This window comes from Moschus berezovskii, chromosome 7 (assembly GCF_049115385.1).
Source record: "Moschus berezovskii isolate FMDL1 chromosome 7, NW_MosBer_1.0, whole genome shotgun sequence".
NCBI lineage: Eukaryota > Metazoa > Chordata > Mammalia > Artiodactyla > Moschidae > Moschus > Moschus berezovskii.
Genome location: NC_142466.1, coordinates 36,068,570 through 36,212,748, shown reverse-complemented (window position 1 = coordinate 36,212,748; position 144,179 = coordinate 36,068,570). Strand labels below are relative to the sequence as shown.

General features: G+C 38.0%; 1 protein-coding gene and 1 pseudogene across 3 annotated transcripts; one reads left to right on the top strand and one right to left on the bottom strand.

Moving 5' to 3' along the window:
• Nucleotides 1-58,144: 58,144 nt before the first annotated feature.
• On the top strand, nt 58,145-58,763 carry LOC129557292 (large ribosomal subunit protein uL24-like; annotated as a pseudogene). The gene is made up of 2 exons (XR_016037762.1): nt 58,145-58,537; nt 58,635-58,763. The product of XR_016037762.1 is annotated as a large ribosomal subunit protein uL24-like (transcript).
• Nucleotides 58,764-66,661: 7,898 nt separating this feature from the next.
• Nucleotides 66,662-143,872, bottom strand: ZDHHC21 (zDHHC palmitoyltransferase 21). Of its 2 annotated transcripts, XM_055428209.2 has the most exons (9): nt 143,627-143,871; nt 131,773-131,906; nt 124,972-125,169; nt 124,034-124,132; nt 117,541-117,652; nt 114,369-114,507; nt 90,012-90,128; nt 75,747-75,790; nt 66,662-75,201 (listed from the first exon to the last, which is right to left on the bottom strand). In XM_055428209.2, exons 3-9 carry the CDS (start codon nt 125,123-125,125, stop codon nt 75,069-75,071), a joined length of 798 nt encoding a protein of 265 aa, XP_055284184.1. In that variant the 5' UTR covers nt 125,126-125,169; nt 131,773-131,906; nt 143,627-143,871; the 3' UTR covers nt 66,662-75,068. The 2 variants fall into 2 exon arrangements, with proteins under 2 accessions (XP_055284184.1, XP_055284185.1); XM_055428210.2 differs by lacking the exon at nt 131,773-131,906 and having other exon boundaries at nt 143,627-143,872.
• Nucleotides 143,873-144,179: the final 307 nt, after the last annotated feature.

The following is a 144,179-nucleotide window of genomic DNA, read 5'->3' as shown; positions in this document are numbered from 1 at the left end:
CCTCCATCTGACCACTGGGGCTGGGCTGGCCATACCCCTCCCCATCTAGAATAAAGTGCCCATTGTCTCACACTGTACTAATTGAGGGAAAACAGCCCTTGCAGTAAGCATAATAATTATCAAAGCCAGCAAGCAACAGCAGTCAAGATGTAAATGAAAGGGGCAGAAGGAGAGGAGAGGAAGAAAGGAAGGAAAGGAAGAAAAGAAAAAAAGAAAGACAATAGTGCTAAGATGAATCAACCCAAGGATGAATTTAATATTCATACTGGAATGCTTTCCTGAAGAACGTTTGCCCATTCATGTCACGACTATTGCATACAAGAACCATTGTCCACACAACAGATATCAGTAGATTGAAGTTTTTCATGTAGCAATTTTTTGATCTGAAAAGTTTCCTTTCCCAAAGCCATAGCCTTGAATCCCAGCATCCTGATTAAAGACCATTACAACTTCTCTCCTCTCAGTATTATTTTTAAAGTTCAATCACCGGATTCTTCAGTGCCCTGAATTTTTATGTTGTTTTTCCTCTTCCCCAAATTTGCAGCTGGACAAATATGGAGATAAAAAAAACCCAGCAACAACAAACCCACACACATTTGCCCGAGTAAAGAAAAATAATGAACTGAATATGCATATCCTCATTAACTAAATTTAATTACACTGAGTGGCATAGTAATCAGTGGTTGCTCCAGTTACAGTATTCACTGAAAGGGAGGTGGATTCCAAATTAAGGCGAAGCATGGGGGACAGTCGCATACTGATGAGGGAACCGCACACAACATGATACAATACGCTATCTAAATCATTATTCACAGACGCTGCAGAAAGAAGTACATTACCCTGTTCTAAGACTAATGCAAGAACAATTAGCCAAGAAGGCTCCAGTCCCCCACTGACTGTCCCACCTCCATACATTTCACACCAGAGAGCCTGGGGCCGACTGTACCATTTGCATTTTTTTTTCAAAAAGTGAACAAAAACTCACACTCTTTTTTTTTTTTTTAAGCAGGCCTATGTCCCTGGCCACAATAGCAGGGAAATCCTATCTTACACAGTGGTGTGCGGAGCCACGCCAGGCTCCCACAACTTCAGCCTGAACTTTCCGCAGGCAAGGGAAGTTTATAACACGTGCATGGAACAACAAAACAGGGAGGCGGAAAGTTTGGTGGGGGAGGGGGGTGAAAAATAATGGGATCACATCAAACTTACCATCCACCAGGTCCTGGCTGACATGTCATAACATAGCTGCCATTTTATGGAGCTGTCCGACGTTTTCCCAGCCATTATGCTGTCAGCGGTCTTCATCAGATGCAGCTCATTGGAAGATAAGACACCTAATCAAGGAAACATCGGCGGTGGCTTTCTGAACTACATGTAGGCCAATCCTTATCACACTGCATCATGGGAAAAGCTCCTTTATTAGCAGGAGAAACTACTGCAGCCTCACAGATAGAAAGACAAGGATCAGTTCTTTCCTTTTTTTTTTTTTTTTGGTCTAAAGGGATTGGTGAAAGTAGCTAGCGTTCTTTGTGTATCATGTGTACAAGAGTTAAGTATCTTGCAAGTGGGCGGCTAACTGCTTTGCTGGGCTATGCAGACTAAAGTTTATTTGCATTCTTCTCTGTTGTATATTGTTTGACATGGTCCATGGTCCTTGCTGAGCAGATGAAGGGAGGGGAAGGGGGTGGGAGGGAGGGGAAGGGGGTGGGAGGGAGGGGAGAGGGAGCCGTAATTGCTCAGAATTAATATCTCCCCCAACAAAGACATAACAGTTTCATTGACACAGTCGGAACATGGTTCAGATGTCAGTGCGCACACGGGCGTGCGGGTGTGTGTGCACAAACACACACACACACACACACAGTGGAACACACAGGTAGCAGCTGCAGCTGGATTCAGCCGAGGTTGCCAAAGGCTACAAACTCCACTCTCATGCTGGACATATGGAAGCAGTTTAACTCTTTGAAATCTCTGTTCAAGAAGAGCCCTGCCGTCTGCAGAGAGAAATCAGCCTTGAGAACAGTTTCTCAATCAAGGGGCATCGGGCCCAGGGCTCTGTCCCATGTGAGAATAGTCTGGAAACATTATTTCCTTCATCTAGGAAAAGCTGATAAAAAAAGAGAGGAGAAGGGCAGGTTTGCCTGTAATCTCAGCTCTGGACTTAATTCCTCACGCACTCGCTCTCTGTCCTTACAGAAAGGGATTCCTTTATTTTCTCAACTGATCATTTTTCCTTCATCCTGGACTTAGAATGAATTCTTCCAATCAGCATGCACAGAAAACAGGAACCAACATTTACTCAGAAAACTACTTGCCCTGAATGGCTTTTCTTCCTTTCTAAAGAGTAAAAAGAAAATCTGAATATTTCGGGGAGAAGGAGTCACACAATTAGAAATCCAGGCCAAGCAAACACACTCCTGCTCTTCCTTTTAAAATACAAAAAGGCAAAGATACCTCTGTGATTGGTGGTACTGATTTTCTGGGCCTCTACAGTGCATGCACCCCCAAAACCAAGTCACCCTTTTGAAGGCATTCCGTTCTTTTTTTCCCTTCAGTGTGCACTAAGATTCTCCAAATGACTTTTAGGCTTAGAATTTACATTTGCTGCAGACAATTTAAAAGGACAAATTCTTACTTGATTCAGATAGAGTGAAGGGGGCACACACACAAAAAAATTGCTGTATTACCGGCGTTTTCTTTTCTCTGCATGCTGTGTGTGAGGCTGCAAAGGCAACTTGTTTCGGCCTGGGAACTTCAAAGAGGAAAAGTGACTGCTGTGAGGAGCCCATTTTTATATTCACTGGGGAGGCCTGTCAGCCACGGTCTCAGGCGGGACAGGAGCTTACAGAGGCCTGCCTCTGGGCTGGCAGCAAAATAATCTGCCCTCCACAGCCCTGGTGGATCCTCTCCCGGCCCCAGACTCTGGCTTCTCCCTCCTCACGTCGTTGGTTGTATTTATTCTCAGACGAGTGGGTGGGGGCAGGGGACAGGAATGCCCACCCAGGCCTCTGTCTTTGAAGCATCCCAGGACCCCAAAGCCTCCCTTTTTCTTCTTTCTCTTTCTCCACCTGCTTCTTCACGTCTTATTATTATTTTTAAATTTCTGAGCAATGATTGTATAATAAGTCCAGAAATGGAAATCATGCTTTTCTAATTTTCTCAGTTAACAGCATCTCTGCCAAACGCCTCCTGCATGTCAGGCAGCCCACAATGGACACTGGGGCTGCAGAGGTTTATGAGATACAGTCCATGTCCCATTCTTCTCACAGCCGTCTTTACCCAAAGTCGCGACAGGCAGGCTGAGGGGAAGGGGATGGGCCCAGCAAGGTATTTCATCCGGCTGCTCAGGGCCAGCATCTCCCTGTACCCAAGACCTTGCTTTACATGCATTTCCAGGACCTTCTTGGGGGCCAGCTTGTGGGGCTGGATATGAGGCTGGTGTGGCTTGCACACTTCCTCCTTCTCCCATGCAATCAGACCCTGCCACGGCCCTGTCACCCCTCTCAGCTGCCCTGAATGGATGGAGGACCCGCATCCTCCTTTTTCTGCTGCGCTGCCTTAGAGGGACTCTGTAGGGGCCGAGCCCGATGGTGGGGCGCTGGTTTGAGAACACTCCTCAGCCACCAGCCCTTTGCTGCCTGCCTCAGAATCCTTGAGGAGTCCTGGGCTGGCTAATGCTCAGGTCTGTCTGCTGAGAGTGTCCGCTGTCACTGTCACTGTGGGGACACCTCTGTCAATAAGTTAACAACTGCACGTGGGAAATAATGTGGTGACGGGGTAGCAGAAGCCAGTGGGGCAGAGGCTGCGGCGCTTCTCTACAAACGTGTGAACCTCGGGGAACACAGCCATGGGGGCGGAAATAACAAAACTGTGTGCCTCACTTGCTCGGCTGGAAAACGCCAGGGAACAGGAGACTGATTGGGCAGGGGGGGTGTCCCTGGCAGAGCTAGAAAGGGGGTAAACTCAGAATGGGGTCATAGTCAGAAGATGCACACCTCGGGGCTGATCACTCACCATTTGCACTCCTGGAGGATGTCTTTCACCAACCGGGAAACTGCCAAGCATGCCCATGTAGTCCCCACACAGAGACCAGCCCAACAGGCTCATGGGTGGAAGCCAGTGTGACTGGATTCATTAGCTGAACTAAGCTCACCTGACTTAGCTCACAGTTTACCTCCATGTTACAAAATAATGAGTTACGCTCCCAAAGCCCTAATGACCAACGAGGAAGGCTTATGGGGAGGTGAGTGTTCTATCCCACCTGGTTTAAATCCCTAACATTCCTCGAATCTTGGGCTGCTGCTGCTGCTAAGTCGCTTCAGTTGTGTCCGACTCTGTGAGACGCCATAGACGGGAGCCAAACAGGCTCTGCCGTCCCTGGGATTCTCCAGGCAAGAACACTAGAGTGGGTTGCCATTGCCTTCTCCCGAATCTTGGGCTATTCCCCCTTAAATTCTTCTTTCCAAAGCCTTAATCCCTACCCAGTTCTCTCCCCAACCCCTAGTCTCCCATCCTCTGTTTCTGGCCATGCTACCTGTAGCCACCTCCCCCAGTTTCTTCACCTCACTCAGTAAAACAAAAGCTCTGAAAAAGCCAGATCTCTAGCCCTAAGTAATGACCAATTATGTCCTGGGGGCTGGGGTGGGGGAGCGGGGTTGGATTCTTTCTCACAGATAAATAACCTAGAGATCAGCCCAGAGCTGAGGTGGAGGACCCTAACATTTGCAGACAGGTTACTATGCCCAGCAGGGCTTCCCTGGTAGCTCAACAGTAAAGAATCTGCCTGCAAATGCAGGAGATGCGGGTTTGATCCCTGGGTCTGGAAGATCCCCTGGAGAAGGAAATGGCAACCCACTCCAGTATTCTTGTCTGGGAAATCCCACAGACTCTTAGAGGAGCCTGGCGGGCTACAGTCTAGTTAATGTTAGTATCAGTAGCTCAGTAAAGTCTGACTTTTTGCGACCCCATGGACTGTAGCCCACCAGGCTCCTCTGTCCATGGGATTTCCCAGACAAGAATACTGGAGTGGGGTGCCATTTCCTTCTCCAGGGGATCTTCCAGACCCAGGGATCAAAGCTGAGTCTCCCACATTGCAGGCAGTCTGCGGGGTCATGAAATGAGTTGGACAGGACCCTTGTAGTGACCAAACCACAACAACTATGCTCAGCACTGCTTTAGGATATTCAGCATCTCCTCTTTGAGAAGCAGTCTGGGGTGAAGCCACGAGGCTGGGATTCAAACCACAGTTACCTGCTAGCTGTGTAACCTGAGGCAAGTCAGTCAAACCTCTTTGCCTCAGTGTTCTCATCTGGAGAATGGAGTTTTTAATAAGAAAGACCTTATAATTGACATGAAAATTTCCATCAATTAGTGTAAGTACAGGGCTCAACCTCGTGCCTAGTGGACCAGACCTGTGTGTGTGGTGGTTGCCATTAGACTTCATTTACAGATAAAGAAACAGAGGCCCATAATTTGACCAAAAGCATAGAGATAAAAATTAAGGGGAAATGAGAAAGTAAGAAACAATACCTCCCTCCCTAAAAAAGAGAGATGTTTTTAAAACAACATATAAAAAAAGGGGAGGTATAAAGATAATCGAAAAAAAAGAGAGAAATAAAGGGATGCAGAGTTAAAAAGACAGAAGGACAGCCAGAGAATGAGAAGCAAAACTGAAGCCCTTCTGGTGTCCCCATAGCCCCCAGTAGGGCCTCCGAAGTCCACTCTGCTCGCACAGACCCTCCCCAGGGTCCCTGCTAGCTAGTGGTCCAGACACTGCCCAGCCCTCAGGCTCCTAACTCCCATGGGACCCATGGATGGGCGGTGTTACTACTGAGGGCTCTTGACCCATGAAGGCTACAAGTTTAGATGCTGTGTGAAGACTCATTTCCTTAAACTCTTGTGACTTATTTTATTTTTAGGTTTCTGGCCCTGATGTTCAATTCTAATCTAAAGCTGAGTATGTTAGCCCTGTGCTCAGTAAATAGTATCAGTATCCTTTCTAGGGTCATTATGAGGATTGAATAAGACCGTGTAAAGCTCCATCACAATCCGGAGTTATTTTTAAAATCAGGACAAATTACAGTGTTGTGTTATCTGCTTCAGCACCATTCTCAAGGTTAGGAAACTGACACTTCCCAGAAGGCACACCGAAAGGGAGGAGCTAAAATTCAATCTTTGCTTTCTGACTCCTTTATCTAGTGCCTCTTCCCTGTCCTAACACCAAGAAGAGAGACAGGATGAAGATGTAGTTTGGAGAGTTTATTTTTTACTTTGCTGGTTATTTTGTTTTGCTTTTAATGTGCTGGACACTATACTGGAGAATGAACTGGTCAGCAAAGGTGAGAATAAACAGAGAAGCCCAGTGAGAAGGTCTGGGTAAGACCGATGAAGACTTGAATTTCCTAAACTATCTGCTTGAGGAGGGCAGGGAGGGTGATGACTGAGTCTGCACATCATCCATGCCCAGAGGCTGGCACACAAACACTCAAATACTTGTCAAATGAATGACTGAGTTCAGACAGGGGTGATGCCTGTGGAGAGTTATTACAGAGAAGAGAAAAGCAGGTCTTCTGTGTGTGGGCTGAGGGAGAGAGGAGGCCTGCAATGCCTCCTGTAGTCCAGGCTTGGGGTCTGCTGCTAAGTCACTTCAGTAGCGTCCGACTCTGTGTGACCCCATAGACGGAAGCCCACCAGGCTGCCCCGTCCCTGGGATTCTCCAGGGAAGAACACTGGAGTGGGCTGCCATTTTCTTCTCCAGTGCATGAAAGTGAAAAGTGAACGTGAAGGCGCTTAGTCGTGTCTGACTCTTCGCGACCCCATGGACTGCAGCCTACCAGGCTCCTCCGTCCATGGGATTTTCCAGGCAAGAGTACTGGAGTGGGGTGCCATTGCCTTCCCCGGGGAGCATGGCAAGTCCTGCTAATAACAGGAAGTGATGATTTTCCATGAAGAACCTGTTTGGAAGAGTCAGACACATTCTCCGATCATTTACCTAGACCTGGCAGAAGAAGCCAGGCTGGGGTCAGGAGCGTTCGGTGAGCCTCCCACTGGGACCAGGTCAGGTGAGGGTAGCAGAGAAGGGAATGGGAGGCATGGGACAGGGAATGAGGCCAAGGGATCTACATCATTACGATTCTCCTCCGAGGGAAGCAGTCCCAATTTCCAGCCTCTGTGAGGATTCTGGGAGAGAGTGGTCTTTTCCTACTTCCCTTCATCCTTGGGTGCTGTCATCATACACTGCAGTCCCCTCAAGTCAGAGCCCTCCCGATCTGAGCTCAGGAAAGAAGGGAATACTCCAAAGGGTGAACCGAGAAGGCTTTCTGCCCCAGAGGCTGCCTCTTCAGTCCAGAGCCCATCAAAACAGTCAGTTGTCATCCACAATGCTGCACGTTGCCGACCCTCCTGGTGAGGGTGTCAGAAGGGGGTCACGGCCCCTGGGCATCTCCTTTCACAGGAAGCCCAGACTGAGCCAATCCCATGCCCACCCACTGGAGAGGGCCCCACTCTCCACCACCTGCTGCCGTGGCTTCCAGCAGCCTTCCCACTGTGTCATCCTGATTAGCTTAACTGGTCTCACCCCTCCCTAATGAGTCCCAAAGGAATACCCTGAGCCCTGTCCAGCAAGCCGGACAAAAGGCCGTTTTTGAAGTGAGTAGCAGACTTCTTACCTGTCCAAACAAGGAGAGGGAGGCTTGAACGGAAACAGCCGGTTCTTGAAGTTAGAGCCATCGCAGTAATGACCCACCTGCAGCTTCTCCTACAGACAAGTGTTAGTTTCCAGAGGATGATTTGACTGAAATCACGAACAGTCTTAGCTTCCCTTAGAACATTCCTTTTTAAAAATAAGTGACTCTGGAATTGAAGTGTGCTCATTCTTACTAGCCTTTCTCAAGTAAGTTTCCCCCCAAATGACACTTTTTCTGAACATAACTGTTCGAAATATTTTGTTTTACATACCCATGTTCGAGAATATGCAGCACCTCTGGCTGCTAACCCAGGAAGACTTTTGAATTAGATTCTGGTAAAGAAAAGAAGGTTTGCTGGATAGCATGATTCCATTTTTGATACACAGTTCCAATTGTATTAGCTTATTCATTTATGCATATAAAATGCTAGATATTGACACAATAATTAACGGGAGGAACTTGCACTATATATACTTTTGTACTCTGAAATTTGTAATGCTTATACATTACATTTATAAATAAAAATAAAAAGTAAGGTGAAAAGTGCATGGGACCTTTCTGTACTTTTTTTTTTGCAACTTATTGGGAATGTACAATTATTTCAAAAGAAAATTTTGAGAAAAGAAAATAAGTAAATACACTTCCAACTAAATATTTAAACTTGTGAACCCTAAGCCAGGGATGGATACCCTACAGAGAACTGTCTGTTGCTATAAGCATCACCAGTCCATGGTATGGTACTTTGATTTTGTGCTTTGGAAGGCAAAGAATAAGATAAAGAGGCAGTGAAGGCAGAGTAACAATATATTGCCATGTTGCCCCTTTTGAACAAGGCAAACCTTGCCAAAAAGTAGGAGAGTTTCACAGCTAAGATTCCTGAGACCACTCAGGCAGGCTGTGCAAGTTCAACGTATGAATAACACAGGTAAACATGAAACCCCCAAGTCCTGATGGAGAGCGGCGATAGGCGGCCTAGAGTGCCCTCCAGTGAAAAAGTTCTTAGGAGGGAATAAAGGTGACCGCTGATTTCTTAATCACTGTGTCAAAGCCTCCCACTGCAGAGATCCTCAAGGGCAGGGTTCTGGCTCCCAGGCTGCCATTAAGACAAATCTCCCGACTGCCCCAACATCCATCCCTCCACTCTACATGCTATAGACAAGTAAAGGCTGGTACTAACCAACTTAGGGAAAGGGCCAAGGGGAAAAGAAAGCCCCCCAGGGCAGTCTGGGGAGCCTATGTGTATTTGGAATCTCAGATGGGAGGGATGGGTGGATGGCAGAGTTTCACTGTTTGCCCTCCTTTTCCCAGACACAATTTATCCAGCAAATATTTATTGTGTCAGGCACTGTGCCATGTGTTAGTGAGCAAAACTACTACATGCTGCTCTCCCTGGAGCTGTTTATAATCTAGGGCTGGGGTCAAGGGGGACTGTTAAATACAAGTAAATACAAAATGACATTTATGATATGGGTGCTTTGCCAGAGAAGTACCATGAACACTTGTAAATGGGAAGGCGATGGGTTTGCAAGAATCAGGGAAATATGGAAAATCTTCCCAGAAGTGACCGAAGGAGAGAGCTGAACACTATTCCTCACAATCACATTCAAGGCAAGGATAATTCTCTTCACTGTACAGAACTGGAGGCTTAGGAAAAATTAAGTCATTTGTCCCAGAGTAAATATTAGAATTTGGAATGCAAACTGGGTCTGTCACGCTCTAAAACTAATCATTGTTCCTGAAGTTCACAGGGCTTTTATCTCAGAAGCTGATACTATGTTTCAGGTTCTGGTCTTCCTTAAAACAAGCTGACAGGGTGATCACCTCCTGGGACTAGAAGCTGTGATGAAAGCGTCTTTGTTCAAGGGGCAGTTCTGTCTTGAGAAAATGAAGATTGGAACTGAAAGTTCTCCTGAGGGTCCTCCCAAGCTCCTCCTTTTACAATGCACCCAGGAGGACTGCAAGTCATAAAGACAGGATTCCTGCTGCCATTTATCATCTCAATAAATGGCAACCCACTCCAGTACTCTTGCCTGGAAAATCCCATGGGCAGAGGAGCCTGGTGGGCTACACCCCATGGGGTCACATAGAGTCGGACAGGACTAAGCGACTAACACACACACACACACAAAGTTCCTCTGAGGTACCATTTACATACAATGTTCTGTACAAATCTTAAGTGATGAGTTTTTGCAAACATATTCACCTGGATAATCCACATTCCTGTTAAGATACAGAAGATTTCCAATGCCCTGAAAAACTCCACATTGCCCTCTCCAAGGTATACCCACTTCCCCCAAGCCGTACATGGCTACTGTTCAGATTTCTGTCACCATTTATGCATACCTTTTCTGGACATCTGTATACATGGAGTGATGCAGTGTCGATTCTTCTGAGTCTGGCTTCTTCCCCTCAACATAATGTTTCTGAGATTTTTCTGCATTATTGTACACCACTGGTTTGTTACTTTTTACTGCTGAATCTTACTCTATTGTATGATTTTACCACAATTTGCTCATCCAGTCTCCTGTTGATGAACATTTGGGTTGCTTCCAGATTTTGACTATTATGAGAAACGTTATGAACATTCATGGACAAATCTTTTTCTGGGCATGTTTTTACTTTTCTTGAGTAAATAAGCAATGACAGTTTGGGGCATGAGATAAATGGATACTTAATATTAAACTGCCATACAGCTTTCAAGAAGAGTTGTACCATTTTACACAACTTTGGTTGATCTACAAAAGTTCCTATCATTCCAAATCCTTGTCAGCTCCTTGTGTTGTTGGTGAGTGTGTGAAGGCATCTCATTGTGGTTCAACAAGCATTTACCTGATGGCTAATAGTTTTGAGAACTTTTTCACCCAGCCATTTGTATTTCATCATCTGTGAAGGGTCTACTAAAATCTAACGTCAATCTTCAACTTTTTATTACTGAGCTGTGGAAGTCCTTTGTAAATTCTGGATACAAGTCCTTTGTTAAATATTTGTATTATGAATATTTCTCACAGTCCAGAGCTTCTTTATTTTCATGTTTTTCATTTTGATGAAGTACAATTTATCTTTTTTTTTTTTGCATTTTATGACTAGTGCTTTCTATTTCCTATTGAAGAAATTTTTACTTACCAAAGGTGATGAAGATGTTTGTCTTCTGTCATCTAGAAGCATTATAATATTAGTTTTTATATTTAAGTTTATGATCCATCTAAGGTTAACTTTTCTGTTTGGGGTAAGGTAGAGATATAAATACGTCTTCATATATAGAGGTGTTTTTGTTTTCATATGAATACCCTATTATTCCAGAATAATTTGTTGAAAATAGTTACATTGCTTTTGTACTTTTGACAAAAAGCATTTGTTCTTATACATGTGGATCAATGGCTGGACTTTATTTGTTCCATTGCTAGATTTGTCTATCCTCTAACAAAAGACACACATTGTCTTGATTATGGTCACTTTTGAAAAGTGTAAGCCTATTGACTTTGTTTTCCTTTTTCAAAAATATCTTGGCAATTGTAGGTCCATTGCATTTCCATATGAACTTTATAATTGGCCTGTCAATATCTGCTTAGATTTTTTTTTACTGGGATTACACTGACTATTCAGATCATTTCAGGGAAAACTGACACCTTAACAATTTTGAGTCTTCCTATCTATGAATATGTAATACATTTCCCGTTATTTAGATTTTATTTTCTTTTTCTCAGCAATATTTCATAGTTTTCTCTGTAGAGAAAACTTTAAATTTATCTCACGTCTTTCTTTAAATTTATCTCAAATTTGGGTATGCCATTGTCAATGGAATTTTATATTTTCCTTTCTAACTGTTCATTGCTAGACTGTAAAAATACAATTGATTTTTATATATTGACTTCCAATTTTCAGAAACCTTGCTAAATTTGCTCATAAATTCTTGGTGGTGGTGGTGTTGGTATGTGTGTATGTTTTGGAACATTTCTTAGAATTTTCTTTATATGCAATCATGTTATCTGTGAAGAGAGTTGCACTTTCTTCTTTTCAAACTACATGTTTTTTACTTCTTTTTCTTCCATTATTTCAATGACCATAGCCTCCATGTACAATGTTGAATAATAGTGGTGAGAAAATACCTTCTTGTTCCCATCCTTGAAAGGAAAGGCTTCAATATTTCATCATTAATATGATGGAAACTATAATTTTTCCAAAGTGACCCAGATTGAGGAAATTCCTTTCTATTCCTAGCTGGATAAGAGCGTACTTTTTTAAAAAATCATGAATGTGAGTTGAATTTTTTCAAATGCTTTTTTGCATCTATTGAGACAATCATAAAATTCTTCTCCTTTAATCTCATAATATTGTGGACTAATAATTAATTTTGGAATGTTAAGCCAATCTTGCATTCTTATAATAAATCCCATTTGGTGAAATATTATTCTTTTAATACATTGCCAAATTTGACTTGCTAATATTTTAATATTTTGTATCTGTAGTCATAAGGGGCATTTTCTGTAATTTTCTTGTAAGTTCTTTGTCTGTTTTTGATATCATTGCAACCAAGCCTCATTAAATGAATTGGGAACTGTTCTGTTCCTCTATTTTCTGAAAGAGAGTGGTGTTATTTCTTCATTAAATATTTGGTAGAATTCACCAGTGAGGCCATCTGAGCCTGGAGTTTTCCGGAAAAGTTTTAAACTAAATTTAATGTTTTTAACAGCCACAGGCTATTCAGACTTCATATTTATTATTGTGTCAATTGTGACACATCATGGTCTAAAGAAATACACTCATTTTATCAATGTTTCCAAATTAATTGGTAGAAAATTATTTATAATATTCTCTTATTATTGTTTTCATGTCTGTGGAAAATATCATGGTATAGTCCATTCATGAAATTGGTAATTCTTTAAATTATTTACAGTGTTCTCTTATTATTGTCTTCACATCTGCGGAGTATGTCACAATAACTCTTCTTCCATTCTCAGAATGGGTCATGCTTTTTCTCTTCCTTCGCTCAGCCTGTGTGTGTTCAGTCACTCGGTTGCGTCCGACCCTTTGTAGCCCCATAATAAGCCTAGCTAAGGTTTAATTAATTTTACTCATCTTCTCAAAGAACTAGCTTTGAATTTGTTTCCTCTATTGCTCATGTTTTCTGTTTCATTTATTTCCACTCTTAGTTTTATAATTTCCTTTTTTAAAAATTGCCTTTGGGTTTAATTTTCTCTTTTCCTATTTACTTAAGATTGACCATAGATCGCTGATTTTATACATTTTTTTTCTCTTGTTATATAGTCACTGAAACCTACAAATTTCCCTCTAACCACTGCTTTAGCTGCATCCAACAGACTTTAATATATTATCATTTATTTCAAAATATTTTCTAATGTCTTTTTTTTTGGTTCATAGATTATATTCCAGTGTATTTTTAACTTTGCAAATATTTGGATATTTTACAGAAAGTTTACTTATATTGAGTCTTAACTTCATACTGGGTGGCCAGAGAACATCTGCTATATAATTTCTTTCCTTTAAATTTATTGAGATTTGTTTTATGGCCTAGACTAGGATACTATTATTCCTTAATTTTAGACGCTTAAAAAGTGGTCCTCTGAATCTCTTGCTCATGTTCCCACCCTTTTCCACACTCTGATCTTTAAGCTTCTCATTTTGCTGAAACACCTGTCAAGGGCCTTATCTTCCTTACAAGCGTCTCTTCTTTTTATGTAAACTAGACTTTAGATTTTTTTCAAAGAATTGCAATCAGACTGTTTCTTTGAAAGATAGCTTTTAGGAATATATTCCAAACCTCTAAGAAAATGGAAATCTGGGAGTTGTTTATGTTTTTAAATATCATAGAGAAATACATGGACTGAGAATAACAACAATAATAAAATAATAATAATGAACTCTTAAACATTTCCTCCAGTGATTTACATCTTAAATGTTATCTGAAACGAGATCTTCACAAGGGAAAGATAGCCTAATATTAGTATCTTAAAGGTGTGGGTTGTATTCACCACCCCAAACATCTGTTTAGTCACATTTAGTGAGTTGTAAGAAGACACTGCCATTATTTCTCAAATGGAAACTCAAGTATGTTCCTGTAGCCACTTAGCACTATTGTTGGGTAGCAGTAAAATGTGTGAAAGGGTAAAATCAGAATGGAAGTAGAGTGGAAATTACTAGAGCTGTGCAATTACTCTCACTGGTATCTCACTTCTGGGCCCAAGGAAGACTAGACTTCCCAGACTTCCCACATCTAAACAAGATCACATGACTAGTTTTGGCCAATGGGATATAAACAGAAATTATGTGAATCACTTCATGTTATGGTTGGAGAAGGAAATGGCAATCCATTCCAGTATTCCTGCCTGGAGAATTCCATGGACAGAGGAACGTGGTAGGCTACAGTCCACGGGGCCACACAGAGTCGGACACGACTGAGCAACTCACTCATCACTCAGGTCAAGGTAATATATATCACACAGGCATCCTTTCAACATCTTATTTTCCTGACTTGGCAACAAATGATATTCCATGTATGAAAGTCATTGTCAGTTTAAGTTCCTGAATGGCTATGTGGATGGCATCACCAACCTGACTCACTTTAGATATACAGCAAGAAATAAAACCTTATTTTGTTAAGCCATTGTGGTTTTAGGATAAAATTGTTGCTGCAACCTAACCTAGCTGCTTCTGACTCAAAGCATCATCCCTGGACCAACATCAGCATCACTTGGAGACCAGGGTAAGCTCAGTCTCTACACTGGACCTCTTAAATCAGAATGTGCCTTTTAAGAAGATCTCTGGACAATTTATAGATTAATTTTCTGGGACTGCCATTAAAAAAAAAAAACACAGAAAAGGTGGCTGAAACCACAGAAAATTATTTCTCACAGTTCTGGAGTCCCAAGATCAAGATATCAGAATGACTGATTTCCCTTGAGGCTTCTCTTCCTGGCTTTCATGGCTGGCAGCCCTCTCGTGTCCTCACGTGGCCTTTTCTCTGTGGGCATGCATTCATGGTGTTATCCTAATCTCCCCTTCTTATAAGGCCACTAGCCAGATTGGATTAGGGCCCTCCCTGGTGGCCTCATTTTAACTTAATTACCTCTTTAAATACAGTTACATTCTGAGGTATTTGGGTGTTTAGAGTATCAACATATGAATTTTTGGGGAACACAAATTTTCCCTAACAATTTATATATATTAGGAACACTGACCTAATCTAGTAAAATGAATAGCAAAATGTCATCCTGAGACTATACAATGACTACTGTGGTCTGATTTGTGCTTAATTTAACGTAACTACAAGATTCCTTCCTGACTTTGGGAGTTTTATCATCATTTAGACTGACCTTCCCATCAGTTTTTGAAAGGAGTAATCCTCAGATTGCCCCCATATTCTGCTTCCAAGGGTTGATAAGAAACTAATGACACAGCTCTGAAATGCAGATTTTGTTTTGGTAGTATGGTCTTGACATCCCAACATCAATTTAAAGGCCAAAGGATCCTTACTGGATGCTTCCAAAATAAAATAAGAGCATATGTTATTTTCTTTTGCAGAGATCCAAGCTCTACCTACTGCTAGGCATCACACAAGGGAGTTTATCTGTTGAATGCTGGACATTTAGACTAGACAGACATCTTCACAATGGTGCCAAAATCCATATACTGAGGTCTAAATTTAGATTTAGAAGGGAGTCATGCAAAGTTAATGCTCAAACTACCACACAATTGCACTCATCTCACACACTAGTAAAGTCATGCTCAAAATTCTCCAAGCCAGGCTTCAGCAATATGTGAACCATGAACTTCCAGATGTTCAAGCAGGTTTTAGAAAAGGCAGAGGAACCAGAGATCAAATTGCCAACATCCGCTGGATCATGGAGAAAGCAAGAGAGTTCTAGAAAAACATCTATTTCTGCTTCATTGACTATGCCAAAGCTTTTGACTGTGTGGATCACAATAAACTGTGGAACATTCTGAAAGAGATGGGAATCCCAGACCACCTGACCTGCCTCTTGAGAAACCTGTATGCAGGTCAGGAAGCAACCGTTAGAACTGGACATGGAACAACAGACTGGTTCCAAATAGGAAAAGGAGTGCGTCAGGGTTGTATATTGTCACCTTGCTTATTTAACTTATATGCAGAGTACCTCATGAGGAATGCTGGGCTGGAAGAAGCACAAGCTGGAATCAAGATTGCTGGGAGAAATATCAATAACCTCAGATATGCAGATGACACCACCCTTATGGCAGAAAGTGAAGAGGAACTCAAAGGCTTCATGATGAAAGTGAAAGAGGAGAGTGAAAAGGTTGGCTTGAAGCTCAACATTCAGAAAACGAAGATCTGGCCCCATCACTTCATGGGAAATACATGGAAAAACAGTGGAAACAGTGTCAGACTTTATTTTTTTTGGGCTCCAAAATCACTGCAGATGCTGATTGCAGCCATGAGATTAAAAGACGCTTACTCCTTGGAAGGAAAGTTATGACCAAACTAGACAGCATATTAAAAAGCAGAGACATTACTTTGCCAACCAAGGTCCGTCTAGTCAAGACTATGGTTTTTCCCGTGGTCATGTATGGATGTGAGAGTTGGACTGTGAAGAAAGCTGATCGCTGAAGAATCGATGCTTTTGAACTGTGGTGCTGGAGAAGACTCTTGAGAGTCCCTTGGAGTGCAAGGAGATCCAACCAGTCCATTCTAAAGGAGATCAATTCTGGGTGTTCATTGCAGGGACTGATGCTAAAGCTGAAGCTCCAATACTTTGGCCACCTCATGCGACGAGTTGACTCACTGGAAAAGACTCTGATGCTGGGAGCGATTGGGGGTGGGAGGAGATGGGGACGACAGAGAATGAGATGGCTGGACGGCATCACCAGCTCGATGGACACGAGTTTGAGTGAACTCTCGGAGTTGGTGATGGACAGGGAGGCCTGGCATGCTGTGATTCGTGGGGTCACAGAGAGTTGGACACAGCTGAGCGACTGAACTGAACTGAATCAAATACTCTTTTCAATCCTAATACCATACTTCTTAATAATGTGAACAAAACAAAGCGTCCCTTATAAAACTCCTGTTCTGTGACTCTGAGCATTGATCCTGCATCTCTGACTGGCAGGTCATTTGGCATTATTTTAAAATTCCATAAGTTGCAAGTTCAGAATAGCATTCAATCCAGAGAACTGGCATAGGGAGCACAGCACAGAAGTCAAGAGCTACGCGACCCAACATGGCAGCCACAGGGCAGCTCTTGGCTTTAACTCCCACTCTGCCACTTGGAAATGCTACTTAACCACTCAGAGTCTTCATTTTTCCCTCTGTAAAGTGGGAGGAATAATAGAACTCAAAAACAGATCTCACTTTCCATTACCGGCTCTTGTTATGACTTCGTGTGATAACGTGAATAAAGTGTTTAATACAATAAATGCACATTCCCTCAGACGCTGAGAGGTTAAGTAACAGGACTAATGGGAAACATCAAGTCGGGGACAGTCCATTCAAACTCTGTCAATTTTATAACCAGAGTACCAACAAACCTGATGATCAGCGGGAGCTGGGCGAGACATTGGACGGCGCAGTGGCCAGGTTACTATGGCTGGAGGCTGTCATCTTAGATATTTTAAAAAAATGTACAAAAATAATAGAGTGAAAATGCTGGAAGTTAGCGCAAGGCTAACAGGAGATGTAACAGTGCAGTCAGAAGTGGAGGGGATAGCCATGGAACGGGCTGTGAGGGTGGGCATGGGAGGAGTACCACCTGGCGGCCTTGCAAGCCTGGGGTTGGAGCCCCAGGGTCAGTGTCTATCTTGAATATTTAAAACTACAACCAACAGAGGCTCCTCCTGCCATTACAACAATAAGCTAAGGCTTCTTCCCCTCTCCCACTTAAAGATTAAAATTCTATTCTCACTATTCCAGGTTCCTTTGCTAAGGATAAACTGTATGTATATGAACCAGCATAATTTCCTCATTAAACCAACATCATTTCTCTTTGACCAACTGCACATGAGCTAATCCACATTTACAGAAACACAAATGATTGTAGAGCAGACCACAGTGGGGAAAGGAACTGAGCATAGAAGTGGAAAAAATTAAGGTCAAGTCCTGGCTCACCCGTAAAAGCTTTATCAACTGCATGTATCATTCAGCTTCTCTGAACTGCCAGGTCCTCTCGCTTGTAGGATAGTGTTCCCTGCCGGATAGTTGCATGGATTCTTTGGAGGTTCAGATAAGAAACTGCGGAGCGCAGCACCAATATAAATTTCCCGGGAGGATGGAATTTGAATGAGGTCAGTTTGGCTTGACTGTGACAGAGAGACATGGGCGTTGCCAGCTGCAGTTCAGCTCTCGGAGTTCCTAGATGATTTAGGAGGTACAGGGTCTTTCTTTGCTTCCTTCTCCTTACGTCACCAAGAAACTGAACCCCAATCACCCCCTCATTCCTGCTGCCTCACAGGGGACTCAGGAACCTTGGACAGGTGCAAGGATCTCTGATCAAAGAAGCCCACCGATTTTGGGGCCAACAGAAACCCATTTTGCTTTTGATTTATGCATTTTCCCATACTTTCTGCAAATGAAGCAACACTTGGGAAAAAATCCTCTTCCCTCCCTCTCTCTGCAATTCCCCCAAGGCCAAATCCACTCATAAATCCTATCTGGGCACCATCCACCCCCATTAACCGTTAAGGTCAGTATTTCAGAAGGGACCCATTTTCTCTGCCTGTTCTCCCCTAAATGCAAAGACATGATGGAGAAGAAAGATGACTCGATACTGCTTTAAGCGCTTTGGAGACAACAGATCAGTTTTGCACTGGGTTTTCTAACATCTGTCACTTGAGATAGAGAGCCTTTTCTCTGGTGCTTCTGTCCTTATGCAGTCCATCCTTCTCTCTCCTCTAATTTTCTCATTGGACTTATGTCAGATCACAGTCACAGAGAAAGAATAGCAGCTTTCTGCCCTCCCAGGGGAATGTCACTTCCACAACTACAAAGGGAACGTGGTCACTACTTTTTGTTGTTACGCAATGGGGCAGAGCCTGGATCAAGTCTGGAAGATGCCAGAAGGCTGGCTTCTCAGTGGTCTTATCTTCAAAGATGTCACTGTATAATGGAAGAAACATGAACGGAGAGTCTGCAGTTCCTTCTGCTCCTGGAATTTCTACAATATGAACTGTATGAAAAAGTGTGAACTCAATATGAACTGTATGAAAAAGTGTGAACTCAATATGAACTGTATGAAAAAGTGTGAACCTGGTTAACACACTTCTCTATAGGCCTTCACCCAGTCTCCTTATCTATAAAGTAAGAATGGTGAGTAATGATGATGATGATGTTAACTATCATCTGATGAGAATCTACTATGAACCAGGGATGTGCTACGCTTTTTACATGAATTTCCTCAGTAGTATTATTTATCACATTTTCACTGATAAGGAAACCTGCCCAAGGTCCTGGAGTTATTTTCTCTGTAGAAGTGTGATTTTCATCCAGGCTATTCCACTGCCCGTCTTGGGGACAGGCATTACTTCTTCTCTGAAGACTTCTTTGTTGACCAAATAATTCTAATGCATACTTTACTATCATTTTCACTTATCACACTACAACGCAGAGAAGTTTGAGGGCCTGTATCTCCCATTAGACTTCAATCATGTCTTCCTAAGATTCTGTCCAGAGGAACTAAAAAGCCTCTTGATGAAAGTGAAAGAGGAGAGTGAAAAGGTTGACTTGAAGCTCGACATTCAGAAAATGAAGATCATGGCATCTCGTCCCATCACTTCATGGGAAATAGATGGGGAAACAGTGAGAACAGTGTCAGACTTTATTTTTTTGGGATCCAAAATCACTGCGGATGCTGATTGCAGCCATGAAATTAAAAGACGCTTACTCTGGAAGGAAAGTTATGACCAACCTTGATAGTATATTAAAGAGCAGAGACATTACTTTGCCAACCAAGGTCCATTATGGTTTTTCCAGTGGTCATGTATGGATGTGAGAGTTGGACTGTGAAGAAAGCTGAGCGCCGAAGAATGGATGCTTTTGAACTGTGGTGCTGGAGAAGACTCTTGAGAGTCCCTTGGACTGCAAGGAGATCCAACCAGTCCATTCTAAAGGAGATCCTGGGTGTTAATTGGAAGGACTGATGCTAAAGCTGAAACTCCAATACTTTGGCCACCTCATGCGATGAGTTGACTCACTGGAAAAGACTCTGATGCTGGGAGGGCATCACCGACTCGATGGACATGAGTTTGAGTGAACTCCAGGAGTTGGTGATGGACAGGGAGGCCTGGCATGCTGTGATTCATGGGGTCGCAAAGAGTCAGACATGACTGAGTGACTGAACTGAACTGAACTGAAGATTCTGTCCTAGCACAATTCTTGGTACATATAGCTAGTGAGGACGTCATGAATCAGCAAACAGCTTCTGAACATCATATCTGAAAGCACTAATTTGACTTAGTAACTAACAGAGCACCATTCTCCCTTTGAATTTAAGCACGCCCACCCACCATTCTTCCAGAGTAGTGCTTTAGTCTCCAACCTTCACTAATGGGGAAGGGCAGGGAGCAATATATGGAGTTCACCAGAGGTATGAGACAATTTCCATGTGATGAAAAATAAAATGTTTAGTTTAACCAACATTATTTTAGTATCATTGCTATCTGCTCCTTCAATATATTTAGACTTAAAGGTAATAAGTTATAAGGAAACACAGCCAGAAAAATGCATAACTCAATGAGATGTGGTTTCCAATAAAAGATAAAAACTTAGGCACAGATTTTAGCACATTTAAGGGAGATATGCTTTAGTCTGATTTTATATAGCTTGAGGAATTTATTTCCATACTTATCACATGGTACTAAAGGACCCAAAATAGATAAATCTTTGGTTATACCAGGAAAGCAGTTCATCTGTGATTATGGAGAAATACACATTTAATAGTTGTTACAATTTAGCATCAGCACAGCCATTTACACTGATAATGTATGAAACCCTCCTTTTTCCTCTCCTCAGGCACAGTGAATGACTCCCTGTGAAGGATTACCTTCCACTAAGCAGATTTTATAGCTCCAAGCCTCAGTAGGGAAAACGTGAGGCTGAACCAATTTAAAAAATAAAAACCATCCTGAAGCTCACAAAACCACATAATTAAACTGCATCACTTAGCATTTTGATTGAATGTTTGAAAAAACCTGATACAAAGACTCAAAAGCTGCCCCCAAATGCATCACAAACATGGTGCTTTTACTTATGTAAACTCTAGGCAAAGATGAATGCAGAGAGAGGAAGGCAAGTAGAAATGTAGGGACAAATACTATTGCTAATTTCCCAACCTAAGTCCATTAACTATCATTTTGGTGTTTAATCATTTTCATTGCTGTTTTACATTTTAAATCGCAAATTGTCATTTTGCTTGTAGAAATACCCAGCAGTGTAACCACACTATTTCTTTCAGAGTATCTATTTGTATGAAACTACACAGACCACTGGTGGTGGTCAGACGATGGAGTTTGTCACTACATTTTCCTTTACCCTGCTGTTGCTGCTACTGCTGCTGCTGCTGCTGTTGCTGAGTTGCTTCAGTCGTGTCCGACTCTGTGAAACCCCATAGATGGCAGCCCACCAGGCTCCGCCATCCCTGGGATTCTCCAGGCAAGAACACTAGAGTGGGTTGCCATTTCCTTCTCCAATGCATGAAAGTGAAAAGTGAAAGTGAAGTTGCTCAGTCATGTCTGACTCTTCGCGACCCCATGGACTGCAGCCCACCAGGCCCCTCCGTCCATGGGATTTTCCAGGCAAGAGTAGTGGAGTGGGTTGCATTTTCTTCTCCATCCTTTACCCTAAGATATGTCATTTAGTCATTTTTGGTACTCTGTTTCCATCAGTAAAAAAGGGACTCTCTTCCTGCCTCAAGACTAGAACTTAAAAAAAGAAATTCAGCTCATTAGTCAAAGCCACAGTAGAAATACTAAACAGGTATTGGGGACAGCATGTATTGCAGTGTGTGGAGAAGGAAACGGTAACCCACTCCAGTATTCTTGCCTGGAGAATCCTGTGGACAGAGAAGCCTTGTAGGCTACAGTCCACGGGGTCGCAAAGAGTCGGACACGACTGAGCGACTGAACCGAACCGAAACCGAACCGATCATCGCACTTATTTTTTGACACTGAACTTGAATGCACTAACTCTGCCAGCTCCTGCCTCCCCATCAGTGCCATCCCCATGCACTTGGTAGTATTAGTCTTGTCCTCAGTCTTCTCATGTTACTTTGCTTTCAGACAAAAGTCTGCCTGTAGCCAAGTGTGGTTAGGTTTCATCCACAAACAGAGATCTGGCACAGGAACCCAAGATAGAAAGGTGCTTGATGGAAACAAAGAATAAAATTAAAATGAATGCCTTCATGGAGGCCAACAACCTCAGGGAGGAAACCGGAAAAGCAGAGAAACACAAAAGGGAGCCTGAGAGCAGGGATGCAAAACACACAAAGCAGAGGAGAGAGAAGGAAGGAGCATGGTTCTGGGGGCCAGGGTGTAGATATAGACAATGGCTTTTTTTCAAAGTTAGTTAATTAAAATATTAACTATGGAAATCAAATTGCCCTCACTCTCTCTTCTACATAAAACCCTCATTATTTCTTTTCCTTCAAGTAGATAAACAAGATAAAAGAGATACCCAAAGAATTAATATTAAAACCTTTTCAAAATGATCAGAAAAAAACATTAGAAATAATCCAATGTTCACATTAGAGTATAACCTGCCAGACATATTCATAGCTTGTTTATTTAGGTTTTGACTTTTTATGCAAAAGAAATATTTTATATAATGTCTTATAATTTTCTTTTTTGACTTAACAGCACATCAAAAATAGCTTCCCATGTCAGTAAACATATATCAATGTCATTATTCTTGATGGTTATCTCAGTTTTCAATGCATGAATGAATGAAGTTTCATTTAACCAGTCTCCTGTTGGACATGCAAGTGGACTGGTTTTTGGCAGTTACAAATAGTACCTTATCAATTAGCTTTCACTGGATAACAAAACCACCCCAAAACTTCACAGCTTAAAATAACAACCATTTTTGGGGACCTAAGTAAACTCAAAAGCTTTTGCACAGCAAAGGAAACCACAGATAAAACAAAAAGACAACCCATAGAGTTGGAGAAAATATTTGAAAACGATGTAACCAACACAGGATTAGTAGTAGTAGTGGTAGTGAAGTCGCTCAGTCGTGTCCGACTCTTTGTGACCCCATGGACTGTAGCCTACCAGGCTTCTCCGTCCATGGGATTCTCCTGGTGAGAATACTGGAGTGGGTTACCATTTCCTTCTCCAGGGGATCTTCCCGCCTCCAAAATTTAAAAATAGTTCATGTGGCTCAACAGAAAAAGCAAACAATCCAATAAAAAAAAAAAGGGCAGAAGACTTAAATACGTATTTCTCCAAACAAGACATACAGATGGCCAAGAGGCACATGGAAAGATGCTCAACATTGATAATTATTACAGAAATACAAACAAAACTACTGTATCACCTTTTATCAGTCAGAATGGCCAGCACCAAAAAGTCTACAAACAATAAATGCTGGAGAGGGTGTGGAGAAAAGGAAACCCTCCTACACTGTTTTTGGGAATATAAATTGGTATAGCACTTAAAGCAGTATGGAGGTTCCTTAAAACACTAAAAATAGAGTTACTGTTATGATCCAACAATCCCACTTCTGGGTACATGTTCAGAGAAAAACAAGGTCAAAAAGATACCTGCACCCCAGTGTTCACTGCTGCACTGTTTACAATAGCCAAGACATGGAAGCAACCTAGATGTCCTCTGACAGATAACGGATAAAGAAGATGTGGTGCATACATACAGTGGAATGTCAGTCGTTGAAAAGAATGAAATAACGCCATTTGCAGCAGCACGGACGGACCTGGAGATCATCATACGAAGTGAAGTAAGTCAGACTGAGAAAGACAAGTATCATATATCGCTTATATGTGGAATCTTAAATGATACAAATGAACTTATTTACAAAACAGAAACAGACTCATTGACTTAAAGAATGAATTTATGATTACTAGAGGAAAGGGATAGATTGGGGAGTTGAGATGGACATGTATATGCTGTTATATTAAAAATAGATAACCAAGGACCTACTGTATAGCATAGGCGATTCTGCTCAATATTATGTAATAATATAAATAAGAAAAGAATTTGAAAAAGAATAGATACATGTATAACTGAATCACTTTGCTGTACACCTGAAACTAACACATTATTAAGCAACTATGCTCCAACATAAAATAAAAATTAAAACGAACCCTTTTCAGGCTAACAGTCTTTGAGGAAACCACAGGAACTGTCACAGGTGACACAGCTGGGGCCTCTCTCCACACGGCTTCTCATCCTCCAGGGGGCTGTCCTGGACTCCTTCACATGGCTGTTCAGGCAAAATCACACAGGTGTCCTGCACCCAGCAGAGAAAGCAGCTGAGCAGCAAGAGAAAGCCCAGCAAAGTGGGCAGTGCCTCACCTCAGGTGTGAAGCCAGAAGGACACAATGGGAGCATAACTGAAAGGAGTTCAAGTCTCGGGGAAGGTGGAAACTGCCTATATCCCATTTCCAGTTGCCTGTGTATCACTATATTTAACATATAATATTGATATATATATATACATATATCACTGTATTTAACATATGCAGTTGAGTAAGTGGTGTACATGATAGGGTCTTACTGGGTGGAAGTCTAAGGAAGAGTCTGGAAGGGTTGTGCTAACGGTCCCAGCAGTTGGGATTCCAAGGCTACAGAGTAGGGTCTGGTACCCAGTGAGCCCTCAGTAAATATGTCACGTGAACATCTAGTAGGGTTATTAAACAGGTGAGGAGACTGCTCTGGACACTGTGTGTCCTGATTTTCACAAACAGCAGATGAAAGTCTCTGAGTATACCCTGTGATAAGGGCAATATGTGGGGTTGGTAAGAGTTCTATTTTGTGTATGTTTACCTGATGGACCAAAGACAGCCATGTTCTGTTCTGTTCAGTCGCTCAGTCGTGTCCGACTCTTTGCGACCCCGTGGACTGTAGCCTACCAGGCTTCTCCATCCATGGGATTCTCCAGGCAATAATACTGGAGTGGGTTACCATTTCCTTCTCCAGGAAAGACAGCCATACTATGGGTTAATAGTTCAGGGTATATGTCAAAGGACTCTGTCTTTGTTTTTTTTCTGGTTTAATACATTCACAAACTATTTGAAATTTTATTTCTCCAAAGTGATTTTTGAAAAAAAATTTTGACAGACCTTCATGGTGCTAGTGGTAAAGAAACTGCCTGCCAAGGCAGGAGATGTTAGAGGCACAGATTCAATCCCTGGGTTCGGAAGATCCCCTGGAGAAGGGCACAGCAACCCACTGTAGTATTCTTTCCTGGAGAATTCCATGGCCAGAGGAGCCTGATGGGCTACAGTCCATCGGGTCACAAAGAGTTGGACACAACTGAAGCAACTTAGCACACACACTCATGCAGTGTTTGATTTAAATCATTTTAATATTACTGAAATATAGACACAAATCAGATTCAACGTTGCTGACAGCTTTTATATAACTCCAAAGCTAAAAGTTTAAAATGCAAACCCCATGAAAGTCAAGTGAATAGCATTAACATGACAGGTGATATTCTCTGGCTGACATGAAATCACTGGTTTAGGTCACATGGTCTTTTCAGTGACAATGGGTGCTTTCGAGCTCTGCAAGGTAATCCTAGAAGGGCTTGGGGATGTCCATGAGTCATCCTTCCACACAGCCTGGTGCAGTGTCGTCAGCCTCAGTTCAGCTTGGCACACACACCCCCAGTTGCCTAATTTTCTTTTCTCATCAGCCTGGACCACTTGTGACAAGGGCAGTCTTAAACACAAATGGAAACTCGTGCACCAAATACCACATTGGTCTCAAGACAACTAGAGCTTTCATTTTTCATACGTTCATTGAAAGGAAAGCAGAAAGTTTCAGATTCCTATAGAGAACTCATTCAAACAAGAACAGCTGAGCACCAACAAGGTGCTGGGCAGCTGCGAGATGCTGTAGGTACACTGACGAACTACACTGAGCATGCTCCCACCTGCAGGATGAACTGAACTGGGGATGCTGGGATTTGCAGCTGACACAGCGCTGGGACAGGGAAGCAACACATGAAAACAGGACCTGGATTATAAAGAATCCTTACATTTTTTTCTCATTGTAATATTTTAAAATTCCTAAATCAACTACATTTAAGGTTTAGAACTTGCAAATGATATGAAGTCTGTAAAGCAATAACTGTAAGCTAGCACCCTCTAATCCAACTCCTCAAGAGCCACAACTGTGCTAACTTGAACCTTCCAGACTTTTCCATGAGATCAGAAAGCACTGAACAAATTGATTAGTCTCGTGCCTTCTCTCCCCTCAGTGACATTTTCTGAAAGGATTCCTTCTTCTGTGAGAGAATCTTCCTGGACTAAAGCTACAAGGAATCATAGAGTCTGGCCGGAACTCTTCAGTTTTGTAGAATCGTTACCTTGTTCTAAGATTCGTGAAAAGGATAAAAGATACTGTATACAAAACACCTGGCATACAGTAGACACTTAATAAATGTTGACTGCCATTATTATACTTTAAAATATTGGTTGTTCTTAAAATGCACTGGCTCTTCCAAGTACAGTGTTCTATGTCTTGATTATGGAGTGATGGCAGTTCTTTTTCCAACAATCCTGGAAAAAAATTGTCTTTTCATGTGGCTGCCCACTGGGGATTACAGCTTTCCATAATCTTTGGAACACCACTTCGCGGTTGCCCTTGCATTTAATATAATATCCCCTTGTCCCCACAGAGGAGATGGTGGAGGAAGGTGGAGGGTTTGGTCATTTGAATTGAGACAGAGTGTAAGTGTCAGGACCATATTTCTTTTCCAACTCTAAAATCTAATTTCCTCAGAACTGTGTTTAACAGTTCAACATTTACAGCTCCAGTTCCTGGCGTCCCATCCGCTCACATTCACCACATCACTTAGGTAATGCTTGGAAAGTACTTTGGAGGAAATGGGCCCAGAAGTGCTAAGTAGAATTACACGATACGAGTCGACAGTGGGGAGCCACAGTGAATAGATAAAATCTCCTGTCTGCACTACATTTCATTTTCTCCAGTAGATTTTATGGAACCCTCATGTGTTACACTGGAAATAAAGCAGGAAGTCACATTTTTATGAGTAATATGTGTGTTGAATATTGAAAAAAAAGTAACAAAGTAGTGAAAGGGATTATTTGCACTCAGTTGGGCATAATAAAAACAGTCGGAAATTAAGGGTCAGTCACTTTCCATTAAGTAATATTTTTAATAAATAAAAATAAAGATAGGAGGAGGTAAATCGCAAAGGGGAAACAGTTTGGGAAATTTTTCTTATTCAGGGAAGGTGGTTCTGGAGAATTTAAAAGGTTCTTTGTGCATGAAGAACTTCTTAGGAACATTCACCCATCCATTCATTTGCTCATTAAGTCAGCTTTTACTACATTCCTTCGGAGAACCAAGTGCTGGGCTAGATACTGATGTAGAAGGTGTGCTCTCCTGGAGGCAAGGTAGAGTGTGTCCCTGCAGGACACAGAGAAGGAAATCCTCCGAGAGGTTCATAGAGAATGCCGCTGGAAGAGGTGACATCCAAACTGTCACAAGGATGAGTGTTTTCTAGGTGGAGACAAACAGGAAGGGATTCATGGTGGTGGAACAGCAATAGGAGAAGCACAGAGGTGAGAAAGGCAAGGACAGGTGAGGAGATAACAAGGGTTAATGACCTGGAACCATCACGTTTTGTCTAGAGGTGAGACCAGAACAAGACGCTAGCTCTCATCTCGTAGCACCTTGTTCAGTTCAGTTCAGTTCAGTTCAGTCGCTCAGTCGTGTCCGACTCTCCGCAACCCCATGAATCAAAGCACGTCAGGCCTCCCTGTCCATCACCAACTCCCAGAGTTCACTCAAACTCATGTCCACAGAGTCGGTGATGCCATCCAGCCATCTCATTCTCTGTCATTCCCTTCTCCTCCCGCCCCCAATCCCTCCCAGCATCAGAGTCTTTTCCAGTGAGTCAACTCGTCGCATGAGGTGGCCAAAGTATTGCAGTTTCAGCTTTAGCATCAGTCCTTCCAATGAACACCCAGGATCAATCTCCTTTAGCACCTTGTGCTGCTACTGCTGCTAAGTCACTTCAGTCGTGTCTGACTCTGTGTGACCCCACAGACGGAAGCCCACCAGGCTCCCCTGTCCTTGGGATTCTCCAGGCAAGAACACTGGAGTGGGTTGCTATTTCCTTCTCCAATGTGTGAAAGTGAAAGTGAGGTCACTCAGTCGTGTCCGACCCTTAGTGACCCCACAGACTGCAGCCTATCAGGCTCCTCCATCCATGGGATTTTCTAGGCAAGAGTACTGGAGTGGCTTGCAATTGCCTTCTCCGTTAGCACCTTGTAGGATTGCTAAATGTGAGCGTCCTTTCTCCCTTCTTCAGAGAGGCCTGTGCAGACATATCTGTGGAAATGGTGTGTTCCACTCAATTAAATTCAGCAAATATGCCCAGGGCTATCCTGAGGACAGGGAGATGAACATAAAAAGATTCCCATGGTCCAATGTTTGCAACGCAGTAGCACAGTGTTCTTCCACACACTTTCAGTATTCACTTCAATCATTCGTTGTTCTATCAGTGGGTCCCACATGCTGTGCATCACTTCTAAGATCAAGAGCTGGATAGCACCTTGGGAGGTGTATAGGAGGTGTGGGGCTCTAGCGCTGGACTTCCTAAGCTCAACTCTCAAGTCCCACAAATACTAGTCTAGTGGTGTGACTTCAGGCAAGCGACCGGGTTTCCTCCTCTGCAAAATTGGAACCCTCATGGTTCAGACTCACAGGGCTGTTGTGTAGATGAAGTGTGAGGAGGCAAGCACACCACTCAGTTGGCACCTGGCAAGTTATAAGCAGTGGAGAAATGGGTGCCACTGTTATAGGCACATCAAATCTGTGCTCCACGGAAGACCCGTGCTGCTCCTCAGGGAAGAAACCACTACCACCCACTGCTCCTGTTCTGGGGCTGTGCTCTGTACACTCAGAAATAGGTAAGATGGTAGACTATATGTTACAAATATTTTGCCACAATTAAAAAAAATTTTTTTTAAAGCAAGCAAACAGGTCAATGGCCAAATTTATGCCTTGGGCCATAGTTTGCCAACCCCTGCTCTGAGGTTGGGGGTGATGATAATCAAAGAATAGAAAGAAAACTTTTGCATTAAGAGTTGGTGAGCGCTGTGGAGGCAGGGCATTTTGGAGGCCTCTCTGAATCTCTGAGACCTGGCTGTGTGGGTGGTCAATCACAGACGCTCAGCACACATCCAATGAATGAACTGTAGTTCCTGAACAGCAAACTCCTGGAGAGGGTTGAGTCTGGAGTGAATCAAACAGGGAGGGAAAGAAGGGAAGGAGTAACAAACATCATTTCCATTGGAGGAAAAGTGGCTTCAGTAACACCGAGGCTCTCCCCCAAAAGTAAAAGTTCCAATCACCCACATTAAAAGTATCCTATGTCCAGGGACCCTGTAATAAGCCTCTGAAAAGCTACCAAGTCTGTCTCCTCTACAGAGCTGCTTTCTTTTCAGTGTTTGTTGTTTTTAAGGTGTCCCTCTTGCCTGGAGAATCCCAGGGACGGGGGAGCCTGGTGGGCTTCCGTCTATGGGGTCACACAGAGTCGGACATGACTGAAGTGACTTAGCAGCAGCAGCAGCAAGGCCATGTCAGAAAATCTTTTGGGAGGATTTCCAACTCTCCTGCTGTACTGCAAATGCAAAGTATCTAGGTTTAAAATAAGAGAACAAACTCATCACCAGTGGCCTGAAGACCCACATCACAGGCATTCTCTTGGCGCCATGTTACCTGAGGGGGGAATGGGTGACGAGGGTGTGGCTTGGTTTCCTCACACGTAAACCCTGGAAGCTGTCACCCTCAGGGACAGCATTCATGTCCTCCACTTATGCTCACGCTTCCCCATTCTCTCTGAACTACCTATGGGCACAGTTGTTCTACCAGACCCATTTCTTTAAAGGACACCTCCCCTCAAGTTTGGAAAAGATTTTACTGAGAAATGGAGATGACACAGAATCACATTATCAAGGGGCATCATAAAGGATTTCTGGAGCCTTCAGAACTAATGCCCAGTTCTTAGCCTTCCTCTCAGAAAGTCAGACCTGGGTTGGGTGCAGGGAACTCTAAAATCCATTTCCAAAGCCAAGACCTGCCCCCTTTTTATAAGGTTAAATGTTGAAAGTGGATTTGATCGCTGGCTCCGCAAAAATGGAAAAGGAAGAAAAGGGACCAAAATGTGGCTTTTCGGGGTAAGACTTTTATCAAAAGCAGGTACACTGTTCAACCCAAGCTGAGAGACAAAGGGCGCCTTGTGTAGCTCCCTCCACAGGTGGTTCTCAAGCTGCAAGGGGAGGAAAGGAGTCAGGGAATGTTTTTTGTGTGCCCTGGAAAAGAAAGAGCGATTCACAAGAGCCGCACACAGGACCTGGCTCTGAGGTGTGCCTGCAGGCCCAGCTGGGCCAGCGGTTGTATTTCATCGTAAGGAGAGGAGGCCTGCAAGGAGCCAGGCCTGAGGGAGGCAAAGGTTTCCCCATGGCCCAAGGGTGACACAGCCTCTCCTGAAAACATAATCGGAGCAGGCAGGAGTTCAGCAGGTCCCTGTGCAGGCCTCCTCAGGTCTGGGTGCCCAGCAGGGAGGTGCAGGTGATGAGAGACAAGCCCTTCTGCTTGGCAGTCTATCCTCTGAGGCACTTCCGAGCGCAGTGGACCGCGCTGTCCACCATGCAGCCACTGGCCAATGGCCCCTACTGAGGACCAAAAAAGTGGCTGCTCTGAAATGAGGTGTGCTGAAAATTTAAAGGCAATTCCAAGAAAAGTAAGCTCAAAATAAGGAGCTGTGAAATGTCTCAATAATTTTATAATTGGTCTTGAGCTTTTGAATTGTTACGACAGGATATACGAGTTAAATAAAACATGATTGATTTTACCTACATCTTTCTACTTTTTTTAATATTGTGACTGCTAGAACATTTTAAATGGTATATATGGCTCATATTATATTTCCTTTGGGCTGTGCTACCTTGGAGAATGCTCAGCCAGAATGGCTCTGATGTTCTGAAGTAATTTTCTTTGGGGTATTGGATAAAGGAGAGATTAAGACGCAGGGACACATGGAGTGAAGAATGTGCTTGTGGTCCCAAGTCCTGAAGCTCCTGATTTGACGCAGCTCGTTCCTAGAGCACTGAAGCAGCCTGTCTCCCTCTTTGTGGTTGAGTCCCTCATGTCTGATTCACACTGTGGTCCCAGCTCCCAGCCTGGCTGGAGAGGCCCCTGGGTTTATCCGAGTAAGGGGTGTTTTGTCTGGTTTCTATTAAGCTCCCTGTGTGTGTGGCCATCTGTCAGTCACCCCAGTGGCTGCTTCTGGGGACTGACAGGCTATCAGCGAGAGGGACAAAGAAGACTGCGTTGCGTATCTCTCCTTCCCCAGCAGCATACGTGAGCTCGTGGCACGTGGACAGGTTCCAAAATGGCGAGGAGAAGGTGCAAGGCCCCTTGTGGCCTAGTCAGAGCCATACACTGTCCCTTCTGCCACCTTCTGTCGACCAGAGCCATCACCAGGCCAGGCCAGATTCCAGGGGCTGAGGAACAGACTCTCCCTCCTGATGGAGGAAGCTTCAGAGTCATATGGTAAGAACTATGCCTCAAGGGTCCATACAATTTCTGTCCTTTATCGAGCTCATCTTTGCATGAAATGTTCCTTTGATATCTCTAATTTTCTTGAAAAGATCTCTTCTTTTTCTATTCTGTTGTTTTCCTCTATTTCTTTGCATTGATCGCTGAGGAAGGCTTTCTTACCTCTCCTTGCTATTCTTTGGAACTCTACATTCAGATGCTTATATCTTTCCTTTTCTCCTTTGCTTTTCGCTTCTCTTCTTTTCAGAGCTATTTGTAAGGCCTGTCAGACAGCCATTTTGGTTTTTTGTATTTCTTTTCCATGGGGATGGTCTTGGTCCCTGTCTCCTGTACAATGTCACGAACCTCCATCCAGAGTTCATCAGGCACTCTATATATCAGATCTAGTCCCTTAAATCTATTTCTCACTTCCACTTTATAATCATGAGGGATTTGATTTAGGTCATATCTAAATGGTCTAGTGGTTTTCCCTACTTTCTTCAATTTCAGTCTGAATTTGGCAATAAGGAGTTCATGATCTGAGCCACAGTCGGCTCCTGGTCTTGTTTTTGCTAACTGTATACAGCTTCTCCATCTTTGGCTGCAAAGAATATAATCAATCTGATTTCAGTGTTGACCATCTGGTGATGTCCATGCGTAGAGTCTTCTCTTGTGTTGTTGGAAAAGGGTGTTTGCTATGACCAGTGCCTTCTCTTGGCAAAACTCTATTAGCCTTTGCCCTGCTTCATTTCATGCTCCAAGGCCAAATTTGCCTGGTACTCCAGGTGTTTCTTGACTTCCTACCTTTGCATTCCAGTCCCCTATAATGAAAAGGACATCTTTTGGGGGTGTTAGTTCTAAAAGGTCTTGTAGGTATTCATAGAACCGTTCAACTTCGGCTTCTTCAGCATTACTGGTTGGGGCATAGACTTGGATTACTGTAATATTGAATGGTTTGCCTTGGAAACGAACAGAAATCATTCTGATGAAGGACAGAAATGGTATTGACCTAACAGAAGCAGAAGATATTAAGAAGAGGTGGCAAGAATACACAGAAGAACTGTACAAAAAAGATCTTCACGATGAAGATAATCACGATGGCGTGATCACTCACCGGGAACCAGACATCTTGGAATGTGAAGTCAAGTGGGCCTTACAGAGCATCACTACGAACAAAGCTAGTGGAGGTGATGGAATTCCAATTGAGCTATTTCAAATCTTGAAAGATAATGCTGTGAAAGTGCTGCACTCAATATGCCAGCAAATTTGGAAAACTCAGCAGTGGCCACAGGACTGGAAAAGGTCAGTCTTCATTCCAATCCCAAAGAAAGGGAATGCCAAAGAATGCTCAAACTACTGCACAATTGCACTCATCTCACACGCTAGTAAAGTCATGCTCAAAATTCTCCAAGCCAGGCTTCAGCAATACATGAACCATGAACTTTCAGATGTTCAAGCAGGTTTTAGAAAAGGCAGAGGAACCAGAGATCAAATTGCCAACATCCGCTGGATCATGGAGAAAGCAAGAGAGTTCCAGAAAAACATCTATTTCTGCTTCATTGACTATGCCAAAGCCTTTGACTGTGTGGATCACAAGAAACTGTGGAACATTCTGAAAGAGATGGGAATCCCAGACCACCTGACCTTCCTCTTGAGAAACCTGTATGCAGGTCAGGAAGCAACCGTTAGAACTGGACACGGAACAACAGACTGGTTCCAAATAGGAAAAGGAGTACCTCAAGGTTGTATATTGTCACCCTGTTTATTTAACTTATATGCAGAGTACATCATGAGGAACGCTGGGCTGGAAGAAGCACAAGCTGTAATCAAGATTGCTGGGAGAAATATCAATAACCTCAGATATGCAGATGACACTACCCTTATGGCAGAAAGTGAAGAGGAACTCAAAAGCCTCTTGATGAAAGTGAAAACGGAGAGTGAAAAGTTTGGTTTGAAGCTCAACATTCAGAAAACTAAGATCATGGCATCTGGTCCCATCATTTCATGGGAAATAGATGGGGGAATAGTGGAAACAGTGTCAGACTTTATTTTGGGGGGCTCCAAAATCACTGCAGATGCTGACTGCAGCCAGGAAATTAAAAGACGCTTACTCCTTGGAAGGAAAGTTATGACCAACCTAGATAGCATATTAAAGAGCAGAGACATTACTTTGCCAACCAAGGTCCATCTAGTCAAGGCTATGGTTTTTCCCGTGGTCAGGTATGGATGTGAGAGTTGGACTGTGAAGAAAGCTGAGCGCCGAAGAATGGATGCTTTTGAACTGTGGTGCTGGAGAAGACTCTTGAGAGTCCCTTGGACTGCAAGCAGATCCAACCAGTCCATTCCAAAGGAGATCAATCCTGAGTGTTCATTGGAAGGACTGATGCTAAAGCTGAAACTCCAGTACTTTGGCCATCTCATGCGAAGAGTTGACTCACTGGAAAAGACTCTGATGCTAGCAGGGATTGGGGGCGGGAGGAGACGGGGACGACAGAGAATGAGATGGCTGGATGCATCACCGACTCGATGGATATGAGTTTGAGTGAACTCTGGGAGTTGGTGATGGACAGGGAGGCCTGGCGTGCTGTGATTCATGGGGTCACAAATAGTCGGACACGACTTGAGCGACTGAACTGAACTGAACTGATGCCTCAAGGGAGGGAAACAATTCGGTCCATTTTTAAAAACCAATCTATCACAGGGGCTGTTTACTTCCCTTACTTATCCCTTGTCCATTATAGCCTAGACTCCAGCCAAACTGTAATCCTCACTTCCCAAAAATGATGCCAAACACTTTCAGACATCTCTGTTCTTGCTTGGACTTGTTGTTTCTTTGACCTAAAATGCCTTTTTCATTCCCTCATGCCTTCACCCTTACTTAAACTGTCTTTGAAAGGGTAACTTACGACTCTAGGTTTAAACAGCTGATTGAAGATGTATTCTCCTCTGCTCCCTCTTCAAAACCTAGGAAAAGGATATAAAGGGGACTTTTTATAAAGATGCATAAACACACAAAGGCAAAGAGAAGAGAAACTGACAGCTGGTAAAGTATTTCAACAAAATGCAGGGATGTGGAAATTAGATGCATGGTGCCTAACTGAGCAGACCAGAAAGGGATGTGTACCCAAAGGAATGGCAGTCAAGCGGTCAATCTCCTGCAGAACCCGAGCATCCAGGAACCAGGGGCTGGGTGCCCAGCAAGGCGGGGTAGGAGGCACTGAACTGTGCATTTGTTGAACGTACAGGAAGCCACTGATCCCTGGATCTTCCCATCCTCTCCACACAGGCAGGTGAATAGCCTTCTTCAGCCAGAGACTCATAGGTTTCATCCTGAAGAGGCTTAGCCTGAGGAACTCTGGAGTTGGGAAGAGCAGGCATAGCTCATGGCACCATTCTGAAAAGAGAGATTAAGGGGATGTCTATGCACAAGAGGGTGAAACTTTTAGCTGCATCCCCAGCCTGGCTCTGAAAAAGTTGGCAACCAGCTTTATATATCCTGAGCGAGAGCCCAAAAGATTCCTCTTTAGGGAAACGAACCAACTCAAAAAGAAGATGTAAAAATACTGACATCTGTGAGCTGCTCAGTAAAATATCAAGATAGCTGCCTGATTCCCCCATAGGGAAGCCTCCAGGCACAGGCCTAGCTACCTTTTCCATACAGGTTGCTCCAGACAGCTTGAAACAGGAACTATTTGCCAAGGTCAAGAGACACTCGAACAAAGCCTCTACTATGACAGACAGCAATAAACCCAACAACAACCAAAGAGGTGGGGAGCTGGGTGGCGGAAGTCGGGAAATAAGAAAGGCAAGTCTAAGTTTGTATAAACAAAAGTCAATAGACACTACTTACCTCTGAAAATATCAAGCAGTAGCATCATAGGCATATTAGCTAGAAATATATTGGGAGCAGAATTAAAACTGGAAAGCGCTGGAAATCATTGTTTCTAAGGAGGAAAAAGAAGGCTTGGCTGATTTCATGAAAAGTCTTATAAAACTATTAGATGGACTCAACTCTGTACATCCATTACTTTGTCAGGAGAAAAAATTATTGTTTTTTTAAATAAACAACACCTACTTAAACATCCTTTATTCTGAAAAGACTTCTCAGTCTCCCAAGCAAGTCCATGGCTATACTTTATGTGTTTTCCTGTGACTACATTCAAAGGACTATGTTCATACTTTATTGAAAGTCATAAATGAATACATTGAGGAAAACTCAGTCATGCATTTAACCATGCTTTATCTGTAATGTATCTGTTTGACTGCCTACCTTTTTACTAGGCTTTATGCTTTTTGAAGTCAGAGCTAAGCCTTAATTTAGCATTGGGCATTCAGAAGATGTTCCCTACATATGAGGGGTAGGGAATGGAGAATAAATTACAGCCACTTCATAAGGCAAAATTTTCTCCCTTTAATTCATTTTCTATTTTATTTTTAATTTATCAATTTGTAATTAGTCTTGTTCCTAAAAGGAATCTACGCTGACATATCCAGGTACATAAAAAGTGAAGAAATCAGGGCACATGGGAAGCCTGTCTTTAAAAAGTCACACCAACATACTACTTAAAACAAGAAGGAAGGAAGAACTGGGGAGGGAAGGATGAGAAACACAAGCAGGATAGCAGGAAGGAAGGACATTTAAGTCACTCAAATTGCCAAAAGAGTTTGTCCAGTGCTTGCACTTCACATCCACCCCACCATCCACTCTGGAAATCTCACAGCCGGCTCTTTGCTCAGGCTGTCTATCCTTTGCACCAACCAGTCCTTTCCACTGGCCAACGGCTGGTACCGACTCATCCTGTAAGACCAGGCCAGTCAAGGTGCAGTCTGTAGATGGTACCTGTCTGTTTTCTGCTTTTTTTCTTACTTGGGGTATAATTGCTTTACAATGTTGTGCTAGTTTCTTCTGTACAATGAAGTCAATCAGCTGTATACACACGGATATTCCCTCACTCTTGTACCTCCCTTCAACCCCCCATTCCAACCATCTGTTATCACAGAGCACCAAGCTGAACTTCTGTGCTATATACAGCAGCTTCCCATTAGCTATTTTAAACCAGTTAATTGAGGTAAGTCTGCAAGTTGAAAGAGAGCATTTAGATATGTTATAATATGTTAGAGTAATTTCGTATCTTTGTACTCTAATAACAAAGTTGGGCTTGATTTTTTTTAAATTTTATTTCCTAGTCAATCATTTTCTTGTATCTACAAGGTAGATTGAAAATTAAAAAGAGAAAAGCATTAGCCTTTTAGTTTAGTTTGAAAAGCTACTTTAAGACTCCTTTCTGATATCACCTCCTCCAGGAAGCCTTACTCTTTTCTCTCAGGTTCGGGGAGGGTGCTTCTCCTCGGCTATACTTCCACAAAGCCAAGCCAGTTTCTGACCTTGTGCAGTTCAAGTATCTGTTTCTGTTTCCTCCAACAACTGTGAGCTTCTCGAGGGCAAGCACTGTATCACTGTATCTTAGTTATCTCTGCACCAAGGACAAAGCCCACATCAGATGTTTAACAAATGTTTGCTGAATATAAGAAACTGAACAGTCTTGCTTGGGTATGCACAGCCAATATGGGATTCAGTAGTACCTGCTTATCTAAGTTTCCATTATTAATCAAGCCATCTTCTGATTGACAATCTTTCTTTAAAATACATCTAATTATTAGACACAGCTATTAGATTAGATCTGATAGGCAAACTGCCTGAAGAACTATGGATCAAGATTAATAACACTGTGACCAAAACCATCCAAAAGAAAAAAAATGCAAGAAGGCTAAACTGTTGTGTGAGAAGGCCTTACAAATAGCTGAGAAAAGGAGAGAAGTGAAAAGGAAAGGAGAAAGACATATCACACTGAATGCAAAGCTCCAAAAACAGAAGAAAAAGATAAGAAAGGCTTCACAAGTGAACAGTGTGAAGAAATAGAGGAAAACAATACAATGGGAAAGACTAGAGATCTCTTCAAGAAAACTGGAGATACCAAGGTAACATTTCATGCAAAGATGAGCACAGCAAAGGACAGAAACAGTAAGGACCTAACAGAAGCAGAAGAGTTTAAGAAGATGGTGCAAGAGAATATGGAAGAACTGTACAAAAAAAAGGTCTTAATGACCTGGATAACCAACATGGTATGGTTACTCACCTAGAACCAGACACCCTGGTGTGTGAAGTCAAGTGGCCCTTAGGAAGCATCACTATAAATAAAGCTAGTGGAGGTGATGGAATTCCAGCTGAGCTATTTCAAATCCTAAAAGATGATACTATTAAAGTGCTGCACTCAATATGCCAGCACACTGGAAAACTCAGCAGTGGCCATAGGACTGGAAAAGGTGTTTTCATTTCAATCCCAAAGAAGGGCAATACCAAAGAATGTTCAAACTTTCGAACAATGGCACTCATTTCACATGCTAGCAAGATAGAACTCAAAATCCTTCAAGCAAGTCTCCATCAGTATGTGAACCAAGAACTTCCAGATGTACAAGCTGGATTTAGAAAAGGCAGAAGAACCACAGATCAAATTCCCAACATCTGTTGAATCATAGAAAAAGAAAGAGAATTCCAAAAACATCTACTTCTGCTTCATTGACTATGCTAAAGCCTTTGACTCTGTGAATTACAATAAACTGTGGAAAATTCTTAAAGAGATGGGAATACCAGACCACCTTACCTGCCTCCTGCAAAAGCTGTATGCTGGTCAAGCAACAGTTAGAACTGGACATGGAACAACGGACTGGTTCCAAATGGGGAAAGAAGTATGCCAAGGGTGTATATTATCACCCAACTTTTTCAATTTATATGTAGAATACATCGTGTGAAATACTGAGCTGGATGATTCATTAGCTGGAAGCAAGATTGTGGGGAGAAATACCAACAATGCAGATGACACCACCCTAATGGCAGAAAGGGAAGAGGAGTAAAAGAGCCCCTTGATGAAGGTGAAAGAGGAGAGTGAAAAAGTTGGCTTAAAACTCAACTTTCAGAAAACAAAAATCATGGCATCTGGCCCCATTACTTCATGGCAAATACATAGGGAAACAATGGAAACAGTGACAGACTTCCAAAATCACTGTGGATGGTGTCTGCAGCCATGAAATTAAAAGATGCTTGTTGCTTGGAAGAAAAGCAATGACAAATCTAGACAGTGTATTAAAATGCAGAGACATCGCTTTGCCAACAAAAGTCTGTATAGTCAAAGCTATGGTTTTTCCAGTAGTCATGTATGGATGTGAGAGTTGTACCATAAAGAAGGCTGATTGCCAAAGAATTGATGCTTTCAAATTGTGCTGTTGGAAAAGATTCTTGAGAGTCCTTTGGATGTCAAGGAGATCAAACCATTCAATCCTAAATGAAATCAACCCTGAATATTCATTGGATTGTCCAATATTCATTGGACAAATGCTGATGCTCCAATACTTCGGCCACCTAATGTGAGGAGTGACTCACTGGAAAAGACCCTCATGCTGGGAAAGATTGAGGGCAGGAGGAGAAAAGGACAACAGAGGATGAGATGGCTGGATGGCATCACCGACTTAACTGACATGAGTTTAAGCAGACTCTGGGAGATGGTGAAGGACAGGGAAGGCTGGCATGCTGCAGTTCATGGGGTTGCAAAGAGTTGGACACAACTTAGGAACTGAATATTTCTATCCTGGGAGCTATTCTGACAAGGTTGTTCATAAAGCTGTAAATCCTTTCTCTGTATTTCATTTTGTGTTGATTTCATAGATTAACTCTGAGTAATTTTTCTAATTTTTGAGTTCAAATGAAATTTTTGCTCTTCTGCACTGCTCATATGGGAAAATGAAACCATTTCCTTGTATCGCTATGAGGAAAACAGCATATAGTATATTCATATAACAGTACTATCCATAGCACGTATTAGACTTACAGTAACTATTTCTCTCAGGGTATAGCAAACTTTAGGCATGTAACTTCTTCCCCTTGTATCTGAGGCAAACATTGCTAAACAATCATACTCTACTATATTGACCTAAACCACCCCGTTTCCCTGGTGGCTCAGTGGTAAAGAATACGCCTGCAATGCAAGAGATGCAGCAGGAGATATGGGTTAGATCCCTGGGTCAGGAAGATCCCCTGGTTGAGGGCATGGCTACTCCAGTCTTCTTACCTAGAAAATCCCATGGACCTGGCGGGCTGCAGTTCATAGGGTCACAAAGAGCCAGACACAACTGAAGAGACTTAGCGTGCATGCTGCATGCACCCACTGACATAAAACAGACCCGAGGCGGCTATTCAGCCACCATCAACTGAGGAGAAATGGAAATACACACCTTATTTGTTACCCTCAGTACATATCATGCAACTCAGGATGTGAGTGTAGGCTAAGGCTGAAGCAAGTGATGATCCCAATTCCAAACTAATTTTTAACAAGTGTAGAATAGCAAGTCTAGTCAGCTTGCATTAGATGGTATAGAAAATGAGAACATACTCCTCTTCAGATTCCCTGAAGATGCAAGAACTATCACACTACGGAAGGAGAGCCAAGAAGTCCTTCTAGAGGGTAATGCAGTCTCTGATTCTAAGAAACCAGAAGAAATATAAATGGGTTACAGCTGGATTACACCATTACAAATGGTGGTCCAGTGGTTGGTAGTCTCCGTGCCAATGCAGGGGACACGGGTTCAATCTCTGCTCCAGGGAGATTCCACGTGCCATGGGGCAAGTAAACCAATGAGCTACAACTACTGAACCCACATGCCACAACTACTGAAGCTCGAATGCCCTAGAGCCCATGCTCTACAACAAGAGTTGTTGTTGTTCAGTTACTCAGTCATGTCTGACTCTTTGCAACCCCATGGACTGCAGGACACCAGGCTTCCCTGTCCCTCACCATGTCCCAGAGTTTGCTTAAACTCAGATCCATTGAGTCAGTGATGCCATCCAACTACCTCATCCTCTGTTGTGCCCTTCTCCTCCTGCCTTCAATCCTTCCCAGCACCAGGGTCTTCTCCAATGAGTCAGCTCTCCGCATCAGGTGGCCAAAGTATTGGAGCTTCGGCTTCAGCATCTGTCCTTCCAATGAATATTCAGGGTTGATTTCATTTAGGATTGACTGGTTTGGTCTCCTTGCTGTCCAAGGGACGCTCAAAAGTCTCCTCTAGCACCGCAGTTCAAAGGCATCAATTCTTCAGTGCTCAGCCTTTTTTACTGTCTGGCTCTCACATCCATACATGACTACTGGAAAAACCATAGCTTTGACTATACAGACCTTTGTAGGCAAAGTAATGTTTCTGCTTTTTAATACACTGTCTATGTTTGTCTTTGCTTTTCTTCCACGGAGCAAGTGTCTTTTAATTTCATGGCTGCAGTCACCATCAACAGTGATTTTGGAGCCCAAGAAAATAAACTCTGTCACAGTTTCCATTGTTTCCCCATCTATATGCCATGAAGTGATGGGACCAAATGCCATGATCTTTGTTTTTTGAATGTTGAGTTTTAAGCCAGCTTTTTCTCTCTCTTCTTTCACCTTCATCAAGAGGCTCTTTAATTTCTCTTTGGTTTCTGCCATAAGGGTGGTGTCATCTGCATATCTGAGATTATTGATATTTCTCCTGACAATCTTGATTCCAGCTTGTGCTTCATCCAGCCTGGTATTTCGCATGATGTACTCTGCATATAAGTTAAATAAGCAGGGTGTTCAATATACAGCTTTGACGTAGTCCTTTTCCAGTTTGGAACCAGTCCATTGTTCCATGCCCAGTTCTAACTGTTGCTTCTTGACCTGCATACAGGTTTTTCAGGAGGCAGGTAAGGTGGTCTGGTGTTCCCATCTCTTTAAGAATTTTCCACAGTTTGTTGTGATCTACACAGTGAAAGGCTTTAGTGTAGTCAAAGAAGCAGAAGTAGATGATTTTCTGAAATTCTCTTTTTCTACGATCCAATGGAGGTTGGCAATTTGACAATAAGGAGTCACTGCAATAAGAAGCCCAAGCACCTCCACTAGAGAGTAGCCCCCACTCGCTACAACTAGAGAAAGCCCTCACACAGTAATGAAGATCCAGTATAGCCCAAATAAAGAAATAAAGAAGACCTAACCAACCAATGCATTTCCCTCAAGACAGAAGAGTTTGTAAATACCCGACTCCCAATAACTTTACGTGACAATGTATGAAACCTTTGTGTCACTCCTTAGGATGAGGCATGGAGAGTGAATGGGTGCTTCAGACATAAAACTAAAATGAAAAACAATATAAAACTGCATTAGACAGCGAGTACAACTATGTAATAAATATGCATAGCATAAAAAGCCTGGATCGGAATACATCAAAATAAAGGCTTCAGTCTCTCCTAGAATGTAGTGATAGATATTTTTTTCCTGTTTTTGGATTTTCTATAAGCAGTTTTATTAAAAATGGGGAGGGAGGTTCAAGAGGAGGGGCCATGTGTATACCTATGGCTGGTTCATGTTCACGCATGGCAGAAACCAATAAACATTATAAAGCAATTATCCTTCAATTAAAAATAAATAATTTTTAAAAATAACATTAAAAATGAATTAACTCTCACATCCTACAATAGTCTAAATAAAAGAACACTTAAGAATAGGGCAAACAGGGGTCTCTTTAGCTGTAGGGGCCTGAAGCAGGGAGGTTGAATAGGTAAGCAATAAGCATTTTGTTGGTTTCCTGATTCTTTCCTGGCTAAGTACAGGAAGAGAGAAGACAAACCCATCTAAAGGAAGCCATATGCCAAAAGCATAAAACACTGAGATTCCCATATCCCCCAAGAAGGAGAGATCTTGATATCTCAATGAGAAGTAAGGATTGATTCGCTAACTGTGCTATTTTAATGTGTGTGTGTGTCTATCAAGGTCAGAGGTAAGTCTGGACCATCTGGGATGAGTCTCTTCTTTGCATAACCTGGTTTGATTCCAGAGCACACAATAATATTACCACATCCACACAGCTTATGAACTGGGAGTTTGCGAATCCTCTTCAAATATGCCAGTGTCAACTGGGGGTTTCTGAAAGGGCCCATTTAAACCTGACCATCACTATAATGCGTTACTGAGACAGCAGCGTGCAAAAAATGGTATCAAAGGAAAACAAAAGAATGTTGTCCTTTTATTGTAATCCGTTGGAAGAGAGGTGACGAATGCTTTGAAACGAAGCATTTAACAGGAGAACACTGAACACTGTGTCACTAGGAGGAAGCAGCCTTGTTTATCTACAAGATAAGGGCCATGTGTTGCCAGGTGCATTGCTAACTCTTTCCAGAAACTTTGTGTCTGGGTTGGAAATGACCTGAGTATCTCTTCCCCCAGAGGCTCTGGTTTTCTAATTACTAGTGGAATGTGGTATAAAGGCCAAAGTTGTGATCTTTTATTAGGTTACAAGTTCACTGTCAGCCTGAGGTATTATATTTTTTATCCATTTTCTTTAGAATAACTGCCTTAGAGGTCTCCTTCATGTTGAGTCCTAATGCTTTTTTTTCCAAATCTCCTGAAACCTAGATAAACTCAACACATACCCACCTCGTCTAAGTTACAACGGTCAGGGGCTCTTTTGCATGCTTAAGAGACTGAAGTGACGGCCTTTAGATTGACAGGGCAGGCTGGGCACTCACTGAGCCCACGAGAACCTCTCATTAGCACACACACACCAGCCACGAAGCAGGGCCAGATCCCCGTGAAGTTGCCAGAACTCAGACACTAACTATAGACGCTGTCAGATGGGCTGCCTGGAAGGGCTACTGCCATGTGAACCTCCTTCTCCTTGAATATCTTTTCACCCTTTCAGTTTGATAGTCAGGAGTTCTTTTCTGTTGGTTGGTTTTGTATGTTTTAGGGGATGGGGAGTATGATGGGAAAAGGTACTCATTTCTATACTGTTGCGGCTACTAAAAGGCAAAGTTGAGGGTAACTGCCAACGGCTACTCCTTTCTCTTCTTTTTGTTCACTTGATCTGTTTGGATAAATGCACAAGGGAAAAAGGCAGACAGAATGGCTCTGAAAAGTTGCACTCTGTTTCAAAGCTGATAAAACAATGTGTTTCAGCTTAGGAGAAAAATATATTATAAAGTGTCTGAGCAATTAAACCAATGGTACTTGCAAACATCTGCCGTCCAGTACTGTTGCCTGTGTTCAAACAAAGCCTCCCAGTGTCTTTGGCAAACCAGGGTGAGATAAGCTGGGTGCCATTTGCTAAATGAACTCTTCCAGATTACAGTTCTATGGCCTGAGGGAATTCATTCAAACCCACATGGGAAAATTAATTGCCAAAGTGGTAGTTATTCCCTAAAAAAAAAAAAAACAACCCTAAAAACAAACAACAAAACTGGAACCTGGAGTGAAGTTGGCAGTAAGTCAATGAGTATTTTATTAACCTTTGCCAAACCATGTTTACTATTTACGTCTGAATCACAGAATCCTAAAGTTATAAAAGGGAAAAATGAGACTTCTGGTTGAGAATGGCTTCTAACAGGACTGCTGCTTCCCTTACAATTTCTCCAGTCCATACCTATAAAGATAAATCCAAAGATAGAAACTTTCAATACTATTAAAGATGACCAGTCCAATGCACAATATGGGGAAAATGGCTAACAATGCAGACGCATTCTGAACTTTGGCTCTCTTATTTAATAGTTGAGTAACTTTCTCACCTGCAGAGTAGCAATGATGGGGACATTTTCACAGGCTGGTTATGAGGACTGGAGAAGACATGCCTGTAAAGCCTTCACCCCTATGCATGACACCAAGTAAATACTTAGTAAATGTTAGCATGAGTAGCATAACTTCATGGTTATTAATATTGTCATTATAAAACAGGATTTCCTCTGTCGTCCTGAAATTGTAGCAAATGGAGAAAGTAATGGCAAAGCATGTTCTAGATTTACTGAGAGGTGCTCATTTTAGTGTATCTCCTATTCCTAGTCCCAGTCCTATCTGCAACTAATATAAAGGAGAAACTGGCAGAGAAGTGTGTCCTCTGGGTGAATATTTGGAAAAAGAGACTATAATAACCTCCCCTTCCCCATGGGGGAAGACACCTGGTGTTTCTTCTCTAAGAGGTTAAGGGAGGGACATCCTAAGAAAAATTCTAAGTTTTAGGGTTTCAAACACCCCCATTTTTCATTAACTAAAAGACTTAATGTCTATCCTTCCCCTGAAGGTTGGTGAGGCAACAGGTCTGGTGAGTATCCCATGTGTTCCTTGGTCTTGGAGAAAAGACAGGAAAGAGACGGTAGAGTTGAGGGAAGAAGTGACTGAGAGGCTGCTTAGGTTTCCACTGCATTCACGGCAAGGTTAAAAGAATGCTGCATGGTTGGGCAGACACCACCTTGAGATGCTGGCCTTTTTCCATTTCACCTACGTCTCAACAAGGAGCCCCATCTGCCATGTAAAAGCAAGTCAATCACAGAGGCTGCTGGAATCAAAAGCAGGGAGAGAAACCCGATCCCTCAAAGCAAGGGTTCTACAGAGTTCAGGATCCTTTGTCTCCCAGCTCCTCCAAGGAGACCATCAGAGAGCCAGAGCCAGCAAGGGGAAACTGGCCACACAGAAGTGTCAATGACCCACTAGGTACAGGCAGAGAAGCGGAGACAACGAACAGTGAAAGGAACTGCCTCTTGTCCTCTGTCCTGTCCTTCTTTCCCACTTAAATCCCTTGAGAGGAGACAGCTCTGAAGTGCCATCTTTAGCCTGATTTGCAGTAGGAATGTGGATAGAGTTTTGAATTGCATGTACAACTGACACTTAAAACTCATTATGAGTGAGGCTTATTAATCTGTTCTAATAATCAAAAGTGACTGAAAACACTGCAGAATCTGAGCAAAATGCCAACCAGGGAACCATCACCCAGGGGTGGAAATGGCAGCTAACAGAGCATATTTAGAAAAAATTTCATATTTTTGATTCATTGTGTGAGATTTCTCAATAAAGTATATGTTATTATTATTACTAGTGATAAGGCTGATGGGGCCAGATTTAAAAGAGAACCGTATGAAGAGGCTTCAATTCACAACCAACGCTGGCTTTAAATCATGAAACAGAAATTGTCTGAGAAAAGGCATAAAAGATGCCAATCATTCTACCATGAGCCCACTGACCCAGATGATCAAGCCGACACAAACCAGAAAACGGGGCTACTAACCCTCTCTATTCACTAGGAATGCTCTGTGAAAACATTTTTTCATGCAGTAGTCCTCATCAGCATCTTCCTGTAACCAAACAAGTAACACACACACACACAAAAGACTTTGCCCAGAAATTTAAGGACAAACCATGGTGCTATCTGAAATCTAGAGCCCGCATCACAAAGCACTGGTACATGGAGAGAGCCTCGACAGTGTACCCTGACCACTATACTTCTCCATTCCTTTTCTTGGCTCAGAATACCAGAGAATCACACAGGAAAAGAGGAAGCATCTGTTGAGAGCAGAGGTTCACTAGGTCAAAGTTTCCCGGGAACAAAGAATTGGAAGGGAAACAATATACACTAACTTGTCTTTTAGCTGAAGAGGGATCAACTCAGTGAAGCCTGTGACCAGTTGAAACAGAGATATACCTTGGGAATGCATTCAAGAGTCCAAAGCATTCCTAAAATGGAAGATTTCTAATGTTTTTTAAAACCACTTTATTATATAACTACATGTGTAAAATAAACAGCGAGTAGGAAGCTGCCGTGTAGCCCAGGGAGCTCAGCTTGGTGCTCTGTGATGATCTAGAAAGTTAGGATGGGGTGGGGGTGGGAGGAAGGCTCAAGAGGGAGGGGATGGATGTGTACACATAGCTGATTCATGCTGCTGTACAGAAGAAACAAACACAATATTGTAAAGCAACTTTACTTCAATTAAAAGAAAATAAAATCCCCACTTTATAGAGGTATGATTCACAAGTTAAAAAGTAGTACCTATTTAATGTCTATAACTCAATGAGTTTGATGATAAGTATACACCTCTGAAACCATCACCACCATTAAGGCCATAAACAAGAAAGAAATCTTAGTAACAATACAGATGGACCTGGAGAGTATTCAGTTCAGTTCAGTTCAGTCACTCAGTCATGTCCGACTCTCCGCGACCCCATGAATCACAGCACGCCAGGCCTCCCTGTCCATCACCAACTCCCGGAGTTCACTCAAACTCATGTCCACAGAGTCGGTGATGCCATCCAGCCATCTCATTCTCGGTCGTCCCCTTCTCCTCCCGCCCCCAACCTTTCCTAGCATCAGAGTCTTTTCCAGTGAGTCAACTCTTCGCATGATGTGGCCAAAGTACTGCAGTTTCAGCTTTAGCGTCAGTCCTTCCAATGAACACCCAGGACTGATCTCCTTTAGAATGGACTGGTTGGATCTCCTTGCAGTCCAAGGGACTCTCAAGAGTCTTCTCCAACACCACAGTTCAAAAGCATCAATTCTTCAGCGATCAGCTTTCTTCACAGTCCAACTCTCACATCCATACATGACCACGGGAAAAACCATAGCCTTGACTGGTTCCAAATAGGAAAAGGAGTACGTCAAGGCTGTATATTGTCGCCTTGCTTATTTAACTTATATGCAGAGTACATCATGAGGAACGCTGGGCTGGAAGAAGCACAAGCTGGAATCAAGATTGCTGGGAGAAATATCAATAACCTCAGATATGCAGATGACACTACCATTATGGCAGAAAGTGAAGAGGAACACAAAGGCCTCTTGATGAAAGTGAAAGAGGAGAGTGAAAAGGTTGGCTTGAAGCTCAACATTCAGAAAACAAAGATCATGGCATCTGGTCCCATCACTTCATGGGAAATAGATGGAAAAACAGTGGAAACAGTGTCAGACTTTATTTTTTGGGGCTCCAAAATCACTGCAGATGCTGATTGCAGCCATGAAATTAAAAGATGCTTACTCCTTGGAAGGAAAGTTATGACCAACCTTGATAGTATATTAAAAAGCAGAGACATTACTTTGCCAACAAAGGTCCGTCTAGTCAAGGAGAGTATTAAGCTAGGTGAAATAAGCCAGGTACAGAAAGACAACAATTATATGTTCTGTCTTACATGTGGAATCCAAGATAGTCAAATTCACAAAAGCGTAGTAGAATAGTGGTTGTCAGGAATGGTGGGGATGAGAAAATGGAGAGGTGATATCCAAATAGTACACAGGTTTAGACATGCAACTAAATATATTCTGGAGATGAACTATACAGCTTAGTGTCTATAACTAATAACACTGCATTGTATACTTAACGTTTGCTAAGAGGATAGATCTTATGTTAACTGCTTGTGCCACACACATGCAAAATAACAAAGCAAGTGGGGGGAAGCTCTGGGAACTGAGGGGTATGATGTCTTGATGTTTAAGATTTTAAATGTTTCTGAAACTCCAGTACTTTGGCCACCTCATGCGACGAGTTGACTCACTGGAAAAGACTCTGATGCTGGGAAGGATTGGGGGCGGGAGGAGAAGGGGACAACAGAGAATGAGATGGCTGGATGGCATCACCAACTCGATGGACATGAGTTTGAGTGAACTCCAGGAGTGGTGATGGACAGGGAGGCCTGGCGTGCTGTGACTCATGGGGTCGCAAAGAGTCGGACACGACTGAGTGACTGAACTGAACATTAAAAAAGTAATGTAACCTCCCACAACAATGAAAAAAGTAAACAAAAATGTGTGAATCAACCATTCTGAGACTGGTTGACAGGCAATACCATTAATAGAAGGGGACCCTTAAAGAAGGGGAAACAAATGAGGTAAATCCTGAAATCCCTTGGATTTCTGTTTACAGACACTCTGTAGGTTGCTAGATAAGGAAGGGAATCCTACACAGAGCATGGTACTCTCACTGAAGTCAGGGAGGCAGAGGAGGCTGGAATTTGCAGAGCAGAGTACCATAAGGAAATGTACCATACAGAACAAGAATGCCAGAAGTTTTTCATGAGGATGTCTGAGACTCCTGCTGGAGTCTATGATGGTGGTACTATGTCACCTTTGTATAGGATGAGACTCCACAGGTTGAGCAAAAAATGCTGGGGAAACTATAAGCTGAACCACTTTCAGAGCTCACAGAGGATTGGAGATGTTCACGCTTAACACACGTGCCTTAGTACTAGGATCAGTCTAGCCTTCTTTAAACAAAATTTTCAAAGGATCAAGTTGATCAGCAAATAATTGCTTGTCATATCAAGCAATTATTGTCTTTCTCTTAAAGAAAGACAGTAATATCCAGTGCTCAAAAATATAAAAAAGTCCAGCATCCAACCAAGAATCACTAGACACAGAAAGAAGTTAGGACATATAAGTCATAATGAGAAGAAAGGTCAGTCAGTCAAAACAGATGCAAAATGACAGAAATGGTGGAATTAACTGACAATGGGCCTAAAACATGATCGTAACAGTTGTGTTTAAGTATTTAAAGGACAATATGTACCTAATAAAAAGGGAAATGTATGACACAAATAACTAAATATAACTTCTATAAATGAACAACATAATATCTAAAATGAAAAATTCACTGTATGGGATTAGTAGTAGATTAGACACTGCAGAAGAAAAGGTGCTGAACTTGAAACATTGAAAAAGAAATTATTCAAACAGAAGGACAGACAGAGGAAGATTGGAAAAAGTCTTAGTAACCTATGAAACAACACGAAGTGTTACAGTGTATGTTTAAAAGTGATGGGGCAGACAAAATCTTTGAAGATATAATGGCCAAAATTTCCAAATTTGATAAAAATAATAAACCCATAGATTTAGGGTATTTAATAAACTTAAGCAGCATAAACACAAAGAAAACCACACCAAGACACACTGTAATTAAACTGCTGCAAACTACAGATAAACGGGTAAAAAAATTATAACACAATTCTCACCAGAAAATAGGCATGTCAGAAAACAATGGAATAGAAGGGGCTGAATGTGTGTCTTGTGGGGTGAAGTGGGGGGCATAGAAACCCTACACTTAGAATTCTATATTCAACAAAAACATCCTTCAAAAATTAAAGTGAAATAAAACTTAACCAGATAAACAAAAGTTCAGTAAATTCATTACCAGTAGGCCTGAATCAGAATAAATATGAAAAGAAATTCTCAAGTAGAAGGAAAAAGATTTACTTACACTAAGATCTATAAATGAAAAAAAGAAAAGCACCAGAAATGGTAAAGAGATGGGCAAATCTTTAAAATATTTTTCCTACTTTAAAATTTTTTAAAAGACTATCAACTAGTAAAAGAAAGGTAGTAACAACATAGTGAGGTTTATAACACACGTATCAGTAAAATATATGCCAATGAGATCCAAAAGGGGAAAGAAGGGAAATGGAAGCAAAACAATATATGATTTTTATATTATACATGAAATAGAATAATATTTAAAAGTAGACTAATAAATTAAAAAGGCATATTATAATTTTGAGAGAAACCATTAAAATTAAAAGAGGGACAGTTAGTAAACCAATAGTGGGGATAAAATGAAATATTAAGAAAACACTAAATCCAAAAAGGTAAGAAAACAGAACAAAGGATAGGACAAACAGTAAATAAATAGCAAGATAACAGATTTAAACACAACTATAAAAGTATAAAAGGGCTTCCAGGGTAGCTCAAATGGTAAAGAATCTGCCGGCAATGTGGGAGGCCTGGGTTTGACCCCAAGGTTGGGAAGATCCCCTGGAAAAGGGCATGGTAACCAACTCCAGTATTCTTGCCTGGAGAATTCCATGGACAGAACAGCCTGGTGGGCTACAGTCCATGGGGTCTCAAAGAGGTGGACACGACTGCGTGATTCACTCACTTTCACTCACAAAAGTAATTACATTAAGTGTAAATGACCCAAATGAGTAGCTCTAAAACTATGGTCGACTGGTCCCTTAACAGAAATCAACATAGAACATCAAACTGTACTGGCAATCACTGTACTGTTCATTATCATTAAATGCACAGAGAAAAGAATCAGTTTCACTTAAGAAAATGCTTCATGTAGCAGTACAAATTATTGACATTATTAAATCATGACCATTAAGTACCTCTTTTATAAACTACTCCCTCCTCTTTATCTTTTGTAATATTTCACGGCATAACATCTATTTTGTCTGATATCATTAATAGCTCTTTTATCTTTCTTATGATTACTGCCTGCATGGTATATCTTAAGTAATCCTTTTATTTTTAATCTATTTATATCTTTGGACATAAATTTTGTCTCTTGTGGACAGCAAATAGTTGGATCTTCCTTTCTTTATCCAGTCTGATCATCTGTGCCTTTTGATGGTTGTTATTCAATTTCTAATAAAATAGTAATTGATATGGTTATATTTACAGTTAGGAAGACATAGCAATTACAAGTCCATTCTCATCTAACAACAAAACCTAAAAATAAAATGATGCAAAAACTAAAAGAATTGAAAGGAGAACACACAGTTCAATAATATATTTGATCATTTCAATAGTCTACTCTCAATGACTGGCAAAATAATTAAACAAAAAGTCATCAGGGATAGAGACTTGAACAAACATATTAATCAACATTCCATAACTGACACTTGTAGACCACGGCATCCAAAACCAGCAGAATATACATGCTTTTCAAACATACTTGGAACATTCTTCAAGAGGTATGATATGCTAGGCCATAAAATAAATCTCAAAAAATTTGTAAAACTTGAAAAAAGTGTACTTTTCAACCATAATGAAATTAAATTAGAAATCAATAGTTGAAATAAACTTGAGAAATTTCTAAATTCTTCAAATTAAACAACACACTTCTAAATAATCTTTGGTCAAAAAATATGTCATGAGGGAAATTATTTAAAATTGAATTAAAAACTACAGCATATCAAAATTATGGGATATAGCTAAACAATACTAAGATGGCAATTCATAGCTTTGAAAAATCTATGTTAAAAAAGAATAATGGTTTCAAATCAGCAATTTAAGCTTTCACCTTAAGAAACTAGAAAAAGAAAAGCCAACTAAACTCAAGGTAAGCAGAAGAAAAGAAATAGAGTGGAAATAAGAAATTATAGTACAAATCAATGAAATAGAAAAAAGAGAAAATTACTGAAAAAATATGTCTTTTACAAAAAAATCACAAGATTGACAAAAAAGAAAAATAGGTTTTCAAACTTAAGAATAAAAGAGGGGACACTGCTACTTAAACTACTGAAATGAAAAGACATCTAAGGGAATACTATGAACAACTTTGTGTCAACAAATTAGACAAGTTGGATGAAAAGGATAAATTTCTAGAAAGATAGAAATTCCCAAAACAGACATAAGAAGAAACAGATTCAATTTGTGTTTTTTTGTTTTGTTTTGTTTTCATTACTCTAGGAGATTTGAAAAAAAAAATACTGCTGCAATTCATGACTATAGTGTTCTGCCTATGTTTCCCTTCAGGAGTTTTACAGTATTGGGTATTACGTTTAGGTCTTTAATCCATTTTGAGTTTATTTTTACATGTGGTATTAGAGAATGTTCTAATTTGATTCCTTTACACACATCTGTCCAGTTTTCCCAGTACCACTAATTCAAGAAAGAGACTTATCTTTTCTCCATTATATATTCTTGCCTTCTTTGCTGCAGACTGATTGACCATAATTGTGTGGGTTTATTTCTGGGCTTTCTATTCTGTTCCATTGATCTAAAAGTCTGCATTTTGTTTGTTTGTTGTTTTAACTTTTAATTTTATATTTGAGTATGCTTGTTGACAATGTGTTAGCTTTGGATGGACAGCAAAAGGATTCAATTATATATATAATGGATCTATTCTTGTTCAAATTCTTTTCCCATTTACATTATTACATAATAATGAGCAGACTTGCTTGTACTATACACTAAACACGTTTTTTGCCAATTCCACACTATTTTGACTACTGTAGCTTTGTTGTATAGTTAGAAGTCAGGAAGTGTGATTCCTCTGGCTCGTTCTTCTTTCTCAAGATTGTTTTGGCTATTTGGGGTCTTTTGTGTTTCCATATAAATTAAAATTTTTTTGTCTTAGTTCATGAAAAATGCCATTGCTAATTTGATAGGAATTGCATTGAATCTGTATATTGCCTTGAGTAGTATAGTCATTTTAACAATATTGATTCTTCCAATCCAAGAACACATATATATTTCCATCTGTTTGTGTCACCTTCAATTTCGTTTTTCAGTGTCTTATAGTTTTTTGAGTACAGCTCTTTTGCCCCTTAGGTAGATTTATTCCTAGATATTTTATTCTTTTTGATGCAATGGTATATGAAATTGTTTCCTTAATTTCTCTTTAAGATAGTTCATTATTAGTATATAGAAATACAAAAGATTTCTGTATATTAATTCCAGAAATCTTATGAAATTCACTGGTGGACTCTAATTTGGAAGCATATTTAAGATTTTCTATGAATATTATCCCCTGGAGAAGGAAACAGCAACCCACACCAGTATTCTTGCCTGGAGAATTCCATGGACAGAGGAATCTGATGGGCTACAGTCCAGAGTCGCAAAAAGTCGGACACGACTAAATGACTAACACACACACACATATAATATGATCTAATATGTGAACAGTGACAATTTTACCTCTTCTTCTCCAATTTAGATTCCCTTTCTTTTTCTTCTCTAATTGCTGGGGTTAGGACTTCCAAAACTATGTTGAATAAAAGTAGTAAGAGTGAGCATCCTTGTCTTATTCCTGACCTTAGAGGAAATGCTTTCAGCTTTTCACCATTGAGTATGATGTTAGCTGTGGGTTTGTCATATATGGCCATTATTATGTTGAGGTATTTTCCCTCTATGCGCACTTTCTTAAGAATTTTTTATCATAAATGGATATTGAATTTTATCAATAGCTTTGTCTGCATCTTTTGAGATGATCATATGATTTCTATTCTTCAGTTATTTAATGTGGTGTATCACACTCATTTGCAAAATTTTGAAAATTCCCTGCTTCACAGAAATAAATCTCATACTACTCAAGGCAATCTACAGATTCAATGCAATCCCTGTCAAATTACCAATGGCATTTTTCACGAACTAAGACAAAAAGATTTTAAATTTATACGGAAACACAAAAGACCCCAAATAGGCAAAACAAATGTATTGCTGAAGTTGGTTTGCTAGTAACTTGAGGACTTTTGCATCTATGTTCATCAGTGATATTGTCCTTATAATTTTCCTTTTTTGTGATATCTTTGATTTTGGTATCAGAGTGATGCTGGCCTCATAGAATAAGTTCAGAAATGTTTCTTCCTCTGCAGATTTTTTGGAATAGTTTCAGAAGGACAGGTTGTTTGGCAGAATTCACCTGTGAAGCTATGTGGTCTTGGGCTTTTGTTTGTTGGCAGTTTTTAAATTAATGATTTCATTTTAGTACTGGTAGCTGGTCTGTTCGGAGAAGGCAATGGCACCCAACTCCAGTACTCTTGCCTGGAAAATCCCATGGATGGAGGAGCCTGAAAGGCTGCAGTCCAAGGGGTCGCTGAGGGTCGGACATGACTGAGCGACTTCACTTTCACTTTTCACTTTCATGCATTGGAGAAGGAAATGGCAACCCACTGCAGTGTTCTTGCCTGGAGAATCCCAGGGACGGGGGAGCCTGGTGGGCTGCCGTCTATGGGGTCGCACAGAGTTGGACACGACTGAAGTGACTTAGCAGCAGCAGCAAATGATCTGTTTATATTTTCTACTTGCTCATGCTTTTGCACAGCAAAAGAAGCCATAAACAAATTGAAAAGACAACCTATGGACTGGGAAAACATATTTGTAAATGATGCTATTGACAAGGGATTTATTTTCAAAATATATAAACACTTCATATAGTTTAATATAAAAAACACAAACAACCCAATCAAAAATGAGCAGAAGACTTAACCAGACATCTCTCCAAAGAAGACAAATAGATGGCCAACAGTCACATGAAAAGATGCCTAATATTATTAATTATTGTTGTTTAGTCACTAAGCTGTGTCCAAGTCTTTTGCAACCCCATGGACTGTAGCCTGCCAGGCTCCTCCACCCATGGGATTTCCCAGACAAGATTACTGGAGTGGGTTGCCATTTCCTTCTCCAGGGGATCTTCCCAACCCAGGGATTGAACCAACATCTCCTGCATTGCAGGTGGATTCTTTACCACTGAGCCATGAAGGAAGCCCTATCACTAATTATTAGAGAAAGGCAAATCAAAACTACAATGAGGTGTCACCTCACACCAGTCAGAATAGCCATCATTAAAATGTCTCCAAATAATAAATGCTGGAGAGAGTGTGGAGAAAAAGGAACCCTCCCATGCTGTTGGTGGCAATCTGAATTGGCATAGCCACTATGCAGAACAGTACGGAGGTTCCTTAAAAATCTAAAAACATTTCTCCAAAGAAGACATAAAGATGGCTAACAAACACATGAAAAGATGCTCAACATCCCTCATAATCAGAGAAATGCAAATCAAAACCACAATGAGATACCATTTCACACCAATCAGAATGGCTGCTATCCAAAAGTCTACATGCAATAAATGCTGAAGAGGGTGTGGAGAGAAGGGAACCCTCTTACACTGTTGGTGGGAATGCAAACTAGTACAGCCACTATGGAGAACAGTGTGGAGATTCCTCAAAAAACTGGAAATAGAACTTCCATATGATCCAGCAATCGCACTCCTGGGCATACACACTGAGGAAACCAGAATTGAAAGAGACATATGTACTCCAATGTTCATTGCAGCACTGTTTATAATAGCCAGGACATGGAAGCAACCTAGATGTCCATCTGCAGACGAATGGATAAGAAAGCTTTGGTACATATACACAATGGAGTATTACTCAGCCATTAAAAAGAATGCATTTGAATCAGTTCTAATGAGGTAGATGAAACTAGAGTCTATTATAAAGAGTGAAGTAAGCCAGAAGGAAAAACACCAATACAGTATACTAAGGCATATATATGGAATTTAGAAAGATGCAAATGATAACCCTGTATACAAGACAGCAAAAGAGACACAGGTGTATAGAACAGTCTTTGGGACTCAGTGGGAGAGGGTGAGGGTGGGATGATTTGGGAGAATGGCATTGAAACATGTATATTATCATATGTGAAACAAATCACCAGTTCAGGGTCGATGCATGTTACAGAATGCTTGGGGCTGGTGTGCAGGGATGACCCAGAGGGGGGATAAAGGGAGGAGGGAGGTGGGAGGGGGGTTCAGGAAGGGGAACTCATGTACACCCAGGGCGGATTCATGTCAATGTATGGCAAAACCAACCAATATAATATTGTAAAATAATTAGCCTCCAATAAAAAAAAATAAAATAAAAAGCAGAGACATTAAAAAAAAACACATCTGAAACAAAAGTAACACTGAAAACAAAAGTAAAACTGGGAAATAAAGAAATGCACAATTAAAAACAAAACAAAACAAAAATCTAAAAACAGAGTTTTCATATGATCCTGCAATTCCACTCTTGGGCATACATCTGGAGAAAACCATAATTTGAAAAGATATATGCACCCCAATGTTCACTGCAGTAGTGTTTACAATAGTCAAGACATGGAAGCAGTCTAAGTGTCCATCAGCAGAAGAATGGATAAATAAGATGTGGTACGTATATACAACTGAATATTATTCAACCATAAAAAATAATGAAATAGTGCCATTTGCAGCAACAAGGATGGACCTAGAGATTATCACAGAAGTGAAATGAGTCAGAAAGAGAAAGGCAAATATCATGTGATATAACTTATATGTGGAATCTAAAAAAAAATGATACAAGTGAACTTATTTACAAAACAGAAACAGACTCACAAATATAGAAAACAAACATATTTACCAAAGACGATGAGGGGAGCACAGGAAGAAGTAAATTAGGGAGTTGGGATTAACATAAGCACACAACTATACATAAAATACATAAACAGCAAGGACAGACAGTATAATGCAGGGAACTATATTCAATAGCTTATAATATATAATGGAAAAGAATATGAAAAAATATATATTTATATACTATATAATATGTACATATATATAACTGAATCATTTTGCTTTTGCTGTATAACTGAAACTGACAACATTGTAAATTAACTAATTCAATTAAAAATGGTTAAAAATTTAAAAAAAAAAGAAGACATAGAAAACCTGAGTAGATCTCTAACAAAGTAACAAATTGAATAAGTAACTAAAAATTTTCTAGCAGAGAAAAGCTTAGGTCCAGTTAGTTTTACTGGTGAAACCTATCAAACATTTGAATAAATAATACCAATCCTTCCTAACTTCCTAACCTTCAGCAAGCATTAGATTAAAAATTAGGATTATTTATAAAACAAAATACCACTGCAAGAAAAGGAAACAGATTGATACTCACAACATGAATGAATCTCAAAAATATAATGCTGACCAGAAGCCTGTCCAAAAAAAAAGGACAAACTATATAATTCCATCTATATGAAGTTTTAGAAAAGGCAGATCTAATATATAGTGAGAGAAAGCTGACCAGTGTTTTCTGGAATTGGGAGTGAGCTGCCCCAGGGAATTTTTTGTGGTGACTAAATAGTCTGTATCTTGATTGTGCCGGTCATCACAAGGTATGAAACTAACTGAAATATGGGCTTCCCTGGTGGCTCAGAAAGTAAAGAATCCACCTGCAATGCAGGATGCCCAGATTTGATCCCTGGGTCAGGAAGATCCCCTGGAGACGAGAAACGCTGCCTACTTCAGTATTCTTGCCTAGAGAATTCCATGGACAGAAGAGCCTGTCAGGCTACAGTCCATAGGGCCATAAAGAGTCAGACACGACTAAGTGACTAACACTTTCACACACACACACAACTAAATGTACATGTAAAATGGGTACTTTATATTTCACACAACCCACCTCAGTAAAACTGATTTTAAAATGAAAGATATAAAATATTATCTGATTTTAAAATTTTAAATTCATTAAAAAATAAGTGGAAATATGGAATGAAAAAATAAAAAATTCCTTGCTTCAACTGGGTTCAGTTCAGTTCAGTTCAGTCGCTCAGTTGTGTCCGACTCTTTGTGATCCCATGAATCACAGCACGCCAGGCCTCCCTGTCCAGCACCAACTCCCGGAGTTCACTCAAACTCATGTCCATCGAGTCGGTGATGCCATCCAGCCATCTCATTCTCTGTCGTCCCCGTCTCCTCCCGCCCCCAATCCCTCCTAGCATCAGAGTCTTTTCCAGTGAGTCAACTCGTCGCATGAGGTGGCCAAAGTATTGGAGTTTCAGCTTTAGCATCAATCCTTCCAATGAACACCCAGGATTGATCTCTTTTAGAATGGACCGGTTGGATCTCCTTGCAGTCCAAGAGACTCTCAAGTCTTCTCCAGCACCAACTGGGTAGAGGTGTTAAAAATACTATTTTTTAAATGAAGGTCACAGTGAGGAAAATACAGGTGAATGCTTCTGAAATTTTAATCAATAATTATTAGAATCATTAAATGCACACACACTACATATCTTCAAGAATATAATTAGCATTATATATCATATATGAAAAAGTGAAAAAAAATGAAAAAAGAAAAAGTGAACTGTACAAAAAATTGTGTTGGTGATATTCTGTATATGTAAACAAATTTAGTCTTCTGTGTTTGTGTGTGTTTTCCGGCACTCAGTCATGTCTGACTTTCTGTGGCCCCATAAACTGTACCCCGCCAGGCTCCTCTGTCCATGGGATTTTCCAGGCAACAATACTGGAGTGGGTAGCCATGCCCTCTTCCAAGGGATCTTCCCGACCCAGGGATAAAACCTGCATCTCCTGCATTGCAGGCAAACTCTTCACCACTAGCGCCACCTTTCTAATATATACTTATTACAAAAAAAAAAAAAAAAGGCTTAGCTCTTCCCTTCTGTGGCCATCACTGAATCGCCAGCAGCCAAAATGAAGTTCAATCCCTTTGTGACTTCTGACCGAAGCAAGAATCGAAAAAGGCATTTCAATGCGCCTTCCCACATTCTCAAGAAAATTGTCTTCTCCTCTTTCTAAAGAGCTAAGACAGAAGTACAACGTTCGATCCATGCCCATCCAAAAGGATGATGAAGTTCAGGTTGTACGAGGGCACTACAAAGGGCAGCAAATTGGCAAAGTAGTCCAGGTTTACAGGAAGAAATACATCATCTACATTGAAAGAGTGCAGCGGGAGAAGGCTAATGGGACAACTGTCCATGTGGGCATTCACCCCAGCAAGGTCTGCTGCTGCTGCTAAGTTGCTTCAGTCATGTCTGACTCTGTGAGAACCCATAGACGGCAGCCCAGCAGGCTCCCCTGTCCCTGGGATTCTCCAGGTGGTTATTACCAGACTAAAACTGGACAAAGACCGCAAAAAGATCCTCGAACGTAAAGCCAAATCTCGCCAAGTAGGAAAGGAAAAGGGCAAATATAAGGAAGAAACAATTGAGAAGAGGGAAGAATAAAGTCATCTTGTCTACAGCTTTCATTAAAAACTGTTAAAATGGAAAAAAAAAAGGCTTATAGAAATACAAAAAAAAAAACACTGAAGTTTTAAAAAATTAAAGTTACATCGGAGTTTGCAATAGTAAATAGATTCAGCAGCCTAATACAAATGAGTAACACTATCAAAGTTTTCTAAAAATAAACGAATATACATAATGTTGACTTAGGAAAGGCTTTTTTTTTTTTAATAAAACCCCAGGCATCTTACAATGCTTAAATTTCTTTTTTTTTAAATTTTTTATTTTTATTGGAGGCCAATTATTTTACAATATTATATTGGTTGGTTTTGCCATACATTGACATGAATCTGTCCCAGGTGTACATGAGTTCCCCTTCTTGAACCCCCCTCCCACCTCCCTCCTCCCCTTATCCTCCCTCTGGGTCATCCCCGCATGCCAGCCCCGAGCATCCTGTAACATGCATCGACCCTGAACTGGCGATTCATTTCACATATGATAATATACATGTTTCAATGCCATTCTCCCAAATCATCCCACCCTCACCCTCTCCCACTGAGTCCCAAAGACTGTTCTATACATCTGTGTCTCTTTTGCTGTCTTGTATACAGGGTTGTCATTTGCATCTTTCTAAATTCCATATATATGCATTTGTATACTGTATTGGTGTTTTTCCTTCTGGCTTACTTCACTCTGTATAATAGACTCTAGTTTCATCTACCTCACTAGAACTGATTCAAATGCATTCTTTTTAATGGCTGAGTAATACTCCATTGTGTATATGTACCAAAGCTTTCTTATCCATTCGTCTGCAGATGGACATCTAGGTTGCTTCCATGTCCTGGCTATTATAAACAGTGCTGCAATGAACATTGGAGTACATATGTCTCTTTCAATTCTGGTTTCCTCGGTGTGTATGCCCAGGAGTGCGATTGCTGGATCATATGGCAGTTCTATTGCCAGTTTTTTAAGGAATCTCCATACTGTTCTCCATAGTGGCTGTACTAGTTTGCATTCCCACCAACAGTGTAAGAGGGTTCCCTTCTCTCCACACCCTCTTCAGCATTTATTGCATGTAGACTTCAAGATAATTTAATACTTCCATAAACCATAATGATTGTGGCAAATTTTATTATCCATATTTGTCCTCAACAATATCTTTTAAAATGATTTTCCTGTTAAGTGTGAATTTAACACTCTTTCCAAGAAGAGTGTCAAATTCTTTCACTGAATCTGGGTAGGCTTGTAACTACAGCAGGCTTCTGACTTCTGAAACTAGGTCACAAAAGGTGATACAGCTCTTACCTGGTTCTCTCGGGCCACTCTCTTTTCTGGAACTCAGCCATCATGAAGTGAGTAAGCCCAAACAGATTTATGGAAAGAACCATGTGGATGTCCTCAATGACAGCCCAGCTGCAGTCCCAGCTGAGAGCCAGCATCAACCAAAAGACATGTGAGCAAATGAGGCTTTGGCTGATTGTAGTTTCCAGTAATACATTCCTTCACAGTCTTCAAAACTTTCTAGCTGAGGCCTGAGACACTATGGAACAGAGAAAAGCTGCTGTGCCCTTTCTGAATTCCTGACCCACAGAATCTGGAACCATAAGAAAATGGTTGTTTGTTTTGTACCACTAAGTTTGGGGTTATTTGTTACACAGCAGTAAAGAAAAACCACAGAGAAAAAAAAGAGACTGGGCGAAAATATAGAAACATGTTGAATAAGTTAAAAAATAATATACAGAAAATATGAAGAGTTTATAACACTCAATATGGAAAAGCGAAGAGTCCAGTCAAATATTCAAATGCCATACACAAGGAATTTGGAGAAGAAAAAATGAGCAGATGCTCACCTCTATTAGACTGACACAAATTTTAAATTTTAATAGTACCAAGTGAGGCTGTGTGTAAACTAAAGAAGTTTGGAAGGCAATTTGGTCTTTCCTATCAAAATTTAAAATATGCACATCCTTTGACTTGTCAATTTCACTTCTAGAAATCTACTTACAGAAATACTAGCAAATGACTGTAAAGATTTTTGTACAAGTGTTTACTGCAACATTGCTTCTAATAGCAAAAAAAAAGATATATTTGATGTTTATTGTAGTTCAGTTCAGTCGCTCAGTCGTGTCCGACTGTTTGCGACCCCATGAATCACAGCATGCCAGGCCTCTCTGTCCATCACCAACTCCCGGAGTTCACTCACTCATGTTCATCGAGTTGGTGATGCCATCCATCCATCTCATTCTCTGTCGTCCCCGTCTCCTCCCTCCCCCCAAACCCTCCCAGCATCAGAGTCCTTTCCAGTGGGAGAAATATCAATAACCTCAGATACGCAGATGACACCATCCTTATGGCAGAAAGTGAAGAGGAACTCCAAGGCCTCTTGATGAAAGTGAAAGAGGAGAGTGAAAAGTTTGGCTTGAAGCTCAACATTCAGAAAACAAAGATCATGGCATCTGGTCCCATCACTTCATGGGAAATAGATGGGGAAACAGTGGAAACAGTGTCAGACTTTATTTTTTTGGGCTCCAAAATCACTGCGGATGCTGATTGCAGCCATGAAATTAAAAGACGCTTACTCCCTGGAAGGAAAGTTATGACCAACCTAGATAGTATATTGAAAAGCAGAGACATTACTTTGCCAACCAAGGTCCGTCTAGTCAAGACTATGGTTTTTCCTGTGGTCATGTATGGATGTGAGAGTTGGACTGTGAAGAAAGCTGATCGCCGAAGAATTGATGCTTTTGAACTGTGGTGCTGGAGAAGACTCTTGAGAGTCCCTTGGACTGCAAGGAGATCAGTCCTGGGTGTTCATTGGAAGGACTGATGCTAAAACTGAAACTCCAATACTTTGGCCACCTCATGCGATGAGTTTATTGTAGAGGCATAGTTAAATATATAATAGGATATTGATACGATGAAATCTACAGTAAAGGTACAAAGAATGGGGGAGACTATTATGCCTTGATACGGATGATCACCAAAATACATGGTTAACAATGAAAAACACAGAAAAGTTAGTTTGGTCTTCCTTGAAAGCCAAACAACTGTGCACGTGAAAACAGTTAGGCTGTTGAGTAGGTAGGGAGATATGAGATCCATGAAGATAAGGAAGAGAAATGATGGATACCAAGCTACTGTCAGTGGCTGCCTCTGGGGAGCACAGTAGAAGTGGGGATTTTTCACATTTCGTTCTAAATGGTGATCAGTGCTATGGAGAAAAAAAATAGCAGGAACAAAAGATAAATGCTGGTACCAAAACTGAAAAAGACACGTGTACCCCAATGTTCATTGCAGCACTATTTACAAAAGTTAGAACATGGAAGCAACCTAGCTGTCCATCAACAGGTGAACAGATAAAGAAGCTGTGGTACATAAATATAAGGAACGCATTTGAGTCAGTTCTAATGAAGTGGACAGACCTAGAGCCTATTACACAGAGTGAAGTAAGTCAGAAAGAGAAATATAAATATCGGATACTGATGCATATATATGGAGTCTAGAAAGATTGTACTGATGAATTTATTTTCAGGGCAGCAATGGAGAACCAGACATAGAGAACAGATCTAAGGACACAGGGGGAGGGGAGGAGGGAGAGATGTATGGAGAGAGTAACATGGAAACTTACAATACCATGTGTAAAATAGCCAATGGAAATTTGCTGTATGACTCAGAGAAGTCAAACAGGGGCTCTGTGACAATCTAGAAGGGTGGGGAGGGAGACAGAAGGGAGGTTCGGGGGGAGGGGACACGGGTTCACGTGTGGCTGATTCTTGTTGAGGTATGACAGAAAACCACAAAATTCTGTAAAGCAAATACCCTTCAATTAAAAAAAAAGTGGAAAAAAAAGAAATGCTAGTGAGGTTTATGTAAATAATCAAATAATATATATTTCTCATCTTTACACACATGAAATTACAAGAACATCTTTGGAAATAATACGTGCCAAATTTAGAATAGTGTTTACTTCAACAGAGGGAAAAGGGGAAAATCCTCTAAGAGTTTAAAAACCAGGTGATGTGGATACCTAAGGCCCTCTTAGAGATTAGCCACCACAGAGATCACCCAAATTACTGAAATTATTTTCAAATATCAAAAAATACATACAGAAAATGAATGGCAAAAATTAGAGCACTTTGTATGGATTGGTATTATCCATATTGTGGGTTCAGTTCAGTTCAGTTCGGTCGCTCAGTCGTGTCCGAATCTTTGCGACCCCATGAATCACAGCACACCAGGCCTCCCTGTCCATCACCAACTCTCGGAGTTCACTCAAACTCATGTCCATCGAGTCGGTGATGCCATCCAGCCATCTCATTCTCTGTCGTCCCCTTCTCCCTCCCCCAATCCTTCCCAGCATCAGAGTCTTTTCCAGGGAGTCAACTCGTCGCATGAGGTGGCCAAAGTATTGGAGTTTCAGCTTTAGCATCAGTCCTTCCAATGAACACCCAGGATTGATCTCCTCTAGAATGGACTAGTGGGATCTCCTTGCAGTCCGAGGGACTCTCAAGAGTCTTCTCCAGCACCACAGTTCAAAAGCATCGATTCTTCGGCGATCAGCTTTCTTCACAGTCCAACTCTCACATCCATACATGACCACAGGAAAAACCATAGTCTTGACTAGACGGACCTTGGTTGCAAAGTAATGTCTCTGCTTTTTAATATACTATCTAGGTTGGTCATAACTTTCCTTCCAAGGAGTAAGCGTCTTTTAATTTCATGGCTGCAATCAGCATCCGCAGTGATTTTGGAACCCAAAAAAATAAAGTCTGACACTGTTTCCACTGTTTTCCCGTTTTCCATATTGAGAAGATCTGAAATGCTTTCAAACACTAAAGAACTCTCTAAATCAGACATCAAGTTATAGTGTAGATAGACCACCCCAAAATTTTGATATTTCTTACTTTTAGCTGCCATTAAAATATGGACCTGTTAAATGGAGTGAGGGTTATTTGGCCCAACTGCTACACAGCTTACATTATTTATAGAAATTTATTAACTTGATGGTCATTCCTTATTCATTAAGATTACTCACCCATAGTTTCAAGGTTGAACTATAAAAACTCCACATTGTATTAGATCTTCAATCATTCATCATATGCCAAGAACCAGCACTAGCTAGAGGGGCCACTTGTAGTTATAAAAATAATAAACTTACATGTCAGTATTAAGATGGGTGTGGTGCTGGAGAAGACTCTTGAAGAGTCCCTTGGACTGCAAGGAGATCCAACCAGTCCATTCTAAAGGAGATCAATCCTGGGTGTTCATTGGAAGGACTGATGCTAAAGCTGAAACTGCAATACTTTGGCCACCTCATGCGACGAGTTGACTCACTGGAAAAGAGTCTGATGCTAGGAAGGATTAGGGGTGGGAGGAGATGGGGATGACAGAGAACGAGATGGCTGGATGGCATCACCGACTCAATGGACATGAGTTTGAGTGAACTCCAGGAGTTGGTCATGGACAGGGAGGCCTGGCGTGCTGTGATTCGTGGGGTCGCAAAGAGTTGGACACGACTGAGCGACTGAACTGAAGTATCATCTGAACCATTCCACAATTTACTACAAACAACACACGTAAGCACTTAAGCACAGTACCATCTGAGTGTTTGGATTTGTATATTCCAAGTTTCTCTATTTCTTTAATTATTCTGGCTTTTTTCATGCAAAACACATTACAATTTGGGTGTTTGATCTTTAAGCAGAGGCACGTTTTTGTTTGGAGAAAAGGACTAATTAGAAAAATACTAGGCAACCAGAAGATATATAAAGAATGTGCTGTGACTGATACGAGTATTTTTTTTAAGTAAGCTTAGATGTATTTTTTTTCCAAAGCAACACACATCCTCTATCCTTCCTCAGTCCTGTTTGCTCAGCTGGATGTCCACAGGGTCCAATTTTCCCTCCAATTGCCCTTGCATGCTAATATAATTGCTGCTCATATGGGTAATTGGTCAGCCTAGAGCAGCATTTGTATGCATTTGTTCACTTACAGTATCTGGCAGCTTCTCAAATGATTTTGCAGTATTATAATACTGTCGTGTGTTTTTAGTTTTTGTCTCTTTATAACTAGCTAAATAGAGGTGAATCCTTAAGAATGCTATATTTTTTAAGTGTTTCAAAAGCAGGCATATAGAAATACAAATTCTCTTTTTAAGCAGCTCATGGTCCTTTTCACTTATCAAACGAAGAGTAAATGAACTGGAGTCTGAAATGGATAATGTTCTGTCTTACCTTCCCTCATTGCTTTCCTCCCTGTGTATGCGTGCTCAGCTGCTTCAGTAACGTCCGACTCTGCAACCCTATGTACAAAAAGCCTGCCAGGCTCCTCTGTCCATGGGATTTTCCAGGCAAGAATACTGGAGTGGATAGCCATGCCCTTCTCCAGGGGATCTTAAGTAGATTCAAACAAACTTCAGCTTAAAAAAGAAAATGACAAGCCAGTTTCACTTAATATGCCCTTGATGAATCCGTAAAAGTAATAATTTTACTGAATCTCAGCCTTTTAGTATATTTTCAATATTTCCTTTGACAGCATAGGAAGTAAACATGAGGCACTCCACCTGTATTCCAAAGTATGACTCTTCATTCTTGAGGGAAAAAAGCACTGGTGTAACTTTTGAGTTGCAAGCTGAACTAACCACATTTTTCATGGATAGCATTTTTTACTTGAAAGAATAACTGACAAGCTTTCATTTTTCAGACAGGGATATATGGAAAATATTTTCTCAAGATGAGTGAAGTGAACCTGCCACATTAAGGGAAATCACTGACACTGCGGTTACCAGTAATAAAACTCAAGTTTTTACATGAAAATGAGGATTTTGCAAAATGTAATGCATGAGCTGAACAGTGTTCTAATACTTACTTTTCCTGAACAAGATCAGTGGTGATATTAGTTTTAAATTTTAATCTAATTTTTATTTTGTTTTTATAGAATGAATCTGTCAACACTTGAAAGATCTGTGTTACGCCAATAGTTTACAAGTGACTAATAAACGATGTCACAGAATCATGTTTGGGTTAAGAGAACTTTCCAAAGTGAAAAAGAGACCACTGGCTTTTAATGTAACAGAGTTGGAAATCCTTGGTATTGTTTCTGGTTCTACAATGTAACTAAACTTTAAGGAACCATAACTTGTTAAGACTTTTATATTATCAAAGAAGAATATCCACAGACAATTGAAAAGACTATTAACATATTCTTCCTTCTTCCAATTCCGTTATTTGAATGAGATGAGGTTTTTCTAGATATTTCAGCCAAAATAAAAATGCAATGGATTGAGTGTTCCATGAAGATCCAACTTTCTTTTTTAAAGCCAGATATTAGAGCTTTGAAAAAAATTTACAATCATGTCTAAGTAAAAAGCATTATTTATGTTAACAAGCAATAGGTTTATTATATGTTTAAATGAATAAATAAGCATTTAAAATACTTCTCATTTTTAATTTCTAATATAGTCAATATTGATAAAGACATTCTATATAAGCAAAAACTCTTTGGGGCATGTAATAATTTTTATGAAAATAAAGACATTCTGAGACCAAAAACTTGAGAATTACAATTTATCACCACTGAGAAAGCACAATTATCGTATATGTGCTGCTCAGAATCAGAGCAAAGGAAACTGAAGAAGGAACAAGAGTAAAGTTTTACAATACTTTAAGACTTGTCAGCATGCAACAATTTGCTTTGAATTACCACGCAGTGAAGTTTATAGTTTCATCAGAAATCCTACCAGCTCATTTATCTATTAATTGATTCAGAGTATTTATCAAATTATTTTTCTGGTAATAAAAATTTAAGAAGGGGTTTTAAAAATAAGAATTAAGCCCCTATCTTTCAATCTCAGGGCAGTTTCTACTTCTTCATTCTTCCTAACAGACACTGATTTGTCTTTTCAGATGATATTTTTGACCCATTTATACTAACATATATGTCTCTGTTCTGATTTCTTGCATATACATGTAAAGTAATTAGTCGAGACTTAGGAAGGCAATAACTCGGTAAGAGCAAAAGCTCTAAGTAATACCCCTAGAAAATAAACAATGCCTAGGCATATACTCTCTGCATTTTACCTTACATAGATTACTCCACAAAGAGAAAATATTTCCATAAAATAATGTCTGGCACAATAAATGTTAAAGAGGTGACTGAATATAGTCAATTGGGTCATCTCTACACAAATATGCCTAACTAGAAATATTCTGTCAATTTCAACTCTACTATGTATACTGAGTTTCTCTTGAATATGTAAACAATTCTGAGATTATAGAACAAAATCCTAGGGGGAATAAGTATGAATAGTTATCCAAATTATATAAAACTAAACAAAGTGGCCAGTCATACTGACAGTCCTAAATTCTAGAATTTGGGTTTATTTTAATAAATACAGAGGTGTGAAAGAAAAATAGTCCTATGTTTTTAAAAAATATTTATTTAAAAATAAGATATCTAAAAATACAGTACATAATACATTTGGAGAGAAGTAAAAACTTCACAATTTAAATTAAAAAACAATCTGCAAAGAAAATAGAAATATTACATGAATAAAACTCAGTAAAATAAATTAAAAACAAAACATCGTTCTTAAGGTAGATAGATACATGGTTTGTTTTTCATTCAAAAACCAGTGTAGACTTTTCATTTCAACAAGTGTACCTTGGATACATAGCTCCCACTTATCATTTTCCTCCCTCTTCTCAATCTAGTTTCATATGCCTCAACTACTATTTTCTTCATTACCTTTAGCACAAGAAACGTCAGTGACAATTTTTCTTTAAATGCTGTTAGGGGAACTGACAAGTTAACACAGCAGACATGCAGCAAAATAACATTCAGATTTAAACAGATGCTTGAATGTAAAAATGCCCAACAAATTTAAGAACAGAATCTTCACATGGCACTTGGAACATACCACTATCAAAATAAGTCTTTTATTTTAGGGAGGATATAATAATAAACATCACTTGAGGCTGACACAAAATTTTAAGAGCCTCAAACTTTCACAAATTTTGCCTATTCATTAAACTTGCCAGTCACATTTTAAAAGACTAATTCTTGGGACACAAAGCCCATACAAGCAAGATCATCTACACTCAGTTCGTTCAAAAGTCTATTTTATTCCCTCAGGTTAAACTTACAACTCATTTGCCTGAGTATCTCCAGTTGTAGAGAAAATTCTTCCTACGATATCATTTAGTCACTTTATTCTACCTATGCTAAAGCAGACATTTCTTTTTAATACTCTAGAGGACAACAGTTGTGAATCTTCTACTACCCAGTAACTTAAATAAATGACTGCATTTAGGCACATTAAATTAAGTAACATATAAACAATCTGAGTAACTCAGAACTGATACTGCAACAACAAGATCTAGAAAATATATTTGGATAATTAGAGACAATGTTGTTTCTTCCAGTTTGCCTTTAAATTTTGTCTTTTCCCCTAATAATATGTATATCTGTATTTCAATATATCATTCACGTGATTCTAAGTCATATTTCACATTAGTTTCAGGCATGATTTTTTTCCATTCAGAATTCACTGCAAAACCATATATTGTATCTACATTCAAAGACAGAATGATTTCAGTTGATTGAAAACTATGCAGAACATTCTCAAATGTGATTGTCTACTTTTCCAATACACACACTCAGTTATCTTCTTGCCAGAAGTTTTAATCAATTCAGCTACATTTTTTAAGGACAGTAAATGAATGCTTTAAAGGTTTGTGGGAAAAAAATCAGGGAAACAGGATAGTAAACGTAACAGTATTACATATGGACGATTACAACTACTTCTAAAGGATGTTTTCTTTCATTTTTTACAAAATGAATCACTAAGCAGAATTAGTTTTTAAAATACTCTTAACTATAACTTACATGAAGTGAGTAACAACATCTAGGTTTTTGGGGGGATGTAAAATTCAATTTCTTATTAGTTTTGTTTAAATCAAAGTTTTGCATTTCCTCTTAGACAAGTGTATGTGTGTGTGTGTGCGCGTGTGGTGTGTGTCTGTACACACATATATATGTGTATATTTTAACATTTCCTTTAATTTTATCTTTATTTGTAAAATAGAAAAACGGAAATATCATTCTTTAATACCACTAATACACACACAGATGCAGAAACCTTCATCTGTTATCAGAATGGGCCCTTAACTTTTCCTTTTAGCGTTTTGCTTCAGAATTTATTAAAAGGGCCCAACAAGCCATACAGTTCATTTGTAGGAATAGTAGAGTTCTTATTATTTCTCATTTATTCCTGCAGATTAAGCCAAAAATCTTGTGAAAAGTGTTTCAATTAACTTTTGTAAGTTCAACCTACCAAACTACTTTTTAAAGTGGCCAATCTATATGAAAATATAAAATTAAAAATCATAGTAATCTTCCTAACTAAAAAACAAAAGTCCAAATGAGAGACATTTAAAGCCAACTAAATTGAGGCAGCAGTGTGTAAAAACCAACATCTATTAATCAGAATTGTTCTTAGTAACATCAAATTCTCCTTTATAAACACAAGGATGTGAGAAGAAAACCCTAAGGGAACTGAAAAGAAAATTAACTCTTTGGTATGGGAGTTAAAAATGTCACTCAAGGCTAAAGTGAGTAGCACCAGGATGTTTTAGTTATTGAGGTTGTAAAACACTAACTTCAGGCACCAGTAGTGCAAATATCACCCAACACATACTGGCAAGAATGAGCTTGCAATATGCAGAAAGCTTTCCCTTTAGTTAACAGCCTACGCAATTAAACCCTGTACTTAGTCAACAAACAAGCAAAGCCACAAAAAGAAACACACCTTTTGCTGCTACTGTTTTGTCCACATCTCTGTTTCTATATAAAGCTATCAATACCAAAAAGATCAGAGTGCTGCACGACTGTGGTAGGCACCATATTACACGTTACAGGAATTCACAATACCAATAGATACAGAGACCCTCAAAATCTCAAAATATCTGAAAGAGTCCAAAATTTAAAATGAAAAATCACCCTTCATATACAAACAGTTGATTTTCTCTCTGTTGACAAGTTCTACTTTAATATATAGTATGCTTTCTCCATAATAGGAGACTTATAAAAAGGTCCTAGTTTTTTCCGTCAAACTTTAGGCAACCTATTCACTTCTCCTTGGCATTAAATAGCTGTACTACCACATAATTCTTGAAACTTCCTGACAGCAGACACTATACAATTATGATGTTTAAAATTAAAAAGATTTTCTCAAAGGCATCTGACTAGCTGAAAAGAATCAGCAATATAAACTCCTTAGGTAAAATAACTCAAACTAAACGCTTACATGCATTAACAACTCTTACAGTAAAACGGTATCAACAAGAGATAAGGCTAAAGTGATTGTAGCAGGGAAATTCTATGTCCAGTAAACCCTGCTGTTAAGATGCTGATTATACACTGTCTGTCTAGCCTTCTATCTCATTATGTTCCCCTACTCTCTTTATCCAGTTTTGGCTACTCACTCCTCATTTATACCTGTACTCTATGGTAGAAAAAGGAAAAAATATAGCAAAAAAAATTTAATGATAATGGAAAATGCCAAAAAAAAACAATAACATAAGAATAAAGATCACTATTATTTCTGTTTCAAATTAGCACTAGCAGGCAGTATACTATAACATCTGAAGAACAGACAAAAATGCACTAAGTTTAGTTGTTAAAAATTGCACAATGATAATGAAAGGAGACATAAGAGAAAACTTTCCTGAAGTTAAACCATCACCATCCCAAACACAGAAGAAATATTAAATATTGACTGATATACAGAACAACAACATTGGTTCAAAATACTTCAAGCAAGTTGGTTCTATTACTTTTTCATATTCTACTGAGGAATATTCTAGGATTCAATTAATAATGGCTAAATTAAGAGTTCAATAAAATTAGTGATTTACAGAGAAATTCAGAGGATTCTTAGGATCTAAAGTAATAAATGTGGACATTAAATACTACATTCATTCATTTATTAGTTATAAGGCTACTAACACTAGCAAGTAGAACATACTAAATGTGCATCACTTACTAACTACATTTGCTAATACTTACTTTTTTTAAAGCAACAGTAGGAGAATTGGGTAAAAAAATCTCATATCTAATAATAAATTATTTAATGTTTATAAGTATAAACTGTACCAAATAAATTCTAGATATATCTACATATATAGAGGTCATGTCAAAAACTTATTTAAGCAGCAATAGTTTAGTAAACTTGGGCTAAGTAGTCTATTCATAGAGGAAGCACTAAGGGAAGTAGACACTAGAGAAAAGTCCAGGGAAAGACTAGCAGCTCTGTTAACATTAATGCTTTTGTAAACTACAGCTGCATATATTGTGATTTTATACCAACATAAGTGAGAACATTCAAACCACTCCATTATCTAACACATAGAAAGTTACATGCTTAAAAATCAACATTGCTTCATACGTCTTGGGTGGAGGTGTTCTCCTAACTCAAGTCTTTATGATTAGCATCCAAACACCCTTTGGGGTGAAACATACCTTCAATTTATTATTTGTACAAAAGTGGCCTGAAAAAGCCTGATGAAGAATAGTTAAAATTAACCATCATCCTAGAGAAAAATACCCCTAAGCTTTAGCAAACAATCACTAATGCCCATTCTGACAGAAATTTTAACTTAGCTGTTTTACTAAACTTTATCTATGCTTATGTTTTCTATTTCTATTATTTAAAACTATGCTTTCTTCTGCTCAAAGAGATTAATATATTACTATTTTAAATATACCTATTTCTTAAGTTAACCACAAATATTTTTAATATAATTCTTAAGCAAAATAGTTATTTTTCTTACAGTGGAACGTCAGTTGATTTAATATTTTTAAAATTTTGAACTCAGTCAATTTTTGCTCACAATCTTGAGCCTATAAAATATTTTTGTTTGCAGAAATAAATAGCAACAAACATAATTGTTCAAGAGGTGTAAATTCTAATAACTACTTAAAAATCTTTCATTTCCAGAAGCCCAATTAATGACTTTGCTGACATAAAACATCCTTTAACATACATTTCACTTAAAATGAAATGGAATGTTTATAAGGAAATACTTCATCCAATATATAAATTACATCAGTAATCTCACTGCTCATAATTATTTTCTAATGTTCAACATCATTAGTTATTTTCATGGTTATCCAGAATACATAATAAATCAGCTACTAAAGGTACAGTTCTCTCAGTAGGATAAGTAAAAGGAATGAAGAAAATTATAGAAAGAATTAGTAATTTCATTATTTTAATGCAATTGAATCAGTAAAAAAAAGTCATTTTAAAACTGGGATTAAAAACTAAATGTATTTTTTTATATATTCAGTAAAACACACTAGACACTAGTTTGCTATTGTAACTACAATAAAACTGTTTTGTGGTAAATTGGTAATTTTAAGGTAATGGTTTTTCAATTCTAAGGCTTAATTTGCCAAAATAAGGTTCAAAATAAAATTCATGAAATGGTTTCATATGTATTTATCCTCATCTGATATAAATCTGACAGTAAAAAAAAATACAATATGAATACACATAAATGAAGAAAAGAGGTCACACCTGTATGAACTAGACATCAAAATCATAAAAAGGAACACATTCATTTTCATAAAACCTTAAATTTTTTACATAGACTTCCCTTAAATTTGTACCTTTGAAATGTTCAGAATTTGACTAGACAATTCACTTGTGGGGCAATAAATCTCTAAAGCCAGTATAATTACATCAATTAGCCAAAAGAGGGCGCAGAGAGAACACTAGAGTTTATGCACTCCCTAGGAAAGTGCCAGGTGGTTTCTCTCACGTGGTCCACCAAGAATCACAAAACCCAGTTAGGTGTGCTAACTTGAAAATACTTAAAGTTACAGCATAAGTATATATAGCTATACTTTATATATAGATTCTGATATAAATATATTGATATGTAGCATTTCTGCCATTCAAAGAAAAATAAATATATGCCTTGCCTAGTTTCAAGGAGAAGGCAATGGCACCCCACTCCAGTACTCTTGCCTGGAAAATCCCATGGATGGAGGAGCCTGGTACACTACAGTCCATGAGGTCGCACAGGGTCGGACACGATTGAAGCAACTTCCCTTCCCTTGCTTAGTTTGCATTTCAGTAACTTAGAAGAATCAGCTACAATGGGATCAGGATCAGGGAAAGTAAAGAGAAAGAAGCGAAAAGAATGTGCCTTATAATTGGGAAATCTAAGAAAGCCAGAAACAGAGACCCTTGGAGTAGGCTGGTTCTCATCACTGAGGCAGAGGTTGGCACTGACCTCCCCAGTACCTTTCAAGGTAGCTACTGCTACTACATGAAGTATAATACATCCATAAAGCTCTTTAGGAGTCCTCACTTGGCTGCGCTGTTTTCTCAAGGTCCTCATTTAAAAGGAATGTATACAGCATAAGGCATTTGACTGATATCAATCTGCATTATCTATACTCCTTGTAACTTCTGTCAGCAGGCCAAATTTGGTCAATATGTTAGCTTGCACAAAACCCTACCCATTTATTTGCCTGGCATGAATATACTAATTTTGTGGTTCATTAAGCTCTACAAATATATTTCTTATATTAAATGTACTATGCAACTTATCAGCACCAATAAATATTTTTATCTGCCACTTCTAAGTTTTTAAATAATAAAGCATTGTAATCAGAACATGAGAGACATGGTACTTATATCTCTGAGAAGACCTTATTCTATTACTTTAGAAGATTATTTACAGTTTCTAAAAACTAAACACAGTAGAGTTAACTAGCTGACAATGGTTAACCTTCTGTTCCATGATTTCTCAGGTATGACTCCTTACCATCAAAATTAACTAAAAAGAAAATATTGCTATGCTCCAAAAACACTAGACACCCCTTCAATCTTCTCTTAAAGAGAAAGATTGAGTACATAATTTCTTCAGAAAAGATATATGGATTTTGCAGTATTCTAATGGAAAAAAAAATTTTAACTGAATTTTTCTTCAAAACATGCTAAATATTTTTTTCACACAAATGTTCTATACTTTCCAAGAGACCATCACTATCAGCAATTCAAATTTTTATAAGACTAATCATGAATACAGTTCACTATATTTTCTTATTTTAAGGTCATTTCCTAACATTAGCTACAACGAAAGGTCTCTCCATCTAGATTACCGTTGGGCAATTAAAATTTAATTTCAATTTGGGTGATTACAGGTACACAAAAGTTACTTACTTTTACTAGTAACTTTCTATAAATAAAATTTCAATATTAGTTGGCCAATATTTATTACATAAAAATCTTAAAGGTGTCATTTTAGATATAATAGGTAAACAAAAGTAAAAAGTATACATTTTTTCAAAAGCACAATACTCCTCTTTATACTATACATTACGTATTATATAGTTTACTAGCATTTAAAAAACATAACACATTCTAATATAATTACACGAAAAAAGGTATCAGTGGATTTATTGCAAATTCTTTACCCTTTTGCTCATCAAAATCTTAGGGTAAAACAGGAACAGGTCTGTTTAGTCAAAAATTCTTTCTTGGAGCAAATATCTCAACAAAAACCAATAATTACAACAGGAGAGGGAGAAGAAATGGGAAAGTTAACGTGGAAAAAATAAATTTTTCCTTTAAAATAAGGTAGGTAGTTGGTATTTTACTTTAGTGGTGTTTTTATTTAGTTTTTGGTGATGAGAAAAAAAAATCAGAAAGCTACTTCTAAGAAAATACAGTCCTTTCTTTTGTGTTGCTGCTTTTGGTTTTTGTTGCTATTCAATCTGCATTTTAAAAAATCTTGCAGCACATATAAAAGGGAGTATATCATATTTTTAAACTGTATTTGAAAAAGAAAATTTACATATAAGGTATATCAACTTCTGTAAAATTTGAAGAATTAAATTCAGATTTGGTTAGTACTGCTTAAGAGTGAAAATTTTAAATAAACACCTGAAGTTTCCCATAAATTGAAATCTGTAACACTGTTAGTACTAAAAGAAATTATGTACAATTATTTCATCCCAATCAGTGCCTTTTGAGTTTAATAACAAAAGCATTTAAAGAAATCCCTGTGGAAAGCTCATTTGAAAGTAAACACGCTTTAAAACTTAAATATAGATCTTGTATTAGTCCCACAACAGGATCAAGATCACTATTAAAATAAAGCCTGGGGCACATTATGATGCTTAAGATTGGTGGGTGGATTTTAATTGACTTGAAGACTGTCATAGTTCTATTATCAGAAAACCTGTAACGCATTTCCAGCATGGAGGACCCATCTGTGCCCACCATCCATCTGTTTAGACGTGATTGGCAAAGTGGTAGGGAACTCGCAGTGGTTGCCTCCGCCTGAAAGGAATAAACCACAGGATCTTCCAACGAGTGCCAAAAACTTCTGAGAAGGTCTGCTGCCATGGCTTTCGGGGCCTCGATCTACAGAAGACAGCATTATTAGTGAAAGACAGCACTCCCATGGTGCACTTCAGTCAGCTAAAACAATACAGGTTGGCTGGGGATCCATTACTGGACTCTGATGAATTGTGTCCCAGCATCACAAATACAGCTTTTCTTTCATTATGGCATGCAGCTGAGTTTTAACTCTGGATAGCAGATATTGTATCCGTGTCGTCAATCAACCTAGGCAACTTTTGAAGCAGAGGAGAATCTCAGGATTAACAGAATGTGTGTCAACAACACAGTAGCAAATCTCTTTTGATGTACTTTCAGGACAAATAATTTAACTTACTTTAGTTAGACAAGGGGCAAGAATGATCAGCACTTATTTTGTTTGAAAACTATCATGGCTAGAAGACCCCTACTGTATGACTGGGTCATGCTTGTCTAGCTCAGACCTTAGACAAGATACCGAGAAAAAGCCATCATTATATTATCTTTTCACTACATGCACACATTTTTCAAATGTAACCAGTTGTTACATTCTTAAATAAGAACATTACAGAGTTCACTTTTATACTTACATTTCTTCACAACAGTTTGACATCTTTTCAATAGATGTTGTATCCTATTAAAAATTAAAAAAATTATACTCAGGTATAACAAAGTTTTCAAGGCTTTATTCTATATCTATTTTATGGGCTTTATTCTACAGCTACTTTACAATGTTTTTAATCATATTAAGAAAATATTCTGAAGATATAAACAGTCTACATATAGGTACTAATAATTCTAAATTATCCATGTACATTGCTGAAATTCCCTTGGAAAAAAGAATCAATATTACCTTGTGCTAAAAAAAAAAAATCAATTACAAACCCCATTCCCCAAATTGTAGGAGTCTCACTTCATTAAAAAATACCTTTTATTACATTTCCCTTCTTGATAATTCTTTTAAAAGCCTATATTTAATTCAACTGTCACATGCATTCAAAATTAAATACCAAAATATGAAATTAAAGACATGAGTGAATAGAAAACTTTAAAGAGTCAAAAATCGCTATTGGTTATGGATTTATGTAAACCAACAAAAATTCAACAGCGCAATGTATGCATTTACCATGCTACAACACTATTACTCAAAAAGTAAAGCTAACTGATTAGTATTTAGTAAAAACTGCTTCAAAAGAAAACCACAGTCCCTTCATAATAATGCAATTTCTCATTATGTGTTTTCTAAAAGGCTGTTAACACAAATATATAAGAAAAAGAACTCAATAAAGACTGAATAAAGTTTCTAGACATACTAGTCTAATTCATGTTAATGGAAGACTTATCATTAGAATGAGAAACTGGGATGGATAAGGAATATAGAAATAATTAAAAACACATGTTACATAATCTTATTTTAGATATATATTTACATTTTAAAAATACTTTTAAATAGAACAAAAGAAATATATTCTTTTTAAATATACAAAAAAGTTAAGAGTTTTCCTCCTTTTACCCTATTTATTAGCTTCCTCAAATACAGCAGGTGGACTGCACTATTATTAAGCAGTACTATTCATGCAAATATTTCTAACTGCAACTCCAAGAACTTCTTTAGATATGACTGTCTTCCAATACTACTACTAAAAAATACCTTTGGTTCAAAAAACTCTTTAAAAGAAGTTACATGAATGGCTCATAATATTAAATTCTTATGTATGAACAGCTGTCTAACTTCAGTTGGCCCACATACAGGAAAACAAATCTATGTTTTTTTAGATGACTAGTAACCAATAACAGAGTTTCACTTCCAGATTTGTCAGGAATGTGTGAGGAGGTTATAGATTAGTTACTCTATATTCACTAATTTCCCTAGTATTTTCTGAAATTCATGATATCCAATGACAATTCAACTCATAATTAACTTTTCCTGGTTTTATTGCATAATTTGCTCAAAATAATGTTTTACTTTGTGAAAACATAGTCTGCAAATACATGTAAACATTGATTAGAGACTTAGAGGAAAGCTGGGGCTCTGGTTCTGTATCTGAAAAAAAAAGTGAATGAAGTAATTTAAATAGTTTCTTAGAACTGATGGTGACAGGTTATTATGAAACAATTAAGACAGTTTGCACAAAAATATGAAGGAAGAAACAGAAAAGAAATTTAAAAGTGTTATGAGGAAAGGTGTATAAATGGCCCTGAATCACAGGTGTGGATAATATTTGAAACTAGAAACTATTTCAGGATAAGGAAGGCAATTTTAAGGTTAGACTATTATAACTAGCTAATAGTACAGGAAATTTTTTACCATGCCTAAACTCACAACTTGATTATAATTTTGAGGAATGTTGTTTGTGACAGTAAAAGATCAACTTAAAAGACTTTGTATTTAGACTTCCTATGGGGAAAGCTCTTACTTTCAAGTGCTTTTGTTGATATCTTTCTAAAATCTGGTTCAAGAAATAGCAGGAATACTACCTTTCAAGTCATCACAGTCGTCATAAACAGTTATTCTATCAAAGGATATAGTGGTTTACCATGATTTAACAGGATTTGTGAGACAACCTATAAAGGACTATATTTTTTCCCTCTAGAAATGGCAAATGCTTAGCTCTCAGCTATCCAAAATACTATTATAAGAACAATAAATGGCCAAACATGTCACAAAATTTTTGCAAGGGCCTTTATACAATATTCTCAGGGCAACAAAAGTTATCAGCTATCACATTCATACACACAATAGAAACAGTAAACTAGAAGAGAGATTACTAGTGAAAGAATGTTGACGATTACAAGTTATTTTCAAGTGCCAAACTACGTTCAATATACTTTTTGTTTTATTTAGGCAGGGAATTGTGGAATATTTCACAGAAAAACTAAAAATAATTTAAATAGATTTTGTTGCAAATAATTCTATTGAACATAAAAGACTCAATACCTTCAGTGACTATCACAAAAGGACCAATAAGATAATCATGTCTTCAAGGAGTAATAATACAATCTTTTAAATTCCTGCTATATGTAGGACAGCTATCTAGAAAAAATCAAATTCTTCAAGGAATGATAAGAAACACATTTTTATTGTGTGTTGTCTACAATCAAAATACCTTATTTCCAATGAAATATTTATGTCTTGACTATGGTCTAATGATCAAAACAGCCAAGACTTGTGTCAGTCTGCATAACTGAGATATATGAGAATCCTTTCCTAGGTTAAAAACCAGAAGTTTATTTTCTAAAAAAAAAAAAAAGAAGAAACTAGAAACAAGCAAGACTTACAGAAACATAGCCCTCGTGTATTTTATCAAATATACTTTGTCTTCTCCTGATGGCTAACCTTACTCTAAGAAATGATTTTTCAGGTTCAGTCTAAGGAAATATGTTTGACTATAAAAGAACGATGTACCTCTCAACTAATAAGATTATAACTGGAAAGAAAAAAAAGTTTCTAATAGGAAGGGAGAGGGAGGTATTACTGCCTATGGGGAAAATTGGGGGTGAAAGAGGCGAAGAGCAAGAATTTATCACCAAACATTTCCTGGTTAACAGATATGGGAATCTAGTTCTCTTGGGACAGACTGCTTGATGATACAATTCATCCAACTAACTCACTCTGCCTTGAGTTCATCCTCACCAAGCAACACTTTGCTGTATACATAGTTGTACAGGAGAGTGTACTGCAGAGTCCTTTGATATCTGACAGTCGTACATAAGGGAATAAATAGTCACCCTGGTTTATATGACTGTCACTTTTGCATCGAGAAGTAAGAGTTACTGCTTCTGGGCCTGATTAACCTGGAAACATTTTCAAAATGAAGTTTCCAGATCTATCGAAACAAAGGTCTGAGGAAAATAAGAACATTCTATCAGAAAGAAGACAGTTCAACCTAACTGCCTGCTCTAACTAGTCTTAGTATAGGTCTTGATAGTTTACTCTGCTGCACATACCTGACTCAATGACGCTGCTGATTTAACCTGGAGTAAAAAACACCATTTAAGGAAACCTGTGACATGTGACATGTTTGGCCATTTATTGTTCTTATAAAAAACACCATTTATTTCAACTAGAGATGATATACCTGTCATGTCTACTAATACTTTTTGTAATTCTAAAACAGAAGTTAGTTGACTTTCTATAATTTCTGATCAACTTACAGAGAGCAACTCATTTCCCTTTGTATCTTTCATAGCACCAAACCACACAGAAAGTAGGTACCCAATATATGTTTGCAGCACTAAACTAATCAAGCATGGACAGAAATAACATTATTTCTTATCTTTTTTTTTTTCAATCCAGAGAGAGAAAACTTCCTCCTAACCTTAGACCTCTCTTATCCTTTGAAGTCAAACTCACTATATTACTCACTTGAAAGACATAGTTCTTTAAAAATCCATCTTTCACAAAGGATCAGCTATATCTTTTATTAGAGATCTTAAGTTCAAATAAACATTTAATCAATCATGAAACCAAACTGAGAAGGCAGTAGATCTTACATTTATAGCCACTGAAAATTTCTTACTAAAAGAATTTCTATACTCCTTTTGTGTGTGTGCTTAGTCGCTCAGTTGTGTCCGATTCTTTGTGACCCCGTGGGCTGTAGCCTGCCAGGCTCCTCTGTCCATGTGGATTCTCCAGGCAAGAATACTGGAGTGGGTAGCCATGTCCTTCTCCAGGGCATCTCCCCAACCCAGGGATCAAACCCAGCTCTCCTGAATTGCAGGTGGATTCTTTACCATCTGAGCCACCAGGGAAGTCCAAGAATACTGGAGTGGGTAGCCTATTCCTTCTTCAGAGGAACTTCCCAACACAGGAATCGAACCAGGGTCTCCTGCATTGCAGGTGGATTCTTTACCAGCTGAGCTACTCAGGCTTTTAATCAGCCTTTTTCTGGCTGTTCAAATACTACTACTAGGTTTTTGTAGGGATCAAATGAATTAATACGTTAGAGTCCTTAATAACTCAATAAATGGCAAACCTAAGTTTTTATTGTAGGACTTGGAGATATCTCAGTTATATTAGATTGTAACTAGACAAAATTATGTTTAAACAAAAGTGGTTTTCATAATTAAAATGACATCAACTGTGGAAGACTACACAGATAAAATACAATGTCCACAAGGGACTTATACTCTGGTTGAAAAAATAAGTAGTAAGTATTATACATAAACCATGATTCATTTACTCATTTATTCCTCTATCAAAAATTTAATAAGTATATATTATACAAGTAACAAAGAGCTTACGGGCTAGTGACAGTTAAATATATAAGAAATAATTATAAAGAAATATACAGAAGATGACAGAGAGAATGATCATATATAACAACATATAAGTAAGCCATACACTATTTAAAAACAGTTGAAAACTTATGTATGCAATCAACAATCAACTCACGGTCAATTATCCTTACATTTTTAATACAAAATTATACTTTTAAGAAGATTTTCTGTTATCAGGAGAAGATGGGCTAATGTGCCCCTTTGGCTTGGATTTGACGAGTAAGTAAGATACTAACAGAATGCAACAGAGAAAAACGTGAGAATCACCGTGGAAAAGACCCACCAAGTCAGCTAAACATAAAGCTCACTGTTTTCTCCAATCCTGTAAGCTGTAAAGTCAGGGTAAAACTTCATGTGGATTCAGAACATGAAACAATAAAGTGGGAAAAATCACAAGTACAGGGGAAACCCATAAATGTTTAGCTTCCTTACAAAAAAAAAAAAAAGCATCTACTTAATCACTGAAGCAATTAGTCATGCCTTAAGAAAATTAAAATGCACTATTCCTATTTTAAAAAGTACAGAATAGATCTAAGTTGTTTTAAATGACTTTTAATCTTATCAGAAATAGTTAATTAATTACACTGAGTAAAGAGAGAGGATGTAATATAAATACATTTACACATAGGAACAGTTTTATGCTAAAGAGCAATCCAATTCCACACATAATAATCATGATGCTAGCAGGCATTTTTAGAAAGAAAGCTTTTCTATTACTAGGCGATATAACTTAGCATGTATTTAAACTAATTCTTTTGCTAGAGTGAACCTAGTTTCCATACAGGTCTCTACTGTATCCAAAATTCAAATAAATATTATAGCCAATATTAGAATATGATACTGAAAGCATATAAGTAACATTTTAAATTTTAATGATTTTTCTAGGTTTTAAAAAGCTACACAGATACTTCCTGTAATATTATAATCAGAATGCTGTATTAGAAACATACTTTGTTTTTATTAAATGAAGATATAATTCAGAAAGGAAAACAAAATGCTGCACAGAACTCCCTTTATAGAAATGTAAGTGAGCTAGGTTCAGCATAATTGGCAATGATATCCATATTTGCAATGCTGATTTGGAGCTGAGTAAACCAAACATAATTTGTACAGAGATTGTACTGAACACTTAATTCACTGCATTGATTCAGGGGATACTTAGCAAAATTTCATTATAAGTCTTAGGACTACATTTTTGAGTACATGTGTAAAGGCAGGTAACTTCACTAACTCTGATTAATAAGAATGTTATTTAATAGATAATCTCATTTAAGCTAATTTAACATTTTGAACATAAGATACTTTTCACTGTAAAACATAATCAAATTAAAATTAAAGTCACTCCTGCATCTGTGAGTCTGTCTATATTTATTTAGGTAATCATGAGTGAGTATTTAGGGAGGAAAACATTTTCTCCTTTTATTTTGAAAAGCTTTGCTCTAAGTTATCCTCAGTAATTTAAGTAGTGGTCCAAAAATAGTACCTGTGAGACCAAATATAAAAAGTTCAAAATTTTTTTCTTTAGGAACTTAAAGCCTTTTACAAAATTGCAACTAAATATATCTTCCCCAGCCTACCCTCAACCTCACCATAACTGAGAAAAGCACTAAGCTCCAGAGACACCATCAAAAGCTTCAGCTTTTACACAAACTCCATGGTGCCCTGAAAATAAAAATGCGTGTATACAAAATTGAGATAAACTGTCAGAACAGTGTCATGGTATACAATAGCTCACTGTCAGACCCTCACCAGAAGGCGCTGTACCAGCTGTTACAGGCTTCTTGATTAACTCTCTCCAAGCCCAGTGACTGAAAACATGACTAATACAATCATCCAGCACTGTTAGTATTGGTGCTCATCAGAATGGACATTATTCTTGGCTGTGTGTGAACTACTGCATGATAAGAAATACTGACAACAGCAATTACACTAATAACATCACTATCCATTTCATTCAGAAACAAACAAAAAGGCTAAATAGTCTAAGTGAGGAATAATTAGAATAATCTGTTCCCTAAATAAAGAATATTTCAAAGCAGACTTTGAAAACACTTTTAACTTCAATATTAATTTTAGTCAAAAGGAGCAAAAATATATATTTAAACCTTGTTTTTTAAAAATAAGTCTAAAATAATCAAAGGTAATCCTTAAAAACAGGGTTTAAGATTAGTCTATTTCATAGAAACATTTGGCTGGGTTGAAATCTTTTAACCTTGGAAATGGGATCACAAATCCAATATTTTTAAATTTAAGTAATTTCTAATTATTTTATCTGGGTCACAGTAATCTGTCTTGCTAGGTCTAAAATGACACTGGATTATCATTAACTGCGATTATCCTGTTACCTTCTACTATCAGTAAGAAGATGGGATTTTTCCTCTTATACAGGAAGGAAATGGTTTATTTTTCCAAGTAAGGGCAGATAATAGGGAAAATTACCAAAAATTAACATGTAGCTTCCTCAAAACTTCAATCTAAACCTAAATAGAGATAGCATTTGTTCTGCTTGTTTGTTGTCTAATTCAAACTATAATTACATAATTTCTATAATGAAATGATACCCATAAGTGTTTTCCAAAAATGTATCTTGGTCTTTGGGGTGCAGGAGTAGGGGAAGGAGAAACACATCAATGGAAGGGTTAAATTTACCATGATTCCTTCTCCTCCTTTTCTTTCTTATGCTACCTGACAAATTTGTCACTACTTTCACATTGTAAAGAGAGATCCATGGATTCTAACAGTGTCAAAAAGATGTACAGATGTGAAATATCCTATAGGTAGTATCAATTTTTTTCATTAAACAGGAGGCATATGTTATAAAGAAAGGAAGCAAAATCTATATTTTAAACTTTAATTTTAACATTAAATCTATTTTAAATACGAATAATTCACTAGATTTAAAATAAAATACTGAATGCATTAACAACTTTATATAATTAAGTCCTAAAGAACCTTAAAGCAGTGTGGGAAGTAGTGTATTCTGGAAACTTAAAAAACAAAAAACACACTTTTTTTCATTAAAAAGAGTGGTACTTGAAGTACACTATGAGAACCCAGGTAAATGCAATTGAAATTTACTATAATTTTTAGGGATTTAGATTCAAGAGGAAGTATAGTAATTAAAGGTTGGACTAGCAAATGGACTGTATAAACAGCAAGCAAATTTTATAAAGAAAGGAAGCAAAAATCCTTAAACTTTAACACTAAATACTATTTTAAATACTAATCAATTCATTAGATTTAAAATTAAACAATGAATGCATAACAACTTTATATAATTAAGTCCTAAAGAATCTTATATCAGTGTGGCTAGTAGTGCATTCTGGAAATGAAAAAAAATTTTTTTCATCAAAGAGTGGTACTTGAAGTACACCATGAGAGACCAGGTAAATACAACTGAAATTTACTTTTTTTTTTTTTAGGGATTTAGATTCAAGAGGAAGTGCAGTGACTAAAGGTTGAACTAGCAAATGGAATGTATTCGGTCTCTTAATACTTGCATTCTTTTTCAAATGTTTCACAAATGTTTAATTTCTATAGACATGAGACCTGTCTACTATACTTTATGTATAGTAGATGAAACTTCGGGAGAGAGCTTTATTTAACAAATGGAATTTCTACTTGGGGGCTTCCCTGGTAGCTCAGCTGATAAAGAATCTGCCTGCAGAGCAAGAGACTCGGGTTCGATCCCTGGTCAGGAAGATCCCCTGGAGAAGGCAATGGCAAAACACTTCAGTATCCTTGCCTGGAAAATACCATGGACAGAAGAGCCAGGCAGGCTGCAGTCTACGGGGTTGCAAAGAGTGAGTGCTGCACAACTGAGCAACAAATACACACTCAGTTTTAGAAATGTCACAACCTTAAAACCAATATCCCTATCTTAAGACAGGCAATGAAATGTGGTTAAATATTATAGCAAAAGAGAACATCATACAATTTGAAAATTAATATTAATGTATTGGTAGTCTGGAACACAGAAAGGAACCTGATACTGTATATATCCTTTGAAAATCATAAATAACCATATATATATAAATTATATAACTATACTATAAATAACTTTAGGTCCAACTCAGAAGTGAATAAGATATGATAAGTAGTTTTATGTCCAACTCAGAAGTGATATTAAAATTTGAGAGCAGAAACTCTTAAATGATCTTGAAGCCTATGCTGCCAAACCCCATTTTCTGAAGCTACTAGGACGGCTTAGGTGAGAAGGAAATTGTTACTGTCAGCTATAAGCCTGATGACTCTCAGAAGTAACTTGTAGTCTTAATGCTATGCTATCAAATGCTATCAAATGTCCATTTCCAGTCATTAACAATAGGAAATTGGGGAAATCAGAGAAACTTCATATCAGGAAATATAAATATGATTTGGAAAAACTCAAAAGTAGAAATTTAAAACTGCAAGCATAATCTGGCAATTCAGACTCAACTTATGAATGGACTATAAAGTAATAATTATGAATGAGTATAAAAGCAGAGAAAAAAGATTTTAGGGGAAGATCTATTCTTGTCCAAAGGAATATGATTAATATCATATTATTTATCAACACCATTAGATAAACCACAAGAGATATTAGAAAATAAATCAAGCCACTGAATAATAACAAGGGCATATCTAAACAGACATCATCCAATCCACAAATGACCAATAAGCACATGAAGAAGTGTTAAATATCATTAGTCATCAAGGAAATGTAAATTAAAACAACTGTTTATTATTTAAACCTATAGAACAGTGAAAGTGAAAGAGAAGAGTGAAAAAGTTGGCTTAAAGCTCAACATCCAGAAAACTAAGATCATGGCATCTGGTCCCATCACTTCATGGGAAATAGATGGGGCAAGAGTGGACACAGTGGCTGACTTTTTCTGGGCTCCAAAATCACTGCAGATGGTGACTGCAGCCATGAAATTAAAAGATGCTTGCTCCTTGGAAGGAAAGTTATGACCAACCTATACAGCATATTAAAAAGCAGAGACATTACTTTGCCAACAAAGGTCCGTCTAGTCAAGGCGATGGTTTTTCCAGTGGTCATGTATGGATGTGAGAGTTGGACTATAAAGAAGGCTGAGTGCTGAAGAATTGATATTTTTGAACTGTGGTGTTGGAGAAGACTCTTACTGCTCGGAGATCCAACCAGTTCATCCTAAAGGAGATCAGTCCTGGGTGTTCATTGGAGGGACTGATATTAAAGTTGAAACTCCGATACTTTGGCCACCTGATGCGAAGAGCTGACTCATTTGAAAAGACCCTGATGCTGGGAAAGATTGAGGGCAGGAGGAGAAGGGGATGACAGAGGATGAGACGGTTGGATGGCATCACCACTCAATGGACATGGGTTTGGGTGGACTCCAGGAGTTGGTGATGGACAGGGAGGCCTGTTGTGCTGTGGTTCACGGGGTCACAGAGAGTCGGACATGACTGAGCGACTGAACTGAACTGAACAGCTGCAATTAAAAAGACTGGCAACAATAAATACTGATGAGTATGTAAAGCAACCAGAATTCTCACACACTGTTGGTGAGAGTGCAAAATGGTACAATCACTTGGGGAAGAGGCCCGGCAGTTTCTTATGAAATAAAAGATAAACCTATCTTAAGTGACCAGCAATTCTTCTCCTAGATATTTACCCAAGGTATGAAAACATGTTTCCACAAAAATACTTGAACAAGAACATTCATAGCATTTTTATTCATAATTACCAAATTCTGGAACCAGACCAGTTGTCTATTAATAGAATGTATAAACAAATTGTGGTATAGTCCTATAATGGATTATACTTGGTAATAAAAAGAAATTATCAGTATATGTAAAACATAGATGAATCAAAAAACATTATGCTGAATGAAAGAAGACCTAGATAAATGGTTACGAATCAAGTTCTATAACCAATTCTGATCTATGATGGAAAAAAACCAGATCAATGTGCTTCTTCATAGCACACAGATCTACTGATAAGAGGCATGAGAGAACATTCTAGGGTAACAGCAGCAGCTCTATTGTGAAAGAGGTTTGGGATGCGCATGTATGCATTTATGCCATTGTATGTAAATCTTGTCTATGATACATTTTGAGTAAATTTACATATATGGTATGAGTTAAGGGCTCAACTTCATTCTTTTGCATGTGGATACCTAGTTGTCTCAGCAGCATTTGTTGACTTTTCCTTCCCCCATTGAATTTCTGTTCTAGTATCAGTATCGGTACTGTATCGGTACTCATATAAACGCAATCATACAAATCTGTAACCTTTTGTGACTGGTTTCTTTCACTCAGCATAAGGCTCTCTGGGTTCATCCATGTTGCTGCATGCATCATACTCCACTTCTTTTCATGGCCAAATAATATTCCATTTAATGGACACACCACATTTCATGTATCCATTCATCAGCTGATAGATATGTGGACTGCTTTCAGTTTTGACCTATTATGACTAATGCTGCTATAAATATTCATATACAAATTTTTGTGTGAACATATATTTCAATTTTCTTGGGTATATACCTAGAAGTGGAATTGCTGAATGAAAGATAATTTATATTTGACTTTTTAAAGAACTGTCAGACTATTTTCTAAAGTATACGCACCATTTTACATTCCCACTAGTAGTGTATGAGGATTCTGATGCCTCTGCATCCTCACCTCTGATATTATCTTTATTATACCCTCCTAGTGAGTGTGAGCGGAGAAGGCAATGGCAAACCACTCCAGTACTCTTGCCTGGAAAATGCCATGGACAGAGGAGCCTGGTAGGCTGCAGTCCATGGAGTCGCGAAGAGTCAGACACGACTGAGCGCCTTCACGTTCACTTTTCACTTTCATGCATTGGAGAAGGAAATGGCAACCCACTCCAGTGTTCTTGCCTGGAGAATCCCAGGGATGGGGGAGCCTAGTGGGCTGCCGTCTATGGAGTCACACAGAGTCGGACACAACTGAAGCGACTTAGCAGCAGCAGCAGCAGTGAGTGTGAGAGAGCTTCCCTGGTGGCTCAGTGGTAAAGAATCCACCTGCCAATATAGGAGATACAGGTTTAATCCCTGGGTCAGGAAGATCCCCTGGAGAAGGAAATGGCAATCCACTCCAGTATTCGTACCTGGAAAAATCCCATGAACAGAGGGCCCTGGCAGGCTACAGTCCATGGGACTGCAGAGTCGAATAAGACTTAGCAACTAAAGAACAACAAGGATGCATGAGAAGTGATAACCTAATTATGGTTTTCATTTTCACTTCCCTGATGACTTATGATGTTGAATATCTTTTCATGTATTGTCCGTTTGTACGTTCTCTGAAGAAATGCCATTCACATCCTTTCTCCATGCTTTAATTAGGTTATCTTTTGATTACTGAGTTGAGTTTTTTTAATCTATTCTAGATACAAGTCCCTTATCAGATAGGTGATGTGCAAATACTTTCTCCCATTATGCAAGTTGTCCTTTCATTTTCTTGATAGAGTCCTTTGAAGTACGAAAGTTTACAGTTGTAAGTCCAAATTATTCTTATTTTTCTGTGTTTGCACTTTTGGTATCGTATCTAGGATATTATTTCCTACTCTAAGATTTACCACTGCCTAATCCTACATTTTCTTCTAAGAGTTACATAATGTTAGACCTTCCATTTAGGTCTCTGACCCATTCTGAGTTAATTTACATATACGGTAATTTCATATAATGGAAATAAGGGCCCAACTTCATTCTTTTGCATATGGATACCAAGAGGTTACAGCAGCATTTGTTGAAAACACTTTTCTTTTCATCATTGAATAATCTTGCTACTCTTGTTGAACATTGATTGACTATATTCAGTTCAGTTCAGTTCAGCTGCTCAGTCGTGTACGACTCCTTGCGACCCCATGAATCACAGCACGCCAGGCCTCCCCGTCCACCACCAACTCCCGGAGTTCACTCAAACTCATGTCCATCAAGTCGGTTATGCCATCCAGCCATCTCATTCTCTGTCGTCCCCGTCTCTTCCCGCACCCAATCCCTCCCAGCATCAGTCTTTTCCAGTGAGTCAACTCGTCGCATGAGGTGGCCAAAGTATTGCAATTTCAGCTTTAGCATCAGTCCTTCCAATGAACACCCAGAACTGATCTCCTTTAGGATGGACTGGTTGGATCTCCTTGCAGTCCAAGGGACTCTCAAGAGTCTTCTCCAGCACCACAGTTCAAAAGCATCAATTCTTCGGCGATCAGCTTTCTTCACAGACCAACTCTCACATCCATACATGACCACGGGAAAAACCATCACCTTGACTAGACGGACCTTGGTTGGCAAAGTAATGTCTCTGCTTTTTAATATGCTATCAAGGTTGGTCATAACTTTCCTTCCAAGGAGTAAGCGTCTTTTAATTTCATGGCTGAAATCAGCATCTGCAGTGATTTTGGAGCCCCAAAAAATAAAGTCTGACACTGTTTCCACTGTTTTTCCATCTATTTCCCATGAAGTGATGGGACCAGATGCCATGATCTTAGTTTTCTGAATGTTGAGCTTCAAGCCAACTTTTTCACTCTCCTCTTTTCACTTTCATCAAGAGGCTTTTTAGTTCCTCTTCACTTTCTGCCATAAGGGTGGTGTCATCTGCATATCTGAGGTTATTTATATTTCTCCCGGCAATCTTGATTCCAGGTTGACTATATAGATATATGTTTATACGTCTGGAGTCTCGATTCTGCTTCATCTGTCCTATGCCAGCACTACACTTTCTTGATTACTGCTGCTTTATGGTAAGTTTTGATGCATTTTCTTCACTGAATATATTCTGGTAAACACTTAAGCTTTTACACATGTTATATATAATAATGAGAATCTTTTTTAATATATATATTTCACACGTAATATACACATTTCACATGTAATATACACATATGTGAAAAAAATACAACCCAAAAGGGCTGTGCAGTTTAAATTCTGATAGACACTGACAATCTGACCTTCAAAAACTTTATACTAATTTTTACCGCCACCAATAACAAATGAGAAAGCCTATTTACATCTGAAATGCAGTGTATGTCCAAACGTTTTTTGGAAGTTTGTTTTTTTTCTTGTTTCGTTTTTTTCAGTGCTATTTTTCACATTTTTTAAAATCTTTTCTGTTGTGACAAGTCCACTGTGGCTAATAAACAATGCAAAAAAAAAAAAAAAAAGCCCTATACTTACTAACAAAATGTTTATACCTGCAACTCTGTTTTTTGGAATTTACCTTAAATTAGTAGTTCAAAGAGAAAAATAGAGATGTTCAAAGAGCTATTTGTAATATAAAAAAAACACTGCATAGTAGATACTGATCAACAGAAAAATAATTAATTAAAATATGATGTAGTCACTAAACAGTATATCAAACTATTAAAAACTATAAACATGAAGTTTGTAGCCATATAAAACTACTTTAAGCTTATTTTTAAAAGCAGGATACAAAATATATGTACACTCTGTACACTGTAACTATAATTACACAGGCATACAAAAATGGTACTATATAAATGACTATGGGTAAGTTTCTCTTTAATTTCTAAACTTTTTGTAACTTTTAGAATTAAGTTCATAAATACATTACATTAAAAACATACTTACTGTGATGATGCCAATTAGTTGAGTATAAAACAGTCCAGTTATTCCAACTAACATTGTAATGCCCATAAAGGCAGCTAGTCTCATTATGGCCAATTCATGTCTAACAACAAAGAGGTCCTATAAGAAAAAGAAAGTCTTAAAAACAATTCAAAAATTACTTACAATTGCAATAATAATCAAGAACTGAGCCATAACAATTTCCCTTATTATCTTAAAAGAGCTGCACTCCCCTTTTATGAGTTTATTCCACTTTACGAATATACAAATATCTGAAATTATCAAAACTAATTGTTTGTAGTTCACAGTAGGAAGCTGAAAAACAGGTTTTTACTACTCTATTATCAAATAAAAACTCAATCCTAAAGTTGCAAATTACCCATGCTCATTTGGAGCAAAAACAAAACATTCTTCAAAAATAAAAAAATTAAAAAAAAAAAAAAAAACAGATGGTGCACAATCTCTGGTTCAACAAACAAAAACTTTATTATGGCACTGCTAAAAAGCTTGAATGCACAAGTCTGGTTCATGATATTAAACTTCAAGTGGCCAAGATACCTAGAGATTACGTGTTTTAGTCAAAATGAGGGGAACACACCAACAACAGGATCACATGAACAGCTCTCCTCAATCCCCCCTCAATCATTCATTCACTCACTCATCCAACTACCACTGCAAGCACTGAGCTATGCAGGAGAAATGTAAAAATGATAAAGATATGGTCTGTGCCCTCAAGAAGGATACAATTTATTCACAGAGAGAAGCCAGCTTTGCAAAACCCCAGAACAATGAGATATGTGTTTTAACAGGAATGTGTGCGCAGAGGACAGGAGAAACAAAGAGGAATGCCTAGACTGGAAGGTTAGAAAGAGAAAAGCTGTGATTCCCCAGCCCAGGGCATGAAGAAGAGAGTCTTGAAAGTGATCCAAAGAAACTGTGGCAGGAGGTCAGGAAAACAAGGAGAAGCCATTTCATTTACCCTCACGGTTCTTTCATTCTCTCTCCCTCCTCTGGATAGACTAGTCCAGTCAAGGGAGACAAAGTGAAAGAACAAAGACTTCTGGAAGCCTGTTGCTCTGAAGCTTTGGAACAAAAAAGCCACAGTGGATAAAAAGCAACAAAGGAATGGGAAGGACCCCAAAACATAACCATCCACATGCTTTTTTAATACTGATTCAGGTTAAGGCTTAACAGTACTCCGGTGGCAATACCAGAAACAGGGAGGTCACTGAACGTAATGATCTTGTCTGAAACAAAAGAACTGATGCTCTTCTGTGTACCACAGTGACCATCTACCAGGCTCAAACACAACTCTGAGTCCACACTCAAACCACTCAGTTTATTAGCCGGGAAGAAATTAAAATTCACCAAGACACTTAAGATGTTACGTAATAGTCACGTATTTGGCAGGCATTTCAAAACTTCAGTAAAAAGAGAACAGAGAATCCCTACAAAACATGTAAAGGGAAAAAGATGGAGCTATAAATGATACCACAAATTCAGTACAGTAAGCTCTTCTACAATGCTTTTTCAAAACACAAATATGTTCCAATATGACTGATACATTAAGTGACAATTTGACCATAGCAAGACTCTTGTGTTTGTTTATATGTGATTTTATCTGCAAGAAACCCAAGATGAACAATAAAATCTTCACCCAAGCCATACTGGAATATGCAAAATACACACTGTCAAACATCTACCAGCTACCTCAACTTGTCATAAGTGTTAGAAGTCACATTCATCCACACCTGGTATTAAATTTTCCCTCCAATTTCACATGACTCTCCTCCCATCACTTGTAATAACTCACATAAGGCAACCCTTCTGGATACCCACTTCCATGAGAAAATTTTAGGTCTCTTCTAAGGTAAAATGCAATGTTCATTATAGCATATCTTAACAAGTTAACATGTAAAACCACGTTGCTATCTTTATTAGGTGTCCTTTTTAGGTGTCACTGACAAAGTTTTTGAATATTTTCATTTCTCTGCATAACCCCTATGGTTTTCTTTGAATGATTTTGCACAGTGGGGCAAATTTTAGGAATTCACATTGTGCTATGTAGAGCTTACCCTAATAAAAAAACATATGATCCCCAATTTACAATGGTTCACCTTATGATTTTTTGACTTTAAGATAGTGCAACTTCAGATATTTTCAATTTAGGATGGGTTTATCATGATGTATCCCACTGTAAGTCAAGGAAAATCTGTGACACATGTGACCAAATAAAATGCATCCTCTTTTTTCCCAGTGAAAAGATTAAAACATTCTTTGCCAACTAGAATTTATACCTCTTAGGGATGAAGATAAGACTATAAAAGATCTATTTAAAATTACATTTATCCACTTAGATATATTTATTTTTAAGAGCACTTGTGTAAAATAGTAAAATAATTCAGAAGTTGCTTTTTATCACTCTTTTTCAAAAAATGTATTTCAATTTTATACACACATAATTAACATTAGCACTAAATTCATATTTTGAGGCATTTAACACACACTTCCACAGCACAACATCTTTACTTCTATCTTCGATTTTTCTTTTTTTTTTTAGATACAGTACTTTTGAATCCAAAAATTGGCTTGGGAAATTTTATCTAAATCACAAGTACCCATTTGCTATTCAAAGCTTTATTACATAATCAGTGTTAAGGCTGAATTATGGCTCTCCAAAAACTTGTATGTTGAAGTCCTCATCCCACCCCATCTTTAGTACTTCAGAATGTGACCGTATTTGGAGAAAAGGCCTTTAGAGAGCAGATGAAGTTAAAAGGGGACCCTTAGAGTGGGCACTAATCCAATCGCAACTAGTATCCTTATTAAGAAGAGGAAACTGAGAAACACAAAGAGACACCATGGATGTTTAGCACAGAGGAGAGACCACGTGAGGGCCCAGCAACAAGGTGCCCCCTGCAGAAAGGCCTCCAGCGGAATCAAAACTGCTGGCGTCCTGATCGTGGACTTCCGGGCGCCAGAATTACGAGAAAATGTGTTTCTGCTGTTTGTGTCCCCCAGTCTGTGGTAAACTGTATCGGCCCGAGAAAACTGATAATACAGTAACTGTGTTTATAGTTTCATTTCTTCCCATTGTTGTTAAGCAATGTGTTCATATACAGATGAACACAGAAAACACAAGTTTGGTTTAGAGAAAAGCACGTGAACATTTGAGAGCATACAGAGGCTCTCCTCACTGCGTTTCCTCCCCGTCACATCCAATCCCTCATCCCTAACTTAAGGCAAAGGTTACGGATTTGTTCTTCAGACATTTTCAATACTACGTTTCTGTTGCTTATTACAATATCTTTTCATACTCTGCGTCTACTTTTTCATTCTCTTTATAGCAACTTTTGATAACCCCACATTCTTAATGTAGTCCAATTTCTCAATCTTTTCTTTTAGTGCTTTTTGTTTTGTATTTAGGAAATCTTTCCCAATCCTGAGATAATAATGACATTTTCCTATATCATCTTCTAAAGCTTTTAAAAGCTTCACAATTTTCCCTTTCATATTTGGGTCACTAATCCATTTGATCCATTTGGAACTCATTTTTGTACACAGAGAAATACATGGTTCTGAATTTACTTTTATTGTATGTTTATTCAATAGTCCCAGGATACTTTATGTAAAAAGCTGGCCTTTCCTCAGGGATCAGAGGTCAAGTCTCCATACATGCATGAATCTGAGGTGGGCTCTTCTATTCAGTTTTCTTGGTTTATTTATCTCCATACTAGTGAGCACATCTTTGCAACCACGGCTTTGCAATTACTCTCCACAGCTAGGTGGCCAAATTATCCCAACTTGTTCTTTTTCAAGAATATCTTGTTATGGGATTAAGAGACACAAACTACGAAGTGTTAAATAGATAAGCAACAAGGATGTAATGTTCAGGACAGGGAAATTCAGCCTTTGTATTGTAATAAATTTAAATGGAGTGTAATCTACAAAATATTGAATCACTAAGTGTGTTACATCTGAAAATAAGATATTATGGTAAATCAAGTATACTTCAATTAAAAAAGGAATTATTGGTTATTCTAAATAGAGCTGACCGTTGAACAACACGGGGGTTAATCTGTATATAATTCATAGTAGGCAATCAATACCCACAGTTCCTCAGCATCAGGAGATTCAACCAACCGCTAGAGTAGTTACTACTGAAAATACACACAGGTAAGCAGTCCTGCATAGTTCCAATCTGTATTGTTCAACACTCAACTGTAATTTATATTTCCATAATAACTTTTGAATCAGATTTCAAGTTATGACATACACACTCAGACACACACACACCTGACATATTCTCTCCACTAAGAGTCACAATTTTCCATTAGAGGTCTTGTGCTTCTTCTAGTCAGATTTAATTCAGAAACTTCTTATTTCTTGATTCAATTATAAATAGTTCTGCTATTAATTTCATAGTCTAAAGCATTGTTTGCTGGCATTTAGAAGTAAAACTGACTTTTAAAAATATTTTATTAGAGTCATTAAACTTTCTTTAAAAATCCCAAAGAATCTATGAATAAATTATTTACACAATCATGCCATCGTGACTTTTACATCATATTCACAGAAGAGTAACAATGAGCGTATTTATTTCAGCAGTTTTACTGTTTCCTTCTTCTTCTTGCCTCACTGCATAGACTAGAATTCCTAGCATTATGTTTCATAACAATGGTTACGGGGGCACAGAGGCATCAATACCTTGTCCTGCAACTTGGAGGTCAACATTTTATCATTAAACAAGCTACAGCTGCTGTGTTGTGTTATGTTATGTGTGTGGTTTTTGGTTGTTGGTTTGTTCTGGAACCATTTATCTCACTCAAAAAACTCTCCAGTTCTAGTTTGCTAAGAGTTTATACATGAATGGAGGCTGAACTGTATCTTCATCTTCATATACTGATAGATGCAGTCTTCACACACCTGGGGATCTTCCCTAATCTGCTAGTGTGATAAAGTATACTGACTGATTTTCTAGTGTAAAAATAACCTTTCATTCCTAAGATAAACTTAACTTGTCCAGGCTGGTTATACATAACCAGATACAGATGGCTAAAATTTTGTTTAGGGGTTGTTTATCTATGTTCATAATCAGACTAATTTTCTTTCTTTTTCTTATTATCATTGATAGGTTATATATCCAAAATATGTTAGACACATAAAATGAGTTGGGCAGAGTTTTCTCTTTACCTATTATTTTAATAAGTTTGCATAAGACTGGAATTATTGTTCCTTTTCATACACGACAGAGTTAGAACTCACTGGTAAATGTGTGAATATTCTTTTCAGAAAAAGTTTTAACTACTCACTCATCATCACTGGATTACCCATGTTTCCAGTTTCTTCCTGCTGCTACACTATGTTTACGATCAAGAAACTCAGTAATGTACAGGTGTCAATTATCCAAACTGACGTATAGAACTAATACAATCCCAATAAAATTCCCCCACCAGTAGAGTCCTACTGGTAGGAGTTTTTCACTTTCTTTTGATTTGTAAACTACCAAGTAAGCGGTTTCTAAATTTCATTGGGAAAAGAAAGGCAAAGGACAGCACAGCACTGCTATATAAAAAGAACAAGGGGAGGATTTGTTCTACTGTATGCATTTTCAGTAGGGGCAGTACTGCCCCCAGGAGACGGAAAATTGGTTCCTGGAGGATAAAAAATCTTAGCTATTACAGTGATTTGTGGCTGTCCAAAATCAGTCCTACCTGATAAAATCTTATTCCTTTAGTATTTAACTTCACAGAGGGAAGAGGAGAAAGCATCTAAAAAGGCTCCTGAGGGGAACAGAAATAATGGAAATAAAAAGGCTGAGAAACACTCCTACACTATATAACATGATTTATTATAAAACAACAGTTGTGGATTTTCCTGGTAGAGCAGTGGATAAGAATCCACCTGCCAATGCATGTGACACAGATTCCATCCCTGGTCCAGGAAAATTCCATGAGCCATGGAGCAACTACCCAATGTGTCACAAGCACTGAGCCCTTGCTCGAGGTCCGCAAGCCACTACTACTGAAGCCCATGCTCTTAGAGCCTGTGCTCTGCAACAAGATAAGCCACCACGATGAAAAGCCCACACACAGTAGCTAGAGAGTGGCCCCCACTCACCACAACTAGAGAAAGCCTGTGCATATCAACAAAGACCCAGTGTAGCCAAAAATAAATAAATATTTTTTATTTTAAAACGCCCTAAAAAGAAACAGTTGTAACACATAACATTGTACATGAGGTGGTGACCAAAATCATCCCCAAGAAAAAGAAATGCAAGAAGGCAAAGGGGTTCTCTGAGGAGGCCTTATAAACAGCTGAGAAAAGAAGAGAAGTGAAAGGCAAAGGAGAAAAGGAAAGATATACCCACCTGAATGCAGAGTTCTAGAGAACAGCAAGGAGAGAAAAGAAAGCCTTCTTAAGTGAACAATGCAAAGAAATAGAGGAAAACTACAGAATGGTAAAGACTAGAGATCTCTTCCAGAAAACTGCAGATACCAAGGGAACATTTCATTCAAGGATGGGCACAATAAAGGACACAAACGGTATGGACCTAACAGAAGCAGAAGATATTAACAAGAAGGGGCAAGAATACACAGACAAACTATACAAAAAAGACGTTAATGACCCAGATAACCACGATGGTGTGATCACTCACCTTGAGCCAAACATCCTGGACTGCAAAGTTAAGTGGGCCTTAGGAAGCATCAGTACAAACAAAGCTAGTGGAGGTAATGGAATTCCAGCTGAGCTATTGCAAATCCTAAAAGATGATGTTGTTAAAGTGCTGCACTCAATATGCCAGCAAATTTGGAAAACTCAGCAGTGTCCACAGGACTGGAAAGCATCAGTTTTCATTCCAATCCCAAAGAAGGGCAATGCCAAAGAATGTTAAAACTATCATACAATTGTACTCATTTCACATGCTAGCAAGGTAATGCTCAAAACCCTTCAAGCTAGGCTTTAACATTACATGAACTGAGAACTTCCAGATGTACAAGCTGGATTTAGAAAAGGCAGAGGAACCAGAGATCATATTGCCAACATCTACTGGATCATAGAAAAAAGCAAGGTAATTACAAGAAAACATCTACCTTGGCTTCACTAACTACATGACAGCCTTTAACTGTGTGGATCACAACAAACTGTGCAAAATTCTCAAAGAGATGGAAATACCAGACCATCTTACCTGTCTCCTGTGAAACCTGTATGCAGGTCAAGAAGCAACAGTTAGAACCAGACATGGAACAATGAATGGACTGGATCAAAACTGGGAAAGGAGTACATCAAGGCTGTATATTGTCACCCTGCTTATTTAACTTACATGCAGAGTAAATCACTTCAAATACCGGGCTGGATGACTCACAAAGTAGAATCAAGATTGCACGGAGAACTATCAACAATCTCAGATACGCAGATGACACCACTCCAAAGGCAGAAAGCAAAGAAGAACTAAAGAGTCTCTTGATGAGGGTGAAAGAGGAGAGTGAAAAAGCTGGTTTAAAACTCAACATTCAAAAAACTAAGATCATGGTGTCCAGTCCCATCACTTCATGGCAAACAGAAGGGGGAAAAGTGGAAACAGTGACAGATTTTTTCTTGGGCTCCAAAATTACTGCAGATGATGACTACAACCACAAAATTAAAAGATGCTCACTCCTTGAAAGAAAAGCTATGACAAAACTAGACAGTGTATTAAAAAGCAGAGATATCACTTTGCCTACAAAGGTCTGTATAGTCAAAGCTATGGTTTTTCCAGTAGTCACATATGGCTGTGACAGTTGGACCATAAAGAAGGCCAAGTGCTAAAGAATTGATGCTTTCAAACTGTGGGGCTGGAGAAGACTTTGAGAGTCCCTTGGACAGCAAGGAGATCAAACCAGTCAATGCTAAAGGAAATCAACCCTGAATATTCACTGGAGGGACTGATCCTGAAGCTCCAATACTGTGGCCACCTGATGTGAAGAGTCGCCTCACTGAAAAAGACCCTGATGCTGGTAAAGACTGAAGGTAGGAAGAGAAAAGGATGACAGAGGATGAGATGGTTCGATGGCATCACAGACTCAATGGACATGGGTTTGGGCAAACTCCAGGAGATAGTATAGGATGGGGAAGCCTGGTGTGTTGCAGTTCATGGGGCTGCAAAGAGTCGGACACAACTGAGCAACTAACAAACACAGGGCTTAGTCTTAAGATCTCTTTTCTTGTCTATCTATACTCGCTCCCTAGAAAATCTCCTATCAGGTTCCATGGCTTTAAATGCCATCTTTATACCTAAGGGCCCCAAACTTATACATCTAGCTCACACCACTCTACTGAAATCCAGACTTCTATATCTATCTACTTAACATCTGTTCTTGGATACTGAATTGGTACCTCAACAGAAACAAAATTTTTTAACTTTTTCCTAAAATTTACTCTTCCTCCAGGCTTCTCCCTCTCAGTAAATGGTATCTCTATTCTTCCACTTCAGGACATAAAACCTTGCAATCATACTTAGCTTGTCACTTTCTCATATCCCACATCCAAATCATCTCCAAATCCTGTTAGCTCTTAAACTATAAAGGCACCACTTTCCAACTCTTGCACTATTCCCCTATCCACTGTCATCTTCTTGGGACTGTATTTTAATAGTCTAGTAACTTGATCTTTTTGCTGCCATCATTGTCCCTAAATTTATTCTTCCTAGCAATCAGTTTTCCTTCTAAAATGTAAATGAGTTTGTGAAATTCTGCTAAAAATCCTTCAACAGATTCCAAAGTCCTAATCTTTAAGTTAAACCTCCTGACAAAATGAAGTCCCACCTCCAATCCCAGCCCTCCCTGCTCTCAGTTGCCTCCTACTACTGTTGCCCTTCCTCACGCCACTCAAGGTACACTGGCCTCCTCACTGTACCCTGAAAATATCACGCATGCTCCCACCGTACAGTCTTGGCATGGGTTCTTTCCTCTCCCTGGAATGCTCTTCCTCCCAGGATCGGTGACATGCTTGAGTTCCAGGTCTCTGCTCTAGTTTCAATATGAGAAAGGCCTCCTGTGACTGTATCAGCATTACTTTCTATCCCTTACCCACCTTTATTATACTTCACAATACTAACTTTGTATACCATACATTTGCTTATCGCCTGGCTCCTCCAATCAGGATGTAGGCTCCTTAATGCAGGAACTTTATTGTGGTCTCTGCTGCATCTTCAGAGCCCAGAAGAGGCACCATGCACAGAGAAGACACTCGACAAATATTTTTTAAATGATTCATGAGTGTTCTTCAAAATTTTTGAAAATAAGCAACTGTTTTACAAAGAAAATTTTATATCCAAAGTGGTAATAGTCTTAGAGTAATCAGTAGAAAGCAATTTTATTTATAACTATTATTTGTAAGTTATTTTCTGTTTTTTTTTGCTGGCCCGGCATGTGGGATCTTAGTTCCCCGACCAAGGATCAAACCTGTGCCCCCTGCAGTGGAAGCACGTATGGACCACGACAGAAGTCCCCGTTTTCTGTGTTTTTATGAGACTAGCCTGAAAATTAACATGAGAGGTATTTGTGATCTTTCTGCTACTGTGAAGGGGTTTCTCAGCCTCCACACTACTACGCTTTGTGCCAAATCATCCTCTTTTGTAAGGGATGGCACTACGCATCACAGGACATTTAGCAGCATCCCTGCTAAATGCCCGTGGCACTCTCCCAGTTGTGACAATCACAAGTATCTCCAGATATCCTTATCAAACTCTCCCTTTTTCCCCCACTGTACTCCTGGGAGGGGTTTGTTTTCTCTGTTTTTCAAAAATGAAAATAGCTGAGATCACAACTAAGATATCTAAAGTATACAGATTTGAATTTTGAAAAGGGCTAAATAACCAGCTTCACATGCTGAGGTTAGGTTCATGTGGCACTTGCTTTTGCATAAAGTAAAATCCTACCATATATGTACGGTTAGCAGCACTTTCTGGGATGGGCTTCAGCTTCAGTTTTATCATTACATTCAAAATCACAGACAAAGAAGTTACAGGATTATTCTGTATAGTACTCTCACCTCCAGTCCCCAAGTAAAATGTACTTTTCAGTTTTGTTAAATCCTAGTGGAAACTAAAATCTGAATGGAAAAAAAAATCACTCATGAACCTGACTCAAGCCTCCTGCTGAGTGATCAGAATCATACATTTAATTTGGATACAGATATAAATGCAGCTTTCTCAGGGAGCAAATTTCACTGGCACCTGACTGCCAGGTTCATGGCTGAGGGTAAAATATCTCAGAAAAATAATTTTGTCTGCCTTCCTATCTTTTAGAAGGAAAAACTCGAGAAAACTTAGAGCAAATTGGTAAGAAAGCAGGATACCATACTTTTTTGCTATATGCGTTTGATAAAAAATGAGATGAGTGAGATCATAAAATCACTGTCAGCATTTAACCACTTAAACTCACAGTGACTGAAATATTCTCATAGAGAAATAAAACTGCTAAATTTTTACACTAAGTGTAATAATGTTCAGAAATAATTAGCTATATAGAATTTAAGGAGGAAATACATTTAGGAGACCTGGTACTGCAAGGCAAAGTCAAGATTTAGTATAAGGTTTCTTTGTTCCACCTGTCAGTAAAAGCACAAGGATATATAACATATAGAATTGACAACTGTTACAACAGTAGGGTATTCTTATATAGTTTTATTTTTTTACACATACTAACTAATTATACATCTGACAACATACCTCCTAAGCAAAAAAAAAAAAAGGAGGGAAAAATTTACCAAGAGATGCTACTTCTACTAGTATTTCAGGAGACAAAAAAAAAAAAAAAAACTATCTCTATACTTGTTAATGAAATAATTTTCATTTCATATTTATCTCAATTTCACACTATTCTTGGCTATTCTTGCCAAAAATAAACTAAATACATGAAACTTTATTCATTCTAAAATGTCCACACTAAATGACTCTATATAAATATAGAGTAAAGCCTAAATCATTTTTTAAAATAGCAACTGAAGTACTCAGTATACTTTAAGATTGATTATATAAAAAGATTAAACTAAATTATAAAGAGATTTATTAATACTCAAAGCTACCTGCAACCAAGTCCTCTAGCTACTTCTATTCTTTGTTAGCCAAAAATCTATGCAAATAACTCCATGGCAAGGTTCTATCTGACATCAATCCCTAGCAACACTATTAGATAAGAGCTAATTGGAATAATAATAATGCATCTTCCTAGCAGAAGAGTTGGCTGGACTGCTAAACATTATTTATTTTCCTCTCCTGAATACTGGCAACATGTCCTTTATTGAAATTCTCTCCCATCCTTTCCCTACCCCATAGCCTTAAATGCAGTTAATATATTAGTTTTTGCCCTTCATTTAAAAATAGATACAAAAGAATCAACTAGAAATTATCTTAATTTACTTCATCTAAAAGCAATTTAAAAGATGTAACTTCAGAACTGTGCCACAAATGATTAGTTGCATAAACTCTATGCTAATAGTTACAAATTATTTAACAAAGAAAATAATCTCATTTTCTCACATAGAAAGAATGTAGAGATAGTATTGCCTACAATGTGTGATTATCAGCATGTACATATTTTTTAAAATATTTTTAACTTTCTATAATGCTTTTATAACATGTATTTTGACAATCTTTACATTAGATTAACTACTAAAAATGTGTTGATTCAGTTAAAAATGAAAACAGCCAAGTATGAATTTACCAATCAGGAGATTCAATAAGATTTCTCTGGAGATTTTGTGGATGTTTGAATATTTTTTAAACTGCTGAAAAATCTTCCTCAGGGTAAAGTGCAAACAGTGAAATAGCAACTTGATAAGTACAGAAAGAATACTGACTCAGGGACAGACAGAAAGGGACCCAAACACACCTCTGCCAGGTGGGATAATTCTCTGCTTGGACAAGTTACTGGACCTCTCTAAATCTCAGTACCTTTTCTGTACAATGGGAACCACACTACTTATCCTCTCATGGTATTTTAAAAGAGTTGACATTTTCCACTAATTGTTACAAATCGAGAAAAATATAAAGTAAAATTCCTGAAATAAATGAATGAAATATTCATGGATCAATAAATAATGAACTATAGAAAGCATACTCCCTAATTATAATGATACTTTTCCTCATATTTAATTAAAATGTTATAATTTTCTAAAAATGGTTTTGGTAAACAATTAGCATACAATAAGATCAACTACATTTTTGTAATTTATTCTGTAAATTATTAAACTAAATTTTTATAATTTAACAAGATGCCAAATGACCAGATATTTGCTTATAAACATTTAAAATTTATTTAAAATGTAAAAAATAGCCAAATAGAGACTCTGACCAAAGAAAATTTCCTTAATATGTATCCATTTCATTAATTTAAAATGCCAAATTGCTCCCCAATCTACAAGTTTTGAAATCTTTAAGATGATTTTCATCCCAATCATACCTAAAGGAAGACATTATTTTCAAGAGGATTTAAAATAAAAAATAACATTATACTGGCATGATAAATACAAATGATTGTTGAATTAATCTGACATCTAACATTTGCAAAACTCCTACAAATATCTCCAAGTTTATAATTTTTATTAATTTTGAATTCTGTGATTCTAACTGAAAATATTTTATTTATTCCCATTTATTTAGAAAGACACCTATTACTTATGTTTCTGCAATTTTCTAAATATGAATTTTTGTCTCAATATTACCTGAGAATTTATAGAGATTTTTTTAGTTACTATTCACAAAGAAGATGGTAATACTAATTCTTTTTGGGTTTGCAGGCCTTCTTTAGTATAAGACTTAGGCTATAAATCAATATTTACAACACAAAAATAAATCCTGATTTGGGGCACTGATTCATGGTGAATAAACTCCTTGTCTTCCTTTTTTCTTATTACCCCTTTCTCTAACTAAGGGATATATTAAAGTATTTCCTTAAAACTTCACATAGTAAAAACACATAAATCCTTGGAAGCCCATGATAGGTGGATATTTTAAAAGTAAAGATTAAGAAGAAATCTAAAAAGCATTAAGTCACTCTCAAAAACAAAGGGGTTACTGCAAAGCTATTAAAACAATCCATCAGAGAATGTACTTTCCTGAAAAGACAAAGCCAAGAGAAGAGAGAAATGGAAGAAAATCATGTTCCAAACCCTTTACTTCCCAGAGTTTGTGAACCAGCCTGCTTTCTCTCAATTCTTTCTTTCCTATGCATTTAACCAATAATCTACCAGTTTTCGCCTAAATACAGGATAAGTAACATCACTACAAGTTTAAAAGTCAGTCTTTTTCTCTTGTTTAATGAACACTTTCACATTTAAGAAAAAGAAAAAAAGAAACAAAAACCTAAGCAAGAGTTGTTAACACTTTCTTTTCCTACCTAGAGAATAAGCACTCAGCTTTAGAACTGAAGATGGTCTAGAAAAGATATATGCTGCCATCTATCTACCTGAAGGGGCATAAAGAAAATACAGACTAAAACTCTCACTTCCTCTGGCTGACAGAATACGGGGTCAAAGACCATGGCATACTTTAATTGTACTTTTCCTCCACAAGAAAGAAGCACAGTAACCAGTAACGCGACCTCCAAAGATAATTAGGGATACCTGGGGATCTTTATACCATAGCCCAAATAACAGAAAGAACAGCAAGTCTTACGAACAAGGTTTCTGATACTATCAAAACCACTTTACACACAAAACAAAGAGCTGGATATACCTTTTTTGTTTGTTTTAGAGAAAATGAGAGACAGGCAAGGGCTTAGGAAAAAATGGATGGGGCAGGATTGTCTGAAGAATATTCCACTACAAAACACTACTTTATAAAAAAACACCAATAGTGATTTTTGTACTGAAATTACTGGCAATTTTCTACCTTTATAGAAAATATGATAAATTTCATTACAAAAAAAAAACTGCTATAGTAAGGAGAGTTTTCTATTATTTAGACTTGAGAAATTTTTCTAGAGTTTGTTAGTATCTTAGAACAAATGTGACCTTAAAACCAATTTCCAATTAATTGCCTCAAGCCTTTTAGCCTTTTGTTATTCTCTTGTCCAGCAACAATTTCCTTCGTTTCTCCATCTGGTTTAACTCTATTGATACTATAAAGTCCACCACCAGGCTAATTCTCTGCAGCACAGTACCAGCTCTCAAACCTTACAGTTACAGGAGCATTTTTCTGTACAACTCCAAAGGATACTGTTTACACAGTTTACGATATGAATGCTGTCTCCTGGAGTTGTGCAGTTGGGAAGAAATTTTTAAACAAAACTGTATTCCAGTGATACTTATGAAAGAGGCTTGTATGAGAATAACCCTACCAATAAGAACACTACTAAAAATCAGATAAAACCCAATTAATTGGTAAATAAGCAGCTGACTAAAGACACTGAGAAGCAGCCAAACTAGCCAGGACGTAAATGACCAACATCCCAGAAAAGGTAGAAATGAATTAAGGTGAGTCCTACATCCCACACTGTTTTTTACCTAAAGGTAATTGTCAACTCATAAACAGTACTGTATGAAAGGTCAAGTAGAAGTGGAGGCTCAGAGCCTTCTATAATCCCCCAGAGCTGGGGAAACAACACGTCAGAAGTCACTTACACACTAAAGTTTCCAACTGAAAAACCCCTGAAGGGCTACAACATAAGAGAAAGGAGAAACGGAATCTAGTTCTTCATGAAGACAAAACCCAAATCGTAAGCCCTTACAAAGTCTCAACAAACATAGTAAATTTCATCTTTAAAAGAACTGCTGTATTTGTTCCATTATTTAGCCTTAGAAATATTTATTACACAAATTTTTGGTTGGATCAAGATGAGTCCTCTCTTACTGACTGTCCACAAAGACAAGTAAATCGTACCTTGAAAAAGAAAACATCAACCAGGTCTTCTACAATTTGTCATATAAAATGCCTAGTATCTAACAAAACATATCAGATATATCAGAAGAAAGGACAAATATCTGAAACTAAAAGAGAGAAGAAAAAATTCAACAGAAACAGACTCACAAGTGGATCTTAACACTGAAGATACCAGACATAAACACTAAAAGAACTTGCATTAAAATGTTCAAAATTTAATGACAAATGAAGAATTTCACCAGAGAAGTGATCTGTGAAAAAATGGAAATTCTAACAGTGAGAAATATTGTGCAAAGCCAGTATTAACCAGATATAAAAACCAAATAACACTGAAAGTATAGAACCATATACCTGATGAACAAAGATGCAAAATTTCTCAACAAATATTAGCAAGCCAAATTCAACAGTACGTTAATAGGATCACACACCATGATCAAGTGGGATTTAATTCCAGAGATGCAAAGATGCTTCAACATCTGCAAATCAATCAGTGATTGACTGTATCAATACATTACATTAATAAACTGAAAGATAAATATATGATCTTCTCCAAGGACACAGAAAAGCACCTGACAAAATTCAATATCCATTCATGATAAAAACTCAACAAACCAGGTATGGGGGGAACATATTTCAATATAATAAAGGCCATATATGACAAGCCCACAGAAACATCACACTCGATAAAAAGCTGAAAGATTTTCCTCTAAGATCAAGAATGAGACAAGAACAACCATTCTCATCATGAATATTCAATACTGGATACCAAAACAATTAGGGAAGCAAAAGAAATAAGATATTCAATTAGAAAGGAAGAAGTAAAACTGACATGATTGGCAGATTACATAGTATTACATATAGAAAACCTAGAGACCACCAAAAAAGTGTTAGAACTAATAAATAAATCCATAAAGCTGCAGAATACAAAATTAATATACAAATATCATTCACATTTCCACAAACTAAAAACAAACTATCAGAAAGTTAAGAAAATAATCCTATTGATAACTGTATCAAAAATAACAAAATACCTAGGAATAAATTTAAACAACAAGGTGAAAGATCTGTTCAGGGAAGAAACTGATGAAAGACATTGAAGACAACTAATAAATGGAAAGCTCTTCAAGGCTCACAGATTGGAAAAATTAACTATTCTTAAAATGGCCATACCACTCAAGCAGTCTACAGATTCAGCGCAATCCCTATCACAATTCTGACTTCATTTTTTTCACAGAAATAGAACAAGTAATTCTAAAATGGGTATAGAACCACAAAATATCTCAAATGACCAAACTGATCTTAAGAAAAACCAAGCTGGAGGCATCTCATTTCCTGATTTGAAAATACATTACAAAGCTATGGCAATCAAAATGGTATGATACTGACATAAAAAGACACTGAGAACTGAACAGACTGCTCTGAAAAAGAAAACAAAAAACACTCTTACCTGGTCAGTTAATTTATGACGAAGAAGCCAGGAAGAATCAATGGAGAAAGAACAGTCCCTTCAATAAACAGTCCTCGGGAAACTGGACAGTAACATGCAAAAGAATGAAACTAGATCCCTACTTTACACTATACACAAAAATCAGCTCAAAATGAATCAAAGACTTGAATGTAAAACCTGAAACCATAAAACTCATGGAAGAAAAGGTTTTGGGTAAGCTCCATGACACTGGTCTTGGCAATGATTTTTTGGATTTGACACCAAAAACAAAGTTACCAAAGCAAAATAAACTAGTGTGGCTACATCAAACTAAAAACCTTTTGCACAGCATAGGAAACCACCAACAAAATGAAAAGGCAATCTATGTGATGTATAAAAATATTTGCAAATCATCTAATATGGGGTTAATATTCAAAATACATAAAGAATTCATATAACTCAACAGAAAAAAAAATGATTTAAAAAATGGCAGAGTACCTGAATAGACACTTTTCCAAAGATATACTGAGAGCCAACAGGGAAATGAAAAGGTACTCAATATCACTAATCATCAGGGAAATCCAAATCAAAACCATGAGATATCACCTCATACCTGTTAGATCAGAATGACTATCATCAAAAAGTAAAAGGTAAGTGTTAACAAGGATGTGGAGAAAGGGAAACCCTTCTGCACTGTTGATAGGAATGTAAACTGCTATAGCCACTATGGAAAGCAGTATGCAGACCTCTCAAAAAATTAAAAATAGAACCACTATATGACCCAGCAACTTTATGCAAAGGAAATAAAAACAGAATATCAAAGAGATATATGCATTCCCATGTTCACTGCAGCATTATTCGTAACAGCCAAGATATGGAAGCAACTGAAGTATCCATTAATGGATGAATGAATAAAAAAGATGTTTTATACACACACACACACACACACACACACACACACAATGGAATACTATTCAGCCATGAGAAAGAAGGAGATCCTGCTATTTCTGATAACATGGATATACCTTGGTGGCATTACACTAAGTGAAATAAGCCAAACGGTATCACTTACCCATGGAATTTTCTTTTTAAGTTAACTTTAGAAACTGAAAGTAGAAAAGTTCCCAGGGGCTGGAGTTGGGGTAAAAGGGAGAGATAGGTAAAAGGGTACAAATTTTAGGTGTAAGATGAATAAGGTCTGAGGACCTAATATAAAACATGGTAACTACTGTTGTATCACCATATTGCACAACTGAAATTCACTGAGAGAGAAGACTTAAATGTTCTCATAAAAAAGATTAATATGTAAGGTGACAGATGTGTTAACTAGATGTGGGAATCCTTTTAAAGTATATGTGCTGTGCTAAGCTGCTTCAGTCGTGTCCAACTCTTGGCGACCCCATGGACTGTAGCCTGCCAGGCTCCTCTGTCCATGGGATTCTCCAGGCAAGAGTACTGGAGTGGGTTGCCACTCCCTCCTCCAGGGGATCTTCCTGACCCAGGGATCAAACCCAGGTTTCCTGCATTGCAGGCATATTCTTTACCAGCTAAGCCACCAGGGAAGCCCTTCAAAGTGTATACGTACATCAAATTATCATAATGCACAATTTAAGTATCTTATAAATTTATACGTTAATTATGCCTCAACAAAGCCAAAATAATATAAATAATTAAATCATAAAAGCAGAGAGAAAGATACATTACTTCAATGAATGAACTATAAAACTAACAACTGACTTTACAGCAGAAATGATGGAAACCAGGAGACAAGGAAATAATATCTTTTAAAATCTGAAAATAACTCTAAACCTATAATTCTATGCCAAGCAAATAAATCATTCAAAAACAAAAGAGAAATAAAGACATTTTCAGGTGAACCAAAAACTTGCAAAATTTGTTTCAGCACACTTCCACCAAAAGGCGGGAAAAAATATTCTCAGAAAGAAGCTTAGAAACTTATGAAATCATGAAGGATCAAAAAAGCATCACTATGTGGGTAACTCTAAACAAATACTGACTTTATATAACATATGAATTATAACACATAATTTATAAACAAAAATTAAATATTATCATCATGAGTTTTATTTCTACATCTATTTTATGCTACCCCAATACAAAAAATGATGATAGGAGGGGTTCTAAGGCTACTCCATTTATTATCTTGGTAATGTTTAAAGTACCAATTTATATTAAATTTCAGAAAACCAAGGAAGAATGTTTTGATCTCTGGGAAAACCATTTTTAAAAGAGAAAAAGCCTCAGAATGGATATGTTGGAAATTTCTTTTAATTGAAAATTTCAAAGCAGATAAGGAGAAAAATGGAAACAATGAACAGAAGGGTGAAGTAAAAAATAAATAGTAGGATGATAGGATTAATATCGGTCAAAATAAATGAAATAGACCATTTCAATTAGAAGACAAAGATTATCAAACTAGACTTTATAAATAAGAGAAATATTTGGTGTCTACAAGACACAAAGACAACTGATAAAGGTTGTAAGTAAAAAGTTGAAAATACTAACCGAAAGAATAATATAGCTAATAACAGAAAACATTACAAGGCAAGAATAATTACTGTAGATAAAAAGGTATAATTTATAATGATACAAGAGTAAACTCATTAAAACAATATTAGAATTTTAAGATTGTATGTACCTGGTGTGTCACTTCAGTCATGTCTCTTTGCGACCCAAAGGACCCAAAGGACCCAGCAGTTTCCTCTGTCCATGGGATTCTCCAGGCAAGAATTCTGGAGTGGGTTGCCACACCCTCCTCCAGGGGATCTTCCCGACCCAGGGATCGAACCTGAGTCTTTTAGGTCTCCTGCATTGGCAGGTGGGTTCTTTACCACTAGTGCCACCTGGGAAGCCCTATGTACCTGGAAACATAACTTTAAATTATCCACATCTTAATCAATGAAATGATTAGAATTCATTTCAATGAATGCTAAGTACTATTGAACATTCATTTTCCTTCAGATCCTTGGAATATTTAGGGCTATATATGAAGGAAAAGTTCAATCCCTGAATCAGGAAGATACCCTGGAGAAAGAAATGGCAACTCACTCCAGTATCCTTGCCTAGGAAATCCCATGGACAGAGGAGCATGGCAGGCTACAGTCCTTGGGGTCGCAAAGAGTCGGAGACGATTGAGCAACTAACACACTAGTAACTTTAAGGAGGTTAAAGACACCAATAATAAACATACTATACAAAAACAGTATTAGTCAAAGTCTTTTCTTATATTGGATAACATTATGGTAAAATTCTCCTCTCCCTATACCTAACTTAAAAATATATGAATAACTTCACTCAGAAAATACACCATGCTGCTGCTGCTGCTAAGTCGTTTCAGTCGTGTCGGACTCTGTGCGACCCCATAGACAGCAGCGCACCAGGCTCCATCGTCCCTGGGATTCTCCAGGCAAGAACACTATTCAGTTCAGTTCAGTTCAGTCGTTCAGTTCAGTGTCCGACTCTCCGCGACCCCATGAATCACAGCACGCCAGGCCTCCCTGTCCATCACCAACTCCCGGGAGTTCACTCAAACTCATGTCCACAGAGTTGGTGACGTCATCCAGCCATCTCATTCTCCATTGTCCCCTTCTCCTCCCGCCCCCAACCTTTCCCAGCATCAGAGTCTTTTCCAGTGAGTCAACTCATCGCATGAGGTGGCAGGGTTAAAACACAAAGGATTCTTCAATAGGATGCCAAATGCTCTCAGAAATATCATAACATAAACCCTTTGGGTTTCAATTTCATTATCTCTAACATGAAGGTAATTATAAAAACATCCTACTTAATTCAACAAGGATACTATAAACCTTGAACAATTCCTGCTCAGCACTACCAACTAAAACTCTGTTAGGTCCCTAGAACTATCTGTAACTTACTGCTATTACCAAAGTAGCTTTATTACAACTAATATGATAGAGCTGATTATTTGATTTTCATCTAGTAATCCTACTAACAATAATTATGATTTTTAAGAATTTTAAAATTACCTGTATTGTTTCTACAAGTGATTGCTCTAAAGAAACTCAGGTTTGAATTTTTAAAACCCAACTTGTACTGCCTTTTTATATTTTTATCCTGGACTTTACATTTCTTAATAAACCTTTACTATGCTGCTAGTCTTTTGTCAGTATGCATGTAAATACATGTCTATGTATATGTTTCTAAGTATATTAGTATCATCTGTAATCAGACTTTCCATTAAAAAAAGTGCTCTTTCCTCTAAGTGACAGTAATTTTTCCAGAGTTTCTACCTTTCGTTTGGAGAGACAAATCAGTTTGCAATTTGTAATGTCTTAATCCTTCACTTAAATATTACCATTATATTCTCATTGGAGTGCTAGAACTTTTTTATTCTGTCATTGATCTCCTAGTAATATTGTTAAACAGTCTGTTAAATGTTCATTAAAAGTAAAGGGACAAAGAAAAACTGTTCCCTTCTTCTGAGAGCTTTCACCAAAATCAAATGTAACATAAGTTGAAAATCTCTTATCTACCAAGAACTTTTACATGTGTTATCTCATTAAATCTCATTACTATTCACATTTTTCAAGTGGATATCACAATTCAGAAAGATTAAAGGATGTGTCAAAGCTTATACTCACAATGAGGAAAGCCAGGCTTAATTCTAGGTGTGTCTATTTATAAAATCAAGATCTTTCCACTACCAGAATCTGGTAAATGCAAGATAAAGAGCCCGATATCTAGTATTTTAGGCTTTTCAGGACATATGCCTCTGTCACAACTACCTAACTCCGCTGTGGTATTACAAAGGCAACTGCAAACAAAACATAAACAAATGAGAGCAGCTATGCTTCAAACAAAACTTTATTAATAAAAACAGGTAGCGGGTCAAATTTATCCCAACACCCATAGTGTGCCAATCCCTCCTCAGTGCCACAGTGCATTCCCTCCTAGAGAAACTCTACAAGCTTTTCAATAATACCACTAGATTCTACCTCTCTCTCCATTTTTAAAAACATTCTGATCTTAATCTTACAGGTACATTTTTATTTTAAAGTTATTCTTATTAGGCTCAATCTATTGAATATTTGAAATAGGTTACTTGGAGAATACATATAACCTTTTACATATTCTAACTACAATACCAAATACATCAGAAATTAATCTATTATTGAGATTCAAACCCAAGGAGTCTGACTTTAAAGTCACATTCATATATAGGCCACCTCACATGGTGTGGGAATTAAAAGAAATGACACGTGCAGAGTACTTTGCTGACCCTAAATGACTCTTTAAATATTAACTGCTGTTGTTTTAGGGCTTCTGATCAGGATGCTTTGGGTGACCATTCTTTTGTACCTGGTTTTATCAGAAAGTAAAATCAAAATATAAGAAAGCATAAAAAAGAAATTCATCTGTAAGATAAAACATTTCTAAGACTATAGTATTCAGTTCAGTTCAGTTCAGTCGCTCAGTCGTGTCCGACTCTCTGCGACCCCATGAATCACAGCACGCCAGGCCTCCCTGTCCATCACCAACTCCCAGAGTACACTCAAACTCATGTCCACAGAGTCGGTGATGCCATCCAGCCATCTCATTCTCCATCGTCCCCTTCTCCTCCCGCCCTCAACCTTTCCCAGCATCAGAGTCTTTTCCAGTGAGTCAACTCGTCGCATGAGGTGGCCAAAGTATTGCAGTTTCAGCTTTAGCATCAGTCCCTCCAATGAACATCCATTAGTATGCACTAAATTCTCACTGTGATAAATGTCAAACACCTACATTTACAGTTCTCCCCCTTGAACTTTTTTGAGTTATTTGCATCTAATTTTAATTGCTCATTCTGCATTTAATACGTAGAATTACCTTGACAAGGCCCACTAATATATGCAACCAAGCAACAACAGTAAATATCCTCTTTTAATTATACAAAATGATCATGTGTACAAAAAAGATCTAAATACACAGAACTCAAAGACCTTCTCTCAACTGTTCCATTATTACAAAATTTACTTGTATGTGCCATCACTAAGCATGTTATTTTTAATAGAAAAGATTTCAAGAGTATAAAATGACTTAAATAGGAAATAAAAAAACACCCTTCTTCATCAGAAATTCTATTCCTCTTCCCTGTCTCCTTCCCCATCGTGCTTCCTGTAAATACATATACTCTGTCTCTCTCTCTCTCTCTCACACACACACACACAGAGCAATCTAAAAACACACAAAATGGCACACAGGATCAGGCTGAAATACAAGTTCTACAAACAAAGCACAAAAGGTACAATTCAGAAAACACAAACCCAGATTCAAATCCCAGTCTACAACTAAAACCAGTTGAATAATCACTTCCTAGCTTTGTGCCTTCAGTAACTACTTATTTAACCTCTATTAGTCAATTTCCTCATCTATAAAAAACGGAGGAAAAATCATACCCACATCATGTGATTGTGGTGGGCATTTTAAGTGAGAATTAAAATCACATGTCCATAGCACAGTGGTGATAGATAGTCAAGACTTAAAACTCCTGGTTGATGCTATTACTACTACCACCCTTAACACCACCGTTCTGGGCAAATCTTATTAACATATTGTGTAGTTCCTCTACAAAGTGGGAAATGCATTGCCTCAAATGGATTTACAACAACTTTCTAGGGCATCTGCAAATTCATTTTATCACCAATGTTAAAAGTTGGAGGTGGGATGTGGGGGAACGAATACTTTTCTCAAGAACTTAATGTTCCTTTGAGAACTTTAAAGAATTAAACAAGTCTATTTTTACTCCTGAAAAGAAATAAGAAGCTAACCTTTTTCACTTTTTCTTTTTCTTAAAAAAATCATTAACAGTTAAAATTTCACCAAATGAAAAAAATACTATAGAATACGCAGTTGCAAAAAGCTACATTATTTTACAACTGCCTCAAAATGCAAAAAGAAAAAAACCCAATGACATACCTAAGTTATCCCTCTCTCAAAATAATGCCATTTATATTATAAGCCACGAGTTCCCATCAAAAGACAGGAACTGCTTTTGTTAATTCATATATATATATATGAGGCTATATCACTTTGCTATACACCTGAAACAAACACAACACTGTAAATAAGATATAGTACAATATAAAATAAATATAAGTAACAGATCCTTGGGGCTTTACACCGAGTTAGAGTTCCTATCAGAGGGATAACAGCACCACAGCCGCACTGGATCCTCATGAAGGAGGCACACGAATGACTGGGTTACAAGAGTTACAGGAATGAGAGCTGCTCACTTCCCAGAAACTACAGCTCACAGAAAACCAACAAAGCCATGAGATACAGACCATTCACTTATGAATGTGTAAAAGTCAAGGAAGTCCACATCGCTCCTACAACATGTCGAAAGTGCCTCAGAATTCACACAATGCCAACTTTCTCATGGTTCTGGTTAAATTACATATACCAGTTTATAACAAATGGCAAAATCTGTAACTCTGTTCAAAGTTTTAAAAGATTACTTAAGAATAGTTTCTTGTATTTCTATGCCACCTTTATAGTTCTGGTTTCTCATTTCTTAATTAGTAAACGCAGCGTGCAGGTTCTATCCCAGGCTAATTTATACACTTCTGGAAGGAACAGCCTCTTAAATCCACAGAGTGTTGAGGTGGGGAGCCCCCAACCACGTCAGATTCGTTTCACATATGATAATATACATGTTTCAATCCATTCTTCCAAATTATCCCACCCTCGCCCTCTCCCACAGAGTCCAAAAGACTGCTCCACACATCCAAGTCTCTGCTGTTGTCTCGTATACAGGGTTATCGTTATCCACTTTGTTTTTCATTACTGTAGATTTAAAATGAAAATATGTATACATTGAGATTTAATATGTCACTTTTTAAGGAACTCGACACTAACAAGTAATCATAAATAGATTTGGTTAAAAGGCAATATCAGAATAGGTCCATTTTCTCAATTCCATTTTAAAACGCACCAATTTGAGGGTTTATGTTCATTACTTTTGTTTTCAATTTTCTACACTTTTAAAAGCACCACATGTTAATAACCATATACTACAGCTGTTCTAACATTAGTGGATATAAACATTTCTTACCAAATTACGCTTTTTTAGCGGAAGAAAGTAATAATAGTGGCAGAAAGAAAACATCAGTGCGTAGCAAGTAAGAAGTTCAGTGTAGAAACACAACTGCAGAAAAAGCCAATGGTTATCTTCACCAACACAATTGTTAATCCTGAAGAAAAAAAAAAGAAAAAATATTTCAAACTTTAATAAGATGTTAATTTTAGGATGGTAAAACTAGAAATAAGCACAAACAACTTTTTATGTGCTTAAGTTCATAGAGATAAGCCCAACCCACTCAAACCTAAAAGCAAAGAGTACTTAAGAAAAGATAGGACATAAACATGCCACCTCACATTTGTAAACCACATTCTACTTGTCAAAGAAGTCCTGTATGATTCCCCATTCAACTCAACAACAAGCCAGAGAGGCAGGAAGAACAGATGGCGATCTCCTTGCTTCACCGATACAAAAGAGGAACAGAGGAGTTAGGACAATTGCCAGAGGATGTGCAGTTGGAGAGACCGTGGTCAGGAGAACAAGAGCCCTCTCTGTACACTGCTCTTTCACGGCAGCATTCAAGCTGTGGAGATCAAGTAGAATGATATGAAGTAAAGTAACTTAAACCTGCCTCTGACATACTGATAAGCATTCACAATTTTTCTTACTTTTACAGTCTAACCCTTGGTGGCTGAAAATAAACATATATTCAAGAGCATGTACAAATTCTTAGGGCTACATTTCCACCAACACAACAATGAACCAAAACTAGGAAAAAGGATTAATGTTAGAATTCCAAAAATTCAAGATTAATGCAAGCTGAGTATTTTATTGTTCCAAAGTTACTGTATCTACATTTTCTAAATACTTTACAATTCCAGCAGAAAATCCTAGTTCAAAACTACAAATTATCTTTCACAATGTTTTAATTTCAACATATTATAGCATTATACTGCCACTGTTTGAAAAAATAATAAATAGGGCCAAATTCCTAACTCAAATTGTATTAAAGATGTGCTATTTTTTAAAAGCAGACATATAACTGAACAGAAAACCTGAAAGAGGCATTTCTTAGACTGAAGAACTCATGCTGAATAAACAAGAAAACTTCCTGTGTTTTGTCATCCGTAAGCGGGGCTACCAGAGAAGAGTACTTCTGTGTGCACTCAAAAATACTCTCCAAGAGCTACTGCTTAAAAGATGCTTTATCCTTGCCCCACCCTTTCTGTTCCCCCAAAATCTGAGATATAACTGCTATGAACACTGCATTCTTCTTAAGAATAGAACTGTAGGAAACACTACTATCATCTACATGTAAAAACTGTTTTGGTAAAACTCCTTAGAAAGAGTGATCAGAGTCAAAACTAGAGTAAATCTTGAGGTCATTAAGAGAACTGACCTCTAAATCTAAAGCTGTTAAGCAGTTAAGATAATGCAGTTTCTGAAAATATCAAAAATTCTCCTTGCTACTGCTTCACACTGTACATTTCCCTCACTCTCTGAATAGCTCAGCAATGCTTTACTAGGGAATTCAAGCACTTAAGTCCCTGTATCTATTCACGCCCCTGATCGACCCTTTTCCTATCTACAGCTCTTTGTGCTTCCACTCTTCTTCTCACCAGGGCTCTGAGAAGGTGACTAAAAACTGGGGAAACAGAAGGCCTAGGAACAGAGAGCTCACCCCAATCCTAGAATTTTGGTTAAAAAGAACTTTATTTGGTCACCAAGTCAGTCTTAACTCCTTGAAAATAAATAAATAATATCACCAATCTATATAATACTAATCTAAATATACTAATCTATATATAATCTATATAAAAGTTATAAAATAGTTGATTTAAGCTTAAATTACTGCATTCACTTAAAAGGAAATATCAATATCCAACCATAATGAGCATTTATTATATTTTTAATCATAAATGTTACTCAAAAAATTAAATTTTTCAGTGTGATTATCACTTACCTGAATACACGCTTTACACAGCTTTAAAAAGCAAACCCTATCATATTGTAATTGTAAACAGATCATTGAGGTTTATAAAATCATTTGAGAATTAATCTGAATAAATTCCAGGCACATTTTTAAAACACCAACTGTATGTTATATACTAAACTATCCTGTGATGGAATTTTAAACCTTTTACATAGTAACACAGTCCTCTTATTTTTTCTGAATCTCAGGAAATTATCTTCTAGTCAAATAGCCATTTTATAGTTAAAATCAAATTCCCACTAAAAGCTTGCTGATAACTTGTGCTATCAAAAATAAAGGAAGCTCTAAATGATTAGCATTACTAGACAAAACTAAAATCTACCCTTGAGACAACCTCAGATAAATGCAGTTATAAATTTAAGAAGATTATTATGTAGCTAACTTTGTATACATATGTGTATAAACATAAATATACATGTATACAGATATATTTATAAAGTGATACACCATACCAGTTTAAATATTTATGCAGAGATCCCATGCTAGAAAAACAGAATTAAATACAATATCTTTTCACAGATTTTTGTGACAGCTTTGAAATGAGATACAATGCAGAACTCCCACAGCATTTGTTTTCAAAAACTCTGTTTCTCAACTGAACATTTTCTTTAACTATTACAAGAGAGCCCCCTGCTGACCAAAAATGTTGGCAGTTCAACAAAATCAACTATCACTTTTTTTTTTTTGCTTCTAGCTAGCATGTAATATTAATCCCTATATCCAACACATAACACTGGAAAAAAAGGCTGAAAGGAAGTGAAATGAGGTATAAGGTATATGAAATGTTACTCTTTAATTAAATTGGAAGAGAAATACAAACAATGAGATGCATATGGTTTACATTACAGTTAGAAATAGTAACAGCTACTATATTTAAATTTAAGTACTCTCTATATGTCATACTATACTGAATGCTTTACCTACACTGCCTCATTTAATAAAATCACTTTAGTTCTTTTGTATATTTGGGTGCATGTTAATTTTTAGTTTTCTGCTCAAATATCTCCTTGTTAGAAAAATCTACGATCTCTGAAAAAATGACCCTGGGAGTTGATTAGAACCATATGATCAATTAAAGCTTTGTCTCCTTATAAAAAGGCTTTCTAAAACTGTATAACTTTGATATAACCTTTGTTTAAATCTGCTAAGTACTAAGATCTATTTTTTACTACTTTTTTTTTTTTTCCAAAAAGTGAATTATTCATTTCTTACCATGGACAGTGATGATCCATTCTCCTAACACAGTGGCCACAGCGGCTGCAGTGATGGGAACGCTTCGGTCTCATCAAATTACACTTGTTACACAATTCCCAGAACTCCCTTTCTAGAGAAGGAAATTAAAATTCATTTAGTAAAGGAACATGAGCAATGTTGAAACTTAGCAACAAGCGTTTAGAAGAGTTTATAGGAATTCTTCAAGATATGTGCCTAAGTCTCTATTGTAAATGTTTGCCATAAATGTTGCTTCTCTATTCTCTGCATGTTTTATTTTGTACACTTCTAATCTTAAACACTGTAAAATAACACTGTTAATAGTCAAACTAAGGGATAAAAAAAACAACGTATTTGGGCTTAAGTATATTGCTGTAAGTAAAATTTAATGACAAAACCCTTATTTACAATCAAATTGTTACATTAAAACAGAATTTTATTGAAACAAGTTAATTTCTAAAAATGTATTATCTAATGGTGCTAAAGAAGAGATAATGCTGAGTACTGGTTTCACAGATTAGTAAGTCAAAATCAACTGCATAAACAGACGGCATCCCCCCAAACTTCCCACACAGAAGCATTTTTTGAATGGATTTATTTGGGAATATTTATGACAGAGAGATGGAAAAACAGTTCAGATGCGTTTAAGAGGTACTAAAATAGTTTCAGAAGTGAAGAAGATTACAAGAAAATTACTATTTAACGGAAATAAAGGAGTCTTTTATAAAACTCTATCCTACTACCAAGCAGCAGTTTCCTCTAGTATGCTGTGAAAGAGCACACAACTAGGCTTTGTGCTAAAAACACGAAGTTTACAGGAAAAACAGAAAACGTAATTTATTTCCATTAAGAACTGCTCCAGTTAGAGCCATTAAAAACTCTATAGGACTGTCATCTACCAAGACAACTGCTATACAGGATATATAATCTTAATATTTCTTGACATGGAAATTTATCTTTATAAATATTCTTAAACTTTGCATCACTTATGGGAAACTATACCCTAACCTCACTAAAATGATGGGTCTAATAAAATTAACCTAACTTCAATACTCCAAGTGAATATTATTATATGCAAAGTGTGACCGAGCACACCACAGGTAGTCACTAAATTCTTGCTAAAACATGACAAGTTTAATTTTTTTTAAATGAAAGATTCTAAACATAAGTAACAGAAGAGTAGGTAGTTTTCACTTTTTTAAAAAGATACACCACTTTAATTCCATTGTTTCTAGTTTAATGACCAGAAGTAAGATCAATATACTAGAATTTTATAGTAAAGTGTTGGAAAAACATTCTGCTACAAACGTCTCTGGAGAAATCAATAAAGCATGAATAACAGCTATACCAAATTAATTGCTCTCAATGAAAGTTGAGAAATTATCTTTTACATTTAAAATATTTCATTTTAAAATAAAATTTCCATTTCTTACCTACAATTCTTATTTTAATGAAAACGTATTACATGAGAGAGCAACAATATTGAAGCTTAATTTAGGTACAATTAAACTGTTATTTAACTGTTGGTGAAATAGAAACTCATTTCATATGTAGCATAATTACAATGTCACATACATATCACTTTTTCCCCCCACTTAACTCGATGTCCCCAAATATCCCAATGTTAAAACTCTGAATTCACATATTTCAAGGAATATGTGAAGGTGAGCTCATTTTCATTGAAAGACAACATGAAAACTATGTTCTTAAACCAGCTCCTTAAAGAAATAAATATGGGGTATTCACTATTGGCGATTTCAGCTTAAAATATTCCAAAGAATAAATCATTTATTTCATATTTCACTCTCAGGAAAAAAGAGAGAATTTGGTTGTAGTCAGAGAAAGACTGTAATTCATTCTGTGGTATAAACTACGGTTGGCAAACTACAGTCCACAGGCAAACCCAGGCCATCACCTGTTTTGGGGTGATCCATGAGCTTCCCAGGTTGCGTTAGTGGTAAAGAACCCACCTGCCTAATGCAAGAGATGTAAGAGATGACTGGGTCAGAAAGATTCCCTGGAGAAAGGCATGACAACCCACTCCAGCATTCTTGCCTAGAGAATCCCATGGACAGAGGAGCCTGGAGGGCTACAGCCTACAAAGACTCAGACACAACTGAAGCAACTTAGCATGCACACGTGAGCTAAGAGTATTTTTAACAATTTTAAATGATTGAAAATAATAATAACAATAACAAATTGTGGCATGTAAAAGTCTTGGAGTTTAAATTCCATGTCCATAAAGAAAGCTTTCTTTAAACACAGCCATGCCCATTCCTTTACATACTGTGTATGGCGGCTTTGGGGCTACCATGACAGAGCGGAGGACATGTGACACAGACCATATGGTTCACAAAGCTAAAAATATCTATCTGGCACTAACGCTGCAGTAGAATTTGCTGACCTATGGTCTGGACCATAAATTTGTTCAAACAAAGAATCTGAGTCACTTAATGCTCAATTTAAGATACAAAAATTTTAAATGAAGATGCACATTTTACACACACAAGCACACACACATTTATGTTTTTAGAAAGGAAAAAAAAATCACTATTTTTAAAATTCAGAAATTTAAAGTATCATCTATGTTTTCATTTTGCAGAACAAGAAAAAAGCCATCCATCTTAACCTACCCTATGTATCCAGAAACCATTTCTTAGTCTTCTCCCTTTTTTCTTCTTCAGGATTTATTCAAGTCCTAATAGGATCTTGGTGACTGATACATTCTGGTGTCTGATGATTACATATAAGACTTTTGCACTACCCATATAACAAAATAAAAGCCTATGGGAGACACAATCCACCTGCTAATTTAAGGCAGCTATATAGAAAGTTAAAAATTAAGACATATTTTTTTAAAGGAAAGAAAAATCAAAACATAAAACAAAAGAAAAAAGGTAAACTCTATAAATGATCCTCTTTAATATAAGGTAAACAGTATCATACTGTTTAACAGGGAAACATTAATGCTGTAACTGCAGGAAAGACTATAAAGACAGATACGGTTTGGTTTGGTTTATCCCTCAAAAAGGAACAAATCACCTTCCATTTGAGTCTTTTGAAAGACTCACATATTAGGGGGACTTTTTTCAATGACTATATTTCAGATCACAAAGTAATGTTTTGGGGAGAAAAATATAATTTGAAACCAACAAAAATCAATACAAGGACTGGGTCTTAATAAGAGGTTTTCTGGCAGAACTGGTTGGCAATGCAGGAAATAAATGAACAAACAAAACAGAAACAGACTCAAGAAGCAAAGCACAGACGAGTGGCTGCCGGGGGGTGGGGTGGGAGGGGCAGGATAAGAGAAGGGGACCAAGAAGCACAAATTTTCAGTCATAAAATAAATAAGCCACAGGGATGCGAGGAACAACAGGGGGCATATACAACAATAAAAAAATAAAAAAAGTGGCACTAGTGATGACAAAAACCGAGTCTAACACGCAAGTTAAGAGCTTAATGACGAGAATGCTCTAAGACTGGTTGTGGTAATGGCTGTACCACTCTGTGTATATATAAAAGACACTAAATTGTACACTTTAAACAGGTGAATTATATGATGTGTGAATTACACTCAAAGTTGTTTCTTAAAAGTTAAGAGACTGAATAAAATCATTTCATAAAATTCAAAAATGACAAAAAGTAATATTTCTGTACTTCAAACATGCATGTAATTTAAATAGACATTTAATAGTTTAAGTTGACTATTCCATCTACATGTCCCAAAGTTTATAAAATCGAACTCCTGGGATCTTCACATGGAAGCATTCTCTTATATTCAAACTGCCTCATACTTGGTGGGTCATATAGAAACTAAAGTGACTATGTTTAAAAAAACAGAAAGTCATATAAAATATTTCAGAAAGGCATGTAAAAAATTTTAAAAGTAGCTAAAATAATACAAGCATTAGGGTTTAAGTTTCCTTTTCTAAGGAGTTCAATTATATAAAACTGCTTACCCTTAAAACAATGCTGAATAAAGGTCACTATTCTGTAGACCCCAACGCTTTGGTCATTATTTTTCACCATTAAATTTTTATTTTTTTAACTAAATTAAAACTATATCTACACAATCATCAAGTAACTGAGCAAAAAGCACATGATAGTTTTAATTTCCTTCAAACCAAAGCAAAGATGAATAAAGAGGTAAGATAATTCATCTGTAAGAGGATTCATGGTAAAAAAGATGATGGAGACAGGATCTGGGCTTCACAGCAACTCTGTAACAATCTACTGTATGACCTGTGAAGGACAATCTATGCTCCTGATTTCCCCAGTCTACCCACCTCATACAACCACCATGAGGATCATATGACAGGAGATACCAAAAGACTTTGGAAACATTAAAATGTGTCAAATAAATGCGTGGATTTTGTTGTTTTTTTTTTTTTTCGGTTGGGCAAAGGGGAATTCTCCACAGCCCAATTGTCAACGAGAGCAGATATAATGCAGATAACCAAAAGCTTGGCAACATGCCATGGTGTCCTCATCACTGGAGCCTATAAATTGAAGGTAACAGCAGCTTCAGGTGGATTCAATCTGGCCCTCAGGTATAATCTGTTTGGTATTCATTTAAAAACAATGCTTTTAAAATTTTGAATTAGTTGCTAATATTTTTAAAAATCATAAAATGTCTCATAAAAATTGAGATTCCGTGTTTTCTCTTCAAAAATTCCCAGATCTAAAAATTCCCATCCTGCATGACAATTTCAGTGTAGCTGATTAGTGACACTTCCTTTAGGTAAGATAGAAGACTTTAAAGATGAAATAGTTCCTCCCTGGCCCCTTTCACTGATTTGTACTATCTGACAGATGTATGCATTTGCATATTTGACCATAGCAAACTGAAATTTTCATCAGAAATGAGTCCTGAGTTAGGAAAACCCTGCTTCCTTGATTTTCTGGGAACATCAGTTTTTAGAGTTGAAGTAGAAAAATACATGTATCAATATTTTACACAGTCTTTTGTTTTAGGTTAGTTGAGAAGAGAGATTCTATACAAATTACAGACTGCCATCCTCCCTGCCCAAACACAGGCGTACACACACACACAATAACCGTTAAGCGATAGTGATACTGTTCTACAAATTAATAAAAACTAAATACTCAAGATTATTTTCAGAAATTTCTACAGCTACATAAATATCAGTGTCATTCCCACTTAAGCATTAAATGTGCAAGGCCCATTAAGCCCCAAAATCATGGATCTCAAAAAACAATCACAAACTCAAAGGAGGCTCTCTAAGTGACTTGCCACTTAATCTAATTTTGGAAAGAATGACTACATTGCTTTCCAAACTTCTACACATTAGATTCAGCTGGGATCTTTCAAAAGCATGGATACCTGGCTCTTACCCCCAGACATTCTGATTTAATTAATATGGGATGTGATTTGGACATTGAGCTTTTTTAAAGCTCCCTAGGAGACGAGTTGACTCACTGGAAAAGACTCTGATGCTGGGAAAGGTTGGGGGCGGGAGGAGAAGGGGACGACGGAGAATGAGATGGCTGGATGGCATCACCGATTCTGTGGACATGAGTTTGAGTGAACTCCGGGAGTTGGTGATGGACAGGGAGGCCTGGCGTGCTGTGATTCATGGGGTCGCGGAGAGTCGGACACGACTGAGCGACTGAACTGAACTGAACTGAACTGAGGTGATTCTAATGTACAGCAAGTTCAGAAACTACTGAATTACTATAAAAATACTCTGCTTCTATAATGTATAAAAAAGACATATAAATTTCTTCCTAGAAGAAAGTACAGGGTGCTCAAAGATTACACAGCAAATGTTCAAAGGCAAAACACAGGAAAGAGGATAAGGGAGGTTTACTATATCTGGCAAGCAATACATTTTGAATTTATTTCTGTGATCTAAATGGTAACTATGCAATAAGGTGAACAAAAACTACTTCCATTGACACTAGAACAAAAGGCTTTCAAATTTTTCACTAAATTGTTCCAACTTGGAGAAATACAAGCAATAGCATTATAATACAACAGGTATTTATTTTGTAAATATTTGTAAATACATTGTAAGCAATATTATAATATCATGAGGTAAGTGGCACCATCAAAAACTCCTCTACTAAATAAAAATGTAATTTTTCAGATAATATCATTCAACAAATATTTACCCAGCAATTATTACTATGCGAAAGAGACTGTTTAGGCCCTAAGGATACAGTACTAAACAAATAAGAAAACAAAACAAAAAATCTACAGCCTCACAGAGGTTATACAGAGCTAGAGTGGGAGGAGTGAGAGACAAATGAACAACTAAACTGAAAAGCAAAGCCAGAGATGGCAGATACGAGGAGTAAGCTGGGATTTGTGGTTTTAAATTGAGAAATCTGGAAAGAAAACACTTGAGAAGAGACACAAAAGTGGCTTAGATGACATATGTAATTAATATACTAAAGGCAATAATATACATTAATAAAGATGATAATTCTGACATAGTAAAACTGATGAATCTGAAAAGCACCATACCTCCATGTGGGATCTTCGGGTTCTCAGGGAGTCTTCCTGGATCAGTTATTGAGGCCCTCACTAAAGCAACCAGACAAAACATGGCAATGCCATAGAATACTTGAAAATAAACAAATAAATAAAATTAGCATTTACCTTCAAAATATTTTTTGACAAGCATATTTAAAGGCTAGAGGTATATTTTAACTAATAGCATCAGCCTAAATTCTCAAAAACGGAAAAATGATTAACTCATTTCATTCATCAAATAATATTGCCAAGAGGACTTTCTAAAACATATGAATTTTAAATAGTTATTATGCATAACAATTGATAAACTTGTTGTAAATCAGATTCTTTATTAACAGAAATTAATGGTATATTAATTAACAGAAGTAAATTCCTTTTAATTACTACATATACTATATTTAATAGAATCAAAGCAGCATTTTTAAACCTATTCTACAATTAAACTTTTTCATTAACTCTAACTGGCTAGCTTCAAAATTACATTGGATTAGTGATGCTCAATTGCTCTTTTCAATATATCTTGAGATTCTTAATTTGAAAATAAAGAATCTAGAAACTTTTGAATTTTACAATGAATAACACTTTAAACTATATACATTTATATATGTAATTTAATTATCTAAATTTAAATTGTATAATAGAAACATTAAAAATACACACACACCTACATAAATAGAACTATTGTGCCAGTATAGCTTTAAACAAAATGGTATCTGTAAATTCTGTAGAGTTAGATATAAAGATATACCAATTACTTTACCCTACAAAATATATAAAGGTCATTCTTTTAAAATGAGTAAATAATTTCATATTAATAGCACTGAAAATATTAAAAGGAAGGTTATTATAGTGGTATTACAGTCCAAAAATATTCACAATGAGAAAAAAATTCTTTAATTATACAAGAAAATAAAAATTTAGAAACTTACTTATTATTAATATGCCTGGAATATGTCCTTCTTCATAGTGAGGAAAGAGGACAATTTTGGGAATTAAAAAAAAGTTGTATAACCAGACAAAGACAATCAAACCCATGCAGCACCAACCATGCGGGTCAACAACAAAGTGGATCCGGAGACCCATTCTGCAGCCCTATGACTGCCTGCCAGTCCACAGCGAGGATGCACCTACGGAGAGGGAAAGAGAAAACAATGTCTCATATAGGCAAAATTATCTGCCTAAAAGCTTCCTTATTGGCAACTATAAAATGACACGAATTTTCTTTGTACACATATTTTTGACGATATAAAATCCTTCGGAAAACAAAGGGAAGTTTTAGGCGATTCAAATTTTACCGTAAGCTTCAAATAATATAATTTCAATTTTCATTATGGATTGAGATCACAGTGTAAATTGGCATTACCTTCTGAAGTTAAACACAAGTCTATCTTTAGCTCAGCAATTCCATGTAGTATAAGTTCAAGAGACATAAGTGCATCTATTCACCAAAAGATATTATTAAAACTACTAAAAAAAATCTTGTACATAAGACTAGCTGATGGTCATCCAAGTCAAGAGTACCCATCTTATGGTGGGAACCATGTTTATTGACTGAAAAGGGACATGGGGGAAACTCTGAGGAACTAGGAATGTTCTGTATGTTCACCTGTTGCTTTATGGTATGTATATATGTAAAAATTCACTGAGCAATACACTTAAAGATTTGTTCAATTTAATTCTTAAATCATAATAAAATGCTTAAAAATCATTTTGAAAAATTATAATAAAAAATGAAAAGTAAATACAAATTGCCAGAAATACTTAAGTTCATGGAATAAAGCCCAACTAATATTATTAATACTACCAATTCAAGAAGACTCCTCCTTAAAATGTGGCTTTTTTCAGTTCAGTGTTAACAAAAAGGTAATACGTCTCACAATGAGATGCTTAAAGTTAAAATATTTCTACACAGGTATGAAAAAGTGACTTAAATTATGTCCTTTAGCAGATACAACTTATAAACCCTCAGTAATAAATTACTATGTAAAGTCTGAGTTTCCCATGTGACACAGTGGTAAAGAATCTGCCTGCAATGCAGGAGATGTGGGTTTGATCCCTGAATCAGGAAGATCCCCTGGAGTAAAAAATGGCAACCAACTCCAGTAGTTTTGCCTGGAAAATTTCATGGACAGAGGAGCCTGGCATGCTACAGTCCACAGCGTTGCAAAGAGTCAGACACAACTGAGTGATTGAGTATACCTGTAAGGTCTAGGAGGCAACTTTTTTAAGTAAAATACAATGGAATAATGCAGTAATAAACTAGTTCAATATTTCTCAAACCTGTAAGCAAACGGGAATCAGTTGAAGAGCTTTTTAAAAACATTTATTCCCAGGCCTCATTCTAGATCTACTGAATCATAATACTTTACAGAGTAATGCCCAAAAACCTATAAAATCTTCTACCGATAAAATGGTCGCCAGGTGTCTCTGATACAGTTGACTGGTATCCAGGAACCACTAATCCAGGAGCTTCACTATGTAGAAAAATGAGTTGAACTCAGTTCAACAAATATTCAATGAGCCTCCACCATACGCCAGTCACTTGCTGCTGCTGCTGCTAAGTCGCTTCAGTCGTGTCCGACTGTGTGACCCCACAGACGGAAGCCCACCAGGCTCCCCCTTCCCTGGGTTTCTCCAGGCAAGAACACTGGAGTGGGTTGCCATTTCCTTCTCCAATGTGTGAAAGTGAAAAGTGAAAGTGAAGTCGCTCAGTCGTGTCCGACCCTTAGCGACCCCATGGACTGCAGCCTACCAGGCTCCTCCATCCATGGGATTTTCTAGGCAAGAGTACTGGAGTGGCTTGCCATTGCTTTCTCTGAGTCACTTGCGAGACACTGTAAACGCAATGAAGAATAGGACATGATCTTTGCTTGAAGGAACTAACAGTCTAATGGAGGAAAAAGTAATAAAATGGGTTTAATATGATATAATACATTCCAGGGATATGGACAATATATTACTAAAGGCACAAATGGGGACTAATTAAATCAAAACAAGACTCCCTGGAGCAGAGATCAATCTTAAAAGAAGAGTAAAAGTTATCCAACCAAAGAAAAGTGACAACACTACTGCAAACAGAAGGAAGTGTAGGAGGGATTTAAGACTTAAAAACTTTTAGGGGAGAGCAAGCAGTAAGAAATAAGGGGCTATATCATGATGGGTGTAAAGATGCCATTCTTAGACAAAGACAAAGATGCCATTCAAAGACAAATTCTTGGAAAGCTACTAAAGCATGGGTGCAGGGTAACATAGTGAGGTTTATACTTTAAATAAATTATTAAAGCCCTGGTGTGCAGGATGAAATTAAAGACAACGATTCATTCAGGCTAAGAGAAGACAAAAGTCAAAATTAGTTTTGGAGAAATTAATTGCAGAATCAAACCAGTAAGCTTTTGGAGGGTATCTCCCAGATTTCTAACATATGTCAGACTACTTCATTCTAGGAATAATTTATCACCAGTTGAAAAACCTCACAGAACTACCCTTTAGAGGCCTTACCAATGTTCTTTAAAGTTCCAAAGCTACCAGGACAAAGAAAAAAAGATTAAGGATTACTTAATTCTAAAAGAACACTCTTGTCCTATTATCCCTAGAACCTTGAAACACTGGAAATGCAGGAAAAAAAAAAGACAAGAACTCAAATGCAACACCACCCAACTCTTTAAATCAGATTTGGTCTCTCAGTATTTATGCATGAATTTTACACCTTTTAAAAAAGTAAAAGTTAAGCTTCATTACCTTTTAACTAAAAAATTAAAAGATCTATCAGTATCATTAAAGTAAGGAAACCCACTGAGGATAAAGCATGCTATTTAACTTTCTAGGTATCATTATTTTAAAAAGTAAATGAACTCAAATGCAAATGATAAGCTATCAACATACCTAAAAAAGAGAAACATTAAAAAGAATGTTTATTTTTACAATCTTGCCAACTATCAAGTGCTAAAAGAAATGACAGAAGTCTCTGTCTCTCAACATGATCAGTATCATTAACTTCACGTATCTTCTTTCTTTTAATGATTCAGTTCCATTCAGAACTAAAAAAGACAATTAATTTCAATAATTATATAGAACAGAGTAATTTCATTTCTTATTTCTAAATATATTAGTATCAGAAACAGAGACACATAAAACCCAGCAAAACAAGTAGCAAAATTATCAAACACTTAACTCATTTTTAAACTCTATTTTCATTCTCCTCTACCAGAGAATAACAAATTTTTCTTATCACTGTAACACATTCCTCACAACAGAAACTGTTAATGCAAAGCAGTTGAAAATGTGTCTGTTTTTCCTGGATATAAACATACACAGACAACAAGCTCTAAAAGAACAAGAATCCCCAAGGAAAAGTGGGCTAAGGTTAGAAATATAAAAGAATGAACAAGTAAGACGTTGAATATTTTTTTGAAAAATACCTGATCAGTGAAAATTAGTGCCACTTAATCCTTACAACTGGATTGTAGAGACAAAAACAGTAGCCTTCCAAGAGCTCCAAATCAGATTACAGCCAGAAACATGTAACTGGTAGGGTTGCAGGATCCTGCCTCTCAGTTAATATCTACCAGGCGTGGCTCATGGCTGAACAGAAACTATTACACATCCTGAGCAACAACCAAATTGAACACTATGTTGCTACACGGTTTTAAGGGTGGCCTCTGTAAATACTTTCATCAGCTAGAGAATTCAACATACTAATTTGTGTATTAAGCGATGAGCTCACAGCCCTTTGATGTAACCAGTGGACACACTGGTACTTCAACATTTTTGAAGATTGCTATCTGGTAACTATACTTGGGTGCTGTGACCAACTTCATTAATAATATAAATTACTACAGCACAACGCTTTTTTCAAATAAGTTATAACTCAACTCTAATAAACTAGACCATGTAAATATTTACAATGTTCAATCTACTCTGGTAGGAAACCACCTTTCCTTTTCTGCCTTTTTTAGGCAACTAAATTTTACCATGTATTTTCCTCAGGAAGAATATTGAAGTCGCTATGAAAAGTAACAGAAAACTATGACAGAAAATTATAACACCAGAATGCAGATTTTGGAAAATGATAAAATAATTTACAAGAAATTGAGCCAAAAGACTATCTCTAAACTCACAGTTTTATATGACTCACCATGTCAGCCAGTGGTCTTATTATTGTTCCACGAATAAGAATATATATACCTCTCTCATTCCTTCTGTCCAAAATGTCCCTGCCACTTTGTCTGCTCTATTCAAATTCAACTCATACTTCAAGGTCAATTTGAATCTCACTCTCCATATGAAATTTTTTTACTGGCACCTAAGTTCACAGTGAATTTATCTTTCTCTTCGAAATTTCAAATAAAAAGAAAAACTAAGAGAAGAATATATATATATATAGTACGTGATTTTATAATCTTAGAATGAGAAAGATTTTTAGTAAGACCCCATAAGCCATGTTTGATCACATAAAGATTAAAATTTCTGAAGCTTAAAGCACAGCAGAAACAAAATTAAAAGACAAATCATCCTTGGAAAAAAGAATATACCATATTACTAGTAAGAGTCATTAAAGTAAATACATGGAGAGGCAATTCACAAAGGACAAAAATAAATCCAATGGTTAATTACTGCTGACTAGAAAAATGTGAAATCACTAGTTGTATTTTTCATCCTTTGTATCGACAAAATTTTAGAAAGACAGATGACACCCAATGTTGAAAGGGCACAGAGAAAAGGACACTTTCAATTCATTGCTGATAAGCATGTAAACTGATATAATCATCTTTGGAGGGCAATGTGGCAGTATCTATTAAAATGTCAAACTCTCTGACCCAGCAGTTTTATTTCTAGTCATATCTATAAAATCATTCACTAGAGTGTACAGGTATATATACATATAAGGATGTTCTATATAGCACTTTTTATAACCACAAAAATATGGCACAACCTATATACCCAGGTAGGGGTTTCCCAGGTGATCTCAGTGATAAAGAATCAGCTTTCCAAGCAGAAGTGAGGGGGTCGATCCCTAAGGGAACCCCTTGGGAAGGTGTCCAGGAGGAGAAAATGGCAACCTTCTATAGTATTCTTGCCTGGGTATTTGGTGGACCATAGTCCATGGGGTTGCAAAACACTGGACACAACTTAGCAACTAAACAACAACAAATGCCCATACAGAGAGAGGGAAATGGTCATATACTGTAAATCACAATACATCCACAGCATAGACTATTTCCAAGCTATTGCAATTTTTAAAGAAGAAAAGCAAGTTGATCAAGATTTGCATATGGCTACTCACACAAGTGTTGAGTGAAAAGAAGAGAGTTACATGGCAAAATCTATGGGGGGGCGGATATCTTCCTGAAAGGAGGGCAGGATAGAGTTGAACTAGGAGAAGGTATAAGGGAACTTTCTGGGGTGCTGATAAAGATCTCTACTGTGACACAAATGTGAGATATACAGGTTATAAATTTGTTGAAACCCAGCAAATGTGCACCTAATATGGGTGCATTTCACGGTATGTCAATTCACCTTAAAAAAAAAATTCTTTAAACCAATACTGAACTCTAGTTAATGATATGTACACTGAAGTACTGGGGAGAGGGGGAAGGAAGTACACAGATCACTGCAGTTTACTCTCAAATGGATCCCCAAAAACATGAATTAATGGATGGCCTCAGAAATGGACGAGCATGCGATGTAGTTCAGTAAAACATTAGTTGTAGAATCTAGGTGATGGGTATGAAGGTATTATAGTATGAAATTCTTTCAGTTCTTCTGCTTAAAATCTTTCATAATTAAATGCTGGAGGGGAAAGTTACAGAAAAGTTTGTGCAACGTGATTCTTTTGTTAGAAAAAAAAATAATGTGTGAGTTATTTCTGTATGTGTGGAAGAAAATATACCTACTAAACTGTTAACAGTGGTTAATACTGGGCTGAGGAAGGAAAGAATAGAGAGAAGGAATGCCATCACATTTTGTACATATATTTATGTATAGAAAGAAAGTTAAAAGTGAAAGTGAAGTTGCTCAGTCATGTCCGACTCTTTGAAACCCCATGGACTGTAGCCCACCAGGCTCCTCCGTCCATGGGATTCTCCAGGCAAGAATACTGGAGTGGGTTGCCATTTCCTTCTCCAGGGGATCTTCCCGACCCAGGGATTGAACCCAGGTCTCCCTTACTGCAGGCAGACGCTTTAACCTCTGAGCCACCAGGGAAGCCCAAATATTTATATATTTATGTAAAAGTCTAAGCTTATTAAGAAATAAGTGTGCTTGTGCTCAGTCGTTTCAGTTGTGTTCAACTCTTTGCGACCCTATGGACTATAGCTTGCCAGGCTCCTCTGTCCATGGGATACTCCAGGCAAGAATACTGGAGTGGGTTGCCATGCCCACCAAAAATTTTCATTTTAGCCTCTCTTTATCACTATGCATTATCTTTATATGGAATGTTTTTCAAATTAGTATCTTTAAAAATGCAGCACAGAAGCATCAGCGATAAAGCCATATAAAATATATAATTCAGGAAGATGTTTCAGTATAATTTACAGATTTGTTTTCCCCCTGTGGAAAAAGCCTTAAGAAAATGTGCAGTTAAAATTTTAACATGAAAAACTTGACATAAACATAAAGTAACTATAATTTTTTGCAAATGAAAGATTGTTAAAATTCATCTAAACATAACTTTAAGGATACTATGCCATAGAACTAAGAAACAAATTCCCATTAAAATTAAATGCACTTACCACTTGCAAATTCAATGAGATGTGTTGTAATTTTTCTGGTACTTGGATTTAGCAGTTTTATCTTGATTTATTCTTTATTTTTAATTGCATCCCAACAAATGGATCTCTCCTCAATAGCAGTTCTCCATGAGACTCTATTAATGGTTTAATAAAAATGATCTCACAATGATACAAACTGTAAACAACTAAATATTCTAACTGCAAAATCACCAATTACAAAAAAGTTTAACTTTAGAAATAAAATGATCCAACTCCACTTAATTCTGTCTTCATATCTAATCCCGCCAGTCCCAAAAAATCTTTATCTGACTGCCATTATACATGAAAATTTTCTCTTTTGAAACTACCCAGTTCCCATAAAATCAAATTAAGTGCTGTGTGTCCAGCATTTAGCTTCATCAAACTTCCTGACCACAAATCACAATATAACAGTAGATTCTGAGGTCACTGATGTGACAAAATGTAACGTGACATCTATCAAGATGTTAGGCTAGGACTATCTAATCACAATTGATAAACGTAAAATAAAGAGTTTAAAATAGAAGCACATATTAATTTAAATGTTTTAAGGAAAAAAGTTATCCTCCTATAATGAAATCATTGAGAATCAATCATTAAAGTTAATTTCTACAGTTCAGGCTTCAACAGTAAGAGTTTAAGAGTTACTGTAAAGAGTTCTAGAAAACATACTGATCCAGAATTTCACTAATACAATCACTTTCTATTGTCTATGTACCAAGCCTTGGCACTGCGTATAGATTTAAAAAAGAAAAGAGAGACCACACCTATTCTCAACAGAGACAAACTAGTAAACAGACATGATCAACACCAACCAAGACCAAGTAAGATAGAGGGAAATGGGGCAATAATGTATCTCATAGAGGAAGGGTACTGGTTCATGGGACTTTTTTCAGTCATGTGAATGTTTACGTGTCTACCAGGCTGCGGTGAAAAATTTATTTCTTTTGGTGTTGTCACCAAGAAAAGATTTCTGGAGTGAGTGAAACCTGTGAAATGAAATGATGAAAAACGGAGGCTCTTCTGAATAAGAGAGCAAAGTAAGCAAAGGTGTAAGGGCAGGCAAAGAAAATCTAAGTAAACTGAAATGACTAGAGTCATTTCATATGCAAGAATCAGATAAAACGTTAAACCTTTCGAGAACAATCACTGTTCAGAACATCTAGTAACAAATACACAGAAATACATGAGATATGTGAGTATATACTTCATATGTATAAAATATATAACTGAAAAAGTTTAATGAAATGATATTTATCCAGACTATATGTGATATATACTGTACTATTTTATTGTATTTCACTTCAATGAAAATATATAATGTTGGTCACAGCCTACTAGACTGATTTCATGACCTACAAGTAGACAGAGTAAAAAAACACTATTAAACCAGGCCAACGAGTCTGAACTTCACCCTGAAGACAGTAGTTTAGAAAACACTAAAGGATTATAGGCAAAAGAATGCCATGATGAAATGTGTATTTTAGAAAGAAGAGCAACACTCTGAAAAACAAACTTGGGTAGATGGATAAAGCTCCAAGACTGATTATATGAAATAAGCAAGGTTTACTGGTTACTCAGTTGAGAGATGAGGGCATATGGTAAGTACCCCAAAAGCAGTAGTTTCTAAAGGAAGTGGGAAGGAGTAAGGGTGAGGATGGAAAACTTAAAACAGGAGGTATGCTGGAAAAGGGCAGAATAAGAACTTAAGAGTAAAACTAATGGGATGTGGTGTTCAGTCACACATAGGGCAGATTCTAGGATGACTCCCAAGTTTTTGGCTTAGGGTCTAGGTGAATGGTGGTACCATTCCCCAAGAAAGGAAATAAAAGACAAGTTGCGAGTTTGTTATGCATGCTGCTTACCATAGCAATAGGAACCTTTTACATACAGAGGAGGTGGAAGAAAATATCAAAACCATTATCACTGCATTTCCATTCCCTGTATAGACTTTTTTTAAACTGCATTTTTCTCCCAGGGTCACTTTTTCTATGGATCATGACTGTTCGATTGTGAAATGTAACTTGTTTCTACTCTAGCTTGCTAAGCTAATTTAAAGTGGTCTCCATGGCTGCACATTTGCTTCTCAGAGACAAAATACAGAATGACTTAGAAAAGGAGCTGCTACTCTAATAGCAATGAATGAACTTATCTTCTAGAAAAGACCTCAAACAGGATTAAGAGTGGTACAAGGAAGTGCTCTGAAATATGGCCAAAGTCAGTAATTCTGCTAGGGCTATGACTCCAGGGTGGCTTCTTAACATTACAGCAAAACAGTAGTTTCTGTCAGTAACATTAGGTAACAGCACAAGTCAACCATCCATGATTCAAACCCTAGGCATTCACCAGCTTAAAATCAAGGGGAAAAAATCCTACTTTGTATTTATAGTTATTAGAACTACATCACAGCCACAGCACCGAAAATGAGATAAGCATTTTATCTACTCAGCATGGCCATTACTGTAGAATCAAATCTCACCCATGTGATAGAAAAGCAATCCTAGTCTTAAAAATCCAAGAAATTTTGTGACAGCAAAGAATATCTCAAATTTCTATAACTACAAAATGTTGATTATTTTTAACATCGCTATGTGTAAAAGACTGTAATTGATGATTTAAAGGACAAAAAAAAAAAAAAACCAACCCTCCACAGTGTCAAAATAAAATGGTTAACATATTATACAAATATATAAAATTTAAACCTTATAATTGCAGCTTTAAATGAAGCTTAAAAACATAAATATACAATTATATATATTACTATAAATATATATATTTATACAGTTATTTAACTTCTAATTTTATCAACTCTGAGAAACTAGTCAAGTAATTCTACCTAAAATATCAGGATACAGTTGTCATTAATAATTAGCTAAAGAGGTCATGCAATTTTTAAAATATCACAGAGTTATTCAGTTTATTTTAACAGAGCAGGAAATTAATCTTAAATGTTTAAGAGAGTCACATTCAAATTATGACAGAGCTTTTAATCAGCTCTTCAAGTTTCAGTTTAACCATCTCTAATATGGTGATTAAAATATCAACACACAAGGTGACTGTCATACATAAAGGAGAAATTACCTGGCAAGTAAGAAACACGTCCAACAATGGTAAATTCAAATGGAAGTTTGTAAGGGGAAGGAAGGACTTCAGTTCAATCAGTCAGTTCAGTCGCTCAGTCGTGTCCGACTCTTTGCGACCCCATGAATCACAGCACGCCAGGCCTCTCTGTCCATCACCACTCCCGGAGTTCACTCAAACTCATGTCCATCGAGTCGGTGATGCCATCCATCGAGTCATTCTCTGTCGTCCCCTTCTCCTCTTGCCCCCAATCCCTCCCAGCATCAGAGTCTTTTCCAGTGAGTCCACTCTTTGCATGAGGTGGCCAAAGTATTAGAGTTTCAGCTTCAGCATTAGTCCTTCCAAAGAACACCTGGGATTGATCTCCTTTAGAACTTAAAGAAAAATTTTACATCTAGTCTTAAAAATTCCAAGAAGAAACAATGTTTCTGGGTTGCCATCATTAAAGCAGTGATTTGACATGGGCTAGAGGCAGGTCTGATGCTCAAGCTGAAATTCCAATACTTTGGCTACCTCGTGCAAAGAGTGGACTCACTGGAAAAGACTCTGATGCTGGGAGGGATTGGGGGCGGGAGGAGAAGGGGACGACGGAGAATGAGATGGCTGGATGGCATCACTGACTCGATGGACATGAGTTTGAGTGAACTCCGGGAGTTGGTGATAGACAGGGAGGCCTGGTGTGCTGTGATTGATTCATGGGATCACAAAGATTCGGACACGACTCAGAGATTGAACCGAACTGAACTACAGGCAGGTAAGAGATGCAAGTTCAATCCCTGGATCAGGAAGATCCCCTGGAGGAGGGCACGGCAACCCACTCCAGTACTCTTGCCTGGAGAACCCATGAACAGAGGAGCCTGGCGGAATACAGTCCACTGGGTCGCAAAGAGTCGGACACGATTGAAGTGACTTAGACGCACGCACAATTTAACTATACCCAGCTATCTACTTTTTCTAACATCAGAGTCTGAGAACTACTTGTCAAGGGATGTGAAACCTCAGACAATATACAGCCTTTCCCTCGCATCATACTATAAGCACGTAGGGAGGCTGTATTTCCACCAGCCAGGCACGCATGAGGTCTCTTCAAGCAAAAAACCAAAAACAGAAATTTGATCTAAAAATAGAGTGACTGAGCTAAATCTTTTTCAGGTAAAAGTAGAAGGCCTGGTGAGTTAAGGAATGAAGCATGGGAGAAAATCAGGACCTGATTTCAAAAGCTAAAGAAACATATAGAATTATAGTTGGGAATTCTGGCCCATCTGCTAAGGTCTCCAGCAAGACCCTGTGGAAATGTGGGTGAACAAAGTGTCAAACCTGTACCACTGATGGTTTCAAGAATCCACTTTCTAGAACAAGTCTTTAAGTCACTATATTCTGGGCAGAACTGAACATAAGCTGAGGCTCTTCTGTGTATCTGCTTCACAGGTGAAAAAAAAAAGTAAATTAATACCATTATTAAAAGTATTGCAATACAGTGACTTCTTCTAACAAAAAACAAACCTCATAACAAGAAAACAAAAATAACTCAAAAGGTGTGGGATGATATGAATTAAAGACTACCTAAAGGAAATGGTAACCCACTCCAGTATTCTTGCCTGGAGAAACCCATGGACGGAGAAGCCTGGTAGGCTACAGTCCACGGGGTCGCAAAGAGTCGGACACAACTGAGCGACGGAACGGAATGGAAAGGAATATTGTTTCAGTTGTACAAACTGCATATGTGGGACTCTTCATTTAGGAAAAGGGACAGGGCAGCTAGGAAAGAACGGGTATTAAATGCAGGGTACGGACAGAAGCTCCCTACCTTTGAACACAGGTAACTTCTGCTCAAAAAACAGCACAAGGAAAAAACCTTCAGCTACAGGAAAAGCTAGAAATAAGGCTCTGGCATTTCCTGGGTGTGAATTAGGCATGTTCTTCCATGAGGAAAGGCAAGTCAGCTACTTACCTCATCTAGTACCCACTGCACCAAGAACAGATTGGGGAAAAAAAAAAAAAACCAAAAGGCTAAATTAATTTCCTACCTACACACCAGGCTTTTCCAAAGCAGACATGATTTAAAAACAATAATAGAGAAAGAAAAAAAAAATCTCTCCTTGCTTGCTGAAGCTGAAAATCCTACAACAGTAAAAAAAAAAGTTATTTATTCCATAATTACTGATAAAAGGCTTAAAATCAGAAGCCAGGTTGAGACCACAGTGGAGCATGTTAAGTTAAAATTAAAATTAAATGAATCAGTGAGTAGTAAAATACTAATTTTTACCTAACCTGCCCTTTTGTGGAAGTGGTAGCAACAGACAGAGAGCAGAAACTTATTCAGTCCTTAAATGGACAAAGTTAATCACTTAAGAGAAAAAGCACCAGGAAACAGGGGTCTAAAACGCAGAGGACAAACTTTGCAAACATCACATTTTTTCACCAGAGCACGTCAAAAGAGGGAAATAAGTTAATAAACTACCATCACATTACTTTGGGACAGGTAGCTATAAATGCAAGTAGTGCTATTTTGTATCTATTAAGACAGGCTTTTCAAACTAGGCTAACTCAATTTCAGTTCAGTTGCTCAGTCGCGTTCGACTCTTTGCGACCCCATGGACTGCAGCACACCAGGCCTCCCTGTCCATCACCTACTGCCGGAGTTTACTCAAACTCATGTCCATTGAGTCAATGACGCCATCCAACCATCTCACCCTGTTGTCCCCTTCTCCTCCCGCCTTCAATCTTTCCCAGCATCAGGGTCTTTACAAATGAGTCAGCTCTTTGCATCAGGTGGCCAAAGGACTAACGTTTCAGCTTCAACATCAGTCCTTCCAACAAACACTCAGGACTGATCTCCTTTAGGATTGATTGGTTGGATCTCCTTGCAGTCCAAGGGACTCTCAAGAGTCTACTCCAACACCACAGTTCAAAAGCATCAATTTTTCGGTGCTCAGCTTTCTTTATGGTCCAACTCTCACATCCATACGTGAACACTGGAAAAACCTGTTTTTCCAGTAGCCTTGACTAGACGGACCTTTATTGGCAAAGTAACATCTCTATTTTTTAATATTATGTATAGGTTGGTCATAACTTTTCTCCCAAGGAGTAAGCGTCTTTTAATTTCATGGCTGCAGTCACCATCTGCAGTGATTTTAGAGTCCCCAAAAATAAAGTCTGCCACGGTTTCCACTGTTTCTCCATCTATTTGCCATGAAGTGATGGAACCAGATGCCATGATCTTAATTTTCTGAATGTTGAGCTTTAAGCCAACTTTTTCACTCTCCTCTTTCCCTTTCATCAAGAGGCTCTTTAGTTCTTCACTTTCTGGTTCCAAACAGGAAAAGGAGTACATCAAGGCTGTATATTGTCACCCTGCTTATTTAACGTATACGCAGAATACATCATGAGAAATGTTGGGCTGGAAGAAGCACAAGCTGGAATCAAGATTAACAGGAGAAATATCAATAACCTCAGATATGCAGATGACACCACCCTTACGGCAGAAAGTGAAGAAGAACTAAAAAGCCTCTTGATGAAAGTGAAAGAGGAGAGTGAAAAAGTTGGCTTAAAGCTCAACATTCAGAAAACTGAATTTACCCGGTTCTTAACTAAAAAAAAGTCAATATTCTAATAAAAAGAGATGTTTTCCCATTTCTTGTCATTCACCTATATTTTTTAACATTTTCAACTTTAATAAGATGTATTAATGCACGGATTTTTCTCGATAATAAAGTGCCATCTGTTTTTAGTGTGTTTGAGAAACTGAAACTGAGTCCTAATGTTTCACTACAGTAAGATAAAATGCCTTCACTCCTTAATACAAAAGTAAAACTGAGCTTAGGGGACAACTTCCTGGTACAATTAGCTTTTCCTTTGCCTTCCCTGTTATGTCTGGTAGAACTGATAACATCACTATGTAGTTTCTACACTGAGAAAGATTTTATTGACTCACATTCAATTACAATTCCTGAAAGAAGAGCTACATGGAGACATTACTAGACTTCTCAATTCATTTCTTCACTAATACATGACAATTATTTTACCCATGTGCTTTTCCACAGGCTCTGAATCCATCTCTATGAATTAAGAGAAATCAGGCACTGAGTAAATAAGAAGTAAAAAATTTTATGATTCACTGATTACTTCTTAAGAACCTACCTGTTAAGCTGATGGTTCCATGTTTGCATTTTTAAATGCTTAAATTTCTTTCATTAAGCAAAACACCCCAGAGGTAGGCAATGTGACACAGTTATCATTTCACTTAAAATACGCTCTAGTTCATTTATTCCAACTATGGCTTCAAAAGTATGTTAAATTAAACAGAAATCACACAGTTTGAAAGGACTTAATATAATCCTATGGTTTTATCTCCAAATGAAGAATTCTGGAATAGTACTACACCAAATATTCTGCTAAAAGTATGGAATTATACATTTTTGGTTCCATTTTGATATAATTTTACTAATACTTCTTCAGGTATCTTTAACATGTTAGTTCAGTTCAGTTCAGTACAGTCGCTCAGTCATGACCGACTCTTTGCAACCCGATGAATCACAGCACGCCAGGCCTCCCTGTCCATCACCAACTCCCGGAGTTCACTCAAACTCATGTCCATCAAGTCGGTGATGCCATCCAGCCATCTCATTCTCTGTCGTCCCCTTCTCCTCCCACCCCCAATCACTCCCAGCATCAGAGTCTTTTCCAGTGAGTCAACTTGTCGCATGAGGTGGCCAAAGTATTGGAGTTTCAGCTTTAGCATCAATCCTTCCAATGAACACCCAGGATTGATCTCCTTTAGAATGGACTGGTTGGATCTCCTTGCAGTCCAAAGGACTCTCAAGAGTCTTCTCCAGCACCACAGTTCAAAAGCATCAATTCTTCAGCAATCAGCTTTCTTCACAGTCCAACTCTCACATCCATACATGACCACGGGAAAAACCATAGACGGACCTTTGCTGGCAAAGTAATGTCTCTGCTTTTTAATATACTATCAAGGTTGGTCATAACTTTCCTTCCAAGGAGTAAGCGTCTTTTAATTTCATGGCTGCAATCAGCATCTGCAGTGATTTTGGAGCCCAAAAAAACAAAGTCTGACACTATTTCCACTGTTTCCCCATCTATTTCCCATGAAGTGATGGGACCAGATGCCATGATCTTCGTTTTCTGAATGTTGATCTTCAAGCCAACCTTTTCACTCTCCTCTTTCACTTTCATCAAGAGGCTTTTTAGTTCCTCTTCACTTTCTGCCATAAGGGTGGTGTCATCTGCATATCTGAGGTTATTGATATTTCTCCCAGTAATCTTGATTACAGCTTGTGCTTCTTCCAGCCCACCGTTCCTCCTGATGTACTCTGCATATAAGTTAAATAAGCAGGGTGACAATATACAACCTTGAGGTACTCCTTTTCCTATTTGGAACCAGTCTGTTGTTCCATGTCCAGTTCTAACTGGTGCTTCCTGACCTGCATACAGGTTTCTCAAGAGGCAGGTGAGGTGGTCTGGTATTCCCATCTCTTTCAGAATTTTCCACAATTTATTGTGATCCACACAGTCAAAGGCTTTGGCATAGTCAATGACTTGACTTCACATTCCAAGATGTCTGGCTCCAGGTGAGTGATCACGCCATCGTGATTATCTTGCTCATGAAGATCTTTTTTGTACAGTTCTTCTTTGTATTTTTGCCACCTCTTCTTAATATCTTCTGCTTCTGTTAGGTCCACACCATTTCTGTCCTTTATCGAGCCCATCTTTGCATGAAATGTTCCCTTGGAATCTCTAATTTTCTTGAAGAGATCTCTTGTTTTTCCTATGCTGTTGTTTTCCTCTATTTCTTTGCACTGATCACTGAGGAAGGCTTTCTTATCTCTCCTTGCTATTCTTTAGAACTCTGCATTCAGATGCTTATATCTTTCCTTCTCTCCTTTGCTTTTCACTTCTCTTCTTTCCACAGCTATTTGTAAGGCCTCCTCAGACAGCCATTTTGCTTTTTTGCATTTCTTTTCCATGGGGATGGTCTTGGTCCCTGTCTCCTGTACAATGTCATGAACCTCCGTCCATAGTTCATCAGGCACTCTATCTATCAGATCTAGTCCCTTAAATCTATTTCTCACTTCCACTGTATCCTCATAAGGGATTTGATTTAGGTCATATCTTAATGGTCTAGTGGTTTTCCCTACTTTCTTCAATTTAAGTCTGAATTTGCCATGCCATGTGGGGCCACCCAAGACGGGCACGTCATGGTGGAGAAGTCTGACAGAATGTGGTCCAATGGAGAAGGAAATGGCAAACCACTTCAGTATACTTGCCTTGAGAACCCCATTAACAGTATGAAAAGGCAAAATGATAGGATACTGAATGAGGAATTCCCCAGGTCGGTAGGTGCCCAGAAATAACTCCAGAAAGAATGAAGGGATGGAGCCAAAGCGAAACCAATACCTAGTCGTGGATGTGACCGGTGATAGAAGCAAGGTACAATGTTGTAAAGAGCAATACTGCATAGGAACCTGGAATGTTAGGTCCATGAATCAAAGCAAATTGGAAGTGGTCAAACAGGAGATGACAAGAGTGAATGTCGACATTCTGGGAATCAGTGAACTAAAATGGACTGGAATGGGTGAATTTAACTCAGATGACCATTATATCTACTACTGTGGGCAGGAATCCCTTAGAAGAAATGGAGTAGCCATCATGGTCAACAAAAGAGTCCGAAATGCAGTACTTGGATACAATCTCAAAAACGACAGAATGATCTCTGTTCGTTTCCAAGGCAAACCATTCAATATTACAGTAATCCAGGCCTATGCCCCAACCAGTAACGCTGAAGAAGCCGAAGTTGAACGGTTCTATGAAGACCTACAAGACCTTTTAGAACTAACACCCAAAAAAGATGTCCTTTTTCATTATAGGGGACTAGAATGCAAAAGTAGGAAGTCAAGAAACACCTGGAGTAACAGGCAAATTTGGCCTTGGAGCATGGAATGAAGCAGGGCAAAGGCTAATAGAGTTTTGCCAAGAGAACGCACTGGTCATAGCAAACACCCTCTTCCAACAACACAAGTGAAGACTCTATACAGGGACATCACCAGATGGTCAACACCGAAATCAGACTGATTATATTCTTTGCAGCCAAAGATGGAGAAGCTCTATACAGTTAGCAAAAACAAGACCAGGAGCTGACTGTGGCTCAGATCATGAACTCCTTATTAACGTGTTAAAGGGTCTTAAATTATTTACAAATTTAGCATATTCCAAATAAGGATGGGACAGCTAAAATAAGGCTTAAAGAATTTGGCCCGACTTCCTGGTTGCTCAGAAGTTAAGGAATCTGCCTGCAAAGCGGAAGACCCGGGTTCAACTCCTGGGTCGGGAAGATCCTCTGGAGAAGGAAATGGCAACCCACTCCAGTATTCTTGCCTGGAAAATCCAATGGATAGAGAAGCCTGGCAGGCTACAGTCCATGGGGGTCGCAAAGAGTTGGACACGACTGAGTGACTTCACTTCACTTCAACTGGTTGTATAGATGAAAAATGTCATTGATCACTGACCTACCCATGAAACCACAGCTAGATAGCAACCGAGTTTTTCTTTCCACAAACACCAAATTTGGTTCTTCCTTTCCAACTGATTTCTCATCTTATCTTTTCAAAAATACTTTTTGCCATGACAACACAGCACACCTAAGGCAAAATAAAGCAACTCTCTGGATTTTATTCTTAAAATAAAAAAAAAAATCTGAGGAGTTGTAAAGATTTAACAAGACATTACACCAAAAGCCTTTAGTCAAGGAATGGCATGTACTTACTGAACAGTCATCAAATGAAAATTATCTTTATTACTTTTTACTTCAAGGAAGGTAGTGAGTATTTAAAGTATGCATATTAGCATAACAGATCTTGGATCCATTTGACAAATATTTTTAACCTGCGTGCTTAATTATACTTACTGGTCTTTATTTTATACTGTAACTTTACACTATGATTTACACCCGCCCACAACGACCTTGACTTTTTTTCCTCTTGTACTTTTATGGATGGCTATAATGCAATATTTTCAAATAATAACCAGTCAGGTTCCCTTAGCCCTAGAGGTACAGACATCCTCCACTGACTCACAAAGGATCTTAATACATGACCCAAATACAGCTTGAAAAAGACCACAGCATTAAATGGTTAAAATTCAGTGGCCTATTATATTGAATGGTAACAAGTGCAAACTGCTGCCATCCATAAGCCATTTTCTCAAAACCACTTTTGGATCTGGGGCAGGGAGGCAGAAGGTCAGCAAAGAAGTAAGTTGTTTCTCCTCCCGCAAATCCTCTGAAGCCTCACCCCAGCAATCTGGGAATGAATGAATGAAAAGCTGTGATGGCAAGAACAAATCCCAGATCTCTAGATCTCTAGCAGGTCTCCGGGCGTGGGTACAGAGACGGGAAACTAGAGTTCATACGTGAGAAGCTCAGGGCACAGATTTTTTTATTTTTAATTAAAAAAAAAACCAAAACACCACACAAACAAAAAACTACCCCAAACCATCTAGACTGGAACAGGAAACCACCAAACTACCAGTCATGGGAGGGGCAGCTGGCGGGTGGCTGCGCTCCCTGGCTGAAGATGCTGGGAGAAAGGCCAGACCCCAGGGGGCAGGGCACGGAGAAGACCCGGGGCTCTGAGCGGGGGTGAGGGCAGGTGCGGGCAGGGGACAGCGTGCGGGGCAGGGCGCGGGGCTGGGGCGGGCGCCGGGCTGCCGTGGCGTTCCCGCGCCTGCACACACTCACCGGCGCCGGGGCTGGCTCTCCCCGCCACTGCTCTCGCGGCTGCAGGCGGCTCTTCCCCCTCCACCTCCACCTCCACCTTCGCCTCCTCCTTCTCCTCTGGTCCCGCCGCCGCCGCCCAGCCGGGCCTGCGCTCCCCTTCCGCTTCCGGAGCCAGAGCGCCGGGCCGGCGGGATAGGTGCACCCGCCCGCGCGCTGGAGTGACCGGCTGCGGCTGCCGCCGCGGGCCCCACGGCGCGCCCGGGAGCCGCGATGGGAGCCGCCGAGGGCCCAAAGACCAGAAATCGCGCTTGGGGTGGGCGGAGACGCGCCGCGGCCACGTGCCCCCGGGCCGGCGCTACCCGAACACTCGCACCTGACGCACCTCGGCGCCGCCGCCCTCCCTGGCTGCCGCCTTCCCAGCTTTGCTCAGGCCCTCCTCCTCCTGCTTCCGCGCCATTGTCCCCACACTCCTGAGTGACAGAAAAGGGGCCTTTCTTTAACGATCGCCTTTATCCTCTTTCCTTCGAAAGGGCTGTCCCGCGGGCCTCGCTACCCCTAACCCACACCCCTGGTA

What these genes read in the sequence shown, in the direction of transcription:
- ZDHHC21 (XM_055428210.2), bottom strand. Translation starts at nt 125,125, where the DNA reads ATGGGTCTCCGGATCCACTTTGTTGTTGACCCGCATGGTTGGTGCTGC. An exon ending in CCCGAAGATCCCACATGGAG is followed by an intron (nt 117,653 to 124,033) that starts GTATGGTGCTTT and finishes TTCCTTCTCTAG; the next exon opens with AAAGGGAGTTCTGGGAATTG. An exon ending in ATGGATCATCACTGTCCATG is followed by an intron (nt 114,508 to 117,540) that starts GTAAGAAATGAA and finishes TTTTTTCTTCAG; the next exon opens with GATTAACAATTGTGTTGGTG.